Source organism: Artibeus jamaicensis, unplaced genomic scaffold, assembly GCF_021234435.1.
Source record: "Artibeus jamaicensis isolate MK-2021 breed Jamaican fruit bat unplaced genomic scaffold, CSHL_Jam_final contig_585, whole genome shotgun sequence".
Taxonomy (NCBI): domain Eukaryota; kingdom Metazoa; phylum Chordata; class Mammalia; order Chiroptera; family Phyllostomidae; genus Artibeus; species Artibeus jamaicensis.
The window spans coordinates 13376782-13501212 of record NW_026521894.1 but is presented as its reverse complement, the minus strand read 5'-3'; the positions used below and the strand labels follow the sequence as shown (position 1 = coordinate 13501212).

Sequence of the window (124431 nt, the reverse complement as noted above, 5' to 3'; positions counted from 1 at the left end):
AAGTTTTGATTATTGTTGTTGTTATTAAACAACTCTCATAGTTTCTAAGCACTTTTGTATTCACAATCTATTTCAATTTATCCGAGGTCTGTGGGGGAAAGTGGACAGCCATTGTTAATATAAGGAGAGCAGTTTGTGCTATAGGGACTGGAATGCACATGTGTGAACAAGGATGACCTCACTGTACTGGCCAGTGGGGGCAGTAGAGCCGTTGAGTGAGCCTGTGTACTGTGTGGTTGTCACATTCAAAACGACTGAGCCAGTAAAGCGATGAATCTGCATCAAATTTTGTGTTCAGCTTGAACATTCCCCTGCGTAAACTATTGGGATGTTTCGGAAGGCTGCAGCTATAGGCAACTGGTAATTGGCAGCTTCATCAGGACACCACCCTGCTGATGCATCATGTCTCACATCTTGTGAAGAGATTTTTGGTGAAGCATCAAATCACTCAGGTGACTCAGCCCTGCTACAGCCCAAATTTGTCACCCTGCCATTTTAGGCTTTTCTCAAAACTAAAATCACCTTTGAAAGGGAAGAGATTTCAGGCCACGGATGAGATTCAGGAAAATATGAAGGTGAAAATACAACATTCAGCCATTGGCAGCTGATGGTGATTGGGAGAACTGTGTGAGGTCCCAAAGTACCTACTTTGAAGGTCCTTGTCCTATGTACAATGTTTCTTGTATCTTCTTCAATAAATGTCTCTATTTTTCATAGTACATGGCTGGATACTTTATGGACAGGCCTCTGTATACTCAATTTTACAGGCAAGGAAACCCAATTCAGAAAAGTTTGATAGCAAATGGGAAAATCTAGAGTTTTATTCGTAGCCTGAGGTAGCTTCTGTGTTGTTTTTGCAGCCATATAAGAAGGCCTTTTGTTGTGTTACTTTATGAAAGCTCAGTGTTCATTATTTTACAGAGTTAAATAGTTGTATAAGGCTTGCAACCAAATACAAGGTACCCATCTGCCCTCCCCTTACCCCAGAGGCAACCACTTTCACCTCTTTTGGCTGATAATTACTTTTTACAACCATAAAACCAAATGCTTATGTTGCTGCTATTTTTCAATTTTTGGTATCATATGTTGATTTTCTACTATGGAAGATGAGAATTTAGTTAGCGTTCATGCTCACCATCTCACATATACTTACTGCCCCCTCCAATTGCTAGTACAGACAAGCTGTAATGTCGGCTGGAGCATCTTACATCTTACATTGACTATGCAACCCCCCATGATGGCTGCACTATGTAATATCCTATGGCCACTTTTCTCTTCTGGAGTTAATGATTGCCTTGTTTTTCAGTTTGCTTGATTTTTAATGTCCTTATCACTTATTAATGATAAGTGATAAGGACTCTTCACCCAAACTCTTCATCCTTGTGTAAATTCCTTCATATGTCCAAACACATGAGGGATTCTATCAGTTTCACCTTTTCTACAGAGTCCCTTTCAGGGGGTCTGGGCTGGTCAGTTGCTCTCTAGGCCTGTGGCCGCACAGCTGTTGTCTAAGGACTCCCCTTCACCGTGGTACCTCTCTCCTGCCTTGGATTCCTTATCTGTTAGTCCCGTCTTTCTCTCTTTCTTGGTTTACTCATTATTTGGTGGAGCATATCTCCAGTAGCACTTTGAGAAATGGTCTATGGGACATAAAATGTCCAAGTCCTTACAGATTCGCAAGTGTCTTTATTTTACTCTCTGTTGAAGCAGAGGTCTAGCTGGATAAATAACTCTAGATTGGAAATAATTTTTTCCTCCGAATTTTTTTTTAATCCTCATCCAAGGACATGCTCATTGATTTTAGATAGAAGGGAAAGGAGGGAGAAAGAGAGGGAGAGAAATATTGGTATGAGAGAGACGTGGATTGGCTGCCTTTTGTACATGCTCCACCTGGAGACCAAATCTGCAACCTAGTTTTGTGCCCTGACCGGGAATCAAACCTCAGACCTTTGGGTTTGTGGGCCAACACCCAACCAACTGAGCCACCCCAGCCAGGGCATGTCTTCAGAACTTCAAGTTCATTGCATCATTGTCTTCCTGTTGCCACAGAATTCTGCCACCATTCTGGTTCTGTTCCCTTGTTACAGGACTTGTTTTTCTCTTTCTAGAAACTTGGAGGATATTTGTCTATTATTTTGAAACTTCATACCTCTTGATATGGTTTAATTTTCAACCATTTTGCTGGGCACTCAGTAGAACATTTAATCTCAAATCTCATGTTCTTCAGAGACTTTTTAAAAAAATCACTTTATTGCAATGACTTTGTTTTCTCTGTTCTCTCTGGAACTGTTATTTGCATGTTAGATCTCCTGATTTGTCCTCTAATTTTCTGACCTGTTTTTTTAACCCTCACCTAATGATATTCTTTCATTGCTTTTAGAAAGAGGAAGGAGAGAGGAAGGGAGAGAAACATCAGTGTGAGAGAGAAGCATCTACTGGTTGCCTCCTGTTCACACTCCGATGGGGTATCACTCACACTCAGACGAAGGACAGAACCCTAACGGGAAATCGAGCCCACAACCTTTCAGTTGGGGGATGATGCTCCAACTAACTGAGCCACACCAGCCAGGGCCTGACCTATTTCCTATCTGTATTTTTGTACTATATTCTGGGAGATTTCCTCAATATTTTCTAGTTTTCATTTCTGCTGTCATGATTTTAATTTCTCAGAACTCTCTGAATATTCTTTTTTATGTAACACCTTGCCTTTCTATATCTGAAAATATTAATAATATACTTCATTTCCAACTTTTTCCTCCTTGTATAATTGCTATTTCCTCCAAGTTATCTATTCCTGTTTGTTTTCGTCTCTGTTTTAGTAGCTTTCCTCTATGTTCAGGCGACCCTTAACAGTCTTGCTCTTTCTAATAGTGCAGAATATGAATCTGTGTACACAGGTGGGCCTTACCAACTGAAAGTTTCACTGATGGGTGATCTGTCTGGGCTGTTTAGTTGGGGAACTTCTGATGTCAGTATTTTAAGATCTATCCCTGGAACTGCTCTGATACTCCAGAGGGTGTCTCCTTCAGTCTCCCGATTGGCAGGTATCTTCAGTCTGGTGCCAGCACCCTAGAAAGTGAGTTGGAGAAGAGAAATGAAGGCTCGATGTGGAATTACCCTGTCTCAGTATGGTGGTCCTGCCCCCAATTATACTTTGTACCTTCCAGTCTAGAAAGTGTGACTTCTCCCACAGAATTACCTCCAGTCATCTTCTGGGGTGAGGTCATCCATCTAGTTGCTCAGAATAAGGGAACTGAAGGTCTACTTGCTTTATTTTTATTGTGATTAAGTATAGATAATATAAAATTTACTATTTTAATAATTTTTAAGTATAAAATCAATGGCATTAAGCACATCCATAATGTTGTACAGCCATCATCACTATCTATTTCCGAACTTTTTCATTGTTCCAAACGGAAACTCTACCCATTAGACCGGTATTCCCAATTTCACCCCTTTCAGCCCCTGGTAAGCTCTATTCTACTTTCTCTCTGTGAATTTGACTACTTTAGGTGTTTCTTATAAATGGAATCACAGTATTTTTCCTTTTGTGTTTAGCTTATTTCACTTAGAACCATGTTTAGTATGTATCAAAACTGCATCCTTTTTAAAGAATGAATAATATTCGATTGTATGTGTATACCATATTTTGTTTATCTATTTATCTGTTAATGGTCATTTGGATTGTTTCCACCTTTTACCAATTGCTAATAATGCTGCAATGAACATTAGAAATTATATGTTTGAGTTCTTGCTTTCGATTCTTTTGAGTATGTACCTAGAAATGGAATTGCTGGATGACATGGTAATTCTATGTTTAAATTTTTGAAGAACCATCAAAACTTTTCAAGCAGCTGTGCAATTTTACATTCCCACCAGCCATGCAAAAGGATTCCAATTTCTCTATATCCTTGCCAATATGTGTTACTTTTCTCTCTTTCCTTTCATAACAGCTCTCCTAAGTAGTGTGAAATGGTGTATCTCTGTTGTTTGGATTTGCATTCTTCAAATGACTAGTGGTGTTGAACATCTTTTCATGAGCTTTAGGCTATTTGTGCATTTTTCTTGGAGAAATGTCTGTTCAAGCATTTTGCCCATTTTGAATTGTGTTTTTTACTGTTTTTAAGTCGTAAGAGTTCCTTATGTATTTTGGATGTTAATCTCTTATGATATATGGTTTGTAAATATTTTCTCACATTTCATGGGTTGTCTTTTCACTTTGTAGATAGTGTCCTTGCTTGATTACAAAACATTTAAGATTTTGATGTAGTCCCATTTATCTATTTTTTCATTTGATATCTGTGCTTTTGGAATCATATCCAAAAAATCATTGCTAAATTCAATATCATGAAGATTTTTTCCTTATACTTTTTTCTAAGAGCTCTATAATTTTGACTCTCATACAGGGTGAGGAAAAAGTAGGTTTATAGTTGTTAGTATGGAAAATTATGCAATAATAAGTAATGACACAAGAATAAACTTTGTGTTGTACATATTTATCACCATAAATCCACTTTTGCCTCATCTTGTTTTTAGGTCTTTGACTATTCTGAGTAAATTTTTGTATTAACATTATTGTGTGATGTAGGAGTCCAACTTCATTCTTTTGCATGTACATATCCAGTTTTCCCAACACCACTTGTTGAAAAGGCTATTTTTCCCATCCACTGAATTGTTTTGACAGCCTTGTTAAAAGTCAGTGGTATATGCCCTGGCCAGTGTGGCTCAGGTGGTTGGGCAACATTCCGCACCCAAAAGGTTGCCGGTTCAATTCTGTGTCGGAGCACACTCCTGGATTATAAATTCAGTCCCCAGTGGGGCCATGTGCAAGAGGCAACAAATTGATATTTCACTTTCTCTCTCTCTAGAATCAATACACATATCCTTGGGGGAGGAGTAAAAAAAAGTCAATCATCCATACGTGTGAAGGTTTATCTCCTGACTCTCTATTTTTTTCATTGAATTGTACTTGCAGTTAATTTTTTTCACATTTTTTCAAAATTATTCAAGTACAGTTTTCTGCTTTTTCCCCCACTCCAGCCCAACCCCCCAGCCTCTCCCACCTCCACCTGCCCCACCTCATTATTGTCCATGCATGTGTCCTTTATAATTGTTCCTGCAAACCCTTCAACCTTTTTCCCTAAAATTCCCTGCTCTCTCCCCTCTGGTCACCGTCACCCTGCTCTCAATTTCAGTGTCTTTGGATATAATTTGCTTGTTTGTTTTGTTGATTAGGTTCCTATTCTTTTCCGTTGATCTATATGTTTATCCTTAATGCCACTACCAGAATGTTAATGTCAATTAACATAGTTTTCTAGTAAAGTTTTATTTTTTAATTTTTATTTAAAAATTATATTTTATTGATTATGCTATTACAGTTGTCCCAGTTTTTCCCCCTTGTGTCCCTCCACCAAGCCTTGCCCTGCTGGCTCTTGGCAATCCCCACACTGTTGTCCATGTCCATGGGTCATGCATATGTGTTCTCTGACTACTCTATTTCCTATGCTGTGCTTTACATCCCTGTGATTATTTCTGTAACTTCAAATTTGTACTTCTTAATCCTTTCACCTTTTTTATCCATCCCCTCCAGCCCCCTTTACCCCCCTCCCATCTGGCAACCATCAAAATATTTTCTGTATCTATGATTCTGTCTCTGTTCTTCTTGTTTATTGTGTTTTTTATTCAATTGTTGATAGATATGTATTTGTTGCCATTTTATTGCACATATTTCTTATCTTCTTTTTCTTAAGACTATCATTTTGTATAATGCTGGTTTGGCGATGGCATACTTCTTTATCTTTTTATTGTCTGGAAAACTCTTTATCTGATCTTTGATTCTAAATGATAGCTTTACTGGGGAGAGTAATCTTGGTTGTAGGTCCTTGCTTTTCATCACTTTGAGTATTTCATGCCATTCTCTCCTAACCTGCAAAGTTTCTTTTGAGAAATCAGCTGGAAGTCACATGGGGGCTCCCCTTGTAGGTAACCAACTGCTTTTCTCTTGCTGCTTTTAAGATCCTCTATCTTTTGCCTTTGGCACTTTAATTATGATGTGTCTTGGAGTGGGCCTCTTTGCATCCATCTTGTTTGGGACTCTTTGTGCTTCCTGGACTTTCATGTCTACTTCCTTTATCAAATTAGGGAAGTTTTCTTTCATTACTTTTTCAAATAGATTCCCAATGTCTTGCTTTCTCTCTTCTCTTTCTGGCACCCCTGATGTGAATCTTGGTGCACTCAAAGTTGTCCCAGAGGTTTCCTTACACTATCCTTATTTTTTTGGATTCCTTTTTCTTCTTGCTATTCTGATTGGGTGTTTTTTGCTTCCTTAGATTTCAAATTGCTGATTTGATTCTCAGGTTCATCCACTCTTCTGTTGTTTCCCTGTAAATTGTTTTTTATTTCAATTTGTGTGTTCTTTGTTTCTGACTGGATATTTTTTATGCTGTTGATGTTACTGGACAGCCTTGTGCTGTTCCAGAGCAGTTAGTGACTATCTAATGTTTGCCACTTAGAGGCATAACTCTGAAGATAGGAGTTTGGCAAAAAGGAAAGAGGTTGTTTATTTAAAGGTTATATAGTTTTGGAATAGTGCTAGGTTTTTGCCTCAGGGCCCCATTCCCTTTTATTTTTTTTTTAATTTTTATTTTATTGATTTATGCCATTACAGTTGTTCTATTCCCCCCCTTCATTCCCCTCCACCCTGCACCCCCTCATGCCCATCATTTCCCCCCTTTAGTTCATGTCCATGTATCTCAAGTTCTTTAGATTCTATATTTCCCCTACTATTCTCGCCCTCCCCCTGTCTATTTTCTACCTACCATCTATGCTACTTATTTTCTGTACCTTCTCCCCCCTACTCCTCCTTCCACTCCCCTGTTGCTAATCCTCCATTTAATCTCCATTTCTATGTTTCCACTCCTGATCTAGCTGTCCTTTTAGTTTGCTTTTGTTTTAGGTGTGGTTGTTAATAACTGTGAGTTTGCTGTCCTTTCACTGTTCATCTTTTTTATCTTCTTTTTCCTAGGTAAGTCCCTTTAACATTTCATATAATAAGGGCTTGGTGATGATGCACTCCTTGAATTTGATCTTATCTGAGAAGCACTTTATCTGTCCTTCCATTCTAAATGAAAGCTTTGCTGGATAGAGCAATCTGGGTTGTAGGTCTTTGGATTTCATGACTTGGAATAGTTCTTTCCAGCCCCTTCTTGCCTGTAAGGTCTCTTTTGAGAAATCAGCTGACAGTCTGATGGGAACTCCTTTGTAAGTGACTGTCCCCTTATCTCTTGCTGCTTCTAGGATTCTCTCCTTCATTTTAATCTTGGCTAATGTAATGATGATGTGCCTTGGTGTGTTCCTTCTTGGGTCCAACTTCTTTGGACTCTCTGAGCTTCCTGGATTTCCTGGAAGTCTATTTCCTTTGCCAGATTGGGGAAATTCTCCTTTATTATTTGTTCAAATAAGTTTTCCACTGGTGGCTGTTCCTTTCCCCCTTCTGGTACCCCTACAATTCGGATGTTGGAGCATTTAAAGATGTTCTAGAGGTTCCTAAGTCTCTCCTCATTTTTTTGAATTCTTGTTTCTTCATATTTTCCTGTTTGGTCATTTTTTCCTTCCTTCTGGCTCACTTCCTTGATTTGAGACCCAGTTTCCTTTCCATCACTATTGGTTTCCTGTGCATTTCCATTCATTTCAATTAGTTTAGTTTTCATATGTTCCTCTAATTTGTGACTAAAATCAACCAGTTCTGTGAGCATCCTGATCATCAGTGTTTTGAACTGTGCATCTGAAAGTTTGGCTATTTCTTCATCTCTTAGAGTTATGGGCTCTGGGGCTTTGAGATCTTCTTGAGCCATTTTTGGTCTGTTCTTGCCCTGTACGTATGAGGAGCGGAGACTTGGGGGCGGGGCGGGGCCACCAGGGCGAGGTTGCTGGGTTGTGATGCTGTATGTGGGGGTGGGGTCAGAACGAGGAAATGGTGGCCCTCTCTGCTGCCTCCTGCCGCTGGGGTCCACTTGGTCCTGGCTCACTGCCCACTCCGTCACTGGTCTATCTGCACAGGAATGCAGCACCACAGTCAACGCGACACCCTGCACCCTTGCCAGATCTGTGGGTCGCTCACTGGGTCACTCACTGGGTCCGCCCTTTGCAACCACATGCCTGGGATCCACGCGCCTGAGTGCGTGTGATCAAGTTTTCTTGTGCCACCCCGCTCCACCAGCTGCTGGTTTCACCCCTCTTACCGGTCAGGCTGAAGCATTCATTGTTATCAAACTTCTGAAAAGTTCAATTTTCTGTGTTCTGGCTGTGTTTTTTGTTGCTAACATTTTGTTGTCTCTAAAGTTGGTTGTGTGAGAAAGCACGGTGTCTCCACCTATGCTTCCATCTTGGCGGAAGTCTCCTCCCATTCCCTTTTAAATGCCCAAAGACAAACAGCCCTACCACCCTCTGTCAGTTCAGGAATGCAATCCGTTTCCCACTCCTAAAAGTACTATCCTTTATGAAATGCAGCTAACTGCAGAAGGTTCCCAGCCATGGTTCAGCTAGCGCTGCCCCTTTTTGTGGGGGACAGGTTCCTGAGACTGCAGGTTCCCTGGAGCTTGGCCAATTGGTCTCCAGGGAACGTGTGGTCTCAGGAACCCAGGCTCCCTGCAGCCAACCAGGGTGGCCAGGGAAGGGGAAAGAGCTGACAGACCTTGTGCTTCCCTAATGCCCTCCATCTAAAAGTCCTCTTCTAGAATCCCATGTGTGCTGGAAGCCAGTGAGAGTGTCCAGTTTCTAACCAATGAGAGCTAATGTTGGCCATATTTGCCTTTGCCCCTCTTCCAGCCACCATGCTCCATAAGGGAGCAAAGTCTCCAGTCACACATGCTCTGTACAAGCTCCCTTCTGCTAAGCCACAGTTGCCCAGCTGCTTCTGGCAAATTTCTCTCCCTGGGCCCCTCCCTTAACAGAGAGGTCAAGCCACTTCTAATTTTCAACTCTGCCTTGGAGTTTTCTCCCTGAATCCTGCCTTCTCCAGTGATTTGGCATGAACCCTCTGTCACATTGAAGCCCTTACTGTGTTCCTTGAGCATCCTTATAACCAGTTTTGAACTTTGTATCTAGTAGATTGCTTGTTCCCATTTTGTTTAGTACTTTCCCTAGGTTTGTTCTTTCATTTGGGCCGTGTTTCTTTGCTTCCTCATTTTGGCAGCCTCCCTGTTTGTTTCTATGTATTAGATAGAGTGGCTACATCTCTCCAGCTTGGTAGAGTGGCCTGATGTAGTAACTGTCCTGTATGGTCCCATGGCACAGCCTTCCCTATTACCCAAGCTGGGCATTTAAGGTGTACTTACTGTGTGGGATGTGTACACCCTCTTATAGTTGACCCTTGATTACTATTGTCACATCCAAGATCAGCAACTACTTGTGTTCTGTCCAGGGTCACACAGCATAAGCTATAAAGTGATCTTCAGATGGCTGCTACTTGTGCTCCGCTTGGAGGTGCCCTGTTGAGGCCAAGCCATGAACCAAGGCTGGCTGCTGCTAGTGTTACTCTTGGGGCAACTTGGCAAGAGGTATGGGGCTTGCCAGGATGCTGCTTGAGATGATTTAGGAAAATCTGAAGCATAGGTCAAGACAAGTCATTCATGTGGAAAAGCCACTGGAAACAGTTTGAGTGGGCCCCAAAATTGGGTGGGGCAGGGTCTCAGAGAAATCACCAGAGTGGGGCAAACAGTGTAAGCCAGGTTGATGGAGTCTTAGATATGGCTCCTACCTGCCAGCTGTCAGGGCAGGGCTTAGGAAAGAAACAGTGTCTTCTGTCAGCACTTCTCTCTGGGAGAAAGCTGCCCCTAGCTTTCACCCTGGTGCTGGACAATTCAGTTCCTCCCCGAATGTCTCTGGTGCCTTTCACTCAGCTGCCACAGCACTGGAACTCAGAGGGAGTGAGTCTAAGTCTGTGTGTAGGCCCTTTATTAGGCTCTGCCAGGGACTTCAGAAGTTTCTGTCTTCCAGAGCCTTAATCCTTGCTGTTTTTTGCAGCCAGAAATTGTGGCAACTTCTCTTCCTGGCACTGGAACCCTGGGCTGGTAGGCCTGGTGTGGGGCTGAGACCCCTTGCTTCCGAGATATCCCTCCTGATTTTTAGCTGCCACACGTGGGTGTGGGACCAGCCTGCTCCACATCTTCACCGCTCTTACCAGTCATGTTAATAGTTTCTCCTTTCATTCTGTAGTTATAGGACTTCCATTCAGCTTGATTTCTGATGGTTCTATAGTTTAGCTGTGATTTTGATGTGATTGTGCATGGTAGCAAGCAATGTTTATCTACACCTCCATCTTGACTTGGAAGTCACTGGCAATATCTTTTCTAGTAAGTTTTAAAGTCGAAAAGTGTGAGGCCTCCAAATTTGGTGCTCAGTAACAACATTTAGTACTTTTTAAATTGCTTTCATCATGTTTTGTAGTTCTCAGAAGTTTTGCATTTCTTTTGTGAAATTTATTTCAAAGTATTTTATTCTTTTCTATGGTATTTAAATAAAATTGTTTTCTTAATAATTTTAGTTTGCTCACTGATAATGTTTAGAAATACAATCGATTTTTTATACGTTGGTCTTGTATCCTGGAGCATTGCTAACTGCATTTATAGTTTGAGTAGTTTTTTTTCAATGGTTTCCTTATGATTTTCTATAGACAAGATTTTATCATCTGCAAATACATGTACTTTTACTGCTTTTCCAATCTGGGTGCCTTTTATTTTCTTGCCTAATTGCCCTGGCTAGAATTTCCAGTACAATGTTTAATAGAAGTGGTAAGAATAGACATCCTTGTTTTGTCCTTGATCTCAAAGGAAAAACATTCACCAGTAAGTTAAAATATTAGTTTTGAGTTTTTATAGATGTACTTTACTGGGTTTAGGAAGTTCCCTTCTACTTCTAGTCTGTTAAGTGTTTTTATCATGAAGATGAGCTACAGCTCTTTGTGTGTTATTTTACTGGTTGCTTTAGTGTTTATTGTGTACATTTTTAACTTTTCATAGGCTGCCTTCAAGAGATGCTCTACCACTTCAGGTAGTTCAGGTGTGGTTTAAGAACCTTCCACTTCTGCTCTCCCAGCCATTACATAATTGTTGGCATACATTTTACTTTTAGATGTTATAAACTCTGTACAAATTAATATTTTTGTTTAAACAATTATCCTTTTAAATACTTACTTGATACATCTGTATTACAACATTTGCTTGTAATCTGAGACCATTTAGGGTATTTCGAGAAATCACAAACATTTGAAATTATCTTTTTTATATTGCTAATAGTTTTTTTAAACCACCTTAGCCCATTTAAAGTATTACATATATTTACATTGTTGTGTACCATCTCTAGAACTTAATCATCTTGCAAATATATACTTTATACCCACTGGAGACCAGCACCCTATTTTCTCCAGCCCCTGGCAACAACCCGTTCTGCTTTTTGTTTCTGTGAGTTTAAATACTTTAGATCTCATAAAGTCATATAGTACATATCTTATTTTGACTGGTTTACTTCATTTAGCATAATGTTCTCAAGAATCATCCCTTTTCTAGCATGTGACAGGATTTTCTTCTTTTTAAAGGCTTAATAATATTGTTTTATGTATATACTACATTTTCTGTATTCATTCATCTGTTGAAGGACATCTGGGTTGCTTCCACCTCTTGGCTATTCTGAATAATCTATAACAAATGTGGGTGAGCAAGTATCTCTATATTTTTATATTAACCCCTTATCAGATACCTGATTTGCAATTATTTATCCCATTCTGTATGTTTCCCTTCCCCTTGAAACTCCTCCAGAATTCTATTGTTTATCTTCTGTATATTGATTTTTTCTTATTCCTATCTGACTTTTTCATTTCTAGTAAAAAATATATAAAATCCTTCCCCACAAGATCATTCACATTTGGTCTCCAGTTGCTCATACCCAATTCACTTAAAAACAAAAAAGATTTTATTTATTTATTTTTAGAGAGAAAGGGAAGGAGAAAGGAGAGAAACATCAGCATGTGAAAGATTGAAAGGCTGCCTCTCAGCATGTCCTCGCCGGGGACCTCCCCCACAGCCCAGCCGTGTGCCCCGACTGGGATGAAACTGGCGACCCAATCCACTGAGCCACACCAGTGAGGGCACATTTCACACTTCAATTTCCCACAGCCTGTTTCCACTCTCATCATGTTGTTGAATTTAGTCTCTTGAAGGTCACCAAGTCCCTACCAGTCTTCAAATCAAGCTGTGCTTTCTCACGTTTCTTTACCCCTGTAGTAGCATTGGACAATGATTTATACCTCATTTTTTCTTGAAAACATCCTCTTGGTTTCCATAACTGCATTTTCCTGACTTTTCTGCCACCTCTTTAGTGGTAATGTCCCCCTTGCTGTCATTATTCTTTACAGAATTCCAAACTCATCAATATAGATATTCCTACAAGTTCCCTTTTTGCTCTTTTTTGACGGGGGGGGGGGGCAGGCGGTGCTGGTTGTGTTCTGTACCTAGATCTGGGTTGTAGCCACATGCGTGTGTTCACTTTGTAGAACGCACCAAGATTTATGAACTTCACTGTTTTCTACATCTCTACAAAATCATACAAAAATTAAGCATGGTTTAGTTAAAAAAAATTAGTCTGAAAATTTTACTAAAAAGTATGGTTTACTTTGATCAAATAAGAAGGAATTATGCAATTATTGTTTTTCTTTTTGTATCCAATATGAAAAAGCTTAGAGATAATTTGTCAGTTGCAGTAATTACAATATATTTAATTTAGGTGGTTTATTTCCTTTTTTCTCCTTCTAAATGGGTTTTGATTTTCTATTCCCAATTATTTATTATGTTTTAAATTATATACTACATGAAATCTTTGTGGAAACAAGTTATTGATAAAAAGTTTAAAATTTACTGCTTACCTAGAAAATGTGGTTACTATTCTTTACTTTTCTATTTAAAAGAACTAAAAATGAACGACAAAAACAGGATGGCTTATCCTTTTCTTATTTTAATTAGAACACTGATATGTTCAATAGGTGGAGGCAAAACCCAATAAAACTTTCTTGTAAGAAGTTATACATTGTATTGTTACTATATTACTTTGTGTTAATGATACATCAGTAAAAACTAGGTAGATTTTTACATTTTGTGTTTAATTCTCTAGATCTTGAACACATCTTCAGAAGTCATTTCCATCTTCTGCTTAGTAACAGGGCAACTGAATAAGCAATGGATGTTTAATGCTTTGTTTTTCCTCCAGAGAAGTATTGAATAGATGCTGTAATCACTTTGATATCCTAGTTTCTAACATTCTGGATCTAAATTATTATTTATTTTTTAAAAATTATTTATTTATTTTTAAAGAGAGGGTAAAGGAGGGAGAAAGAGAGGGAGAGAAACGTCAATGTGTGGTTGCCTACTGCACATTTTCACCAGGGGCCTGGCCCACAACCCAGGCATGTGCCCTGACTGGGAGTAGAACTTGTGACCCTTTGGTCTGCAGGCTGGCACTCAATCCACTGAGCCACGTCAGCCCGGGCCTGATCCAAATCATTTTAAAAGCCAACAAAATCCTTCTTATAATAATTAAGCCATCTTTTCTAATTTGTTGAATGTTGTGAAGTGGACTATTTTTTCGGACAATTATTTTGCTTCCTACTGTGCCATTTAATAGAGAAACTGCTTCTTCCAATTACAAAGGGCTTTTTGCTTGGGATTTTAAAATTCCAGTGAATAGGTGAAATCATTTTTTTTTTTTTTTTGTAATTCACAGGGCTCTGCAGCCCCAAGGAAGATACACTCCTTAAATTTGGTGAAGAGATATTCATATGGCCCTACTTGCTATGGAAAACAACAAAAGAATGAAATTAATCATTACAAGATATCTAATTTTAAAAATCAATTTTACTGATGCATAACTATGTACAAAAACTTAATTCCATTTAATGTATAGAATTTAATGACCTGGGCAGCTGTATACTCATGTATCTGAAAATCTACCACTACCATCAAGATACAGAACATTCTTACCACTTCCAAAAATTTCTTCCTGCCTTTAAAAAAAGACTACTTATTTTTAATGTGAGAGAGAAACAGCCATTGGTTTGCCTCTCATACAACGCCAAGATGTGGGACTGAAGCCACAACCCAGGCATGTGCCCTGACCAGGAACTGAACCAGTGACATACCAGTTTGCAGGATGACACCCAACCAAGTCACACCAGCAAGGCAGATGCTTATGATTGAATGAAACTTGTTTACTTATGTTTTATGTCATAAAATTGCAATTTGCTGCTAATGGTATTTTTTATATTGTCAAACACTACCATAAATAAACTACATAAAAATAAAAGAAAATTGAATTTTTGTTATGATTATTTGATAAGTAGGTGGTACATAGATATTAATATTTAAGACCACCACAGATGAAAAGCTGTAATATTTAATCGTGACATTTCTGGAAACTTAGTTCATGACAATGGGTGATTTACTTAACCTCCATTAGCCCAATTTCCTCATTTCTACCATGGCTTTTACCTCATGGGGTTATTGTGAGGCTCATATGAAATAATAATGTGTGTGAGTACCTACAGCACAGTTGGGACATAGTAAGCACTCAGTTGTTAGCTATTAATACTATCACAGTGGTTCAGTGTATCTTATTTTGGATGTATAAGAACTTTCATAAATAAGATCAGATGAGACTATTGCATTCATGCATTATATAAATGATGATTGGGGATACACGAATGTAGAATTTTTTTTTTACACTATGATTTTGATATACTTTATCTTGGAATTTTTTAAGTGGAAGTAATTGCCAAAATAAATGATACCATATTATTTTTATATTTATTTAAATAACACCCTAAAAGAATTTTAGATCTGTAATGACGTTAAGAGAGTATTGTCTATTTCCCCAGTTGTTTTACACCTGGAACTGGCTAGCTCCCTCCCCAGCTCATTCTTCTCTGACAAAGGCTGTCAGCTTTGTTTTTCCCTTTTCTTCTAGAAGTAAAGTGCCTATGTATCAACTTAATTGCATTTTATTCTACAATTCAATAACAAATTCACATTTGTAATGTTGCAACCTATTAAAAAATCAGGGTTTGAGTATCATCTCCATGAATGCCCAGAAGTTAGAATTTCTCCAAAAATAACGTAATCTGACTTAAGGAGTAAATGTCCTAGAGATGAAACCTGGAAGTAGGGAGTTTTTCTTACAAGTGACACTGAATATTAAAGAGTTTTTCTTTTAATTGTATAGTTTAGCTGATTTTCAAATGTGTTTAAATAATAATAAAATACTAAACATTTAAAAAAGAATCAATGATTATCTAATTTTTTAGTATAAACTGATAGATATTAGGATTCTACAGAAAATGTCCTTTAAATAAAATTTAACTGCATATGAATAAAACAACTTTGAGGCGAGCCAAATAAAATCTCCTGACGTAGAGCAGGGGACATCTGGCAATGTCTGGAGACATTTTTGGTTACCACAAATGGGGAGGAGGAGGTGGAGGTGCTAATGAGCAGAGGCCGAGAAGTCTGCTAAAGATTCTGCAATGCCCAGGATGCCCCTACAACAAAGAACTACTTGGTTCCACTGTCAACAGTTTGAGGAACCCTGACATACTTACTTTTTCTAGATGGACTTCAAAACCTCCTCATTGCCTAAACGTGCAAACTAAAATAAAAGGAATGGAGAAAATGACCCTAATATAATGTTTCTTCCTTTTGATTCTTTTTATAAGCTTGGCTTATCTTCAAGTAAGAAACATGCAGAAGCACATGAAAGCAAATCTGAACTCTAGTCCTTTTATTCTGGAATGTGCGGTGAAGGAGCTATTTCTTGTATGAGGTCTTCGTATGATTCTCACAGCACAGCTACGTCTTAGTCCTAGAATTAATCCCTTCAGTCAGGATAAGCTTTCTGAAGTTATGAGATTGAAGGGTGAGAAAACCTGATAGTCACCTCATTTTTAAAATAATGGCAGGCTCACTTTCTCATTTTTTTTGACTGCTAAAAATGGCGTCTATTTAAGGCAGCTGTATCTGAAAACGGAGCTCTAACGACTGCTCAGGAGATGATGCACCTTATGAACTCACATTAATTTTCCAGGGATGTTTTCCTAATTTTCAAGTATTTTACATCTAGTAGAGATGAAATGCCGAACCTATTACAATAAAAAGAGAGGGAAAAAGCAAATTAGGCAGTAACTTGCTCTTATATTTTTATAAGCTATACATTTCATTAAGCAGATTTTCTGCTTGTCTGAGGCCCTCTGGCACTCATGGTCATGGCAATGCCATCAAATTCCTAGTGAGAACAATTAGATTTACCTGAGTTTTGAGTGGACAATTAAATCAATAAATCAAAAATGAATGCTTTTGTTTGTGTTTTCATTCCATTTTCTCAACGTTGACAATACCCATCATGAAAAGGGAAAAAATTAGGTATGAATTTAAAAGAGCAACTCATTTATTAGGCACAGAGAAGCTGTACATAGAAAGAGCAATAAGCCATTCTCAATTTCAAGGCCCTGGGTCCATTCTGAAAATACATTTTTTTCTCAGAATCTCATATCCTTTAAGTCCTTGTAAGTATTTGCTGAAATTCTTTTGCTTTATTTTGCCTATTTCCCGAGTTTTTTCTTCTATGGAGACTGGTGACACTAAGGACCTTGAAAGATGAGGCTGGCATTTTTTCTAAGTGTGGAGGCGTATGGAGTCTTGAAAGAAGCTCTATGCTGTATATTTTACTGCAAAGTCGTGAAAGAAACTACAATACATACAGGTGTATAAAGCTAGCTTTGAAATCTTCAAGGACCCAAATACCTAAAGCAGGAAGGACATTTCTGCTTGAAATGCTGGGTAAGAGAACCCACTTAATTGCATTTTTTGGGAACCTACCATGTAATAGGTACATTATTCACAGTATAGCTCCTTTATTCCTTATAGAGCTCTGACATGATAGATATTATTTCCATTTTACATAGTAGGAAATGGACTTTATTTGACCCAAGTCACACATAGATGGCAATCAGTATTTAAACCCAGATTTGTCTGGTTCAAAGTTCAGTTTCTCCTAACTATTCTGCTATGCCTCTGGGGATGCTTCCAGCCTCTGGGGATGCTTCCAGCACCTGGACCTGCCCCGTTCGAGAGCAGCCACCAGTCAGATGCGGCTGTCTGAGGTGCGGTGTGCCATAAAATGCACAATGTCCTGTGAAGACTTACACTACGAAAAAAGTAAAACATCTCCATAATTTAAAATCTGTATTTCATGTTGAAGCGAATACTCTGGATTTATCAGATTAAATAATGTGTATTATTAAGATAATTTCACCTGTTTTTAAGGTGGCTACTAGAAAAAAACTAAAAATGACATATATGGCTCACATTGTGTTTCTTTCTGGCAGCTCTGATTTAGATCATTTCTGCTTAGGTTTCCAGAAGTAAGATTTAGGGTTTCAAAAGAAATTTTTCAGAAATTTAAATCACCAATAGTTACTCAATCCTTCTTAACTTACTGTCTTCTAAACTTAATAAACAGAGATCTTAAATTCCCTTACAGAAAGCACTTCATGTTGCACAAGTTAAATGGTCACCTGCTAACCCTATGGAGGGACCAGAGCATGCCACGATAAACTAATTATGGTAAAGGCATAATCAGTGACTTTGTGATCATACTTTGTACCTTCCAGTTCCAGAAATCCCTGGAGCCATTTCAGGCAGGGTGAGGATGGTACACATGTTGATCAGGAATCAAGAACCGATTTAGAAGTTTCATTTATTATGGGACACGAGTCTCAGAGCAAGTGCTACTTCTGTGGGACTCTTGATCATGATGTCCTAGCAGAGTGGTGGGTGCATTAATAGATGCCAATGAATAAAAATTAGAATTAAGACTCTAAATCCCATCACTGTGGTAGGCTGTGGGCCAGAAAGCTCCCCAGAGAATATTATTTGAGAGGCAAAAAATAAAGTCAACTAGTTCCACTGTGGGCCTGTGAATTATGATGTGTCCCTTAAACAATGACAAAAGGTCACCTTTTTCAGGCGTATAAGTTCACCACAATTAAAGCCTTAGTTATGAAAGGCATAGACTTAATTTTTTAAAGAGTCTTTGGATAAACTGTAAGATTAGAGAAAATTTTGTTTGCAAACTGAGGTATTTAGCTTTTTTTAAAACAAACTGGAAATTATAGGTAAGTAATATAGTCAAAAGCATGATTAGTGAATGCCTTCTATAGACAGAGGAGTCTAGTAAGTACTAAGAAAAGCATAAAGGAAGCAAACAACATAAACTCTGCCCTCAGGAATAGAAGGGGTTTCCATGCACTAGCTGGGTGTTGTGCGGTCTGGAAGCCAAGGGGTAGTTACACCTCAGGCTCAACTCCTGATCAGAATAAAAGGTGGCTTCTTTGACTCTATACTTAAGTGGAAAGCCTATATAAAATCATGATGCAACTCATTCTTAATTAAGAAAGGAGCCATGGGATCTTTGCATTTCAGTTAACTAGGCAGCTTCACTTAGCAGTCTATTTACTGAGACAGAAGGGATCCTGTTATATTGTCACTGTCTATTAGCTGTACCTGTTATTTGGTATCACTAATGGGGCCAGATTAAACAGAAAGCAACCCTTGCTTTCTGCCAAAACCCTTGTATCATAGATAGTAAAACCCAACTCAAAAGTAAGCAGTAAATTGAAAAAATTAGGAAATCCAGGAATCTCCTTGCCACATTAACATAAAATAACTGAAGTTCTCCTCACTGTTGAGATAACTGTCACAAAGATTCAGCTCATATATTAACTTTTCAGAGATGATCCAATTTTGTTCTACCTAAACACTGGCACATATATTGGATTAAACATTATGACTTAGTCTACGTTGATTAGGTCACAAGGGTTGGCTCAAGACAGACAAACCTTGGTGGACATTTAAAATATATAACTGAAAGAAAGGGCCATTGTTTTAGTGCCCTTTGTTTAGTGTGCTGGTTCTGGTGTTTAGAAGAGAAAAGCCTTCGAGAATAGTCACAGAAGGGTTGGTAGTCGATGGGAAATTGATTCTGGAAACAGAGCAAATAGTAAATAAACATGCTGGATAAATAAATATGCATGGATTCAAGGAAGCTATACAGAGTTAAAAGAAGAATTCATGCCTTTTTTGTTGTTTGAAAATTTTATTTTTTGAATATTATATTTATACTTTTGTCACTATCCACACTGTGGCTTTTTAAAAAGCCTCAGCCACTGTGTGATTCTAGTCCCAATATAATAATCATCTCCTTACTCTTAGAATTCCTTTTCCCTTGGTATTTGGCCTTTGTATGCTTTGTTTAAAATGAGGACCCTGGAAAATCAATACTTTCTTGTGAACTTGAATGGCTGTATGAGCGGTGCCCAAATCAGCAGGATTGGAAAGGTAACACCAGCTGGGTAACAGATATATTACAATCTTTCGGACAAAGCTGTAGTTGTGGGTGTGTCACAACTGAAAGTTCATGCTGACTCACCAGTAGAATAAGAACAATGTAGGTGGACTGGGGTGAGGTAGGACTGTCCTCAGGACTGTGTAATTGTGATAGGGGAGGCCGTATATAACATTCCTGGATTGAACACCCAGCTAACTAGTCTCCTGAAAATGGTCTAGGTTCTAAAAGACAAAAAGCTAGGTTCTTGACTGTATTAACTTATCAAGATTCAAGTCACTATATACTATGTTAGTACTTATTGTTTAAAATGAAAGCAAATGGCTATGGTAACACAGAGATGACAGCTGAACTGCACCAGTATATTTAAGACTTTTAAATTGAATTCTGAGTTACCTTACCTTATAAAAATACATGTCATATACTAAATATTCAACAAAGATTCAGGATGGGGGATATTTAAAAATACATTTTTCTTGAATCAGCACCAAAAATATCATTAGTTTTCTGTACAACTCACGACAAATTCTGAAGTATAGGTAAGTTAAAATTATTCCTGATAAAAATCACACACTCCACAGAAATCATCACAAGATATATCCAAACAACTTTCAAATGCATTTGACATCAAGGCCAAGCAATTCACTTGGAAGGATATAATGAGTACCACTGAAGTTCGGTAGTAAGACTTTTGATGTCAGCTTTGTATTATGGGGATTTTTGACATCTCACACAAAGGAGGCACTGATACTTAGAAACTTAAGAAAATGATTAGAACCGTTAAGACTGAGGTGAAGAATTTGTGCAGCCTTCCACAATTTCAAAGAGGTAGTGATAGATACTTGTCCTCCTGGCGATATCAAATGCAGTTTCTTCCAAGTTGTTTTTCAGACCTGGTTTGATGTAGCGGTTCATCAGGAGGAGTTCTAGAGTATTTTTGCTGTCTCTGTTCCCAGCAGCAAGATGTAAGGGGGTCAAGAGGCCTTTTGTTTGGGCATTGATATCTGCACCATGCTGAAGCAAGAAAGAAGCTACTCTAGTATTATTCCACTTACAAGCACTGTGCAGGGGTGTCCAGCCATCCACAGTCACTGCATGAACATCTGCTCCTTGTGCTATTAGCTCACGGACAACTTCTAAGTGTCCACTGTAGGCTGCTCGGTGGAGAGGTGTATATTCATCTTCATCTCTAGTGTTCACATGAGTGGCCTTTTCAGAGAGAAGCCTCCGCACTGTAGTTAGCTAAAAAGGAAAAAAGAGATCTTTAAAAAACCCAACTCAAAACAAAGCAGTAAACTGAGAAAATTCAACTGTCTGGTGGTGTTAGATTTAATTAAGTTAAATAAAAACCTACTTCTTAGAAGATGACTTTAAAATAAAAATAAGATTTCATTTTTTGAGGGGAGAGGGTAACTGATTTAAAAATGGGCAAGTTAGCCCTGGCTGGTGTGGCTTAGGGATTCAGTGCTGGGCTGTGAACCAAAAGGTCATCAGTTTAATTCCCAGTCAGGGCACATGCCTGAGTTGTGGGCCAGGTTCCCAGTAGAGGGTGCTTGAGAGGCAACCAGTGATGTTTATCTCCCTTCTACTCTAAAAATAAATAAAATCTTAAAAACAAAAACAAAAAAAAAAAAAAAGAAAAGAAAAAGAATGAACAAGTTAGTGTTAACCATAAACTATTGATTCTAAGAATGTGATTATCTTAACAGCAAACATTAAGGCTTACTGCACAAAAGCTTTAGTCCTAGGTAAGTAATATAGGCTATAATTGTTATTTAATATTTTATATGTCAGCTTTAAAGAAAACATAATCACAGACTAATTTTTCTGTAGGAGTAGCACACCTACACCAATATAGGTAGTGTATAAAACTTTAAAAAATAAACTTCTTTATCAGGATGTAATGGTAACAAAAAAATCTAGACATGAAAGAGCTCAATTCCTTCTAACTAAAACGACCCTAGACATGAGTTTTCAGGAAGTGATTTTCTGTTTGGTCTTTGGACATCTGGTGGAACAAAGCATGCTCCAAAAATGCAAGACATTTTGTTATTAGTTTACTAACAGAGACATACAGGAACTTATTCAAGTGAGGCAGAAGTGACTGAGTGGGAAGAATAGACTTTTGATGTTAAATAGGATCATCCTACTTTGATGATCCTGGGCAAATTAATATTCCTGAATCTCAATTTCTTAGTCTGTAAAAGGGCGAGGAAAAGCATTACCTACCTTTAGGGATATACGAGGATTAAATCAAAGAATGCAATAAGGCACATGGTATAGCTGACACCCAATAAATGTTAGTTCCCATCCCCCCTTTCCTAAATGTTTCTAAGATGATCCTAATGACTTAATATAAATGACTTAAAATTAGATGATTGCTTGCCATCTTTATAGCTCCCTCCTTCCCCAAATACCTAATTTGACTCTTTATAGCTTACCATGTACTTTCAATGCACATTACATCATTTGAGCCTCGAAACCCTGTATAAAGAGGTAGGTATTAAGGTGGTCATTTTTACTGATAAGAAAAATAGAGGTTCAGAAATAGTAGGATTTGCCCAGAGACAGTTACAGACCAAAGAAAGAGTCAAGGACAGGTCTTCTGTCTCCAAATCTAATACTTTTCCTATTATATTATGATTTCTTCCTTAATTATTTTTTTACCCGATTTTTTTCAGCAGCCCAAAGAAGCAATTTGCTTGGATCTTTTTCCATTTTTTTTTCTTGCAGTTGATACCACTCTTCAGACTTTTCATCTTGTTCCTCATCGTCATCAGAATTCCCTACCCAGTGACTTTGGGTACCAGTGGGAATAAGGTGTCCATGTGTCTCCAGCAACTCAAGTTGGTTAAAGTGTTCAGAAAAGTCCAAGGAATTCTCTGGATCTGGTTGTCCATCATTATTTACTTTCTCTTTTTCCATTTTTATTACTATTCTAAACATAAAGCATTTCAAATATCAAGGTATAAATAATCTTTTTAGAGATGAATTGTATCTGCTTTATTTCTCAAGATCTGAAAATACAAACAAAAATTATTAGCAAAACAGTAATTGAGGCTTTATCAACAGCATATATGTCTTATACACATACACAAATAAAGCCTGTTTAAACTCTTTGGTGTTTATTGATACCCTTTATATTCACTAAGTATCAGGCTGAGAGATTTCAGTTACCTATATCTTTAATAATCTAAAAGGTTTTTTTTTTTGCTGTTGTTTCTTCTAAGTCAGTGGTTATAACTGTATAGGCAGACCTTGTTTTATTGCACTGTGCTTTATCATGCTTCACAGAAACATGTTTTTTTACAAATTGAAGACAAGACCCTCCACCAGCAAAAAGTTTACCATTAGCTTTATTTCAGCAGTCTGGAACCAAACCCACAATATCTCTGAGGTATGCCTGTATTTATTTTGAACTTATTGGTTTAGAGACTAGATTGTATTATGCTAAGAGTGAGAAATGCTTGAAGCTTTTAAACAGACACATATATACTGTAGAGCAAAAACACAAATCTACTTGAAAGAATCGGGGAGCCTTAGAGATAGAATAGCCTCAAAGGACATGTGTCCAAATCTCTCATCAATGCAGCTAAAATCTTTATCAAGACATCTGTAATAGTTACTTTATTTCTACTTTAATAATTTCAGGCTTGGGAAAATTCACTGCTGTAAAAGTAGTATGAGTCATTGACAGACAACTATTGTTCTTAATTAGCTTCTTGTTTTGAAACTGAATTTTGGCTGGGATTCACCCCTTCATTTAACAAATATGAACAGAATGGCGGGTATGTGCCAGTGTCTGGGTACTGGGATTCAATAATGAATAAGATCCACATCTGAACCTCAAGAAACTTACTGTCAAGTTGGACTGACTGGTGAAGACATCAGGGTAAATGCTGTGATAGGACCATGTCCAGGTACAGTGAGCGTTCTGGAGGGTCAAAATTAACCCAGCCCTAAGGGATTAGAGAAGGCTTCCCACAGTATATGATGCTTATTCTGCTAGGCTGCTATATTAATTTAAAAACCAGTATCAGCTTAAAGAGTTACACAGCATATTAGTTAACCAATCAAAGAAAATGAGAAGAATGGAAATTTTAAAAACACCATTCCCACTTATCAGAGTGGTTACTATGTGATGTATATAAATGTCTAATCACTATGTTGTACATCTGAAACTAATATAATATTGCATGCCAACTGTGATTCAAAAATACATTTTCAGAAATACCACTTTCATCCTCCCAACTATACTTGTTTGAAATCGTCTCTTTCAAGCCTCTTCTCAGATGTTATTTCTTTCATTAAGTCTTTCTTGATCTCCAAATTATCTCTCGTTTCTACTTTTTTGTGTGCTATATATTGTCTTATTTCACCACTAATTTTTGTTGTTTTGGACTCTTTAAAGATAATAAGTTTACGTATAGGAACTTATATTTATTGAACTTATATTTATGTCCCACTTACATAGAGAAATATTGTAGAATTAAATTTAATTAAAGCCCTATTGATTGATTTTGAATGGAGTGGATTCTGAGAAGTTGCAGAGTTAGTCATACTCCTAAGATACTTATTTCTTTATACCTAATTTTACAAGTTTAATAGTATACAATACTAATTCAGCATTATATTTTGTTACTAGTGCCAAGTGCATTAAACTGTAGTTTAAGTCTATTCTCATGACTAGTACCTTCTCTGGGCCTGTTACTTCACTGTAAACTGTAAGGATTTTACTAAAGAACTTCCAAGGCCTGTCCAACTTGTCAGTCTATGAGAGACACTATGAGAATTGCTTTATATTTTAATAGTTCTTACTTTTTCCTTTATTCTCAAATTATACCCTGGATTTTGCAAAGCAAAAGTGACCATGCATCAATTCATGAAACGACAAATACTAGTAGCATAAAATTCACTTGTTAATTACATCAATTTACAGCACAGATCTCATGGCCCACCTTTTTGTGAAGACTCTCTTTAAAAAAAAATAATAAACTTCGAATTTACTGCTCCAGATACAATAAAATTACACATAAAAATTTCTTGTTGGATTTAATTTAAAAAGTTAAACCCCGGTGCATCTCATTGATTCAGGATTTAAAGTCAATCAGGATTCTTACTTGATTATATTCCACCCAGAAGAAATAGGGTATGTTTCTTAACCTAAGGGGCACATTCACGAACAACCCGGTGACGGAAGGGGCAGAGTAAAACCCCATCTCACAGATGAAGGAAGCTGAAGTTCGAATAGATTGAAACAGTTTAGATCAAGGAACTTCAATGGAACTGAAAACCTTTTCTAAATCAAAAGTTTCACATTATTTTTTTACTGCACTATATTCTGCTGCCAGCACAAAACAATACAGATGTGCCAAATCCGGGTTGAATGGCTAAGGGAAAGCAGAGAAAAGCTTGTAAAATTGAGGATCTGAATGCTCTACCTCTGGACAATGGGAGTAAGGGGGAAGGCCACCAGTCCCGGCCCTCCGGCACCGGTGGCCGCTTCACAGGACCACGAGTAGCTCCTGCGGCCTTCAGGGGAGCTCACAGTAGAGTCCGTGACGCGGCCGGGGTCCACAGGTGACCCGCCCCTACCCGCAAGAGTTCTTAGGTGGCACCAAGGTACCTGGTAACGTGGACTGAGCAGGGAGGAGCTACCCACCTTAAAGCGCAGAAGTCACCATCAAAAACCTCGCTTCCGGGGTTAGTCCCTAAGGCTGCTCAGGATTGGCTCTTATACCAGGGCGGGGCCTCGCTGCAACTTTCCATGACCCTTTTCGCTGCGGACAGCCAATGAGAGCTGAAGAGGACTTGATGCGCTTGCGTCATCATTGAGGTACCGCGAGAGAAAGAGTTGGCTCTTTTCTCCCGCTTAATTCCGGTTAAGGGCCAAGCAGTCTCGCAGGCGAATTGAAGCTGGTCTGGTGCTTTGTGCTCACGAATCTTACTCCTTCTTCCCGGGTAAAAGACAGTCTTGGGTCCCAGTGATGTGGCTTTGGAGAGGCTTCAGTGTGCGGTCCTATCCGCCTCCTACACTTGCAGCATCCCTGGCGGAAGCCCGAAGCGGATTGACCCTTTGAGAAGAATTGGCCGAGTGGGCTGGGGAGGAGCCTTGGAGGGTTCCGCGTGGGGCACGCTGAGGCTTGGAGTCACCACGGCACTGGGGATATCTGGACGTGGGAGAGGTTGTTGTGCGATGGCAGCCGCTCCTCCCCAAGTATGCTCGCCATTTGTTCTGCTGGCCGCTGTTGTTTCTCCGCAGACCACGTGTTTCTGTTTATTGACTCTAGCTTTAAACGAGGGGCCGTTCTCTTTACAAAACCAGCCATTCCTTTAGAAAATCTTGTATTTAAGCGGGAAGTAGGGATTCGCCTCCATGCCTCAGAATAGCCTATGCAAGCGCCTCAACATTTCTGCACATTCAGAGTCGTTCTTGTGATAAACCAGAACTTAACCCCGTGTGACCCTTTTTGCCCGTTAATTTAGCAATTTCTCATAGAACATGGAACAGGAATATAGATGAGCCTAATCATAATGGTGAAATTAGAATGGCACTACAGATGTGCTCATTTCTGTTCTTAGCTCTTAAAAGTACGGTAGGTGCTTGAATGAAAATGAGACTTGCTATATTTCCAGTCTGCCTTTTAAAAATGTGTGTGTTACAATAATATGATTTTGCTTTTAGAATTTGGAGTCGAGTGTGTTTTCTGACATGTGAGCAAGGACCGGGGGTTACTTGGAGAGAAAACGTCCTCCAGGAACTGGACTGATTGACCACAGAAATGAGTCCTGCAGAAGCCCTGTAAGCACCTGTCTTCTGGAATATTTTTGTTGCTTTGGGTTTTTAGAAACCTATCAACTCTGATCACCCTGAAAGAAAACATTTAGTAAATTAGCAGCAAATAGCTTTACTATGAGTAGAAGTGATAGTCATCAAAAAGAATATTTGGAATGTTTAAAAATTCATACTATGTTTATTAATGAAAAGATAATACGCAGCAATAGATTGGTTCTTGCAGTAATTTGGATGTGTTGCTATAGTATGTAAATTTATGTTCTTGGGTATTGTCTTAAAATATTGGAGCTGTAAATATTTTTGAGCTTTCATGATAAGTCTTAGTAGCCAGGGGAAGTCTGTTGAAGCACATTTTTAGAGGACTAAACTGCTGTAGTGATTCGAAATACTTTTGAGTAAAATGATAATAAAAGGAACAATTATGTGGAAAAAGCTTTAGGAGTTTAATTGATTAATTCTGTGCGACCTTGAGCAAGTTAGCAATTTTCTAAACTGCCTCAGTTTCTTCATTTGTATAACTGGAAAAAAATGCCTTGGATTTTGATTTTTAAATGAAACAGTCATATGAAAATACTTAATAAGTTGCTGTGGAAACATAGGGAAGTAATGTGATCTGAAAGTATTTAGATATACCTTTTTATACATAGCAGAACTGTGTGCCTATCATTTTTAAAGTTTTTGAAGAGAAATTTTTTCTGGAAAAATCTCTTGCATATAGAGATTTGAATTTTGGAGATATATGTATATGTATATATATATTTTTAAGCCCATGGTGATAGTTTAGTGAAAAATAGCCCGAATTTTAAAACCATTTTACTCCTGTTTTTAACACTTAGTTGTGCAATAAGTCAGTTAATATCTCTGTCTAGCCTTCTTATTTTCCAGAAATAGCAATAGCTAACTCTACCTGTGTGAGTTGAGATGAGATCATAGATATTAAAAATATTTAAAAAAATGTCAAAACATACATTAAGCTTGAGTCTGTTAATAACTATTAAATTGCTACTTCCCATGAAAGTACCTTTGAATACTAACAGATTTGAATGGAATTGTAAATAATTTTGTTTTATTTCTCAGCCAAGTGTTTGTTAGGGAAACACTTAACACTGTACAGAGAGTAGAGTCAAAATAAGCAACTTCAGGGGCCTGAATGTAAGTTACTAATTTATTAACATGGAATATCCTTATAAAATAAAAGGAAGGGCTTTTAAAATTAACCAGTTAGCTCTAATTTTTCCTAGAGGAGTACAGAATAGATAGATAGCAAATTTAGATAAGGTGTCAAATCCTCTTGGGTTTTTGCTATGAGACAGAATAGGAAAACAATAAAGCTTTTTAGGTCCAGGGTATGAATGAGTGTAAAACTGGTTGTGACAAGGTTATAAATTTTTGAAGCAGTCATAGACCTTTTTAAAATTTATGTACATTGGTTCTGTATTGAATTAGTGTTAGGCAAACTATGTGAGGAGAAAGATCTTTTGAGTACTTCAAATTTTCAGACTTAGTTTAAAAATTAGAAAAGTGATTTTACTCCGTAACTGCTGTTACTTATTTTATAAGTTTAGGTTTCAATTTACCTGAACATTCTTTTAATGAATTATATTGAAACACTTCTTCTTTTTTAATATAGTGATGATGAAAATACATTTAAAATTTTGGTTGCAACTGATATTCATCTGGGATTTATGGAGAAAGATGCAGTCAGAGGAAATGATACATTTGTCACATTTGACGAAATTTTAAGACTTGCCCAGGAAAATGGAGTAAGTTTGGTTAAAGTTTTTGCAGTTTCTCTTTTGAACCCTTTGTTCCCTTTGAACAAAGCGGCAACATATCATTGGTGGTTCTCCTTGGGCTCAGATTGCTATGCGGATAAAGCCTATCCTTTTGGCTCTCTGGTTTGATGTCAGCGTCTTTTCCGGGTTGTAGTTCAGCCGCCACTTTGTCCTACCCTGCCCATCCTAACACTGATAATTACACTGACAAATTAACAGGAGAAAAGCAAATTTCATACATAAAACTATGAGGCTGCCTGGTAGTCAGGTAATTGAGGCTTACCTACGATTCTGAACAAAAGGATGGGCTCCAAAGGGGAGGAAGATACTTCACAGGAAGATGGGAAGAGCAAATGCTTGGTAAACGTTTGCCATGCCTTGCAGAGAAGTCTTTCTGACTGGTAATAGCTTTCTTGCTGGTATAGGCTCTCTGTTCAAACTTTTCGCAGTTAAGGGGGAGGTAGCAATGTTTTTCCTGACTCAGCTGGATCTTAATTGCCTTCAGCACTCCCCCTCACTACTGTAGCCCACAGTGGTCTGTATTGCTGGGTTCTGTTGTGTAGTTAAAAACTTCAGTAAATTTCTTCAGGTAGATTGCACCCTTCTTGAAAGCATCAGTGTGTCGGATTTAATTTTAGTATGGTTTTCTCCTCTCTGGTTGTTGCTAGAATCTTTTCCTCAGAATCTCATTTATCCTTCATAGTGCCACCATGCAGGCAAATCCCTCCCAGACTCACTGTCCTAGGAGGAATTTCCTTTCCTCAGTTAGAACTCATTGTAACGCTGTCTCTGCTCCTGGTTTGTTTACAGACCCATTCCAGTGCATGTTAGTCCGACTTATCTTAAATGCATAAGTTTGTTTCTTCCATTAGATTTTGGACATTTTTAGGATAGGAATGGTATTTTATTTATTATTGTATCCTCAGGGCCTATCTAGTACAGGGTATTGTATGTTGTCAGTATTTAATGAGGGCAGAGACATTATCTGTTTTGTAGATTGCTATTTCCTTAGCTGCCAGTGCCTCTAGAAACTCTAAATAATTGTTGAATAAATTGCATGAATAATTTGGATTGATTTGGCTATCTCTCTCATAGCCACTCTATTAAAGCATTGAGTTTATTCTTTGTTTGAGTAATGGGAAATATATGGTCCTTTGGGTTGCATCAGTGAGGGACTTGGTGTTGTCATTTGAAGATAGGTTTTTTGAAGGTGGCCTAGGAGCCTAAATTGTAGTCAAATTAATCACCAGACTGGAAGGTCCTTGGAAGGAATAAAATATAAAAATTTAAATTTCCATATATGATATGTTTTTCTACCTCTTTACTAGAAAAATTTTATCTATAAAACATACTAATTTTAACACTTTTCTGCTGATTAGGTGGACTTTATTTTGTTAGGTGGTGATCTATTTCATGAAAATAAGCCCTCAAGAAAAACATTACATACCTGCCTGGAGTTATTAAGAAAATACTGCATGGGCGATCGTCCTGTACAGTTTGAAATTATCAGCGATCAGTCAGTCAACTTTGGTTTTAGTAAGTAAGTATATTTATGTGCTTATGTGAAGTTTCCTTATGTAGGATATTTTCTGTATAAGACACATGAACAATGAGCATTTCTCTTTCATTATAACCTATTTTCGTAGTAAATGTAGTTCTTTCAATTTTGTGTACATCATTACCAGTATGTTAATTTATAATTCTCTAATTAATTGTGGGACTGAATATCTTCTTGAAATTTATTTTTACATTTTAGTATCAGTTTATATCCTTTGCCCATTTTAAAAATTGGGATTTTTTCCTATTGCTACTGACTTTGCAGGAGTTATTTATATATTCTACATACTAAGCTTATGTTAGGCATGTATTTTTTTTTCCCCTAATCAGTGGATTATCTTTGGACTTTTTTATGGTGCCTTTTGTTGACTCTGAAGTATTTAATTTGATTTTTTTTTTTAAGGTTTGTGCTTTGGGGACTTATTTTGATATCTACCAAGAACCCCATGTCATGAAGATCTCACGTTTTTTCTTAAACATTTGTATTAGTATACACTTTGGATTTAGTTGAAATGTTGTGTCAGTCTTCAACCTATTCCAGTTTCTTGGTCTCTCCATGTATTTTATGACCTGACACTTTTGAAGCATATTGGTCATGTATTTTAATAGAATGTCCCTCAATTTGGCTTTTTCTCATGATTAGAGTAGGATTATGTTTTTTTGGGAAGAATATTCCCCACAGACGTAAACTGCTTCTTGGGAGTACATGTTCTCAACATGGTTTATCACTGGTGAGGTTAACGTTGGTCACTTGGTTAAGGTGGTGTCTGCAGGTTCCTTGGCTGTCAGGTACACGATTTTTTAGAATGGAGTTGCTAAGTCTAGCCCTCAAAAGAGAGGGAATTAAGTTCTACTTTCAGGAGAGAGGAAGGAGTATCAAAGAATTTATGGCCATGGTTAAAAACACCACTGGAACTACTGAAAATTTGGGGATGGATATTTTAAGTCTATGCAACTATTCCGTTTCTCCTCAAAGTTTGTCCACTAATTTTAGCGTTCTTTAGTGGCTCTTGCCTTTAGAACAACTGTGGTGTTCTAATAGTGATTTTCTATTTTCCACATTCTTTCTACATTTATTGACTGGCATTCTTTAGTAAGGAATATCTGTGCCTTGTGTCATTTATTTCAGTTGTCTGTGTCATTAGGAACTAATTCAGTTGTTTATCAGTGTGAACTCACTTTTTTCTTTGGGTTAGGATTTAATACTGTTGTGATCTGTTTTGTAGTTTATATAAATTTTACCAGCGTTAGCCTTTGGGTGTTCTTTTAGATTGCCTTCTTTATCCTTTAGACATACTGAATTCCCAAAGTAGTCTCAATATATGTAGGAATTTAGTGTTTGATGAAGGCAGCATCTCATATCTCCATGAAAAATATAGATTATTTAATAAAAGTACTAGAAGAAACTTTTACATGTTTTTTTAAATCTAGATGTGAAGAAGGCTTTTCTAAGTATGGTAAAAACCTAGGAGCCTTAAAAGAAAAGATTGGTACTTTCTATTTGTAAAAGTAAATTTCTGTGCGTCAAAAACTACCTGAAGCAAAGCCAAAATTGAGAGTTCAACCAGGTAAAATATTTGCGACCAGTTCCAAACTAAGATGTAATGTCCACAACAGATAAATAGTTCTTTCAAGTCAATTAAAAAAATCTATGAGTTAGTTAAAAAATAGGTAGAGAATATGGACAGAGCTCACAGAAAAGGAAATAAATAAAGTTGTGTTTAAACATATTAAAAGAATATAAAAACCATAAAATAAAGCTCATGTGTAAGAAAGGTACAAAATGAAGTATACTGAAATATTTTTCTCCCTATTATATTAGCATAGATCAGTTATTTGCAATCCTGGTACACATTATGGTTACTTAGGAATCTTAAAAAATATTTATGCCCAGTCTTTAGGCTGATTAATCTCTTTGAGCATTTTGTGGGCATTGGTATTTCTTGAAAGAGTCCTAGATAACTCTAACATGCAGCTAAAATTTAGAATCACTGGCATAGCTTTAAAGGCTTGATATTAAAGGATTATGTTGGTGGAGTAAGGCAAAACTGTCTCTCATGTATTGCCATTGTGTTATGTGTAGATTTGTTCAATTGCTATGGAGGGAAATTGGCAGTAGCCATCAAATTTATACATGCACACAAATTCTTTGACCCAGCAATTCCCTTCTAGATATTTTCCTGTCCTCTTAACAAGGGCAACATTGTAGGAGGTTACTGATTTGAACATTATTTGTAAAACAAAAGACTGGAAATAGTCTAAATATCCATTTGTAGGTGACTAGTTAAACAAATTATAATAATCAACACCGTGGAGTACTGTCCAACCAGAAAAGCACAAGAAGCTCCTCATGTACTGACAGAATGATTTCTAAAATACGTTAAATAATAAAAGCAGTGTAGTAATCTATATTGTGCTATTATTTGTGTAAGAAGGAAGGTGTATTTATTTGCTTTTACAGGTATAAGATAATTTTGCAAAGATTCACTAGAAATTGTTACCATCGTTTGCCTCAGAGCAGAGGAGCTAGACTGGGAACAGGGGTGGGTGGGAGACTCGCACGGCTGTGAGTGATAGAGCTGGAATTTTCAGTTTATATCTTTTGGATTAAAAGGATATACTTCTTGCCCCCTCCCCTTTCTACAAGTAAAAACATTGTACAACTTTAAAATTTTGGAAACCTATCGGTGCCCTATTAATTAGATATGCCACTCTTATACAGTTCACAAGCATCATTTATTGTAGGGTTTTCTTTAATGAAGTGTAGTACTTTCACATATTTTCAAACTTGAAATGAATTGTTGCCTATGATATTAATTTTTTAAGTTCTAAACTGGTAATTTTTCCACTTAGATCATCCAGTTTGTCTATAACTGAATTATTTTTTGTAGGAGGATACTGGGGGAAATAGCTTTTGTCTCTTACAGAACCTTTAATTACCTTCTTTTAAAAAATTTTATTTTTTAAGGTTTCCATGGGTGAACTACCAAGATGACAATCTCAACGTTTCAATCCCCGTGTTTAGTATTCATGGCAATCATGATGATCCTACAGGGGTAATTATTGGGTTCTTACAGTGTGTTGAAATTTTAGAAATGACTTAGTTTGTCTGTGGAAAATAGTTTTTAAAAGAGTTAAAAAGTCATACTGATTTTTTATCATTCATATATGCTTTATACTACTTTTGAGGTAATTTTTAAACATCTGGAGTAATAATTGGTGTGTGCAGTATGCTTTTACTTTATTAGTGCTGAGATTAACAGTAAGTAACCAGGAGTAGGAAGAAGCCAACACCTATCTTTTGTATAATGCTTTACAGTTTACCAAATGCTCTTGTATCTATTATCTCATAGAATCTCACTTGTTTGAAATGAGTATTTCATCAACAGTTTTAAATGTAAATTAGGGCACCTTATTATCTGTTTATAAGGAGGCAATAATAGAGGTCCTGAACTGAAAATATCTTTTCATGTTATTGGTAATGAATACTGTAAATGACTAGTTATCTAGTTCCTCCCATCCCACCCCACCCCCCACATCTTAAGAGGCCTGCTCAGTGTTACAAAGCACTTATTTCATGGCTAGTTCTTAATTTTCAGTGGCTAAGACATCATAAGTTTTGATGAAATGTTCACTTTGTATTTAGCATGTGATTCCAATTGCAGGTAATTTCTGATAGAAAAAATGTAGAAAAACTTTTAATATTGTGATTTTTGTTTTGAGAAGACACTATGTTAATCTGTTTTTGTTAGTAGTATATAGAATCTGGCTAGTGTATAGAATATACTTTAGTAGGAAATAATATGGTATAGATTACTTATTTTTAAATGTGCATTTATATTCTTTATTAATTTTTTTAATTTAAATTATTTTATTGTTGTTCAATTACAGTTGTCTGTATTTTCTCCCCACCTCTCCCCCCCTCTAAATGCATTTATGTTCTTTGAAAATACTCTGCACAGGCAGATACACTCTGTGCCCTGGATATTTTAAGTTGTGCTGGATATGTAAATCACTTTGGGCGTTCAATGTCTGTGGAGAAAATAGACATTAGTCCAGTTTTGCTTCAAAAAGGAAGCACAAAAATTGCTCTATATGGCTTAGGTAAGATGGTTTTATTATTTATGTCAGTAAATATTTAATTGTTTAAGTGACTGTTTGTAATCACGTTCTGGAGTTGCTGTTTGGAAAAACATGAGGCAAATCTGTATTCTTTATGAGTTACTATAAAAAGGGTAGGTTTTGGTAGAAATTTTTTAGTATTTAATAAGAACCAATAGACCTAATACTTGTTTTTAATTGCAGTTTTGGTGAAAAAGTATTTTGCTAAGTATTTATTGTTCATTTTTTAAAATATATTTTATTGATTATGCCATTACAGTTGTTCTATTCCCCCCTTCATTCCCCTCCACCCTGTACACCCCTCCCCCACCATTCCCCCCCTTTAGTTTATGACCACGTGTCTCAAGTTCTTTAGATTTTATATTTCCCATACTATTCTTGCCCTCCCCCCATCTATTTTCTACCTACTGTCTATGCTACTTAATTTCTGTACCTTCTCCCCCCTTCTCCTCCACCCACTCCCCTGTTGCTAACCCTCCATGTAATCTTCATTTCTATGGTTCTGCTCCTGATCTAGTTGTCCTCTTAGTTTGCTTTTGTTTTAGGTGTGGTTCTTAATAACTGTGAGTTTGCTGTCCTTTCACTGTTCATATTTTTAATCTTTGTTTTCTTAGATAAGTCCCTTTAACATTTCATATAATAATGGCTTGGTGATGATGAACTCCTTGAACTTGATCTTATCTGAGAAGCACTTTATCTGTCCTTCCATTCTAAATGAAAGCTTTGCTGGATAGAGCAATCTTGGTTGTAGGTCTTTGGATTTCATGACTTGGAATACTTCTTTCCAGCCCCTTCTTGCCTGTAAGATCTCTTTTGAGAAATCTGCTGACAGTTTGATGGGAACTCCTTTGTAGGTGACTGTCTCCTTATCTCTTGCTGCTTGTAGGATTCTCTCCTTCATTTTAATCTTGGCTAATGTAATTTTTTTCTTTTTTTAGACTTAGATAATCCTGAATATTACAATTAGGAAGCAATTAAAAAAACTGCATTTTGATATCTTAGAAAATTTTGAAAGGTCTAAAACTTCTCTGTCCACTGTAACAATCAGCTTTATGTCAATGCTGAATACTTGAAATGTGCCTCATCTGTATTGAGATATGCTAGAAGTGTAAAAATACACGTCGGATTTCCAAGATTTAGGAAAAATGTAAAATACCTCATTAATAGACTAGGTTGAATGAAATGTTAAAATTAATCTTACCTGTTTTTTTACTTGTTTTATTTAATGTGGCCAGTAGAAAATTTTAAATGATATATTTGGCCTATGTTAGTGACTCATGCTACAATTTTTATTAGACAGTGCTAGTCTAGAGCTGTTGATAAATTTGCCTTATCAACTTCACTATCTTCAGTTTATTTAGTGTCCAGTAGGTAAAAAAGTCTATTTGCTAGGTTTTATTCCATGTGAGTGAAAGATCAAAGATATTTTCTAGTAATTTAAAAATATTTTACTTATTTATGTTTAGAGAGAGGAGAAGGGAGGGAAAAAGAAAGGGAAAGAAATATCCATTGGTTGCCTCTCACATACCCCCTATTGGGGACCTGGCCTGCAACCCAGGCATGTGCCCTGACTGGGAACACAATCAGCGAATCAGCGACCTTTCAGTTTGCAGGCTGGTACTCAATCCACTGAGCCATACCAGCCAAGGCAGATCAAAGACGTTTTTAGAAAAATGTCTGTTTTTCTTTAAAAAGTCTGTCTTTTTATCTTTCTTGAATTAAGTTCAGCTTGATATTTTATTTGTTTTATGGGTGCAGTAGCTTTATTGTATTTATTGTGTATGGAGTATTATAAAAATTATATTCCATATTAAATCAACCTTGAAGTACCCTGGGAAAAATTGGGGAAAAACTTTACATTCTAGCCTCAAAATAGGTTTCATTATTTTTTGAGTGATTTTGGTGTAACAAAAGTCATAGAAGATCTTACTTACTTCCCTTGTTTTTTAATATATTTTTAAAGTAATAAATTATGATGGTTCATTTAAATACTTTTTCTAGGGAGCTTATAGTCTTTGTTTACTTCATTATTTCTCTGACGAGTAGAAATGCGTCATGATTATGTATATTTTAGAGATACGGAAAATGAGGTTGAGGTATATGTCTGATTTTACAAGTGATAGAGCAGAAAGTGAAATACGTTTTAACAAACCCTACCAACTGGTATTTTAACCACTGCAGCATTAGAGTTACTAACTGCAGAGAATGGTTGATCCTGTTGCTTTCAGACTAGAGACATCCCATTGTGCTTCAGTCATCCACTTGGCTCTCAAACTCTTATCCTATTCTGTTTTTCGTAAGTGGATACTGTCCACCCTCCACCTGCTACTCTCACCCCAGCTGTTCTCTGTACACTCGAGAACTGTATTTATAATTAGCAGATTCCTTCCTCTCATCAGCCTGTTCTCTGAATGTTGCCTCTACTCCCTGACTAGACCTGAGGTCACTCACTGTATGTCCCACTCAGTTCTCTCACAGCCTTTTCTGGGCCTCAGGGCAAGGGGGTGGGCAAGGATAATCTCTGTTCTCCTTGTTCCCTGCTGCCTTCCTTTCCTTCCCGCAAACTGCTGCTCTCAGAGCTAATTGCCAACTGGCTCACCTGCCTTCTCCCTTCCCTCAAATTTTTTCCCAGCCTACAAATGTCATTGTTCTCTGTGCTTCAAGATCAACCTTCAAATGCCCTCAACTCAACTTTCCCTGCCTAGTTATGTTGTGCAGTCCGCTGTCTATTCCATTGGTGACACACTAGGAATTCTTTTTAGAAGCTAGGCCTCTTCTAGTTCTTACACTTCTGCATTGTTGGCTTTTCTTGAAGGCCTTCCCTGATCTCTACATAAAGTAGCAACCTTGTCCCTTCACTGACATTCCCCATCTTGGCATCCTTTTTCTCCTTTTGTAAAACTTAAAATTGTAATTTGTATGTTTGTTTACTTGTTTTTGTTGGCTTCCTTGGCTAGACTAAGCATACCCTTTTGGTTAGAGGAAGAATTGTTTAAAATTTATTAAATTATTAAGAAGCGCAATATTTTTGTTAAAAAATGCAGTATATATGGCTATTATGTGTAAATGCATTTATTTTTTTATCTCATCCCTTTTAATGTCTTCCTGTGTATTTTATAATGTATGTTAAATCAAAAGTACCATGTACTTATAATAAAGGAATAGTGAAAAACAGTATTTTAATAGAAATTTTAATAGCAATTTAAGTATAGAAAACTCAAATTTTTATTCCACATTTTTAGATTTTGAAGGTACTTATACTTGACAGGAAAGCATTCTTTGAATGCATTTAACTGCTCAGTACTTGTCATACAAGAACCTGGAACATACTCATTTGCAGATAATGAGTCAAGATTTCAAATATATTTCTAATAGGAAAGTGAAATACTTTGAGATGAGAAGCACATAATTTAGATGTAAAACATACTCATTTTTTAAAACCAAGTAAGAAACCGGTTTTAAAGTATGTAATGTCCATTTCAGGATCCATTCCAGATGAAAGGCTGTATCGAATGTTCCTCAATAAAAAAGTAACAATGTTGAGACCAAAAGAAGATGAGAATGCTTGGTTTAATTTATTTGTGATTCATCAGAACAGGTAAAAGTTTTCTCTGGAAATTGTTGTGTCAAGTATTGAGGTTCCCCAAATATCTGTTTCCTAGGCTTACCTATTTCAGTCAAATGGTCCTCATTCTTTGAAAGTTGTCAGTGCAGGGTCAGGCAAAACTTAGACATGCTTTGCGTGACTGTGTTTCAAAAGTTTTCAACATATATTCATAAGGTATAAGAATGACCATAAGATGAATATGCATAAATCCAGCAAAGCAGAGTGCTACCAGTACATTATCCAGTGCCCTTCCCTGGCCCCATTTCCTTCTGTGTACCCCAGAGAAGCACAGTCTCCAATTTTATTTACTAAGCCCATTGGTTTTCATTATTGTTTAATCACCTATATATCCATAATGAGTAAATTTAGTTTTGGTATAACTGGAACCATGCTGTAAATTTTGCAGCTAGCTTACTGTTTTCAACATTACAAAGTATATCCATTTGATGCTTAAAATTAAGTGTAATTAATTTTTACTGATGTATACAGTTTACTTTCCTCCTGTTTTTAAAACCATTTTGTTATGAACATTCTTATATACATCTGGTACATATGCGCAGGTACTTTTCCAGAATATTACATATAGCTAGATCAGCTTTTTTTGTTAGTTTTAAGAAGTTTAATTTTATTGATAGGGTACAGGATTGATTGAAGGGAATAGAGACTTGAATAAGCAAGATTTATTACGTGATCATTATAATAAAATTGTAAGCCCCGACCTGTGTGGCTCAGTTGGTTGAGTGTCGTCCCACAAGGCCAAAGGTGGCCTGCTTGATACTGGATTTGGTCCCCACTTGGGGCACTTAGGAGAGGCAACCAACCAATCTATGTATCTTTCTCGTGTCACTATTTCTCTCCCACTTTCCCTTCTCTCTCTAAAAAGGAATAAATAGAATCTTTTTAAAAAGATGTTTTTTAAGATGTCAGTGAGAATGAAATGTAAGGGACAAAGCTGAGAAGTTATTAAGGAAAAATCCAAAGTGATTTGGGTTTGATTTTTAGACCCTAGGGGTGTGTGTGTGTGTGTGTGTGTGTGTGTGTATGTGTGTGTATTTTTTTAAATGTGGTTTCTTTTTAAAAATATTTTTATTTATTTATTTTTAGAGAGAAGGGAAGGAAAAGAGACAGAGGGAGAGAAACATCAATGTGTGGTTGCCTCTTGCATGCCCCCTACTAGGGACCTGGCCTGCAGTGCAGGCATGTGCCCTGACTAGGAATCGAACCAGTGACTACTTGATTCACAGGCCCGTGCTCAATTCACTGAACTACACCAGCCAGGGCGATGTATATTTTTTATATAAAAATATTCCTAGGTACATGATTCTCCTCTGACTTCACTTCCTCCTCTTTGCTGCATTCATTCTGCACAGCTACACTGATCTTGCTATTCTTGAAGTCACTGAACACATTCCCACCTCTGTGTCTTTGCCATCTGCTTATCCCTCTGCCTAGGTCTTTCTTCCCTTGCATGCTAGTCCCTCACCTCACTTCTGTGCTCATTTGTCACCTGTCACAGATGCCTTTCCTGACCACACTATGTATAGTGACATCTTCCTTCCATGTCATTTTTCTTTATAGTATCTATCAATATCTGGCACATATATATATATATATATATATCTACCATATGCATATGTACATACATATACATCTTGTATTATTTCTTGTTTTCCCCACTGGAACAAAGACTTTGTTGACTGCTGTGTCCTAAGTGTCTAAATATTTGTCGAATGAGTATCGGTTTGCATTAAATGAATACTAGGTCAAAGTATTTGAACACTTATACTTAAATTCTCAGTATGTAAGTTGGTGTAAAGAAAAACCTTTCATTGTCCTTACTCACCTTGGGTTTTCACCTATCTTTTAATAATAACTAATTTAGGTATAAAACCAGAGTTTGTAAATCACTTACATGATATTTAATATGGAAAACTCATTTCTTATATAAGATTAACGTTCTTATTTTCATTTTTGTACACAGTAATAAAACAGGTGATGTTAAAAAATGACTAGGCATATTTAGAGGTTTGTTTTTATTCTGCAGTGTTTAGGATTAGCTCTCTTCTGTTTTCTGTAGTCTTTCTTGTTTTTCCTGTATGACTAGACCTGTTTATAGGTTTTGCTATTAATAGAGTTCATGCTTTTCTGACTTGCCCAAAGCAGACTATTCCTCTGAAAAGCCTTTTGTGATCTGCATCTAAATGTAGGATTGACTGCTTCCTCTTTTGGGTCTCCTACTTGCCTGTCCTGCATATTTTTAAGCCCCTTGGAGAATTAGGTAATATCTTTGTATTCTGAATCTTTTGCCCAGTTTGGCACACAGAAGAATGTAGTAAATCTTTAATAGAAGGATATAATAAATCTTTAATGGAAGGAGAAAAAAAGATGTGTATAGAGTACTTAATATGATATTTTTTCTATGTTTCTAAACATTTATGTTATTTAATTTTTTAATATCTTGGTATAGGAGTAAACACGGGAATACTAACTTCATTCCAGAACAATTTTTGGATGACTTTATTGATCTCGTAATCTGGGGCCATGAACACGAGTGTAAAATAGCTCCAACCAAAAATGAGCAGCAACTGTTTTACGTGTCACAGCCCGGAAGTTCAGTGGTTACTTCACTTTCCCCCGGAGAAGCTGTAAAGAAGTGAGTAACTGTTAGATTTTTAAAATCAATTACAAAAGCACCTATATTATTGTAATCACCTCATAGTTTCAAACTACTGGTGGTGTTATTTATGTGATAGATTTATTTATTTATGAGGATTGATCATTTGATGTAGTCTTGCTGTTTCCCTAGATTTGAAGCCATTTTCAACACAGCATCATCCCGATGGTGTTAATAATTTTGCTGCTTATGAGGCAAATTCAAAACTAAAATTTTTATTAAATTTTGAGTTAGAGTGCTACAGATGATTACTAATTTTACAATGTCCAATAATGAACAGATTTACCTAAAACTGTTTATGAGGTTTTTCTGGTAATAAATGCAGTATTATAGCGTATCTCATTTCTTTTGGGGAGGATTTATGTAATAATGTAGTTAATGGTGACTAATCAGTGGTTTTACCCTTTAGTCCACTCAAGTCCTGATTATTAAGATGGTAATAATAGATTTAAAGAATATGGTAGTAGGATATAAGTTTGCTCTTTTTTTTCTTCATAGTTTTCGTCTAATTTATGTATGCATCTGCACATATACACACATAATACATATATGTGTAGAACTATACATCATATATGCTTCTCATGGTGTTAATAACATTGTACTATATATAACTGTTACGTTTGTCTTCTACTAAACTGTATATTTGTTCAGCCAAGAAAAATGATGATGATTGATTTTATTCTGAGGAAGAAGAATATTTAACATAGTCTCCCATGACATAACATTAAATTGCTAAAAATATTTTTAAGGGTATGAGTTTATAAAGAATTTTTTTGTAGAAACTTAGAAATGTGATAGTTTTTCTGTGCACAGTTTCCTGAGGAAATCTACAGTGTAACCAGGCTTTCATTTCCCTCCTCATTTCAGACATGTTGGTTTGCTACGTATTAAAGGAAGGAAGATGAATATGCAGAAAATTGCTCTTCACACAGTGCGGCAGTTTTTTATGGAGGATGTAATACTGGCTGATCATCCAGACATTTTTAACCCAGATAATCCTAAAGTAACCCAGGCCATACAGAGCTTCTGTTTGGAAAAGGTAATTCTTCTAGATAAAGGTCGATGAGATCTACTTTAGTTGAGAGATCATTTAAATTGAATTAAATACTGCAGAGGGAAGTCACTGTATTTGTTGCAGTGTCATGGAGCCTGTGAGGAACCTCTGTTGTTCAATAAATGAGTGTATCAAAAATCCTTTAAGTCTTCCAAATGGAAGATTGTTAATTATAGAAGAAGTTTTAGTTAAGCCCCTCTCCCAGTGCCTTTCCCTCTTCTCAGAAACATGCGTAATCTTTTCTCTCTTTTTATCCTGATTTTATTCATGAAAGCCAGCAGTGGCTTTGATGGGGTATTTTGACAGATGAAGAGAGCCTTAACCTCTCCAGCATCTCCGTGGGCATCCCTTTCACCCTCAAAGCTGCCCCAATTAAAGTCTTAAAACGTGTTTGCTATATACCCCGTAGCTTCAGCGTAGTCCCATACCTCCCCTTCCGTGCAGACTGCCAGCCCTAAACCTCTACAGAAATTCTAGAGCCACTACAGAAGTTGGGGGAATCCATTTAAGAGTATGTAAGTCGACAAGCTTCATAGCATTAATTGCTCACACTCGGTTCTTACTCTGTGCTAAGTCTTCAGGTTTGTATTTTACTCTCATAAGAACTCATATGAGGGTAATAAGAATGGTAATAATAATTATCACTGATATTGATTGCTTACTTATATATTATGGGTACCATGCAGAACATTTTGCATTTAATCCACTCAACGATGCTGTGCATAGGGAGATTCAACCGTCCACATTTTATAGAAGGAGGAACTGAACCTTCGATAAAGTGACTTGCCCACTGTAACAGCTTTAGCAGCAACATGTAACTCACACAAACTGAGAAGTTTAAGGGGATGCTGGATTTCAAGGTGATTTGATCCAGAAGCTCAAATTAAGATTGTCTTTCTCCAACTCTGTTTCTGTCTAGCTCCGTGCCACCCATTCTGATGGTTTCTGTCTTAAACTTTACTTTAAGGAAGGCATTTTCACATGCCGGCTCACAGACTTCCATTATCCTTTTGGCTAAAAGAATCATTTTTTTCCCAGTAGCTCTAGTAAAACCCTAGCATTGAGTTTCCATTGGACTGAAGCCATGTACTTGTCCCTGAACCCAGTCTCTGAAACCAGGAAGATGGAAAACGAATTCATTGGTCAGGCGTTGGCCAGGGAACCAGTAGTCGCTCTCAGCCTTGGCACAATTGACATGTTGGACTGGGTAATTCTTTGTTGCAGGAAGTTGTTCTGTGCATTGTAGGATTTTAACAGTATCCTCTGTGACCTCTACCCCACTGGATGCCAGTAGTGTCCCTCCCCCCAGTCATGACAATGTCTTTATTTTGAGATTGAAGAAATGCTTGAAAATGCTGAACGGGAACGTCTGGGAAATTCTCAACAGCCAGATAAGCCTCTTATACGACTGCGAGTAAGTTCTGTTTTGTTTTATTTTATTTTATTCTATTTTACTTTGTTTTGTTTTATAGTAACTACTATTTTAAATAAATTGAATTTTGTTGATTTTCAGAGGATAGTGTAAGGGGGGACCCTCCAAATAAACAGAATTATCTTCTGGAAGGTGAGGCCATAGTAGTACAGGCTTCCTGTACTACTAGGTTAATGCTCTAGGAACCCATCTGTATCGGTGTACCAGCTGGCATTGTTGTGAGAGGCTGCGTTCAGCTTCAGTGAGTTGTTTTGAAGACAGAACGCATTTGCCCATTTCATGATGGGTGAATTACAAGTGCACCTACCTGCACCTTGCTGAGGTGTTTTTGACCAAAAACACCATGATCCCCATGCCCCACCTGTCCTATTCAGCTGATACTGCCCCAAGTGCCTTCTTTCCACCCTCCCACCCCAATGAAAAAAGTCCTCAAAGGGAAACATTTTGCTGATGTGGAAGAGGTGAAACAAAGAATGGCAGAAGCACTCAAAGACATCAAAATTGATGAATTTAAAAACTGTTTTGAGCAGTGGAAAAAATGTCTTGATAGGTTTATTGCATCAAATAGTACTTTGAAGATGACTGAAGTTTATACGTAAGAATACACAAATTTTTATAAACATTGTAGGGTTCTTTTTTTGTGAGGTTTATTTCACTCTTTCTCATCTTTGCCTATGTGATTCTGCTGCGTGGAATGTGCTTTTCTTCTGTAATTTCTCCTTCAACCGCCACTTAAAGCTTCCCCTCTTCGAAGAAGCCTTTCTTGACCTGCCTTTAGAGTCGATGCTTTGTGTCCTCGGTTTGCTTGTGCATCCTTCGTACAGCACCCTTTCCTTCTGCTTGCAGTTAGTATGTACATGCTTGTCTTCTCAGTCAGCTTGTGAATTTCTTGACAACCAAGACTGTGTTTTATTCATGTATTCCTGGCTCTTAGCAGAGTGCCTAGCACATTGTGAACACTAAATAAAGTTTGCTTAGTGAACAAGCATTGTGAGTCTTAGGAGCAGAAAATTACATATAAAGCGGGGCTGGAGTACAATTGTTAAAATGTCTGAAGCATTTGGGGAGATCCAGTAGCTTGAACATTTCATATTTTCTGTTTATATCCTGGCAGCTGTGGAGTTGGTCTGGGTAATACAAACATAGTTGCTTTGGGAGAACCACATAGTTCTCTTTCAGGGCAGAGGGTTCCACGTTTCTCATCTGTCTTCCTGATACCATTAGGACCAACCAGGCTCAAATAGAAAATTGGCATTCCTTTTCCTAAACTCAATAAATAATTAATCATTCATGAAACAAATGAACAGATTTTTCCATGTAAGTAATATTCAAAGGGACATTGTATCAATTAGGGGCCTCTTATTAATTTGTTAGTTCAGTGAACCAATATTTACTGAATACCTTCTGTCCCACATGCTGGAGGACACAGCAGTGATAACAGGGACGAGGTGTTGAACTTGTGGAGCTTACGGGAGGTGGAGATGTGAGGCATAGTAAACAGCGAGTAAATGAACGAAAGTCAGCTCATGCTAGGTGTGATGAATCGTGGAAGAGGGCGGAGGTTAGGAAGGAGTCTGGACAGGCTTGTGATGCCGTGTAATGTGGGTTCCCGGAGCATGATGCTGAAGCAAGAACTAGTTCAGGAACGTGATTGTAGTTGACTCTTGACAACACGGATATGAACAGGACAGGTCCACTTATATGTGGGTTTTTCATTAAATACGGTACGTGTATTTTCCTTGTGATTTTCTTTTTTCTAGCTTATTTTATTGTAAGAATACCATATATTATACATGTAATGTACAAAATATGTGTTGATCAGCTGTTTATGTTATTGGTAAGGCTTCTGGTCAACAGTAGGCTATAATTTTTTTAAAGATTTTATTTCTTTTTAGAGAGGGAGAGAAACATCAATGTGTAAGAGAAACATTGATCAGTTAGTTGCCTCTCGCACATCCCCAACTGGGGACCTGGCCCAGAACCCCGGCTTACACCCCGACCAGAATCAAACTGGCGACCTTTCAGTGTGTGGGATGATGCCCAACCCACTGAGCCACACCAGTCCTGGCAGGCGGCTATAATTTTTGAGGGCATTAAGAGTTATCTGTTAGAAGAAGTGTAGTAGTATTCTTTTTAAAGGTCCCTGTCCCACTATAGACTTCTCTCTTTTTTTTTAAAACATTTTATTTATTTATCTTTAGAAGGGAAGGGAAGGAGAGAGGAAGAGAAATATCAATGTATGGTTGCCTCTCATGCATCCCTGCTGGGAACTGGCCTGCAACCCAGGCATGTTGCCCTGACTGGGAATTGAACCTCAGTCCTTTAGTTTACAGGCCCACGCTCAATCCGCTGAGCTACACCAGCCAGGGCTAAACTTCTTTAAAAAGAAATTGCCTTAAGAGTGATTGTTAGTTCTGAGTAGATTCTATATTTTGAAGGGTATATATTTCTCAAAGCTCACAGATTGATTCTTTTTTACATGGATTTTCCCAGCCTTTATTCTTGTTTAGAGTGAGAGGATACAGGTGAGAGGGTACACCTGTTAACTGATGCATCTAGGGCCAGCATTTTATTTTGGTGGGGAATTTTGTTTCTGTTTTAGAAGTTTAAAAATTTGTTTAAAAATTCTACCACTTGCTATATCTTGATTCCATCAAAGTGTTTTGAGTAAGCTTATAAATCTTTGAAGCTTTATTTTTTCAGTTGTATAAATGGTATAATACCATCAGTACCTGTAAAATGAATGGTAGAACATTAACTTATTAACTTAAAAAAAGTATTGAGCATAACCTAAATACTGAAATGGCAAACTGTCGTTGCCTTAGCCTTCATAGCTTATTCTGCGTTTCCAGGTGGACTACAGTGGAGGTTTCGAACCTTTCAGTGTTCTTCGCTTTAGCCAGAAGTTTGTGGATCGAATAGCTAATCCGAAAGACGTTATCCATTTTTTCAGGCGCAGAGAACAAAAGGAAAACATGGGTAAGCTAGTTATTTTTACAAATAAAAAAATGCTCTTACAGGGGTTATGACTTTAATAAAAGTGTACAATAATGAAAATGTTATTGTATGATTGTAGTATCTTAGTCAAACTGATAGAATAATTAAATTTCTAAGATTTAGATAGCAATCATTTTTAATACTTGTGTGGATATCAAAAAGAAATGGAGGCTTTCTGTGCATATGTACTTTTTTAAAATAGTGCTGCTGAGTACCAACACACACAGACTTTACAGATTAATTGCTCAAAATAAATATCTCTTATTTATTATGCATTATTCATGTTCAGAGAATGCATTCTCAAATTTTGCATTATTAAGTAACGTATTTGAGCTTTAAAGTGTAGAGTGATTTAGGAAGATTCCATGTTGTAGACCGCTCTACCTAGTTTTAGGAATTGTATCTCTACCCCTTGTGGCTAAGGGCGAGAGACCACCTCTGGAATGCCAGCCACAGGAGACAGAGCCTGTCTCTGGTAGCAAACGCTGCCTCAGTTCCTCTCCCTGCTCCCAGAGCTTGGTCGGAAGTCAATGACGGGTAAGACCCCTCACAGCAGGGGGCAACCTAAGCCAGACTTGATCACCTGGGAGGCCTTCATGGAAGGACTTGGGGGCGGGGGGCTGCAACAGAGAGCAATGGACTCTGCCCCCCATCTCGGCTTTGACATAGCCTAATCCCCATGTTCTCTGGGAGAAGTGCTTCCTGGCTCTAATCCCCTTAAGCCTGAATACCTGTTGGGAAGAGGTGTAGCTCCTTGCCTTGCTAGATCATGTCCTGGGAAAAATCTGGCATCACAAAGACTTCCTGATAAACCTGTGAAATCTGCTCTGCTAAGAGTGCTTTCATTCATATGATAAGGGTCCAAGAGGAAATGAGTGTGTCTCCCAAAGTTTCTACAACTCTCTTCCTGACAGACACTGACTCAGACTCTGAAGTCCTCAGATTTCTTTGAAATGTTATCTACTGTTTGATCCTTGCTGCCCCTGTATTCCTGTGTATTACAACACAATAAAAGGCTATGGAAGAGGGCACTTGGGGCCTTTTTCTCCTCGGAGAAACTGGCCGCTGCTGGCCTTTGTCTCCCCTGAGAAACTGGCCACATCCCACTCCTTCCTCCCTAAACAGATCTCAGCATGTCTCGGCCACATACTTATTCATTCATGCGTGTCCATGGCACCGGGGGTGGGGTGGGGTGGGGGATGGACCCATGAAGAAGTCGCCCCCAAAATTCCAGTCTTTTGAAATAGGAGGTATCCCATAGTTTGATATTTCTGATAATCAGATCATTAGTTTCCAATTAACAACTTCCTAAAAATTCATTGTCCTTATTTTAGCATTTATAAAACAGGTGATCTGATGGAAACAGTTGACCCTTGAGCAGCATGGGTTTAAACTGCACAGGTTCACTCATACATGGATTTTTCTCAGTAAATATGTACAATACTGTATATTCCATATGATTTTCTTAATTACATTATATTTCTTCTAGTTTGCTTTATTGTAAGAATATAGTACAATGCATACAACATACAAAATATGTATTAAGTAACTATTTATGTTATCTGTAAGATTTCCAGTCTACAGTAGGTTGTTAGTAGTTAAGTTTGGGGGGAGTTAAAAGTTATGCACAGATTTTCAACTGTGCATTGGGTTGGCACCCCTAACCCTCCTGTTGTCCAGGGTCAGTTGTAGTGTTTCTTCATAATAAATGCGTTAAATACAGAGGCTGCTTTCCTTAGAGCTATTGAGTCAGAATTTTCATAGAAAATATGACCCTTGCTTACAAGTAAGCTACCTAGGTTCTTAAAAACTTGGATTTAGGGGGCTTCTATTTTTAGTATCAAATTGTTATTAAAATTGTGTATGCTGTTAATTCAACCTGAAATAGTCATTTAGAGATTTAAATGGAGCTCACAAAATACTGTTTTAGGGGGAAACATCTGTATCAGAGAATTGTATTTTCATGCTTTGAGTTTTAATTAGTTATTAATGCTGCCTTACTTTAATTGTCCATCCTTATCAACTCCTTGAAATTTTATGAGTGTCCCATTTATAATAGAATATAGAACTAGCACAGTATGTTACTTGAGTGTTATTTATAGTCAGTTTTGTTCTAATGATTCCTTTTTTGTTTAAACATTAATTGCTTAATTGAAACAATGATCCCTTTGAATGTTTTACTGAAAGCATTTTATGTTGTTTTGACCAGCTCTGCTACTTTAATACAGGTGGTACATTTTGTAAATTACTTTACCTGATTTCTATAAAATCAGGATATTAACTGCCTGCCTCATAGGATTGTTGTTACACTGTGTGTAAATGATCTTAACATAGCGTCTGGTATTATAAAATGTAGTAATCATATTTATGAAGTTATATGAATTCTACTCTCTCGGAATTCAAAAAAGATTTTTGTTTATTTGTCTTCACCACTTTGCAAGAGGCACACTGAACATTGTGCCTCTTCATCCTCTAGGCTGTTGCATGTACTTTCTCCTCCACCTGAAATAGATTTTCTTCTTCTGCAAGGCTTGATTCAAACGATAGCTCCATGGGATAACTGCACATTATTCTCAGCCTTCTTTAAGAAGAATTAGTTTGTTTCTTCTCCATTTGTCATGTTCTCTGTTCTTACCTCTCTGTAGCACTCATCACCTTGTATTGAAATCATTGGTTTTTATGGGCAGGGGATCCTATCTTTTTATCACTGTGTTTTCAACACCAGGTCCAACACTGGCTATGTAGTTAATCATTTGTTTCCCTGACAAAGATTATCAGCAGAGCAGATACTGGACCTTATGCTTCCTGACTTCCTACCCAGTACTCTTTTTATTTTTCACCTGCTGTTTTTTGAGACAACCATCCTGCTTAGGAATGTAACTAAAGTGCTTTAAGTGTACATCTTATTTATCTCACAGAATATTAAAATGGTATGTACTTCAGAGCTGAAATTTAATTAAATTAATAATTTTAGATAGACTTCTGGCCAAGGTGCAAGCGTAGGTAGACACACTGTGCCTCCTTGCACAACCAAAATAAGAACAACGACAATTTAAAAACAAAAAAACAAACAGTACTGACAGAAAATCGAACTCTATGGAAGTCCGATGACCAAGGAGTTAAAGTAGACACATTCATCCAGGGGCGGAGTCAGGCTGCCGGGCGGAGAGGGGTTGCAGCAAAAAAAGCGGCAGCTGGCAGATCCCAGGCACAGCTTGGCAGTGGACAGACCCGGCAAGGTGGCGGATTGTGGAGAGGCACGGCATGCAAGGTGGCTGGCAGACAGGGTGGTTCCACACTTGCGTGCAGATAAACCAGGTGAAACTGGGGAGCGAGACAGACTGTGCAACCCAGGTGTCCACTGTGGGGAAACAAAGCCTCAAAACACCAGTCGAAAACACCTATGGGGGTTAAGGTGCACCCAGTCTCATAGGAGAGTTTGTAGGAGAGACCCACAGGGTCCTAGAACATACATAAGCCCACCCACATGGGAATCAGCACCAGAAGGGCCCAGTTTGCTTGGGAGAAGCAGCAGAAGGGACTGAAATTGGGCAGAGAGTGGAGCAGGGGCCATTGTTCCCTCTCGGACCCCTCCCTCACAAACAGCGTCAGAATACAGCAATGTGGGTTGCCCCGCCCTGGTGAATCTCTGAGGCTCCGCCCCTCATTACATAACAGGTGCATCAAGACAAAAAAAATGGCCCAAATGAAAGAACAGATCAAAGCCCCAGGACAAATACAGCAAAGCAACAAAGAGATAGCCAACCTACCAGATGCACAGTTCAAAGAACTGGTGATCAGGATGCTCACAGAACTGGCTGATTTTGGTCGCAAATTAGATGAAAAAACGAAGGCTGGGCTAAGTGAAATGAAGGAAAATGCACAGGGAACCAATAGCGATGGAAAGAAAAGTGGGACTCAAATAAATGGAGTGGACCAGAAGGATTAAGAAACAAGAATTCAGAAAAATGAGAAGAGGCTTAGGAACCTCCAGGATATCTTTAAATGTCCCAATATTCGAATTATAGGAAGAGGAAGAGCAACAAGTGGAAAAGTTATTTGAACAAATAATAAAGGAGAACTTCCCCAATCTGGCAAGGAAAATAAACTTCCAGGAAGTCCAGGAAGCTCAGTGAGTCCCAAAGAAGTTGGACCCAAGAAGGAACACACCGAGGCACATCATCATTACATTAGCCAAGATTAAAATGGAGGAGAGAATCCTACAAGCAGCAAGAGATAAGGAGATAGTTGCCTACAAAGGAGTTCCCATCAGACTGTCAGTGGATTTCTCAAAAGAGACCTTACAGGCAAGAAGGGGCTGGAAAGAACTATTCCAAGTCATGAAAGGCAAGGGCCTATATCCAAGATTGCTCTATCCAGCAAAGCTTTCATTTAGAATGGAAGGGCAGCTAAGGTGCTTCTCAGATAAGGTCAAGTTCAAGGACTTCATCATCACCAAGCCCTTATATGAAATGTTAAAGGGACTTATCTAAGAAAAAGAAGATAAAAAAGATGAACAGTGAAAGGACAGCAAACTCACAGTCGTTAACAACCATACCTAAAACAAAAGCAAACTAAGAGAACAGCTAGATCAGGAGCGGAACCATAGAAATAGAGATCACATGGAGGGTTAGCAACAGGGGGGTGGGTGGAGGAGAGTGGGAAAAGGTACAGAGAATAAGTAGCATAGTTGGTAGGTAGAAAATAGACCAGGGGGAGGGCGAGAATAGTATGGGAAATGTAGAAGCTAAAGAAGTTGGGAGAACATGGACATGAACTAAAGGGTGGGAATGTGGGTGGGAGGGGGTGTGCAGGGTGGAGCGGAATGAAGGGGGGGAAATGGGACAGCTGCAGTAGCATAATCAATAAAATATATTAAATAACTTTAGTTTTTCATCAAGGACATTCTAAAGAGAAAATTTGTTTTGTTTTGTTTTGAACTGTATGCAGTGATGACAGTAGTGTTCTGGGCTACTACCCTGACTCATTCCAAGGCACTGGCAGTTTTATCCACAATGGCTTTTGTATTATCAGTGCAAACGTCATTATAGTGAAAAACTAAATAATATCTTGGTGTTATTACTAAGGTGGTTTTCACCGTGAGCCCCCCCTGAAATGGCTTGAGGTTCCTCAGACATTTGTGGACCACTGTGTAAGAATAGCTGCAAGAGATGTATTGATTTGGCCAAAAAGTTTCTTTGTTTTTTTCTGTAAGATGGCTCTAGTAGTGCTTAACTTCATTTGAAACAGTTTTGTTAGATGGTTTTGTGACAGCTGTCATCTCAGAATGCATTTTAAAAAAGCTTATCAAAATGGGTGAATTTTTGTGTAGCCATTTTAATACTGAAGATGGGAGAAAATGTGCAACCTTTTTGGCATATTATGCTTTATTATTTCAAGAAAGGTAAAAGCACAGCTTATAGAGAAGGTACTGTGACCGATCGAACATCTCAAAAGTGATTTGCAAAGTTTTGTGCTGGAAATTTCTTCCTGGACAGTGCTCCACAGTCGGGTAGACCAAGTTGAAATTGACAGCGATCAGATCAAGGCATTAACTGAGAACAGTCAATGTTACACCACATGGGGAATAGCCAACATACTCAAAATATCCAAATCAATAAAATCATTGGTGAAGTTGGAAAATGTGTCTTTTATTTTATGGAAAAAACCATATGGACTTTTTGGCCAACCCTATACTACTTGGAGATATGGAAAACAAATAGACTTTAGTGAAAAGACTGGCTGTTTGCAAAGATCCTGTGTTTTTGCTTTAAAATTTACCACATTGAGCAAGCTGACAGTCGATAAAATTGGGCTGTACCTCCTCTGCTGACAGCAGTCTACACTGAGTTTGGGAACTTAACATTATAGTAGCAGCTGCTGTTTTTTCATGGACTTCTTTTTTCTAGGAGAAGAAATCAACTTCGGGAAGTTAATTAGTAAACCTTCAGAAGGAACAACTCTAAGGGTGGAAGACCTTGTAAAACAGTATTTCCAAACTGCAGAGAAGGTAATTTCTTAATTAAAGTTCACAGTGTGAATGATGGCCATCTCATAATAACAGATTTTAATTTGGAATAAGTATAATTGGTAGTTTAGATAAAAGGGATCCTCAAAATGTTTCCAAGAAGTAGTCAGAATGGCAATTAATTGCATTCATTTATAGCTACTATACACCAATATTAATGTTATTTGTATTATTGTGGCTACTATTATTGATGTTGTTATCCTGTTTTCTTTTTATTGCTACGGTATAAGTCTGAATCCAGGATTTATGTTTCTTGGATCTGGATGTAATTTCAGAATTAATGATTAATATAGCCACAGGATTGTGAAGCTCCTCTTATTGTCATGAGGGTATGGCACCCTAAGATCCTCTGGTTGTACTGATTTCCTATTGTTGCTGAAACAAATTCCACAAACCTAGTGGTTTAAAAGCAGTACAGGTTTATTATCTTACAATGTTGTAGGTCAGAAATCTGACACCAGTCCCACTGGACTAAAATTGAGGGTCAGCAGGGCTGTGTTCTTTTCTGGAGGTTCCAGGGTAGACTCAGTTCCTGATCTTTTCTAGCTTCTAGAGGTGCCCACCTTTTGGGCTTCATGGGCTTCTTCCATCTTCAGAGCCAGCAACATTGTATCTCTCTGGCCATTTTCTCTGCTACATCTCTCTCTGACTCCCTCCTTCAGCCTTCCTCTTCCACTTTTGAGGATGTTCATAATTACACTGGCCTTACCTGGATAGTCCCTGGTAATCTGATTTTATAGCCAGCTGGTTAGTAACCTTAGTTCCATTTTGCTATGGGACATTTTCAAGGGCCCAAGGATCAAGATGTGGATATCTTTAGGGGGCTGTTATCCTGCCTACCACACTGGTTAACCTGATCTTTCTTAATCAGCAGCAGCCACTACTGGTCTCTGTATCCCAGCCCCTCAAGCCTTCACATTTTCACTTGTACTCCCGCTTCTTGTTTTCATTTTGCTTTTTCTGGCTCTTAATATGTATCACTGGGCTTAACTGTGGTCCATTGTTTTGTTTTCCCTTCCATAACCAGATAACATATGTCTTTTTCCCTAGAAATAATATTCTGTAATTTTCCCTGACCATCCAGAATTATTTTGTAAGGAATATATACTATTTTCTGCATGCAGTGATCTGTATCTCTCTTACAGAATGTGCAGCTCTCACTTCTGACGGAAAGGGGAATGGGTGAAGCAGTACAAGAGTTTGTGGACAAGGAAGAGAAAGATGCCATAGAGGAATTAGTGAAATACCAGTTGGAAAAAACACAACGATTTCTTAAAGAACGTCATATTGATGCCCTAGAAGATAAAATTGATGAAGAGGTGAGTAACTAATTTGGGGGTAGATGGTCCCTCCTTAAGAGTAGCTCTGAGTTTCATTCTGGTAAACCACTAATTACTTACTCTGATTTGTTTCATTTTCTCATCTATAAAATCGAGATAAAAATGAGATTTAAGTTAGGAAATATTTAGTAAATATCTAGAACAGTCTTAAATATGATCGATAACCCAATAAATGTTAGTTTTGTTCTCCATAGATGGTATCTTCTCTGGAAGATCATAAAAATGCTTTAAACTGAACTTTGTATGATACAAATTTCTGTTCATTTCAATTTTTTAGTAGTTTGAGATTTTGAATTTCATCTGGAAAATGCATTCTTCTGAGCATAAAAGCAGTGGAAGAATCACAGAAAAAACTTTAGACTACATAAAAATTTTAAATGTTGTATGACAAATGTCAAAAAATAACTTGAAGCCCTGGCTGGTGTAGCTCAGTGGATTCAGCTCAGGCCTGTGAACCAAAGGGTCGTGGTTTGATTCCCAGTCAGGGCACATGAGTTGCAGGCCAGTTCCCAGTATGGGGCACATGAGAGGCAAGCATACATTGATGTTTCTCTCTCTCTCTTCTCTTCCCTTTTAAAGATAAATAAATAAAATCTAAATAAATAAATAAATATGTAGAAAGTATTGACATAGGGAAAATGTTTGGATACGGGCAGAAGAAGGGTTAATATCCTTACGTGATATTAAAGTGCTCTTATAAATCTTAAGAAAAATTTTAAACATCTCAGTAGAATAATGAACAAAGGGCATCAATAGATGGTTCACAAAATAAAATGGTGTTTAGCCTAGGATAGTTTAGAAGCTCAAATTAAAAATACTTCTGACTTTTGAACAACATGGGAGTTATGAGTGCTAATCCCTGCACGGTCAAAATTTTGTATATAATTTTTGACCCTGAAACTTAACTACAGATGTCTCTCAGTATTTGTAGAGGATTGGTCCCAGAAACCACCACCCTGAACCGCAATACCAAAATCCATGGATGGTCAAATTTCTTATCTAAAATGCTGTAAAACATCTTAATATAGTCAGCTCTATACTTGTTAAGTTCACAGATGTGAAACCTGGGGGTATGGAAGGCTGACTGTTTATTGAAAAAATCACATATAAATGGACCTGCTCTGTTCAAACTTTATTGTCTTAAGGGTTGACTATGTGTTTTATTGTTTAAGACGGCAACAATTTGAGAAAAATATTTACTATGCCACTGCTGGAAGTAGCAAGTTTTGAACAGCTGCACTGAAAAGCAGTTTGACAGTGTATATCAAGATGGTTAAGATTTACCCTTTAACTCAGTTCTGGGGAATATTTAAAGATAACAGTGAGGTAGAGATTTGTATATGGAGAAACTCAGTATTATCTGCAGAAGGGAAAAATCCGAAAAGTTTTATTAAAATAAATGTTGACAGCCCTGGCCAGGTAGCCAGTTGGTTGGAGCATCATCCCATGTACCAAAAGGCTGTGGGTTCAATTCCCAGTCAGGGCACAGACCTAGGCTGCAGGTTCGGTCTCTGGTCCGGATGCATTTGGGAGGCAACCGATTGATATGTTTCTCTCTCTCTCTCATGTCCTTTTTCTCTGAAATCAATAATCATATCATATGCTCGAATGAGTATTAAAAAATAATAAATGTTGACACATACACTGTAGAATACTATGCGGCCATTAAAAATTATACTTTTGAAGACATTTCCAGTGTTAATGAGAAAAGAATTTCAAACATGTGACACTATACACAATGTGATCTCATTATCTCACTTATTTTTATTGTGTGTGTGTGTGTATGCAAAAAAACCCAGAAGATTTCTGAATATTTGTATCCCACTGTTTTGCCAAATTCATTTATGAGGTCAAGTGGTTTTTTTGGTGGAGTCTATAGGATTTTCTATGTACACTATTATGGCATCCTCAAACAATGACAGTTTTGCTTTGTCTTTTCCAATTTGGATGCCTTTTATTTCTTTTTCTTGTCTGATTGCTATGGCTAGGACTTCCAATACTATGTTGGATAGAAGTAGTGAAAGCATACATCCTTGTCTTGTTCTTGATCTAAGTGGGATAGCTTTTAGTTTTTACCCATCGAGTCCATTTACAGGATGGACTACTATGCAGCAGAAAGAAAATAGGAGCTCCCACACTTTGTGATAGCATGTGTGGAACTGGAGAGCATTATGCTAAGTGAAATAAGCCAGGCTGTGTAAAATATGTACCATATGATCTCATCTATAAGTGAAACCTAATCAACAAAACCAACAAGCAAGAAAAATATAACCAGAGACATTGAAATTAAGAACAAACTGAGAGTAACCAGAGGGATAATAGGGAGAAAAGGGAGAAGGGTTGTCAAGGAACATGTGTAAAGGACACATGGACAAAGCCGAAGGAGGGTAGGATCGAGGGTGGAAGGTGGGCATGGCTGGATGGGGGAAGAGTGGTGGTGGGAAAATGGAGACAACTTTATTTGAATAATTAAAAAATATTTTTTTAAATGGAAGAAAATATTCCAGACATTATCAGTGGTTATGTTCAGATAGTGGAATTATGGTGATCATTTTCCATTTTTTCCAAATTCTCTCTAAACAGAAGAACAAAACATTATTTTAAAAACTAATTTCCTTTGACTTTTATTTTTTATTAAATGATTTTTATTGTATTTTTTCCATTGCCATTTAGTTCTCTTAAACTTCCCCTCCTCCCACAATTACCACACTATTGTCTATATCCATGAGTCCTTTTTCCTTTTTGCTCGGTCCTTCCACCCTCTACCTGCTCCTCCCTTTGCTGTCATCCTGCTCTCTATGAGTCTGTCTCTGGTTTGCTTGTTAGTTTAGTTTCTTTATTAGATTGCACATACGAGTGAAATCATGGTATTTGTCTTTTTCACTTAGCATAATGTTCTTCAGGTCCATTCATACTATTGTAAAGGGCAAAACTTTCTTCTTTTTATGACCAAGTAGTATTTCATTGTGTAACTGTCCCATAGTTTTATCCACTCATCCACTGAATAAAAATTGTGGAAGAAAACAGGCAGCAAAATCATGAACATAGCTTGTAGCAATATTTTATCAGTTATATGTCCCCAGGCAAGTGAAACAAAAGAAAAATAAACAAATAGGACTACATCAAACTAAAATGTTTTTGCAGAGCAAAGGAAAGTATCAACAAAACAAAAAGACAGCCTACAGAATGGGAGAACATATTCACTGATACATCTGATAGGGGTTAATATCCAAAATTTACAAGGAACTTATAAAACTTAACAACAAAAAAACAACTAAAAAATGGGCTAAGGACCTGAATAGACACATCTCCAAAGAGGACATACAGATGGCCAATAGACATATGAAAAGATGCTCAATCTCACTAATCATCAGAGAAATGCAAATTAAAACCACAATGAGATGCTATCTCACACCTGTCAGAATGGCTATCATCAATAAATCAACAAACAGCAAGTGCTGGTGAGGATGTGGACAAAGAGGAACCCTTTTGCACTGTTGAAGGGAATGCAGATTGGCTCAGCCACTGTAGAAAACAGTATGGAGACATATCAGAAAATTAAAATGGATCTGCCTTTTGATTCTTTGACTTAAATTTTAGTGCTTTTAGTTGACATGATTCTCTTAAAGCCTATGCTGTCAAGGAACAAGTAGTAATATTCGATGAAAAGTACTTGCTTAGGACAGGTAATCACTTTCTACTCACTGTGATTCCAGTTGTGTTGGCTTCATAAGTGGATTTCTCAGTTAAGTACAAGAAATAAAAGATGACCGTCCCTACTAAAAGTGAAATACAAAACTCTAAAGCTCCTAGGAGATAACATAAGAGAAAAAAAAACCTAGAGAACCTTGTGTATGTCGATGACTTTTTACATACATTAAAGTACTATCTGTGAAAGAAACAGTTGATAAGTTGGACTTCATTAAATTTAAAAACCTGCTCTGAATAAAACAAGAAAATGAAAAGACAGGCCGTGCATTAGTAGAAAATAGTTGCAAAAGATATACCTGATAAAGGCCTATTATCTAAAATACAAAGAACTCAAAATTTCAAGAAAACAAACAACCCGATTGAATAAATGGGACAAATACCTTAATAGACACCTCACCAAAGACAACATACAGGTGACAAGCACATGAAAAGGTGCTCTGCATCATGTCATTAGGGAAATGGCAGTTAAAACAACAGTGAGATATACCGCCACATAATTCATTAGAATGGTCAAAATCCAAAACTTTTCTTCAAAGTATTTTTTATTGATTATGCTGTTACAGTTTTCCCAATTTTTCCCTCTCGATCCCCCCTCTACCCTGCTTCCCCAACCCTCCAGCATTCCCCCGCCACTTAGTTCACGTCCGTGGGTTGTACATAGAGGTTCTTTGAGTCCTCTGTTTCCTATGCCATTTTTAATCTTTCCCTGTCTATTTAAAGCCTGCCAATTATGCTTCTTCTTCCCTGAACCTTTCCCCCTATTCCTCCATTCTCCCTCCCCACTGAACTCCCTCTGTGCAATGTTCATTTCTCTGATTCTGTTCCTGTTCTAGTTTTTTGCTTAGTTTTTGTTTTTGTTGTTTTTCTTTTCTTTTAGGTTCATTTGTTGATAGTTGTGAGTTTGTTGTCATTTTACTGTTCATATTTTTAATCTTTTTCTTAGATAAGTTCCTTTAATGTTTCATATAATAATTGCTTGGTGATGATGAGCTCCTTTAACTTGACCTTATCTGTGAAGCACTTTCTCTGCCCTTCCATTTTAAATGAAAGCTTTGCTAGACAGAGTAATTTTGGATGTAGGTCCTTGCTTTTCATGACTTCAAATATTTCTTTCCAGCCCCTTCTTGCCTGTAAGGTTTCTTTCGAGAAATCAGCTGATAGTCTGATGGGAACTCCTTTGTAGGTAACTGTCTCTTTCTCTTGCTGCTTTTAAGATTCTCTCTTTATCTTTAATATTTGGTAACTTAATGATGATGTACCTTGGTTTATTGCTCTTTGGGACTCTTTGGGCTTCCTGGACTTCCTGGAAGTCTATTTCCTTTGCCAGCTTGGGTCAGTTTTCCTTCATTATTTGTTCAAATAAGTTTTCAATTTCTTGTCGTAGTTCTTCCCCATCTGGCACCCTTATAATTTGGATATTGGAATGTTTAAAGTTGTCCCAGAGGTTCCTAAGCCTCTCTTCCTTTTTTTTTTTTTTTTTTTTTGAATTCTTGTGTCTTCATTTTGTTCCATTTGGATGTTTATTTTTTCCTTTTGTTCCAAATCTTTGATTCGAGTGCTGGTTTCCCATTCCCTGAATATTTTGCTGTATTTCATTTGGGGTATCTTTCATTTCTTTTTTATTTTTCAAACGAGCTCAATCAGATCTGTGAGCATTTTAATTACCGGGGCTTTAAATTCTCCATCAGATGGTTTGACGATCTCCTCCTCGCTTAGTTCTCTTTCTGAGGCTTTGCTCTGTTCTCTCATTTGGGCCCCATTTCTTTCTCTTGGTGTAGCTGATAGGTTGGTTGTAAAGGGTAGAGTCTTAGGTATTCACCTGGGCAGGGCAACCCTCCTCGCTGCAGTGCAGTGCTGCCTGTGAGGGAGGGGCCAGAGAGGGAACAGTGCAGCTCGCCTGCTCATCTCTAGCGCACTTTTCAACAAACTCTTCTGTGGGACTGGGAGTTTCTCCCACCTGGGCAACCCCGGTTGTAGCGTAGCCCACAGTCAGCTCTGAGTCTCAGTTTTCCCCTTAAGTCAGCCCCTCTGCACAGCCCACTGAGCTCAGCACCCAGCCCTGCCTGCCCCTAGGTCTGCTGCCTCGAGGCCATTTTTCTGAGTTGGCCCATGTGGTCTGCCACCTTACTGATCTGGTTGTTCTGACTGATTTTTTTTCCCTTGGTTGTCAGAGTTCCATGCAGTTTGATTTTCTGGTACTTTTGGTTGTTTATTGTTTTTAGGTTGTTATCCTCCTTTTGGTTGTGGGAGGAAACGAAGGGTTTCAACCTATGCTTCTGTCTTGGCCAGAATCTGCTGATCCCAAATCCAAAACTCTTGACAGTCCAAGTGTTGGTGGTAATGTGGAGCAACAGGGGTGCTCATTCATTGCCTGTGGAAATACAGACTGGTACAGCCACTCTAGGAGACAGTTTGACAGTTTCTTATAAAAGTAAGCATACTCTTCTCATATGATCCAACAATCGTGCTCTTTGGTATCTGCCCAAAGGAGTTCAAAACACGTCTAAACAAAAATCTGCACATGATGTTTATGGCAGCTTTATTGCCAAAACTTAGAAGCAACCATAAGTGTCCCATAATAGGTGAATGAATATGTAAACTGTGAAACATCCAGATGGCAGAATATTATTCAGCACTAAAAAGTGATCCATTGAGCCATGAAAATATATACTACTGAATATTAATTACCTAATTAAATGTATATTAGTATTAAATATAATTATTAATTAAATCCATACTACCAAGTGAAAGCCAATCTGAAAAAGCAACATAATACATGACTTCAACTGTAACATTCTGGACGAGGCAAAACTGTGGAGACAAAAGAGTGGTTGTGAAGAGTATGGCAGGGATGAGTAGGTTGAGCACAGGATTCTTAGGGCAATGAAACCACTCTGTATATTACAATGGTGTATACATGTCATTTGTTCAAACCCATAGAATGTACAGTATAACACCAAGAGTAAATCTACGGCAAACTGGAGTTTGAATGATAATGATGTGTCATGTAGGTTCTTCAGTTGTAACAAGTGTACCAATGCTGGTGGGGAACGTTGACAGTAGGGAGGCCATGACTATGTGGGGCAGGAAGTATATGGGAAACCTCTGTACCTTTGTTTCAATTTTGCTGTGAAACCAGAGCTGTTCTAAAAAAAAAAACAACTTAAGAAAGCCCCAAAACATAACCATCTGCCCCTGGACTGACATCATGACCCCTGCCCAAGAGCCTCTGTGTGTGTGTGTGTGTGTGTGTGTGTGTGTGTGCGTGCGCGCGCGCGCATGCATGGCAGAGCATGGTGGCCAAGAGCGAGGACTCTGGATCAGACCACCTGTGTCCAAAATCATAGTCCCGAGTAGCTGTGTAGCCAGTGAATTATTTAACCTCTCTGCCTCAGTTTCCTTATCTATGAAATGGGGCTAATAATAGAACACAGGTAGCAAGCACAAGGCCCATGGGCTGAATCTGTCCCTCCACCTTGTTTTATCCGGCTGGCAGCGCCGAGCTCCTTGCCCCTAGTTAAAGAGTAGTCACATTTACACAGTCCTAAAGTTACATTCGGCCCTTTGAAGGCAACCAGGAGGCTGATGTAGCCCCCAGTGAAAATGAGTTTAACACCCCTGTAATAGAACCTCCTTCAAGGCGGTTGTAATACCTGGAAAGTTCTCAGAACACTTGTTGGCACATAGTGCCTGTTCAGTGTTTTTTCTCTCTCATTTCTCTTCTGTGAATGACTCAGCACTTTGGGTATGTCACACAGCGCACTTTTACATGCTATTGTAATGGGTTTTTTTTAAGTTGTTATTTCTGTATTTCCTCCTGCTACTGAATCATAACATACTGTTATTTCTTTCAACAAATAAGTCTGGACCCTATTTCCCTTTAGCTACTGTTCTATTTTGGGGTTTTGGTTTTTTTTTTGGTTTCTCTTTTACAGCAAAATTGCTTCAAGAAATTTTCTATATTTGTTGCTCTAATTATTTTTTTCTCCTTTTTCTCATCAATCCATATATTCAGGGGTTTTTACCTCATTAGTCCAGTGACTCTGCTCTTGTCAGTCACCAATGACCTCCACTGCAAAGTCCACTGGCAGTTCTCCATTATAAAGTTCACTTGACCTCTTCTTAAACCTTTTTTTCTTGGTTTTTAAGACTCCACACTCTCCTAGTTTTCTAAGATGTGTATTCTTAGTCTCTATTGTTGAGTCTTCTCATCTTTCCAGCCCCTTTAGTTGGAGTCCCCAGAGCTCAGGCCTTGGGCCCCTTGTTCATCCACACACTCCCTTTTGTAGTCTCATCCAGCTTCCTAGCTTTAAATATCTGTCTGGTGCTGACTTTCGAAAGTCAAGCCAAAACCTCTCTTCTCAGCTCAAGACTTGCATAGCTAATAGCCTGCTAGACATTTCCTCTTGGATGTTTAATAGACATCTCAAACTTTCAGCATTTCCATCATAATTGCTAATTCTCAGCCCCTGCTCTATCTGCAGTATTCCAGTGTAGAAGCTTCCATTTGCTCAGATCAATATCTTTGAAGTCATATTTGACTCCTGTCTTTCTGTACCTGTCTCCTGTCTGTGAATCCTTTTGGCGCTACCTTCAGAATATATACAGAATGTACTGTAACTACTTAACCTTTCTCACTACCGATGATCAGAGGTATCACCATTTCTCAGCTGGATTATCCCCAAAGCCTCCAAACTGGTCTCCCTATTTCTTTCCTTGCCCTTTCTCCATTTCTTACTCTGTCCTCAATTCTGCTGCGGGTGATCCTAAAATATTTCAGATGAAGTCACTCCTGCCTTGCAAAAAGTCCTTATAGTTGCCCACAAGGCCTTATTCAATCTAGCTTTCTGTTATTTTTTTACCTTTATATTTAATCTAGCCACAGCAACCTTCTTGCTATTTCTTAAACATACCAGGCATGCTTCTGCCTCAGTGCCTTTGTACATATTCTTTCTTTTAAATGGAATAATTTTTCCCAGTTATTTGCAAGATTGATTTCCTTACTTTTAAAAGTCTTTGTTTATATTACCTTCCCAATAAGGACTTTCATGATCATCCTATTCAGATTTTACCCTCATCCCTTTTCTTGTTTTTAGTTTTCTCTGAGCACTTATCATTTTTTCAGAGATTTCACAGGTTCAGATATTTGAGAAGACTCACAGGACTCCACTGAGCATAGTCACTTAAGATTTTTATTTAAAGGCAAAGGATATATAAAGTACAGGAAAAACAAGAGTATGGGGAGGCATTAGGAATCCTATTTGCCTATAGTGTACCCTGAATCGAACACCAAGATCTGTGTGGAAGTTCCCAGGGGGTCTTGTATGCCCCTCTGGTCACAGAATCAAGTAATGCTGTCCAACTACATAGTTAATGTAGATTGAAAATCATCAGCTAATAAACTGGCTGTGGGAATGCCAGAGGCTCCTCAGACATAAAAATAGAGCTTTCCCAGTTTAGTTTTAATTAACTTGATCCTACATGCCTTCTATAATACAATATAACTTCTGAGTGGCATGGCTCAGTTGCTGGAGCATAGTCCTGCAAAGCGAAAGGTTGCAGATTCCATTCCTGGTCAGGACTCGTGCCTGGGTTGTGGCCTGGTCCCTCATTGGGGCACGTGCAAGAGGCAGCTGATCAACATTTTTCTCTCTTACTTTCTCCCTTCCCTTTTCTCTAAAAATAAATAAAACCTTTAAAAAATACAACTTCTTTTTTTAAAGATTTTATTATTTTTAGAGAGGGGAAGGGAGGGAGAGACAGGGAGAGAAACATCAATGTGCGGTTGCCTTTTGTGTGCCCCCTACTGGGGACCTGGGCTGCAACCCAGGCATGTGCCCTGACTGGGTATTGAACCTCGACCCTTTGGTTCCCAGTCCACCACTCAGTCCACTGAGCCACACCAGCCAGGGCAAAAAAACAACTTTGTTTATTAACTACCCTTCCTCACACACAGATTATTAGCTCCATGAGGGTAGAATTTTTTACTATTTTATTGATTGGTGTATTCTTAGTTTCTACAGTTGTGCCTGATGAATAGTAGGAGGCCTAATAAATATGAGCCGAGTAAATTATTGAGGGGAGCTTCTCTTTAACTACATAACTACATTAGGAGACCACTTTGAAGCCAATGAAAAAGGAATCTCTAGTGTCCTTCATGACATCCAGACCATGGTCAGCAAACAGCCAACATTCAGTAGTTGATTATTGAGAAAATGGGTCTCCAGGGGTCCACCCACTTCAGACACCATTTCAGAGTCTCCTAAATGTCTGCAGCCAGATGCTCAAGAGTGATTTGAGCAATGTCATAAATAATTCAGACCTTTTCAAAGTGAGATTTTTTAGGTGTCTTGCTGAAGTATAATACCCCTAGGCTATCAGAGTTCTTTTCCTCTGCAGTCAGATGGACTGTTTTTCAGTGATGTGGAACATTTTGGCAGCAGGTAATACGATTTTGTTTCGGGCCAATTTTTTTTTAGTACATTTCTGAAATTTTAATATAAATCACTGGGAAAATATGATTGCTTTAATCAGTCTTTTGTGAGACAAAACTACTTAAGTTTCCAAGTTTTGTGTTGTAATGGGAAGCAACTGTTAATCACCTGTAGCCCATTGTTTTACATTTTACATAACAGGAATAAGCAACATGTTTGTTATTTACTCTGTTATAACCTAGGTACGTCGTTTCAGAGAAAGCAGACAAAAAAATACCAATGAGGAAGATGACGAAGTTCGAGAGGTAGGTTTCTGCTGTGAATTCCTGTGCTTACATGTCAGTTTGTTAAATCAGAATGACCAATAGGTTTATTTAGAGTAGTCAGTCCATGGTGGACAGGACTGAGCGGGCATGGCTGAGGACAGGTGCCCTTGACTCGGTCCAGTCCAGCCTACATTATTCTGCTTGTTGATATTCTCTTTTTCCCTTTTGCTTGTTTAAAATTTATTTGTGTGTTTGTGGGTGGGGCTAGCATATACAACAAGAACCCTTAATCAAAATAATACCTAATTATTACAGAGCATCATATCGGTAAAAGATAAAACCTTACGCTACTGAGCCAATATTATTTTGAGCAAAAAGGAAGAAACTTAGTGTTTTTTGTTTAGCAGTGTTATTGTAGGTAAATGTACAGTGTCAAGTGGCCTCTCCAAAATGTTGAAATTAGCTTAATCACCGTCATCGCTGTCTTCTCAGTCTCTTTGTAGTTTAGAAGCTTGAGACTGGCAACCATTTGCTTCAGTTTTGGGCCCTATCTGGTACTTGGTGAATTCACAATTAAAATATATTTTCCTATTTCCTTATTGACCTTGTGGTTTTTTTATTGCTATGTGGTATTTAAAATTTTATAAATTATTTACTTTTGGGATTTTGCCTTGATGGCTTTCATTTAGCATTTTGTGTAGGGCCTGTTACGGGTAGCCATTCTGTGTTGTACCAGGAATACAGATATGAAGAAGGTATGGTCTGTGTCCACCAGAGACTCTCGGTTTAGTAGGTGAGACAGACATATATGGAAAGAAAATATTAAATCTTAGGAGCTGAAATTTTATCCTTACAGAATTAGTGTAATTGTCTTACTCATCCATTTTGGTTTCCAGTATTTCAGAGCTGTAGCTGATGAGTGGTGTATTAGAAAGAGTTGAAGTGCTTGACATACCCTCTAACTTTTATAAGCCTCACTATTTTCTGTGCTACAATAAAAAAAGGAAGTCGCAGGAGTTACCCTCTTCCTTCCACTTATTTATCTATTTATTTATCCTCTCCCAAGGATGTGTTTTATTGGTTTTAAAGAGAGGGAGAGAAACATCAACGTGAGAGAGAAACATTGATGGTTGCCTCTCATATGCTCCTTGGCCAGTTCACAACCTGTAACCTAGGTATGTGCCCTCAGTGGAAATTGAAAGCACAACCTTTTGGTTCATGGAACAATATTCCAACCAACTGAGCCAACCCGGCCAGACCCCCCTCTTCCTTTTAAATAATATGTTTTGCCTTATTTTAAGCACATCCTTTGGTAAAAGTCAATACCTGAGACACTAAGAAGGATAAAGAAAAGAACCCTGTGTAAGCAGATAAGATTCTCAATTTGGCTTTCCCAGCCCTGAACTCTTCCAAAGGAACCCGTTTTCATAGGTAATATGCTAATAACTATTATGTATTACCACAGCCTTTAATGACAAGCAATTTTAGACCCTGACATAAGAAGAAATCAGTTCTCAAGTAATTCTACACCATCTCCGTAGGCCCTGAGATAGACTCTAAGCCCCCCCCCCCTTTTATTTCCGTTTAAAAATACCTTCCAAGCCTAAATCTGATTTCCTTCACTTAGTTTATTTCTGATATTCCACACTTGCTACTTAGGATTTCAGACTGATTTAATAATGGCACTTACCTGAAATTTTAAGGAATAAGGAAGTGACATTATTGGTGGGGTTTTTTTTGTTCCATCTGTCTTATAAAAGTTTGATGTTCTGTGACTCCCACTTCCACATCCACAAATTGAAAAGACAAGTGAGAAGACAGGTGAAACTGAAGGACATATGGTGGGGCTGGAATTTGAACCTGGCGATTTCTACCTGTAAACCTAGACTTGTCCACCATACTGTGTCCTAATTTTGTATTATAATACCACTAACACAATGCATGGCCAATGATTGGCTGAAAATTTGAAACTGCTAAAACTATTGTGCAGCACATCAAAGTCCCAGGGGTTCATAATAAGCACAGAAACAACTGCTGTGCCATTTACAAGATGGTTTTTGGAAGCTCAGTGGAGGAGATGAGATTAGGGACCCCCCACCACACTTACTATATTTGTACCCATCTTACAGAATACCCTTGAAGCAGAAACGAGAGTTTGCCAAGTGGCAAGAATGAATGGTTACAAAGAATGATTTCTGGTTCTTAGATTATTTGACTTAAAGATTATCTTTTAATTGGACAGATTGCAGAAATATTTTGTTACAATGGATGCTTTGTGTTCGAAGCCACTAACCTCAGTTTTTAATTGCTCTTTTTAAGAGTAAGAGTGAACATTTTATTCAAGGAGGGTAGGGATGACATGACAGATTTCATAGTGGAGTTTTTCAGAAGAAAGAACTGGGTTTAGATTTTCACCTACATTTTAAGACCTTCCTAGGTAATTTTTTAGCATGCCATGGAACAATAATTAAATAATTAAAATAATTAATAATTAAATTATTTTAATTCCCATGATACTATTTAGAACTTGACAAATGGAGTTGGAGACTTTCCTAATGTATTTCACAGCGTTGCAGAATCATTTAGCTCAATATGAATCCCAGTACCCAGCTTAAATTATTTGAACAAACAAAAGCATTAGTCCTTCCACTTAGAGGGGAAAAAAACCATGCTTTAAGGTTTCTTGTTCCCCTAGAAAAACTCTCAAGTATTTTCTTTAATTATAAGTTCACACTTAAGTAAAAAGCCAAACAGTAACTATTTTAGGCAGGCCATGTATGGCCTCTGTCACATACTGTTATGTTCAAAGTTTTTTTTACAGCCCTTTAAAAATATAAAACTATTCTTAGTCTGATCCACAGTCCATAGTTTATCCGGCTTCTGATTTCTTATATTCTATCTGAATTTGAGGCTGGGTAGATTCCCTCTTTCAAATGGTAATACCAAATACTATCAAATAGAGTGAAAGGCAGGTACCCCACAGATGGGAAAAAATTTGCAGATTATATATCTGATCAAGGCTTGATATGAAGAATATAAAGTGCTCCTAAAATTAAACAATAAAACAACCCAATTTCAAAATGGACAAAGGACTTGAATAGACATTTTTTCAAAGATATGTGAGTGGCCAATAAGCACGTGAAAAGAAGCTCAATCAACTTTACTAATCAAAATCAGGAGACACTGACCTGGCCAGGTGACTTAGTTGGAGCTTGTACCCTACACCAAAGGGCTGTAGGTTAGTCCCCTGTCAGAGCATGTCCCTAGGTTGTGAGTTGTATCCCCTGGTTGGGGTGCATATGCGTGGCAACCAGTTGATGTTTCTCTCTCACAATAATCTCCCCCCCCCTTCTGTCTCTCTAAAATCAGTAAGCATATCCTTGGGTGAGGATTTGAAAAAATTAAAAACAAAACAAACAGGAAACACCACTGTATACCCTTCAGGGTAGAGAAATTGGAACCCTTGTGCATTGCTGGTGGCAATAAAAGGCTGTATGGGATATAATATGAGGGCTCCTAAAAATTAAACATAGAATTACTATATATGGTGTGGCAATTCCACTTCTGTGTGTTTACCCAAAATAATTGAAAGCAGGGACTCAAACAGATATTTGTATACCAATGATCATAGTATTGTTCACAACAGCCAACAGGTAGTAACAATCCAAATACCCATCAAAAGATGAGTGGATAAACTAAATGTGGTATATACATCCAGTGAAATATTATTTAGCCTTAGAAGGAGTGAAATTCTGATTATACTGTAGCACAGATGCACCTTGAAAACATACGAAGTGAAGTACGCCAGACACAAAAGGACAAATATTGTTATGAATTCAGTTACATGAAATACCTAGAGTAGTCAAATTCATGGAGACAGAAAGTAAAGCAGTGGTTCCCAGGGGTGGGGGCACCCAGGGAGCGGGGAGTTACTGTCTGATAAGCTGCAGCATTTCGGTTGGGACGGCGTGCAAGTGGTGGAGCTGGGCGAGTCAGCGGTTGCACAACAGTGTGAATGGACTTAATGCCACTGAACTGTTATTCATTTAAAATGGTTAAAATGGTAAATCTTTATGTTGTGTATATTTTAATGCAATTTTAAAAAGTAATACTTTTCAAGATAGCATGTTTCCAAATCTCACAGAAATATATGGAAACATCGTCTTGTCATTGGCTTTAGATCTACACTCATGGCGTCAATTCTCAGATGTGCTTCGTAGATATAGAGCCTGTCACACAGAAGAGGCGGAGTTAAGATACTTTGAGATGTTCGAGATGTTATAAAATTAAGGTGTAATGTTCAGACAAAGGGAAAGTACAAAATTTGGAAATGATGGCAATTCATTCCAAGAAATGATAAAAGGGTATTTTTTTATATTTACATTTAAAATTTTACTAGATTTTGCCAAATTGTTCCAAAGGTGTTACGCCGAGTTTATGTTCCAACCAGTAGTGTCAGGGAATGCTATTTCCCCAATCCTGTCCTGATGTCTTACCACATTTTTTGATCTTTACAAATCTAAAGGGCGAGAAATTATTTCTTGTTGCTGTTTTTAAGTCATACTATTTATATTACTAGTGAGTCTGAACAGTCTTTGTAAATCATATGAAAAACCTGGTCATCTTTTTTGCCTAGAAATTTTTTTTGGAGGAGGTGAGCTAGGGCAGTGGTCTTTCTCTAATTCAGGGGTGTCAAACTCATTTTCACGGCGGGGGCCACATCAGCCTCATGGTTGCCTTCGAAGAGCCGAAATGACTTTAGGCCTGCATGACTGTAGTCACTCCTTAACTGTAAAGGAGTTGAAATTACCCCTGCTCTAGCTGATTTGTGACAGCACCCATGTGAAGGTGTGTGCACACTGTGTATATATACGCTTAGGGTTTTTACCACGTAAAAGAGTAGCCGCTTATTGCTGAGGGGTTTTTGTTTGTTTAAATCCAGAATGGGTGATGATTTAAATGTCTTTTCAGCATCTGTGGAGATAAGCGTGTTGGAGTTGGAGTGGGGAGGGAGTCCTCCTGTGTTCTGTGAATACAGTGAATGATTGATATTAGCACATATCCCATTATTGACTTATACTCGGTATCACTTTGTGAACCTCCTGGTAATGGGTATAGTGGTCTTTCCACGTGCTCCTGGATTCTCTTTGTTTGCTTTAATATTCACAAAACACTGTAATTTTCTTTTTGTGCATATAATCCTTTGTCAGTTTTCAGTACTATTTTATGCTGGCTTTATAAAAAGAATTTGGAAACCCTCTTTCTTTATGTTCTGGTATTATTGGAATAGCAGTGGAATAATCTGTTCTTTGAATGTTTGGTAGAATATACCTGGCTGTTCTTTCTGAGAATGTGGTTCTTTTAGCAGTTTTCTCAAAAACATTTTTTTAATAATTAGTCTGTGGAGACGGCCTATCTCAGTTTAGGTCACTAATTTTCTAAATTACTTAGAATTGAGCAGAATATTTTGTTGTGATTTTTAAAATTTTACTGTTTAGAATTTAATGATATTGTTCTTAGCACCCCACTATATGTCAGTTAAAGCATTTCAGGGGGTCTTGAAAAGAAGTGTGTTATTTTCAGAGTATATAGTTCAACATGTATCAATTAGATCTAGCTTGTTAATTATGTAATTAGATACTCCTTTTTTCTTTAAAATCTACTTTTTTTTAGTGTACAGCTGGTTCTTATTATTTGTAGTGGTTATGTTATATAAAATCACTGTAAACACTAAATTAGTGAACACTGAACTGTGTGTCAAAGGGAAATACAGGATTAGGTTCCTGCCAGCTAGTGGTTACAACGTTTTCATCAACTGAACAATATATAACCTTTTTCATGTGTGTTTCTGTTTAAAGACACCACATTTAATGTACATTCTTCATTTGTTAACATTGAACTCATGGCCAACATTCTAGTAACTCATGTCTGAATGAAGCCTATCTAGCACGTGTATGTCTGCTGTGAGGCACATTACAGCCTTGTACTAATTTGGAACACAGTAGTGTACACTGGGGGAGCCTTTTTACCTGTACACTCACCCAAAACCACAAAATTACCAAAAACGTGACACTAAATGTATTACAGAAGGGACACTTGTTTAAAGTTCAGGAGCCGAAACAAAAAGGCTGTCACTTTGTTTGACCTCATCTGTGTATGTGTGTGTCAGGCAACTCAGAATTCTCACCACTCTGCACATGTCCATGGATAACCAGGAAAGAATCAGGAGTGCAGGTTTTGGAGTTACAAATACATTTTCTCAAGTAGGTGAATTTGAAAACATGGAATCTAAGGATGAGGATTGACTGTACTTTATCTGGGACAAGAAAGATGAATCGAAATCTTTTTCTACTGTTTAAAAATATTTATTGTGGCCCTAGCTGGTATAGCTCAGTGGATTAAGTGCAGGCCTGTGAACCAAAGCATCTCTGGCTTGATTCCCAGTCAGGGTACACGCCTGGATTGCACGCCATATTCCCAGTATGGGGTGTGCTAGAGGCAACCACACATTGATGTTTCACTCCCTCTCTTTCTTTCTCTCTTCTCCTCTCTCTAAAAATAAATAAATAAAATCTTTAAAAATATATATTTTTGTTGTATTTCCTAACGTTTTCTCTTTTTGCATTGGAATACCATGCTGAGCCCTTCATGTAGTGAGTTGGCTGTTGCTTCACTTCAGCTAAGACCATCTTCACAAAGCCGGATTACTTCTCCCCTCCCACCCCCTTCATTCCTGTTTCAGCCCTGCCTGCCTCATTGAGCTGTGTCTCTCCCTAGTTCGTGGCATTGCATAGAGCTTAGAAATGCTCTAGCCACCTCTCCTCAGACCCAGAATTTATTATTTCAAGTAAGAAAGACTGTTGTTGTGGCCTCTTGATATATGCACATCAATTTTAGAAAACTCTGCACTGCCCAGAACTCTTCTCAATCTTCTCCCTTAACCAGGTCAAATATTTACCATATCCATTAACTTATTGTAGATTTTTGTGTCTGGGAGTTACAGCTATTTTCTAATTTTACTGAAAATATATTGTGTTCTATTTTTATTTTCCTTGTTAAGTTTTGTTTGGTGTAGGGGAGGAAATCAGGGAACATTGCTTTTATTCTATTTTTAATAAGAAACTCTGTATTCATTCAGAGTTAATCACAACATTTTGTAAATCTCAAACTTGTCTTACCTAAACAATTTCTTTTTTTTTAAATCCCTTAACCATTTTTACCCTGTCCCCCAGTGTCCCCTCCTCTTACAGCTGTCAGTCTGTTGACATTTTCTTATCAAAGTAAAATTTGTGGCATATTTTTGGTTTTTATTTTTTTATAGGCTTTCAGTTGCTATATTTTACTTAATTCTTGTTATCATATTTATGAGATTATTGCTATTGTTTTTTATTGCAAAAGTAATATTTTAGAAAAAGTATAATGTAGAAAATTTGTAATATTTAAGAATAAAGAAGAAAACAAAAGTAGCCTAAAATTTTATCACCCAGATAAAATAGCTATTGTTTGTAAATTTTTTCTTGTTATTTATTGAGCCCATTGTACAAAGTAGTACGAGTGGTAACTGTCTCTTACAAGTGGTGTTGAATTAGGGGAAATTGCCAGTGTTCTCCCAATTCTGAAAGTTTTGATCCTGTGAAATATTTTCTTGCTTGGTAAACATTTCAAATGGTCTCATTTTACAGGTAGTATTGTAAATTGATCTGACAAATTATAGGTATTGATTTTGATTAATAGGGGAAGGAGGTTGCTTGTTTTATACTCTTACCGCATGGTTAGTGAAAAATAATAATATAGACATTTTTTTTCAATATTAAGTATTTGTGTGCATGATCAGACTGATGGCTTTTAGAATGCTGCATTACCTACTATTGTGTACTTTCTCCCTGTTACCTCCCTTAGGCCATGACTAGGGCCAGAGCCCTCAGATCTCAGTCTGAGGACTCGGCTTCCGCCTTTGGTGCTGATGACTTCATGAGCACAGGTTTGGCAGAACAGGTGGCTGACGACTCTGATGACAGCACCACAGCAGAAGCCAACAAAGGAAGGGGTCGAGGAAGAGGCCGAAGAGGAGGAAGAGGACAGAATTCAGTGTCCAGAGGAGGATCTCAGAGGGGAAGAGGTTAGCACTGAATACAGTGCCGTCTTTTGTACACATTTAACTAGGCCGTTGCGTGGGAAATACAGAATTGTGTTGTTGTTAGAATTACGTTACAGAGTCTTTAAAAACAGTTTTTATAATGCATAAAGTCAGTCTCTAATATAGTTCAGACAAGTACATTTTGCTCAAATAAATTTTGAATGGCTGTGTGCACACAGGGCTTTCATTGCTCTTAACACACATGTTTTTTAAAAGAACACTGTGTTTTTCACATAGTACCTTTAGGTACATTTAATATCTTGTTTTCTCTTACATGTACTAAGTGATAGTGAGGCAAAAATATGCTGTTGAGGAAAATGATTTGCATTGGCAGCAGGAAGAAAATTTCAGATCATAAAAATTAATATTTTTGTTACTGTCATAAGATACATATGCCCACATTCTTGGCAGTGGGTTTGTAAAATTTGTTTGAAAAGAAAAACCACCCTAAAATACAATTTGATTTATTAAAACAACTATTAACATTTATTGCTATCATTGTGTTTAATATGACACTATTATCACTGAATAATCCAAACAATAGAAAATAATCACCCGGTCACCTCCTGATGTGTTATATAAATCCATCCCTAGGAATATTTAAAAATTATTCTATTAAGTATTTTTTTTAAAGATTTTATTTAGAGGGGAAGGGAAGGAGAAAGGGAGAGAAATATCAATGTATGGTTGCCTCTCGTGGGTCCCCTGCTGGGAACTGGCCTGCAACCCAGGCATGTGCCCTGACTGGGAATCGAATCGCTGTACTTTGGTTCACAGGCCTGTGCTCAATCCACTGAGCTATACCAGCCAGGGCTGTTTTATTAAGTATTCTTAATAGGTATTTTAAGCTGGTAAAATGGATAGTACTTTAGTTAAAAATATCCAAAGGTAGAAATCTTCATTTTCTAGTGATAATTATTATCATTGTCCTTATCATTTAAAAAGTTTTTCCTTAAATTTTAATTGGAATAGTATGAGCTAAATGTGGTAGAATAGTTTCAGAAATTTGACTGATTAGACTCTACATGTTTCTTCTTGTGTATATCACTGACTTTTAATGTGTAAACTGTGTTTTGACATTACTTTGTTTAGATTTCATTTTGTTGAAGTTTAATAAAAAAAAACTTTGGCTGGTGATGGGATTGTATACTAATTGCTCATTATCGTAACAGCAGGCACTGGTCTGGAGACTACTACTCGAAGCAGAAGTTCAAAAGCTACTACATCAACATCGAAAAACATGTCTATTATAGATGGTGAGTACAGACTGCAAATTATTATCTAGCAGTTATTTGTAAACACGGGAAGACCTGGGAAGCCCATTAGTAAATCTTACTGGCTTGTCATCACTGAGGAATCAAAAGGGTTATTAGAGTCAAAGTATAAATTATGCTGATTTAAAAGATCTTCAGGGCTTCCAGTCAAGATGGAAGCATAGGTAGATGTGCTTCACTTTCACACACAACCACAAAAAGAATTACAACTAAACCTCAAAAAAAAATAACACCTAGAATGGTCCGATAATTGAACTGTATGGAAGTCCGACAAGCAAGGATTTAAAGAAGCCACATTCATCCCAACAGGTAGGAGAGGTGCAGAGGGAAGGAGAACACGGTGTGGCACAGAGAGGCAGCAGGGGCAGAGTGGGCGGTCCCGCATTCATGTTTGGTGGGTACAAATCTGGAGGGACACTTTGGGAGCAAGCAATCCCAGCTCCAGGCCAGACTGCACAGCCCAGGGTTCCAGGACCAGGAAGACAAATCCCCATAACTTCTGGCTATAAAAACCAGTGGGGATTGGGTGTGTGGAAGACTGCCAGTTTTTTTCAGGAAAGTCTGTTTAAAGGGCCTGCACGGACTTACAATGTAAACAAACAGCCACACTGGGATTCACCACCAGGGCAACAGCTGGAAGGGCACCAGTCCCATACCAGAAATGGGTGAAGTGACTAGAAACGGGGTGAGTGCTGGGCAGACCTACAGAAGCCAGGCAGCTTCTCCTCTACAAGCCCTCCCCTGGCACAGAGCCACAGAGCAGTGAATCAGGTTGCCCCACCCTGGCAAATACCTAAGGCTCCACCCATATAACTCAACAGGTGCCCTAAGACAGGGACCAAATACAAAGAAACAAACACAGGGACACTGCCACATTGAGGAGACAAAGAAATATGGCCCACATGGAAGAACAGAACAAAATTCCAGAAAAAGAACAAAACAAAACAGATAACCAACCTATCAGATGTAGAGTTCAAAACACTGGTGATCAGGATGCTAAGAGAACTCACTGAGTACAGCAACAATGTGAAGAAATGAAGGTCACGCCAAGTAAAATAAAGCACAATCCACAGGGAATCAACAGTGAGGGGAAGGAAGCTAGGATTGAAATCAACTGTTTGGAACATGGGAAGGAAATAAGCATTCAACCAGAACAGAAAGAAGAAGCAACAATTAAAAAAAAAGAGGATGGTATAAAAAGCCTTTGGGACATCGCCATATGTGCTAACATCAGAATTATAGGGCCGCGGGAAGGAAAAGAGGAAGAGTAAAAAATTGAAAACTTATTTGAAAAAATAATGAAAGAAAACTTCCCTAGTTTGGTAAAGGAAATAGACACACAAGTCCAGGAAGCACAGAGAGTCCCAAACAAGTTGGATCCAAAGAGGACCACACCAAGACACATCATAATTAAAATACGAAAGGTTAGGGATGAAAAGGGAATCTTGAAAGTAGCAAGAGAAAAGCAGAAAGTTCTACAAAGGAGTTCCCATAAGACTATGAGGTGATTTCTCAAAAGAAACTTTTGCAGGTAAGACTGGCAAGAAGTATTCAAAGTGATGAAAAGCAAGGACCTACATCCAAGAATACTCTCTCCAGCAAAGTTATAATTTAGAGCTGAAGAGCAGATACAGTGCTTTTCAGATAAGGTGAACCTAAAGGAGTTCATTACCAAGCCATTATTACTTGGAATGTAAGAGACTTATTTAAGGAAAAGAAGATCAAAACTATGAACAGTAAAATGACAACAAACTCAAAACTGTCAACAACTGAATCTAAAAGAAAAATGAACTAAGCAAACAATCAGAACAGGAACAGAATCATAGATATGGAGATCATTTGGCAGGTTATCAGTGGGGAGAGGGAGAATGAGGGAAAAGGAACAGAGATAAGAAGCATAATTGGTAGGTACAAAATAGACAGGGGGAGGTTGAGAATGGTATAGGAAATTGAGAAGCCAAAGCACTTAAATGCAGGACCCATGGACTAAGGGCGTGAACTAAGGGCGGATTGCTGGAGTGAAGGGGAGTACTAATTGGAGGGGGGCAACAGGGGGAAAATTGGGACAACTGTAATAGTTTAGTCATTAAAATGCACTTAAAAAATTAAAGGTCTTCATTCATTGGAGCTCTTGGAGAGAAAGAGCTTTAAAAATTAATATTCATTGGAGCTCTTGGAGAGAAAGAGCTTTAAAAATTAATTTTTATAATTCCTTACTTTAGGTAACTGATTACTTTTATAGAAGGATCACTAAGACATAGGAAAGGTAATCAACACTGGTCAAAAGAGAAAGGAACTGCTTTTTAAAAAACTTTTTAAAAAGATTTTATTTATTTCTAGACAGAGGGAAAGGAAGAAAGAGGGGAGAGAAACATCAACATGTGGTTGCCTCTCATACCCCTCTACTGGGGACCTGGCCTACAACCCAGGCATGTGCCTTCACTGGGAATTGAACCCGTGGGCCCTTTGGTTTGCAGGCCAGCACTCAATCCACTGAACCACACCAGCCAGGGCTAAGCATTGTTACTAGAAATTGTACATCTGTACATCAAGGAAGTTCTCCCTCTGTGTGGAATTGGCTGCACCGTGTTGATGCATATGAACCCTGACTGATGTTAGAACCTGCAATGTGGGTATGTGCCCTAGACTGGGGATTGAATGTGCAAACTTCTGGTGTTTCAAACACCAGATAATGCTTCAAACAACTGAGCCACCCAGCCAGGGCAAGAGCCTGGTCTTTTGACTTCAGAAGCATGATGTCTTCATTGCCATTTAGGAAATGGCATCTAGAAAGCTGCTTCATTCTTGGCAGGCTTAAGATAAAAACAGAGAAGGAGAAAGAAAGAAAAAAGGCAGCTTGATGGCTGAGGTCACCACATAAAAGTGTTGTGACTTTGGACAGGTCACACACTCTCCTGGTTTGTTTACATGGACATTGGGACTAATAATCTCTGCCATACTGGGTTATTCTGAAAAATAAAAGCAAAAAACCGGCACCTGGTAGGCATTTAGGAAAGGTTAGTTACTGCTATATTTTAAAAATATATATCAACAGAGGGAATTAGAAAAGCAGAGTGAATAAAAATACATATATTTTTTAAAGCCTATTTTCCCTCCAGCTGGCTATTTGGTATTCTGCAGTATCACTATGATGAATCTGTATAGGAATTGTTTTTTAATCCTGTTTGGGATTTATTGGGTTTCATGAAGTGTGAATTGGTATCTTTCATCATTTCTAGAAAATCCTTAACTGATCCCTTCAGTATTACCTCTGTTTTATTCTTTTTCTCCTCCTTTCAGGGTCTTTAATTATTAAATGTATGGCCTTTTCACTTTGTTCTCCCATGACTCTTAGCCTCTCTGTGTGTTCTGTTTTATTTTTTGGTGCTACTTTGTAATGATTTCTGATCAGTCTTTAGTTTACTCATTTATTCTTAAAACTGTCTATTGTAGTTTTCATTTTTTGGAGGGGAAGAGAGGTTGAAAATCTACTTAATTCATTTTCAATATGCCGTCACTTTCAATAGTGTTTTAAAAAATTCTCTGCAGATATGTTTAAACCTGTCTTTAATTTTTTTGAGTGTACATAAGGATTTTTTTTTATTCTATGTCTACTAATCCAGTATCTGAATGTCTTTGGCCTCATCCTGTTGTCTATTTCTGACTGCTGCTTCTTATTGATGGTGACTTGTTTCTTTGTATGCTTTGTTATCTGTAGTCCCCCCCAAGTTAACAGTAGGAACAATTTGATATCTTGGATGAAGATGTCTTCCTCCGGAGTAGATTCACGTTTGTTTTGTCAGGCTTACAGGGGTACCACTAGTCTTAGACCCTTTGAATTTAAAATTATGATTTGAGGACCAGCCAGGGGATATGTACTTGTAAAAGTCCTGTGTGTGCTGGCTTCTCTCCTTAACCATTGGTGTCTCAGCTTATGCTAATGGAGGAGATGTATTAGGCTCTCCACCTTGGGCAGGCCCAGAACTACCGTAGCTCCCTCCCTTTCCTTACAGAACTGTCAGAAACAGTGGTAATATTTGCCCAGGTCAACAGGTGTCCTCAGGGAAAAGGACTCTGCTTTATGAGCCTCTCCGAGTTCTAGCTTTTTTTTTTTTTTTTCCAGTTTTTGGCCTGATAATTCCTTACTATGTGACCAACTCTTCAGTGCTATTAAGTTTTTAAAAATGTCTAATGTAGTCATTTGGGTTGTTTTCAGCGGAAGTATTTGAATAATCTAGCCTACAATGAACAGGTACAGAGGTTTCCTTTATTATCCTCGTTTAGATCCAATCCGAGACTGCCCCCTTTGCAGCTAGAATGGTGTCTCACAGGGATTTTGTGAGCCTTTTTTTTCACTTTCTATCATCAGCTTCTTTCAAAATCACTATGCTAGTGGGACTTTCAAAGACATTCTTTAATGACTCCTGCTCTGTTATCCACTGATAATGTGGAATAAAGCTTCTTTTGTAGAGAAACTAAGAGACCAGTTATAGTGCTTTAAAATCAGCATGACTGATAATATTCATTTATAACAGGAGGCTATGTAAGTAAACCAACTTAACATGAAACTTAAGATTTCCCGAATTACGTTCCAGGGGAAAATCTTATGCCTTTTGCAGTGGATGGTTATGGTTAAGAATCCAGGCTGTAGAGTCAGACCTGCTGTGGGCAGCCAGCTCTTCACCTGCTGGCTTCCGTGTCCTCATCTGTGAGATCTGCGAGGATTGCATTGACCTCCTTGGGTTATTTTGAGGATCAATGAGAAGATGCATGTGAATACCTGGCATGGTATCTGTTCATATTATGCCCCAGTAACTGTAAACTATTATTATTTTGTAAGCTTTAGCTCCCTTAGCTATAAAATTGGCAGTGTAGTACTTCATAGAGTAGTTCTAAGTATTAAACAAACTTATGCATATACATTGCTGAGTACAGAACTTAGTAGGAATCAAATGATTGCTGTTGTTAGTATGAGTGGCAGTGTTTATAATAAACTTGGAAATGGGTGTTTTATAAATTAGTATAAATTTGTCTTTTATATAATTGATTTGACCCAATGGTTTTGCAGTTTAACTGATCACCCCCAACATTGGGTCTTTTTTGAAAAAACGAAATTGGCTTTTTAATACATATGTGGAAAATATTTCTATCAGATTAGATTTGGTGTTAACTCTGATAAAATAACCATGGTGTATTAACTATAGTTACCATAACTTTGAGACAGAAGCAACTTTTAAACTGTAACTATTCTAGGTCCCTACTATCAATGGAGAAATGAAGAGATAAATAAAGGTCCAATTCTATTGTACTGGAATTGTATTAGGAAAGGTAGATACTATGTTTAAAGCTAGCAGTGGTTGTAAATAAAAGCTGACGGCCCAGAATTGTCCAGTGAGGTTTGTTTGCAGAGAATGGTGACTCAAGTAAGTAAAGGATACTTCTGAAGCCTCTGCCTTTGCGTTTAATTTACCTCTGAGGCTGCCACTGCTGCTAATACCTTTACTACTACCATTACTAGCAACATGCCGTGAGTGCCTACGACTTTTGGACACCTGCCAGAGCAATTAACTACCTTTTTAATTCTTTCAACAAACTTTTGCATGAAGTATTATTAACGCAGTGTTACAGATGAGGAACCTGAGACTCAAACCAGGGAACTGGTCATCCGTAGTCACCCAGCTAGCAGGTCAAAATGAGTCTGACTCTAGGACCAGAGTTCTTCACCTCTGTGCTGTATTGCCTCCCTAACAAAGCTCATTTTCTGACAATACCATCTCACAAACTTTTATTCATCTTTTGCTATTTACTGGGGATAAAAAGAAAGGCTTGTGTTTTCAAGGGTCTGAAAGTTTGAGGAGTCAATTAGGTAAGTAACTTGAGCAGAAATATTCGTTGAAAGAGTCATGATGACTTTTTTGGTCAGTTGCCCTCTCCAGCCTTCTGAGTGGGCTGTGAGGCCCCTGTTGAGGAGGGCAGATAGAAATCTGCTTCCGCCATTGTCTCTCCCTGCAGGTAGAGACATCACGAATTGGGAAGAGGGCCTGGAGTAGGAAAAAATGAACAAATCATACATCTAGGCTAGGTAGAAAGATTCCTGAGTTTTCTACAGAGAGAATTTTGAATTTTGTGGGATTCCTTGAGCATTTAATTTTTCAAGCTCTCTTTTTTACCTCCTCTTGTCCTATTTGGTTGGGGGGTGTCTTGGGGAGACTTTATTTTATATGAGGAAACTGGTAAGACTTAGGAGAAAACAAACCTCTGATCAGCCGTTTGAAATTTATCCTAGTTTTTTTAATACTCTACGCTAATTGCAGTGTGTGTGGCGGGGGGTAGGGCATGTGGGTTCCCCACACCACCAAGCACTTCTCTGGAGACCAGCTGGGAGTTCTGCATTTCAACTTAATTCTGATGCTTCTACCCAGAGACAGCATCAGATGCCATAGGTTAAGGGCTCCGTTCTGCAAGTCTGCCCCTTGCGGAAGGGTGACATCTGACACTTCAGATCTCAGTCTGAACCCAGGTTGTTACCTGTGCTTCTCACTGACTGGCTATAAATCAGAGGTTCCCAACTGCCTTCTTGGGTTTGATTAATTAATTTGCTAAGGCAGCTCACAGAACTCAGGAAACTAGTTTACTTATTAGATAACTTGTAAGGATACAGATCAACAGCCAGATGAAGAAATAACATAGAGAAGGAGCTTGTGTCCTAAGGGAGCTTAGGATCTGGCATGGTGGCACATGGAAGTGCTCTGGTTCCCCACCGGGAAGCCCTCCAAATGCTTTCCTTTGGGGTTTTAATAGAGGATTCCTTATGTAGACCCCGTTCATTAAATCATTGGAATCATTGGCTGTTGGTGGTAAGTGTAACTTCTAGCCCATCTCCCCTCCCGAGAAATCAGGGAATGGAACTGAACTTTCAACCCTCTGGTCATGGTTACTTTCTCTGGTAACCAGCCTACGACTTTAGACAGAGTCCTGAGGTCACCGAAATAACATGATACCTTTATAGCTCTCATCACTTAGAAAATTCAAAGTGTTTTAGGGGCTCTGTGCCAGAAACAGACAAAACCAAATATACAGGGTGTGAGTACCCTAAACAGTATTCTTGTATTTATTATTATTAACCTACTTTTGTCCACCCCTGTATGTTTCTTATTGTAAAATCATAATATCAAAGTTTAGGGCCTGGAAAAAATAGTTGACTAAGCTTACCATTTCTAACCAAGTTTATAAAGTTAAAAAAGTAATAGTTCAGAGTCAAGTTTTTATGATGGAATAAATGATACTGTATACTGTTTTCTAGAATCCCCTTCTAGGCTGTTTCTTAAGTACTGAGTATGGTTAAGTAGAAGGGAGAGTAAGAAAGCTCTTACTGGAACCATAGCTCCTACCATGGCCACCGGGAAAGTTACTGTCAACTCTAAGAAAAGGGAGACGCTAGGTGGGTTACCTAAGGGATCAGATTTTATCCTTCAGGGAGTTTTCCATAAAATATTTTTAGTGTAGGTGCCCTGATCAGTGTGGCTCAGTTGGTTGGGCGTCATCCTGCAAAGTGAAAGGTAGCGGGTTCAATTCCCAGTCAGATCGTGAGTGAGAGGCACTGATCCATGTTTCCCTCTCTTTCTTCCTACACCACACTAAGAATAAATTTAAAAAATCATATATGTGTGTATATGTATTTAGTGTAAATGTCTTTCTGAACACAGCTTGTTACCATATTTGAATAAGCCAAGATATATGAAATTGGAAGCTAGACATTGATTTATTTGAACATATCCTTCAGATTTTAAAAAGAATTGAATGGTTTTATAATTAGTAATCGAGGGATTTTGCAGGTAGGACTTAGGAAATGTTCAGCTAAAGAAATATGCAAATTTTTCTAAGTTATTTTAAGAACAACAATGGGTATCTTATCTTTTTCATTATAGCCTTTAAATCTGCAAGACAGCAGCCCTCGAGAAATGTTGCTACTAAGAATTATTCAGAGGTAAGAAAAATAGTTGTGTTTTAATAAATTTAAGTATTCTGAATTATAAATTGTTTATTCTTTGATTGACAGTAGATAAAAGTGTGGAATATTAAGGCTGGAGAGAACTTAATTATCTACATAGGGCTTCTAGGATTTTTTTGTTTTGTTTCTCCCTTTTTAAAAATAATGGGTCACATGATTAGAAATCCATAAATGTATGTGTATAGTAATGTTTTACAGGGTAACAGTGTTAAACCAAAAGGGTCCATGCATGGAGTATTAATATAGAAGGTGGGAATTTAGTCCATATAAAGGTTTTATTTATTGCCGGCTTCCCTTTGCTGTGTATATTCTCATACCTCTGGCTTGTGTATTAATGGCTATAACTAGACTCAAGAAACTAAAAGGTTAGAGTCTAAGGGCCTCTGTGTTCAGCTGTAGATATAACACAGGCCTCTGCTCTTCCTTGGTATTTCAAGAAGAGTCCAATGTGGGCTTGACTCTCCTGTTACCTCACTTTCAGAATCCATGTATCTTAACTCTCAGGCGAGTACTCTTCCCTCTGTATCAGGGTTTCTCACCGCAGCACTGTTGGCGTTTTGGACCAGATAAGTCTTTGTTTTGAGGGACTGTCCTGTGCATTGTAGAATGTTGAGCAACATCTCCACCTCTGCCTGCTAGATGCCAGTCGTATCCCCCTAATTCTGACAGTCAGGAATGTTTCCAGACATTTCTGAATGTTTTGGGGATAGGAATCATTGTTCTGCATCATACTGCCTCAGCAGCTTTTTCTCAAATTTTATTCTTCTTGATCTCTTGAGATCAAGAGAAGGCACATCAATCAACTGATGACACAGTTGATGGCCATAATTTGCAGAAAACAAGTTCTCTGTCCTTACTGTAATCTTGTTCTTTTATCTCTCTTCATCTTTCTTTTTTTCCCTCTTATATTATTTACTTATATCTGAGTATACTAGTGCTAACTTTTATCCTAGGCTTTATTTAATTATTTTTAATTAACTGTTGGCTGCTAATGTTTCAAGATTATATCTGAAAACAAAATTATCATCCATGTTTGCCTCTCCATGTTTGCAAGGTATTCTTTCTAGATTTTTCTATTATCAGGGAAGAATAGGAGTTCAAAAAGAACAAATGATGCCAAACTAGCTTTTTTTCTTTTTTAAAAAATATATTTTACTGATTATGCCATTGTACTTGTCCCATTTTCCCCCCATGTATGTCCCTCCACCCTGCAACCACCCTCCCACCTGCATTCCTCCTCACTTAGTTCATGTCCATGGGTCGTACATATAAGTCCTTTGGCTTCTCCATTTCCTATACTATTCTTAAACTCCTCCTGTCTATTTTGTACCTACCATTTATGCTTCTTATTCCCTGTACTTTTCCCCCATTTTCCCCCCACCCCTCCCCACTGATGACCCTCTATGTGATCTTCATTCTGTGATTCTGTTCCTGTTCTAGTTGTTTGATTAGTTTGTTTCTTTGTGGGTTTTTTTTTGGTTTGGTTGTTGATAGTTGTGACTTTGTTGTCATTTTACTGTTCACATTATCATCTTCTTTTTCTTAGATAAGTCCCTTTAACTTTTTATATAATAAGAGCTAGGTGATGATGAGCTTCTTTAACTTGACCTTATCTGGGAAGCACTTCATCTGCCCTTCCATTCTAAATGATAGCTTTTCTGGGGATAGAGCGATTTTGGATGTAGGTCCTTGCCTTTCATGACTTTGAATACTTCTTTCCATCCCCATCTTGCCTGTGAGGTCTCTTTTGAGAAATCAGCTGATGTTCTTATGGGCACTTCTTTGTAGATAACTCTTTCCTTTAGTCTTGCTGCTTTTAAGATTCTCTCCTTATCTTTCATCTTGGAAAATGTAATTATGATGTGCCTTGGTGTGTGCTTCCTTGGATCCAACTTCTTTGGGACACTCTGGGCTTCCTGGATTTCCTGGAAGTCGATTTCCTTTGCCAGATTAGGGAAGTTCTTCTTCATTGTTTTTTCAAATAATTTTCCGTTTCTTGCTCTTCCTCTTCTTCTTCTGATACCCTATGATTTGGATGTTGAAACGTTTATCACCTAAGCCTCTCCTCATTTTTTTGAATTCTTGTTTCTTAATTCTGTTGAATGTTTATTTCTTCCTTCTGGTCCAAACCATTAATTTGAGTCTCAGTTTCCTTCCCTTCACTGTTGGTTCCCTGTATGTATTTCTTTATTTCACTTTGCATAGCTTTCACTTTTTCCTCTATTTTGCAACAATACTCGACCATTTCTGTGAGCATCCTGATTACCAGTGTTTTGAACTCTGCATTTGATAGGTTGGCTATCTCTTCATTGCTTAGTTGTATTTTTTCTGGAGCTTTGATTTGTTCTTTCATTTGGGCCATATTTTTTTTTGTCTTGGCATGCCTGTATGTAGTAAAGGGCAGAACCATAGGTATTTGCCAGGGTGGGGCAACCCATGTGGCTACGTTGTGCTGCTGTATGTGGGAGAGGGATCAGAGAGAGAACAATGCTGCTTGCTCAGCTCTAAGCTTTCAGTCACTTCTGCTACCCACAAACAAACTGGGCCTTCTGGTGCTGATTCCGGGGTGGGTGCGTTTGTGTGCATTGTAGGGCCTTGAGGGTCTCTCCAACCAACTCTTCTGTGAGGCTGGGAGTTTCTCCTGCCTCTGCAACCCCCACAGGTGTTTTCAATCAGAGGTTTTGAGGCTGTATTTCCCGGAGCTGGAACCCTGGGTTGTGCAGTCTGTCTCGCTCCTCGGTTGTTCCTTCCAGCTTATCTGCACAAAAATGTGGGGCTGCCTGCTCCACCAGCTGCTGCTTCGCCTGCCCAGATCCTCTAGCCACAACCTTGCTGGTGGTCCTTTCCACCTCGGCTGCCCACCTCTGCCCCTTCTACTGGTCTGGATGAATGTTACTACTTTAACTTCTTGATTGTCGGAGTTCCAGACAGTTTGATTTTCTGGCACTTCTGGCTCTTTTTTGTTTTTAAATTTGTTGTCCTTCTTTTGGTTGTGTGAGGAGCCACAGTGAATCCACCTACACCTCCATCTTGGCTGGACGTCCTTTTTTCCATTTTTTTGATTGGGGTTACACAGTGGTAGATTAGGTGGGTATCAAATGCATTTGATTTCTTCAAGGTACATAAGGCAATCTTCTGATAGTTTTGTGGATAAAATGCAGAAATAGTGACTAGATTCATATCTACTTGTACAACTGTGTTTAATGACTTTTGATTAATAAATAGTTCAGTATCACCCTGGAGGGGGAGATCTTAGGTGCTACTTTTTCAGTATTTTGCCCCTGTGTTTGTTGTGGATGAAATCATAGTAAATGTGTGTGTTAAGTGTTAAGATAACACAAAATGTAGATGAATGGGTAGCATTTTGGATAATAGAATCAATAATTACAAGTATCTTTACTGATGCTTGAAACCAACAAATGTTATTTAATAGGGATAAATGTAACAGAAAGATAGATACCTGGTAATTCCTACCCAGTCTTACACCTCATTTAAAAGTTGAGGTGGGCCCTGGCTGGTGTAGCTCAGTGGATTGAGTGTGGGCCTGCGAACCAGAGGATCGAGGTTCGATTCCCAGTCAGGGCACGTGCCTGGGTTGCAGGCCAGTTCCTGCACGAGAGGCCACCATACATTAATATTTCTCTCCCTCTCTCCTTCCCTCCCCCTCTAAAGATAAATAAAAACATTTTGAGATGGAACACTGATGATCAAACTCCTCATTCGAACCCAAGAAAGTCACAGAGCTCTATCTGCACATGGCCCCGTGTGGGTCATTCACCAGGCGAACCGCGCATTCCTTCAGGTGCCCAGGCTGCTCTGGTGACCGGGGGGAAGCGACGCCACACGTGCTGTGTAGAGTACTACTTGTGACTGGAGAGGCCGGGCTGAGCTCTGGTTTTCATAGTTGCTGATTATGTGGTTCCTGCCTCCTTTATTGTGGTTTTTTTGTCTATTTAAAAAAGCTTGAGACTCAGTTGTTTAATTCATTTTTATTTAGAGCTGTTTGCTGCTTTGTTCTTTCCCTTAGGTGATTGAGGTGGATGACTCCGATGTGGAAGAAGACATTTTTCCTACCACTTCAAAAACAGGTCAAAGGTAGGTGCAGTGATTTCTTGCAAAAAAATCTGAAAAATTCAAAATTATACAGAATTTTACTTGTACATATTTCTATGCCACAGATGTTTAACAGATTTATTCACAACTAGTCAAGTATGTAGAGAAGTGAAGAATAAACCAAGGATTGCTTCACAGAGTTGATGTAATATTTTCATTGAAAATTTGCATAGCCTTATGTAAATTTTTTCTTTATCTTTCCTGTACTTTTTCCTTTATCTTTATTATGCAATGATTTTGTTGATGGAGTACTAAATTCTCTCCAATTAACAGAAAGTAGTTTTGTATTTTGTTAAAACAGTGCTTCGATTTCTTGATTTCAACTTTACGATCATATTTCTATGGACTGAGTCACCCAGGGTGCTTTGGTGAACACTGAGAAGAGGATTGTGTCGACTTGCTCTGCCTTCTTAGAGCACCTGCACGATTTTGTGTCCTTTGGAATTTTGCCTTTTACTGTAAAGCTTGACTTGGTTCAGTATTACTGTTTTCTTCTATGTTAACATTTTAGGTGAATACAGCTTAACTATAAAGCTCAGTTAATGAAAGTTTTTACTGAAGAAAATAATCACTAGCTTATTTTTATACTTACGTTCTCTGTGAGCGTTATGTTGGGTCTGATGGGGGACGATGTTTTAATAAGCTTACTGCTTTCAGGCAACATAAATTATAATGGAAAAGAGAGATGAACACATCTCAATCCATTAAGGGATGATTGAGTCAGTACATAACTATGTGTAGAACTTTTTTAAAATACAAACTAGGTTTGAGTACATATAGGCTTTCAGAAAAAGGAGCAAGAAGTGTGAGGTCTCGTAGAAGAAAGAACTTTATAGAGTAAAATGTACCTGAGGTTTTAAAGATAGTAATTACTTGGATTAGGGGGGTGGAGAAAGAGAGCCAAGAGTAATGGCAGGAGCAGGAGGTTTTTTTTTTTTTAAGATTTTATTTATCTTTAGAGGGAAAGGGAAGGAGAGAGAGAGAGAGAAACATCAATGTATGGTTGCCTCTCGTGCATCCCCTCCTGGGAACTGGCCTGCAACCCAGGCATGTGCCCTGACTGGGAATTGAACCACTATCGTGTGGTTCACAGGCCCACGCTCAATCCACTGAGCTATACCAGCCAGGGCAGGAGCAGGAGTTTTAAAATAGGGGGTAATGGAGGGAAAAGCTCTACTTTGGTGTCACTCAAACTTTTTTATGATCTAAACTGTTTTTTCATTACCTGTGTATAAGTTTTATTTAAATTAATTTAAATGATTTAAATTTAATTTACCAATTAAATACTAAAGAATGACATTTTGTTGGGTAGCATTGAGGCTGAGACAGCCAAAAATTATTGTAATATATACGATATTGTAATATATACTCCATTCCTTGGAACAAATTTTCATTCTATAGATGTGAGAATGTGGTTTATGTGAATTGAGGGTCTGTGTTGGAAAAACTGTTAAGTATAGTTGCACACCCACTTGTTATTCAGTTAAATCTTATTCTGGGACCTGGAGGTAAAAATATAAAAGAAGTGTCCCCTTCCTCCCAGCATTGTGCACTTTAGTGGTATGCTGTTCACAGAGACCTAATAACCCATCAAGATAAATGAAATCTAAGGGAAGTGCCAGTGTCTTCTCGGGATAGGTCACGGAAGGTTTTACAGAGAAGGTGGGTGAGGTTTGAGCTGATGATCAACAGATACTTGGAGGAAATCATCAGGGTGCAGCAGCGAAGTAATGTCACAGGCCACAAGCATCTACTTTGAAAGGGCGATCAGGCAAGGCCTCTGCAGAGGTCACATTTATGTTGAAATTTTCCTGTGCTAGAATTTAGCCTTGCAAATTCTTCCATTGTAGTGGGAGTAAGAGGACCCTTTGAGATTTGACAGAGCTGGCGGAGAATAAGCACCCTCTCCTCAAAGCAGCAAGTGTGAGAAGACCCAGCTCCATCGGCTCAGTAGAGGAGGAGAGATTGAGGGGATTCTGTTAACCCTTGCAGTGGGAAGAACTAACATTTTTGGCCTTCTGTTTATGTGCCAGGCACAGCCTCAGGACAGGTTAACATGTTATCTTATGCTTATTGCACTGCTACACCTGACTTACTGGCTGAACATCTCTAGAGAGGAATTCTAATATGGCTTCAAATTATATCTGAATAAAAATGGAGAAAACTTACACTCCTGGCTCTCAGTTTGATACCCTCAATTCCCTTACTTTTGAACCACATGAAGCTAATCAAATCAAACACTATTTGACATCCCAGACAAAAGCCCATTTCTTCAGCCCTGCAGTCAAAACAGAATTAGGGTTCTTGCTATGATCAGGTGAATCAGTGTGTGTCATAGGCTCCTGGCTCGATTCTGGGCCCCACTGGTTATTCTAGAGAGAAATCAGAAAGCAGGGTCAAGTCTCAATGGGTGCTTCTTTCCATAACCCTCTGCCTTTCCCAAAACCTCCAGCGGCAACGCGTTAACCTGTCACCTGAGCACTCTGGCTTTATGCTTTTGATGATCTTCTCCTTCCTGGAAAGAAGTCGATAACTAACCATTTCCTGCTTAGGTCAAGTACAGAGAGATGGAGGCTCCTGAGGTGGATCAGCTGATAAATTTCCTGATCCTCTACCTCTGAATCTGTGTTGCTCAACGGACCCTCTTTGTCCTTTACTTTTGTGCATAAGAACTTGTGGATGTTTCTCTTTCCTTCTGACCGAGACCTCTTGATTCTCAACCTATTTGCCCAGACAAGACCGTCATACATACTTGTTTCGCTATAATAACATCGCAAAGCATCCCAAAGTTGGCTAAGAACGCACAGTTTTCATTTAAAACAGAAGTCAGCCACCTTTCTTAAAGGGCCAAATGGTAAATATTTTAGGCTTTGCAGACCGAGAGGTAAAATCTAGGACATTGTGAAGGTACTTACATAACCATTTAAAATGTAGCCATTTCAAAATGTGAACATTCTTAGCTCACAGGCAGTTAAATACAGGCAGGCTGGATTTGGCCCACTAGCCACAGTTTGCTGGTCCCAGAGCCAAGATGACTTAAATTTTATATTAATAAAAAGACAGTTCTGGCTGGCATTGCTTTGTGGGTTGAGTGCCGGCCTGCGAACCAAAGGATCACTGGTTCGATTCCCAGTCACACGCCTGGGTTGGGGGCCAGGTCCATGTTTGGGGGCATGTAAGAGGAAACCAGTTAATGTTTCTCTCGCACATCAGTGTTTCTCTCCCTCTCTCCCTCCCTTCCTTTCTCTCTAAAAAGTAAATTAAAAAAAAAGACCCAGGAATATGAGTTCTACTACCACAAGTTAAGCTTCATAAGGGTAAGAATCATGATTTTTTTGTTCAGTGTTTCCCAGGACCTATCATAGTACTTGGCTAGGAGCAAGCATTCAGTAAGTATTTTCTTTCTGATTTGGATTGAACACGAAAACCAGGCAACTGTAGCAAGCGGGGAGTCTCCCCGAAGCTCCTTTCATGTGTTACAGCAGCCGTCCCCCACCTGGGTGGCACCGGGGACCAGTCGTGTGGAAGAGAGTTTTCCATGGACCGGGGCAGGGGCAGGCCGGATGGCGTCAGGACGATTCAAGTGCATCACACTCATTGTGCACTTTATTGCTATTTTTGTTATATTGTAATATATAATGAAATGGTTGTACAACTCATCCTAATGTGGAATCAGTGGGAGCCCTGAGCTTGTCTTCCTGCCACTAGACAGTCCCACCTGGGGTGATGGGAGACAGCGACTCTGGAAGTGTGTCTCGTACGTCCAGTCTGCTCCGTAATCTCGTCTTGGTCGCTGTCACTGCAGGAAACCCTGCCTCACACAGACGGGATGTTGGAAATGAACGCAGGTTTTTCAGTGCTTTTGTGGCAGTTTTAGGATATTCCGCCTTGACTTTTTTGTTTTATTTATTTATTTATTTTGCCTGCGACAGTCTTCTCATTTTTTTCCCTTTAAGGCTACTGAAAATCTGCACATAGACAGGGCAGTTAATTCTCATAATAAAAATGCCGCCGTCCACATGGTCAAAGTCCCCATCAGATTCCATAGTGAGCATGTCGTGTGTCACATTCTGTTCCACAGGGCCATTTTCTTGTCAGTGTGGGATTATGATCAATTCTTTCTGGCAATACTAGCTTCTCACAAACTGCCTCCTTGAGCAGTAAATACTGCACTACTTCACTGTGAAGAAGGAAGGCGGAACTTGGGTTAAATTAGCAATTTTGCTCTCGTGATGTATATTCTCATAACATGTAGGTCATGTTGGCCTCACGGTCATGTCATTCACTCTGATAAGCACTCCATCAATTCTCAAAAAAAACTGCAGCAACAGGATAAAGCCGGAAGGTGTTACTCTCATTTTCACCCCTAGACTTGAAACTCCATGATTACAAAATTCATCCACAAACAGGAGAACTTTTTCTAACAATTTAAGCTGTTCTCTGGCTTTCAGTGTCTCTGTATCTATGTGATCTGTTGTTGGTACAACCTTTAACTTGAGTGATTCTCCGAGTTCTCTTACAATCTGTTGTATAGGTCCAATGATACAGTATAACCTCCTTGGGCATTCACCCTCCATCCTGCTTTCCTCACATTCTTCCACACAGGCTCCTTTGAGCATTCCTTGGTAGCTGTTTACACACCTTAAAGCATCTGCAGCATTGAACTTCATCCCAAAGCCAGAACAGTGCTGGATCTGTAAAATGTTGCCTCCAAACACCGTTTCAGGGAGGGACGGTATATGCACTTCATCGGCCCTTCTCCATGCCCGCGGACTTCACGATGTGGATCTCGGTAGCTTTCAGCTTCCAGGGCCAGAAGGAGAAGGCCGAGTGGCTGCTCTGGAAGCCACAGATCATCATGGCTGAGGCGGGGCCACGTGGACTGCTGAGGACGGGCCGGAGGGGCAGCGGCAGCAGACACCAGTGTGCTGCCTTGCCGCGGCCCTGCCTCCGGCTGTGCAGCCCCATCCACAGGGTTGGGGATACCTGTGTTATGGACACATAACTGAGATTTGAATGCAACATATTTCAGTGTTGCCACCGTTTGCAGGAGTGGGCATAGTGGTAGACACTATAATGATAAGTAAGTGTCTGTAGTGCTTCATGTGTCAGGCACTGATGATCTAAGTGTTTAACCATATTAACAGATTTAACCTTGAAAAATTATTATCCTCATTTTACAGTTGAGAAAATGGAGGCACAGAGGGGCAATAACTTGCCTAAAGCCACGATAGCTAGTAAATGCAATGTTGGAATTCAGACCCTGGCCTCAGAGTCTATTTCCTCACGATTAAGTTTTTACTACTACCTCTCATGTAGATTACAGGGAATGTGTTAACATTTTTTGTTTGTGGCCCATACTAGAGTGAAAAACTTTGCTGAGTTCTCTGGTTCATTTTCTTTGTTTGCCCATGTTTTTGCTTCAGGTGGTCAAACACATCATCATTTTCAAGCAATTCCATGTCACAGAGCCAAACAACGAAAGGGGTCAATTTTGAATCAGATGAGGTAATAGAGTAATATTGTTATATCTTAACTTTTAACTGCTTATAAAATTTCAATATGGACTGCTAAACTACTTGCTGGAAATTTTTTAAAAATATATTTTATTAATTATGCCATTACAGTTGTTCTATTTCTCCCCTTCATTCCCCTCCACCCTACACACCCCCTCCCCCACCATTCCCTCCCTTTAGTTTATGAACATGTGTCTCAAGTTCTTTAGCTTCTATATTTCCCATACTATTCTTGCCCTCCCACCTTTCTATTTTCTACCTACCATCCATGCTACTTATTTTTTGTACCTTCTCCCCCCTTCTCCTTCTCCCACTCCCCTTTTGCTAACCCTCCATGTGATCTTCATTTCTATGGTTCTGCTCCTGATCTAGCTGTCCTCTTAGTTTGCTTTTGTTTTAGGTGTGGTTGTTAATAACTGTGAGTTTGCTGTCCTTTCACTGTTCATCTTTTTTATCTTCTTTTTCTTAGATAAGTCCCTCTAACATTTCATATAATAAGGGCTTGGTGATGATGAACTCCTTGAATTTGACCTTATCTGAGAAGCACTTTATCTGCCCTTCCATTCTAAATGAAAGCTTTGCTGGATAGAGCAATCTTGCATGTAGGTCTTTGGATTTCATGACTTGGAATACCTCTTTCCAGCCCCTTCTTGGCCGGAAGTTCAGATTTAAAAAATACTATATTCATTTAATTCTAATTTGGTCAGCTAACAAGAGGGTCAGAATGCTTTTTTGGCTTCTTTCATTTATATTTAGAGAAATGGTGATGATATTCTGAAAGCTTTTAATGTTACTTTAAAGGTATTTGTTAAATACCCACTATATGCTGCACATGCACACAGTTCATACATACAATAGCACATGGTGGTGATCTTCTTGTCACAAACGTGTTCAGATATTGACTGAAATGTGCCATGGGGCAGGATGTCTGAAATGAACTCCAGTCCAATGTGGTTATCTGGACTGGACAACTATAAAATCTCTTCTAACTTACAAGGGAAGGAAGGGGAAGAGATAGAATCAGGTCTTGCGTCTTGCCTTTATTCATTTGTTTTAGCTAAACTGAATTAAAGCTACATGACTGAAGGATACTGGCCTTTCCCTTTCCTCCATGGCTGCCATTTGAGTGATCTTTTGTAATTTTTTTTGAATTCTTCAGAGGTGTTTCTCTTAAGCCTATTACCTCTTTCATTTATTTATTTTTACTTAAAAAATTTTAAATTATGGTAAAAACCCTTAACATAAAACTTTACCATCCTAAACATTTTTAAGAGTACAGTTCACTGATGTTAAGTATATTCACACTGTTGTGCAGCAGACCTCCACAGCTTTTTCATCTTCCAAAACTGGAAATCCCTGCTTCCTCCTCCCACCAGCCTCAGGCAGCCAGCCGTCTTCGTTCTGTCTCTGAATTGACTGCTTTGTATACCTTATATAAATGGGATCATACAGCGATTGTCTTTTTGGCTTCTTGGAGCATATTGTCCTCCAGGTTTGCTCCTGTTGTAGCCTGCGACTCACCCCTTTTATTTCGAGCTTCAGCAGCTCCTCTCGTGTTCCATGTATCCCAGCTGTGGTTTAGAAACCGAGGAGAAGACTCACCAAATTCAGGCTGCAGAGAAGAATGACAGCTTGAACTCCATCAGTTAGTTAAACAGGAACATGTTGCCGCCAGGAGGGAAGTGAGAGGCGGTTGACTAATTTGTTAATTTCAAAGCATCTAGAAGTGCTTGTGTTTCTATGTTACAGTTTAAAGGTCTATATAGGTCTTGTTAATGGCAAAGAACAACTATAAGCAAATAACTCTATTAAACTTCAATTTGAATTTATCTCTGGTTTATTAACAAGTTCTACCTTTGGTAGCTGAAAATTAATCAACAAATGAAAGTGAATTTTTATTTTTCGAGGCATCCATTTTTCACCCGAGATAGCTCGATTTAGCAAACATTTGAATATGTTAATACCATCAACAAAGCCTAACATCAAATAATTATTCCTTTTTATTAATATCTTAAAAGAAATAATAAAATTTGTGAAAATTATGCTTTTTCTTCTGAATAGTTGTAGAATAATAAGAATTAACGATGTCCTCATCAAATTATATAGTTTGATGTGAGGCTGGTTTCTGTTTTTAATTAACTTGTTGGTTAATCTCTGAGATTCTTATCTCTTCTTACAAATCATAAATCTGTAGCCCAGCAGCATGGGAATTCTTTGAAAGCGAAATGCTCCTGTTTCTTTTTTATGAAATATTTCAAAGGTTGCTTTGCTGCATTCTTTTCTTGCATCAGTCCTAGAGTAGCTATTTATTTCTAATACTAAATGTGTAATCAGAAAAACAAATTACAGCTATTTCTGAGTTAGAAGATGTGGCTTCATTATCTTTTGGCTGAGCTTTCAGAACATCAGATACTATAATAATATGTAAATGAGAAATACCTGTTCAGAAACCAAATAGAAAAGACTCGAGCATTTATTTTTCTGGCTTGTCCACACCTTATTTGTCTTTATTAAGGTCAATAGCTGAGAGAACTATATATAGTCAGTATTGAAGGTACATATATATGCACATATACTAGGATAAATTTTTATTAATACTTGCTAAGAACTTAATCGGACTTATTTCATCAGTGAAATAGCTACTATCGAAGCGGGGAAGAGAAAAAATAATTGACAAGCTATTCATATTTATAAAGGAAATGGAAAAATGAAAGTCCATCCCATGCCATAGGAGAAAATTACTCTTACTGGTATTGTTTTGCCCATAAGAACTGTCTTGTCTCAGTGAAGCGTGGAGCAGTCACGGAAATAACATTTGTATGTCGTTTCAGGATGATGACGATGATCCTTTCATGAACATTAGTTCTTTAAGAAGAAACAGAAGATAATTATTTAATGGCACTTTGTAGTTTTCAAGATTCAGGAAAAATCAAAACTTTGTAGGTTAAGAGTTTACAGTAGAAGATTTTTAAAGTATTGCTGTTACCTGAAGAATTTGAAAGAGACTTACTTAACAGAGAGATAATGGATAAGAATCCCTGTTTCTGAGCACCGTGTCCTGAAGATGGCTCCATGGCGCGAGGCCTTCCCAGCTCAAGGACATGTAACCTGGCCTTGGTGTTTCTCATTTTTATATCTGGTTGTTAACATTACATGGTGATGCTGTATACAATGTAGACTGTTACTTTCCTGACCTGTATTAGTGTATATTTTAGAGAGAGCTTTGCTTAAATATTAATCTTGAATAATGATTAAAATAAATGTGCTATTATACATTTCTGCTTCACAATCAAAGACTACGTCAGTATTTTAATGTACTTACATTTAGCCACAGTTGAGAAATAGAGCTTATAAAACTTAAGCTCTTTAATCTTTAGAAATTTCTAAAGATTCTGTTTGCTGAAGGTAAAACCATCCATGTGAAACTGTGCCTCATCTCACTGTTTGTTACTGAGTATGTGTTCTCTTTCTAATGGTTGTGATAGCGTTAGCCACGGAGACTGAGATGATTAAGATGTACATTATACATTGAGTAATTAGACAACGCTTGTATAAAAAAATAGAACAATCAGAATTATTGACTTTTTAATTTTTTAAAAATATATTTTATTAATTATGTCATTACAGTTGTTCTGTTTCCCCCCTTCATTCCCCTCCACCCTGCACACCCCCTCCCCCACCACCCTCCCCTTTAGTTTATGAACACGTGTCTCAAGTTCTTTAGATTCTATATTTCCCATGCTATTCTTGCCCTCCCACCTATTTTCTACCTACCGTCTATGCTACTTATTTTCTGTACCTTCCCCCCCTTTCTCCTCCTCCCACTCACCTGTTGCTAACCCTCCACATGATCTTCATTTCTATGGTTCACTCCTGATCTAGCTGTCCTCTTAGTTTGCTTTTGTTTTAGGTATGGTTGTTGATAACTGTGAGTTTGCTGTCCTTTCACTCTTCATCTTTTTTATCTTCTTTTTCTTAGATAAGTCCCTTTAACATTTCATATAATAAGGGCTTGGTGATGATGAACTCCTTGAATTTGATCTTATCTGAGAAGCACTTTATCTGTCCTTCTATTTTAAATGAAAGCTTTGCTGGATAGAGCAATCTTGGTTGTAGGTCTTTGGTTTTCATGACTTGGAATAGTTCTTTCCAGCCCCTTCTTGCCTGTAAGGTCTCTTTTGAGAAATCAGCTGACAGTCTGATGAGAACTCCTTTGTAGGTGACTGTCCCCTTAGCTCTTGCTGCTTCTAGAATTCTCTCTTTCATTTTAATCTTGGCTAATGTAATGATGATGTGCCTTGGTGTGTTCCTTCTTGGGTCCAACTTCTTTGGAACTCTCTCAGCTTCCTGGATCTCCTGGAAGTCTATTTCCTTTGCCAGATTGGGGAAGTTCTCCTTTATTATTGGTTCAAATAAGTTTTCCACTCATGGCTGTTCCTCTTCCCCTCTGGTACCCCTATAATTCAGATGTTGGAATGTTTAAAGATGTCCTGGAGGTTCCTAAGCCTCAACTCATTTTTTTTAATTCTTTTTTCTTCATCCTTTTCTGTTTGGTCATTTTTCTCCTTCTTCTGGTCCACTCCTTTGATTTGAGTCCCAGTTTTCTTTCCATTACTATTGGTTTCTTGTGCATTTCCCTTCATTTCAATTAGTTTAGCCTTCATATGTTCCTCTAATTTGTGACTAAAATCAACCAGTTCTCTGAGCATCCTAATCACCAGTGTTTTTAACTGTGCATCTGAAAGTTTGGCTATTTCTTCATCTCTTAGATTTATCGGCTCTGGGGCTCTGAGTGTTCTTGAGCCATGTTTTGATCTGTTCGTGCCTGTTAGGTATGAGGAGTGGAGCCTTAGTTGTTCACCAGGGCAGGGCCACCCAGGTCTCTGGTTTGTGATGCTGTATGTGGGGGTGGGGTCAGAGAGGGACAATGGTGGCTTCCTGCCTCTAGGGCCTGCATTGTCCGTCTCACTGATCGATTCTTCACCGGTTTATCTGCGCGCAAATGTGTGACTGCAATCAGCCCTCAGTGGGTCCGCCCGCTTCTCCACACCTGGGATCCCCCCTCGGCTGCTGGCGCACCTGGGTTGCTTGCCCAGCTCTGTCCAGTGGATCTTTCCTGCCCTACCCTGCTCTGCTGCTGGCTCTGCCCCTCTTACCGTTTTGGCTGAAGGGTTTGTTGTTGTCAGACTTCCATGTAGTTCAATTTTCTGTGGTTTGGCTGCATTTTTGTTGCTAAAACTTTGTTGTTTTTAAACTTGGTTGTGCAAGAAGGCACAGTGCTTCCACCTATGCCTCCATCTTGGCGGAAGTTCCTGACTTTTTAATTTTTATTTGTAAAAGATTATGTTCCAGTGAGTGGTGGTAATTTTCTCCATTATTCTCCATTCTTCATTGTTCTGTCTGTATCTCTCATCTTCTTCTAGGAGGAAAAGATAGTCTTAAAAGGCCCGAGAGTATTCCATCTTTTCACCTGGGAGGCAGCTATATTTAAAGATTGCTTCTGGAAGGTATAGGTCTTGACAGTACAATAGTCTGATATTTTCTCATGTGCAGAAACAAATACTCGACTGGGTAGTATTCATGTTAATTGGCATAGTCATACCTGGAATGTGTCAGATTATGAAAGAACAATTTGCATAGTGGCTGCCTTTATATTATACCTTTTAAATGACCTAAGTCAAGAATTGTGATGTAACACTAATGAGTTTCTTTAAAAATATTTTCTGTACCTAACTTGAGGATTATTTTAGGAGGCAGCATTGACTCAGTGGAAGGCACTGTCCTGTGAGATATTCTCAGGCACTGCTGCCTGCCTTTACCACTCCCAGTGTCTGAATGAAGCAGAAGTGAAGGAAGGAACGAGAGTTGCCCTGCATGATGCAGTGGAAGCCAGTGTGGGTGGCCATCTCTGGGTGGTGCCACCCCTGCACGGGGCAGCATCAGCTCCTGGCCTGCACACCTGCCACTGGAGTACATGTGCTTGGGCGAGTGTCACAGTGAGGGAGGTGGCTGCTGAGGCGTCCTGACAGGTTCCTGAGAAAAATGAATAAGGCTTTCTCCCTTTCTAAAATTGTGCTGTACACGCTGAAGGAGGTACTGCATGTGATGCAGTTGGCTCCTAGGATAAGTGATTCCACAGGTGAAAGAGAGGTGAAATTTCCTTGAACTAGTAATTTTGTCACTTAACTGGAAATACAGAAAATAAAACATGAAAAACAAACCATTTGGTAGAATATTGTTGCACAGTTAAGTGTACCGTATTCTTGGTATTCTGTATCAGTTCGGTGCAGTTGAGGGGTTTGGGACAGTTTCAGACGTGTTAGTGTGGGTGTGTAGGTGATTCCGGGTGATTGTAGAGCACCGGCCATTGCCATTGGAGGCGGAGAGCAGCGATGAAAAAATCTTTGCATCCTAAGGAAAAAAATCTCTGTCATTTACCAGAGAACATGTTTCTCATCTTTTGTTCCCTATCATAAACACAGTAGTGCATTTACAAAGTAATGGACGCGTTGGAAAATTCAAGCATGTAGGCATGGAACTTTTAATTTGGGCACATACACCTTTTCTAAGCCTTTAAAATTGCAAAATACAGTAATAGAGAAGCCACGTAGTTTAACAGATAATTATAAAGTGAGCACTCATGGCATCTCTGCCGCTCAGGAATTAGAACATCATCACAAGTGTCTGGAAGCCCATTGAGTGAGCTCTCCTCAGGAACCCACAGCCTTGACTGTAATTGAGAAGTTCTTTGTTTTGCCACAAGGTGGTGCTTCCACCATTAGATGGCAGATAGGATGATGCAACTGCAAATCTACAATGAAGGTAGTGTAGTTTCGCAGTGAATTTGGAACCTATGCAATAATACTCTCCCTATGCAATAATACCACAATTAGCCTTCTATTCTTACACGTGTATTGTTTTACCTATTTCACCTGGCGCAGCCTGTTACTAAGGGAATTGCCAGTTTGATAAATTTTACATATAAAAAGGTTCAAGAAGAAACTTTTATGCTTTAATAAACAAAGAGAAAAGCCCTTTATTGGAAACACTGAATTACGAAGTCTCCCAGTGTGCCCTGGCTCGCTGTCTCAGTTGGTTGGAGTGTTGTCCCTTATACCAAAGGTCGTGTTGTGGGGTTTCATTCCCCTTCAGGGCAAATACCTACATTGTGGGTTTGATTCCTGGTCTGGGCTTGTGCAGGAGGCACATGATCGATGTTTCTCTCTCTTATTACTCCTCTCTCTAAAAATCAAAGTATATCCTTGGGTGAAGATTTTTTTAAAAGTCTCCCATTGTAAAATTTTTCTGTTGAAATGTACTGTTTAAAAATATCTTCCCCCAGTGTAATCTGATGTCCTTTGTAATGTCTATCATATATTCATAGTATTTTGTGTTTTCTTGTAAAGCTACCTACCATTAAGATTATTATAAAAGTTTGATAGAATTAAAGACTTGGATTTTTGAGTCCAAAGAGCTTCCATGTTCTTGAATGAAGAGTGTGCACATTTTACCATCCGCTTACCCTCATTCCCTTTTAATGATTTTGAACTCAATGTTTATTAGCTAGATCTGGAAACACTAGAAGTTTAGTTTGAGCTCTGCGAGCCCCTTCACATGCTCACAGATTGCCGCGCACATTTGTGTATCTTTACCATGACTGGTCACTAACTCTGGTGTTAGTTGTTTTTAAGTTGTAAGGGCAGCACATATTCAAAGCTCAGACATTGAAAGATGTATCAAAACGTGTGTCTTCTCCCCTGAAATCCTTTTCTCAGACATAATCTCTCAACAGTTAGGTGCATATTTCTCCAATTACTTTTCTCTGAGTGACTATTAACAAAAATTATTGAATTAGTACCCCAAATTGTATAGTCAAATATTTTAGTTCCCATATCAAGGCATATATGTTCACCTTGGTATTCCATTCTTGGTAAAAGACATTCCATTCTTGAGTGTTCCATATCTGTTTTTCTTTCCTTTTTTTTAATCTTCCAAAGACAAAATTTTAACCGATATTTCTCATGCTACATTTCATCCGGTTGCCACTCTTAAGATACTACAAAACCCCACACTATTCTCCAGTCTGAAAGGCAGACACACGTTGAAGTTTTGGAGGCATTTATACAAAAGTAGTTAAACTACAGTGCTTTTACCACCTGCAAATAGGACATACAAATGGACATTTATGAGTTTCTTAAAGCAGCAAGAATAGAAAAGTATTTACCTTTTACCAGAATTCACCAATTTTTAACATTCTGACACTTTAAAAATTATGTGTGTGTATGCTACGTACACATATTTATATACACATTAAACTTTTTTCAGCCTTTTGAGAGTAGGTTGCAAAGGGCAGTTAATGCTTTTAACCCTTCATACTTAAGCTTGTGTTCCCGAGGAATAAGGATTATCTCTTACATAGCAACAGTATAGTTACCAATTTCAGACACTTTAACACTGATTTAGCACTTTACAGTCCATATTCCAGTCTTTTCAGTTGTCTCAATACTCCTCTTACATACCATGTTTTTCTTTCTAGTGTAAAATTTAATTCTGTTTTTTGAATATGCGGAATATTACCATGCTTCCAGAAATGTAAACTATTCAAAATGTGTATTCAAATCTTAACTCCCTTCCATACCCTTTTCACTCCTTTCTGCCCCATTGGTCTGTCTCTTCATTCGCCAGTAGCACAGGTTCAAATACAGAGGCTGTGTAATGTGTTTTAATGTCTGACAGGGCTAATCACTCCTAGTTTTTCATTTTCAGTGTTTACCATAGATTTTCAGTTTCCATGTTTCCGTGTTCTTTTATGTTTGTTTCTCCAGATGAACTGCAATATCAGTTTCCTAGTGCCAGCAGCTGCCTGACTTCTTTCCCTGGACTTTATGTCTGACATCCATGGTGTAGCCTGTATCTGTAGTTTGGACTTTCATGGCTTCTCATAATTTACACTCCCACTAGGAATGTTCGAGAGTCCTAGGTGCTCCCTATCCTTGCAATACTTGGTATTGTTAGTCTCCTTTTTTTTTTTGTGTGTGTGTGTGTGGCTCTAATTTTCATTTCTCTGATGATTAATGATGTTGAGGAACATTCAGAAGTTTTGGGGAATTTTGAATCCTTTTGTGATACATGTTCACCTTTTGCCCATTTTTAAATAGGTTGTCTGCCTTCTTAAACTTGATTTCTAGGAGTAATATATATTATTTTATCTAGGTGATATTCATACATTTAAAAATTCCTGTATTAGATACACATATTGCAAAATCTCCAGTCTGTGGCTTGCCTTTTCTTTCTGTCAATGGCGTCTTGTAGAAAAGAAGTTCTTAATTTTAATGAAGTCCATTATATCAATGGTTAATGTTTTGTGTCCTGTTTGAGAAAATTATTTTCTATCCTAAGATCAAAGAAATTCTGTGTTATTTTCCAGAAGCCTATCTGATTGTCTTTCACACTTCATTCTACAGCCCAGCTGGGAATTGATTTCTGTGTGTGATCTGAGGTGTGCACTGTTTCACTTGCACCAGCAGTGTTTGGTGAAGTGACTGTCCTTTTCCCCTGCTTTGCAGAGCTGTTTCTTCGGAGTTTTGAGGGAATTTGCTGAGAGCCGCTCTCATATATCCAAAGGATGTGGAGCTTTTCTCTATCATTGGCAGGTGTCACAGGTGGTCCCTTTATTGCCACTAGTTGGTAGGCCAGACTCCAACAACCACAACAGCCACAAGCAACAATGGAATCACCATGATCACCTCGCAAGGTGCTGCTTTTCTGTCCACCATACACTCCAGGTTTCAGTGCGAAGTTTCTCATCTGTGTTTTCCACCAAGTGGGCAAGCTCATCAATCATCTCATTCTGTTCATCCAGCTCATCCTTAACCTCTTGCCCCATTTGTTTTTGGCAATTTAAGATAGAAGAAAGGGCATCAAGTCCTGTGTACCTGGATGGCTTTCTGCTATTGTTGCCAGATTTCTTAAAAGCTCAAGCCTCTTGTCTCTTCTGGCTCCTCAAAGAGCCAAGGGTTGGATATGCCTTGCTCAGCTCTCCTGTCATCAGGCTGGGCCTCACTTGTGTTTTCACCATTTTGTTCATACTGGATTCACTGTTGAATTTTCTCAGCAGTCTCTTGCACTATTTGGCAAGTAGGACTGTACGTGGAGAAGCCTGGGCTCCAAGGGCGGCAAGGGGGGTGGACTGCAGTCGGGTGAGGAGACTGGCGAGGGTGCTGAAGGGACAGCGACCAGGATCCCTGTGCTGAGTCAACCCCTCGCTGCAGAGTCCGTCTTTCTTGCAAAACATCTTAATTACTTAGTAAGAGACAGCTTTATACAGATCTGTTTTTGAACTTTTTTGTTATCTTTTATTGCTCTATTTGGAATTAATTATTTAGGTTTATAATAAGCCTTTTTACCTACTGTAATGTCTTCCTTTTTAATTTTTCTTCCAAGGGTATCTTTTTTTTAAAAAAAAAATATTTCATTTATTTGTCTTTTAGAGGGGAAGGGAAGAAGAGAGGGAGAGAAACATCAATGTATGGTTGCCTTTCGTGCACCCCCTGCTGGGAACTGGCCTGCAGGGAACCGGCCTGCAACCCCAGCATGTGCCCTGACTGGGAATCGAACTGCGATTGTCTGGTTCGCAGGCCCGCGCTCAATCCACTGAGCTACACCAGCCAGGGCCTTCCAAGGGTATCTTGATAATTCTTGGCTCTCTAATCATATATACTGCTGTGCTGTGACCTAACACATGGTTTTAACAGAAATAACTGCCTCGTTTCGGTTTTGTTGTAACTCTTAATTATGGTCAATTACAGTTGACTTAATTTAAAACTGATCTAATTCCCAGGCTTGACTAGACATTTCCTTTGATAGCAAAAGAAACTGATTTTGGTGATTTATTGATAGACATTCTAACAGGTGTGAGATGATATCTCATTGTGGTTTTAATTTGCGTCTCTCTGAAGATTGGTGACACTGGCCATCTGTCCTCTTTGGAGAAATGCCTGTTCCAGTCCTCCGCCCATTTTTTAATTGGTTTGGTGGTTTGTTTTTCATGTTACATTGTATGGATTCTTCATAAATTTTGGATATTAACATCTTATCAGATGTATCAGTGGCAGATATCTTCTTCCATTCAGTAAGCTGTCTTTTGGCTTTGTTGATGGTTTCCTTTGCAGTGAAAAATTATTTCAGTTTGATACAGTCTCATCTGTTTATTTTGTCTTCTGTTTCCCTTACCCAAGGAGCTATTTCAAGAAAAAAATTACAAAGAGCAATGTCAGAGAATTTATTTTCTCTGTTTTCTTCTGTGTTTCGGGTCTTACATTAAAGTCTTTAATCCATTTTTTGAGTTTGTTCTTATGTATGGTGAGAGAAAGTGGTCTAGTTTTATTGTTATGCATGTTTCTGTTCAGTTTTCCAACATAATTTATTAAACAAACACTGGCAAAGATGTGGAGAACCGGGAAATTGCATTCACTGTTGCTGGGATTGCAAATTGGTGCGGCCACTGTGGAAAGCAGTATGGAGAACCCTCAAAAAATTAAAAATAGTACTACTTTACGACCCAGAAATTTTATCCAAAGAAATTCAGAAGACTAATTTGAAAAGATATATGCACCCCTATGTCCATTGCTGCGTTATTTACAACAGCCAAGTTACGGAAGCAGACTAAGTGCTCACTGATGGACAACTGGATAAAGGTGTGGCACATACACACGATGGAATATCACTCGGTCATAGAATGAAATCATACCATTTGTGACAGCATGGACCTGGAGGATATTATGCTAAGTGAAATGTCTATCGGAGAAAAGACAAATACCATGTGATTTTGCTTCTATGTGGAATCTAAATCCCTCTGAACAAGGACCATGCAGAAATAGAGGGCCATGTGCAAGGCAGGATGTGAGCCGAGTCTAAAGTTGGTGACTGGCCCAGGCCAGGTGAACCCAGGAGGAGGGCTTTGTTTTGGAGAGAGACATTTCAGAGGTCTGCAAGGATCCAAATTAAACAATGAGTGGTAGACGTGAGTGACCTGTTGACCAAGTACTTGAGGTTATTGAAAATTCATATGGCTTCCAAATGGTTTAATTAAATCTATAATAGATGGTAGACTGAGAATAGGCTTTCACTAGGATTCTCAGGATTGATTTAGTAAGTTTAATGTGTCAATCAACCAAAAATCTGTTTAATAGTGACTTCCCAAATCACTGTTAAATATTTCCATTTTTTCCCAAATCACATTTCTTAGTTTTCTTCTGATTATAAAAAAAATGACAGGGAACCCCCAAATACTAAACAGCATAAAGAAAAAATATATGTAATATATAATATATACATATATATATATTAGTGAATACAGCTACTATGTTCCTGTATGATAAATTATTACATGTGAACTTTTTGTACACTTAGTTGGTCATATCTAAAGACTTGGTAAAACTGATAAATTGCCTTGTTGTACAGCCAAAGGACATGAGTTAAAAAATGACAGACTGGAAATGCAAGCAGCTAATAAGCCCTAAGACTTTATTAGTAACTAAATTAACATAAATGACATACCATTTTAAACTATCAAAATAGAATTCTCTCGTTCTTTCGATATTGAGTGCCCACTATGTACCAGGCACTAAGCAAAGGCCAAAAACACCCAAAAACAAAAACCCAGAATAGACGGAACCTCACTGAACTTTTAGTCTAAAAGAAATATACCATTTATTGAAGTCTATTTGCCTGCCAGGATTGTACTAAGCCCTTCATAGACATTATTATATTTTAACTACCACAAAATCCTATGCAGTAAGTATCTTTACTGAATTAGAAAGCAGATGCTCCGAAACTGACCAGCATGAGTCACATGGCTCTCCTGGCTGGGGACTGAAGCCCGGCTCCGGCTCCGACTGACTCCTCAAATATCTCACCATTAGCTTCTGGGTGATGAGTTGTAAACCTCAAAAATGATGGAAAGGAGCCTTTTATAATGTAGTTCAAAAAATCAAATCAATGACTAGGCATGGTATAGAGTGCAGTGAGAGAGGTGCTTTCATGTTGTGGGGGGCAGTATGGATAGATACATCCTTTTTGCAAGCAATCTGGCAAAATTATCATGAGCCCTAAAACATTTTCATCTCATTTACCTGGAATTCTGTTTTTAGACTCTGCCCTAGGGAGAGAATCAGAAATGTGTTCAAAGATTTCTCTACAACTGACTGAATATTTGGTTAAGAAATACAGTATATGTAATATACTCTATATCACATACATGATGTACTCTATATTACTATCAAGTTAAATGATACAATTATACAGTGTCTGAAATTTGCTTCAAAATAACCCAGGCCAGGGGAGCGAAAATGGATTGGAGCTGGAGAATGGGTACATATGAGTTTATTATACTATATTTCCATATAGAACTCTAAAAATATTTATGTAAAAATATGATTTTATTAAGCATTTATTGTAGTGAAAAATATGCTGTGCTGCGGTATTCCATGAGACAAAAATCTGCAGCCATCAAGCTGAAACTTTTAGGAAAAGTTTCATGGAAACTTTGGAGAAAAATTTAGTAACATGGACAAATGCTCTGAGAATAATGTAAGCAGGACACAAAACTGATAACAGCTCATTTAAATTATGTGAAAAGATTTAAAGGAAACACACTAAAATGTTAATAGGATTGTGAGGATTTTTATTATTTTGATCTTTTGTGTTATTTTACAAATACTATTTATACTTAGGGAAAAAAGTGGCTTACAGTCCATCTTTACCTGTAACAGGTCCCTTATTATATAGTTGCTGTCAGAGGTGGGTCACTGTTCTGATCAGCCGACTGAGCTGATATAACCTGGATGACAATTTTTTATTGTATACTGGGAGATTATTGGCAGAGAGGAAATGGAACTGCTGGCTTCGTAAATTTATACCCTATGCTCTTACTGCAGGATGCAGCCAGGTGCGTTTATCGGAGATATTTTCGTTGTCAAGGAGTGATGGGAAATTAATAGCTGTTTTAGTTCTGAGTGCTTTGGAATTTTTGTCTTAAAAAGGCTTTAGTAATTAAGTTTACATGCATTAAATATTTAGCAAGAGCCCGCTCTGTGCCAGGCACCATGCTAGGCTTGATTTAACAGATGAAGAGAGCAGACTGTCTGTACTCCAGGGAGCTCCGTCTGATGGGAGAGGCTGATGTCAGTCGTGGTTAGGTGGCGTGGAATGGGAAAGGCTGCGGCGCAGGGCAGCTCAGGAGGAACCGTCGGGCCCAGGCGGGGGGCCACAGCCTTGCCAGACGTTACTGGCTGCTGAGATCTTTTATTTAGCTATTAAATTTGTAGGTATACTATAAATGGTGCAGTCGTTTTTCTCACACAGTTAGATTTTATTACTTTGCCCCCAATTTCAGGTTTTTATGATATCCTTAATGGTATTTTTTCCAGTTTTAACTCCGCTGTTTTAATATTATGAAATGCAAGTACAAAACATTGTGTAAGTATACTTTTTACTACATGGAGATGTAATAATACATTTGTGTTTTTACCAAACTCTATCACCCACTAGTAGCTACTGTACTGACAGCTTTCCATAGGGATTTTTCACTATTCCCATGAGGTTTTATTGTGAAAAAAAAACACACCAAAAAACGCGCACAAGTCTTTTCAACCATTGCAGATTTACATGTATCTTAATATTTCTCTTCAGCTGCTTTAGAGAACTACTAAGAAATACAAATTCACCTTAGTCAAGAATTGTGAGTAATTTTCTCCTCTCCTGTTAGCTGAAATGTCCCTTATGCTGGCATTGCAAAGACACTCTGTACTTGCAGCTGGTAGGGAGACGTATTGTCTTAATAGCCCTCTTAAGGTTTGGAAAGGCAGATGACCATTTCTTGAAAAGTACAGAATATTATAATAAATAGTTATTGGCTATGCAATAATTCATGAAACTCCATTTACCTGAGACAAATAACTGTATCAGAGGACCGTAAAGCCCCACATGTATTAAAGAAAACAAATCTGCAAATATTGAACTGACTTTAAACTGGCTTAACCACATGACGTGAAAGGAGAGTAACATCAGCCAATACCAAAAAAGCAAACTACTAAAGTGTCCAGAGTTCACCCTTCCTAGCGCACGTCAGTCTTTAGCTGTTTCAGCTAAGACTTTTGTTCTGACAAACAAACGAAAAAAAAATGTCTAAAGCAGCACTTACTTTGTTGGAAATGAGAAAAATAATACTGCTAATTCCATGAAGTATTTGAAACTAATTTTGTTTTTATAAATAAATTAAAAGGTATTTATCTTTTTAAAAGGTTTTAATTATCATTCTTACTGTCAAAAAGCATTAAAACTTTTAAAAAATCATTAAAAATTTTATCCACCTTTAAGGATAAACTTTGGAGTATTTAAAAGAACATGATTGGAAAACCTAACTACATTTTCACTTGCTTGTATTATGCTTTGTTCTTGGTAGAATCATCTTTGTTTCCTCTCTGTCCCAACTATAAACCTGGCCATAATGACTTCGGTGGTAGTAAAATGATCCCCCCAAAAGTCAAGGTCTTCCTCAAGAGAATCAAGAGTCTTTGTGGCAGTCGATAAATTCTTTTCCAACAACGCCCGAGCTTCATCAATATCCTATTCAAGCACTGCATTAGCCCCCAACCACAGACACACTTTATCAGTAGGAGGAGCTGAAGCTGTGCAATACAGGCTACCTGCCATTAAGAATCTGGACTCCGGTGAATTGGCGGACTCGTCTTCCACATGTATTTTAGAATTTCTAAAGTCAGCCTAATTTTATGAATCCGACCTTTTAGCCTCCTTTTCTTTTGAGCAAGGTTGAGTTCCATAAATTTATACTCTGATACTGCTCCTGCAGCTTCTTTAGTACTATATCCACAGTCTCACTCCCGGGCTATATCATAAAGGAACTCACATCTTCCACAAATGCGGCCTTAGGAATCCCTAGAACTAGCCATGGGGTCTCTGCAGCCACCTCTGAGCCACAACCATCTTTCGTGGCTGCCATGCTGGAGAAGCCAGGGTATGACTCCTTAGTGATATATTTTTTGAATAGTCTGGTTGGTCAAGATCTGACTTTTACCTTCGGATCCTGCTTGTTATCTCATTGTGTAGTTTTTTCCTCAGAGAGATATGATCACCATATTTCAAACACCACAGACTTCCTCTGTTCCATTGCCTGCAAACTGAAATCCCAGCTGTAATTGCTAGAATTTGTTTTTATCAGAGCATGAACTTTATAACATAGAAGCACCATAAAATTAACATGAGAATAGACAGCTTGTCTTTTTTGGTGCTTAAAACTAATGGCCTCAAGTGGTAATTAAAAAAAAAAACATATTAAAGCGTTTTTCAAAACAGTAAAAGATTGATGATAGCTATGGCTTACATCCTATGCAAATGGGTTGCAGATCCAGTGATGCTCTCTAGAAATAATTTTTAACAAAATTTCCACTTATCATTGTTAAAGAAAAACATTAATGGTTCCTGCTTCAATAAGATGCAGTATTAATGAAGTAGCTTAAATATCATGCTTAATTATCCTCTTTCTGGGGATCTGATTTAAAACAAGGCACACAGCAGAAATAAAGGAGAAGAAAAATAGCCCAATAGCAATTAAGAATATAGAATTAGAACTGTTGCTAAGAATTATGACTCAACCTAGAGGGTTTCAGAAAATCTCCTTGAAACACTAATTTCATGGTTCTACCCATCAGAGGATCTATATCATTTTCTCTTTGTCCCCTGAGAGAACTCATGAAAAAATTCTCATTTTAAGCGTTTAATGAGGAACAGAGTCAGAAAATACAATTTTCACATAAAGTAGGTTTTACATTGAATTTAGAAGATGGAAGTTTATATAATTTTAAATGATTAAAATTTAGATATATCTCAGGATCCCACTCGAGAGAAAATGGAGTATTCTGAATGAGACTTACATCGCAGGTTGTCCGAATCCAGGTGTGCGGTCTCTGCCACGATACTGCCATCTCCCTCGTATGACGACTCTGTGAGTCTCTGGGGGGGGGTAACAGGAGGTGTCAGAGCTTTCCTGGCCTGGAAGAGCTGGCAGTTCAGTGGGTAACACTAAAGATAACTCACAAATACTGTACAACATTGAACACCAGAGAACAATCACATGTTACGGAAGCACTTTTCAATGAGTAGATTTGGGGACACTGACCCCACTTGTTCGGAGGTTGTGGTAGTTAGTCAAGGGGACGAGAAGTCCTCACAACACTTGAGCTGGGTCCTAAAGAATGAAGGACAGTTTTTCTGACCCTGGGGGTGGGGGAAAGGATGGTTCGGGACAGTTCTAGAGTGTCTTCAAATACATAATGACATTGGTGGGCTGTGGGATGATCCCAAGATTTTAACCATGGTGAACAAGAGAACAAAAAAAGGAGCAAGTATAAGAAAGTGAGGAAGAGCGGGATATAATGCGTTTAGTTTGGAGCTTACTGAATTTTAAGTGTGCGGGGATATTCCAGGTGAAAATGTTCATTCAACAGTTGGATATATAATATTGATTTGGAGCTTTCAACAAAAGTGGTAAGTAGAGATACAGACCTTGGAGTCATTGGTGAGTGACGGTTCAACCAGTGGAGGTGGCTGAGCTCATCCAGGGGGACATTTAATTTAAGAGGAGCAGATAATGGAGAACAGCATCTCAGAGCACCAACACTAAACTAGCAGTTCCGTGGTACAACTTATGCTACCATTTATCCACGTTATGTGTTAAGTGGGCTGTTAATGACTTGGTCCAAGAGCCATGCCTCCATTTATAAAACTTTCAATGTAAAGTGCAGAGTAAGTTCAAGCAAATTACAAAAAACTCTGAAGCCACAAACTGTAAGATGGAGCTTGGGCATACTTCCTTTCACTTCTCCTAACTATATCTTTTTTACCTAATGGGTCCAGTATCCTGACATTTGGAAACCAGTTCCTAGCATCACCTGCCCATACTGCACAAAAACTTTGTGTCTTTGTTGCATTTGGGAATATCTTCAGCCATGCTTTATGGCTCAGGCCTACTCTGTTCATTTGTAAAGTCAGTATGATGACTTACTTTTGCCATTAACACAAACTCTGAGTGGCTGTTGAGTGCCTGGCATGGTGCTAATTGCTCCTTTTTGTCCTCTGTCTGCCACTGTGATTGACACCAGAGAAGAATTGTAGTGGATGCCGAGGTTTTAACTTTTCAGGAAACAACATTGGTGTCAAATTAGCAATTGCTTGTGGTGCCTGGAATGTTGATATGGTGAAGCTGTCGGAAACACCTCTTTCTAAGGCCTCTGTGTGATATTATTCTTTTACAGTCCTTCTCGTTTTCTTTATAATATTTGTGAAGCGATTTATTATTTTTCTTCTTTTGTTTCAAGTTCATGTGAGTTGAACACTAATCTCTCTGTTCTCTGGTATGTTCAATATGTGTGACTATTATTAAAGACAGAAATATGCACAATTACTATTTGGCACACACTGACTCCACACAGTGTCCTTGGTTTTATTCAGAAGGCACAAAAGAAGGAGCTGCTTCATTCTGTGAGAGCGGCTTTTGTGCCTTTCCAAATCTCCTTAGTAACAGCAACGGTAATGTTGCAAGACCAATGAAGCCTCTGAGGAAGAAACTTGTTTTAGTAATTTAGACTTTGTGTGGGGTTGATGGTGGCAGTGGGGGATGTTCTTGTTTATGGAGTACTGGGTTGTCCTAGCAGTTCAGGTTAGGTTGGGGACAGTGAGCTGGGCTGGGAACTCATGGGAAGTAGGGTGAGCAGAGAGCAGATGAATGCTTGGGAAAGAGGAAGAGGAAGTGATTGTAGACTCTGGTCATCCTCAGTATGTTCTAACTATTCTGCACTGCGGTCCACCTTCCAACGGCCAGCACCAGTATTTATGTGCCTGAGTGCCTTCTCTTTTCTCTGGAGTCCATTTAAGCTGTCTACGTACTAACCTAGGAGTGTAGGAGAATTTATCATACCTGGGAGTGGGCGGGGCAGCCTTCTACCAGTGATTGACAGGAGTTGGTGTGTAGCTATCTCAGCTCCTTCACTTGGTTTAGAGAGCTGATGTGTATACTTTACACTGGTGTCCCCAGCAGGGTTAAGCTCCAGTCACCCACAGAGGCAGCTGGCCTGTCGGAACACTTCCCTCCTTCGTTCACTCAGTTCTTCTTCCCTTCCTTGTCTCACTTTTCCAATCTCCTACTAGGACTTGCCTTCCCCTCCAAATAAACCCTTGTGTTAGAATCTTTGTCCCGGGATTTGCTTATGCGGAAAGCCAAGAATCAGAATATGGTACCTCTTCTTTCAGAGAGGAAGTTACTGGCACCTGGCCCTCACACCTGCAAGATGGGTACCTACAATGATTAAGCAAGGAATCAAAGCTAAATCATTATTTAAGTGGTCCACATTATGCTTACTTACCTTGGATTTTTTTTTCTCTGTGCTTGATGCTGAGTAGCCCTCTTCTGCCAATACATTCTTTCTAACACGGGGCACAATTCAAGCAATGAGGATTTTGTTTTCTAAATTACCGTTACATTCTAGCCTTGCCTTCCCCAGATGTTGCTAAGTCATCTTAATGAACCATCAAATCTACCCAAGCTCTTGCGTTATGTGTTTACAGCATTTCTTGGTTTATTGCCTGTAGATAAATACCTATTATTTCATCTGCCTGGCACCCCTGTCCCTTCTGCGATCAGTCACATAATTCCTGTTCCTAACCGCATAATTCCATGGCACCTGCCAGGTCCACCAGCAGAAGTGGGGGACTTCTGCTTGCCGTCCTCTTCCCCCAAACATAGGTGGTTAAAGAGTGAATGTGAAGTGAAGAATGAGACAAGGGTGGACTTCTTTGAACTTGCAGATAAAATAAAGAAGAAAGGCTCAAACCTCTAGGAGGAGTTGAGGTCAAAGGAAGATCTTTCATATTTTTCATGTTTGACTTCAGACTGAACTCAGCAATCATCTTGACTCCTTCCTTTGATCTCTGTCCACCTTGCTCCTCCCTTCCTGGCACCTTGATTTAGGTCTCACCTACTTGCCTGGGTTACTCAGGCTTCCAGCTTCCTGCCTAATCCCTGCTCCTCTATCCTTTAAACTGCTGCAGTGTTTTTTTCTAAAATGCAAATCTATCTTGTTGGTCTCTACTTACAGCCCTTCTGTGGATTCCCATTGCCCTCTGCAAATCGTTCAAATTCTTGTGGGGCCCTCCTTGTTCAGGCCCCCACATCCCTTTCTGGACCTCTCTCCATTCATCTCCTTGCAGGACACGCTACCTTCTTTATCCTCCCACAGTTGGTGAATGTGTCGTATTCACAGTCACTCCGTGTCTTTGCAGGTACCACGGTTCCTTCCTGTCAGGGTACTCCATCTTCCTCCCTCTGGCTCCTCCTCCATGACCTAACAATCTCTCGCTGGTCCCTCAGGACTGGGCTGAAGTGTCACTTCCTCTGGAAAGACTTTCCTGACTCCCTCATACATGGATAAGTACACCTTGTATTTTACTATGGTAACACTTAATCAAACCATTTTCTAATGACTCAGGAATAGGACAACTTGACCTGTGTCCCTGCAGTTTGAGGGGGTACAAAAGCTGATGTTTAACTTTTCTGGAAAAGTTGCAAAGTGAGAGATGGCTGGGCTTCCCCTCATGGCCCAGTGGGAAAAGAGGAGTTTGGTGGGAGGGGACCATACTCTTGGGTTTAGGTGGGACAAAGGTGCAGGCTTTCCCTGGGCCAAGTGGACACACAGGCTTGAATCATTTGATGGAGTCCCCACCCAGTGGCACTGCTCAGTTGGGTAAAATGACAATAGAAAGAGTCTACCAGGGGTGTTTATAAATAGTTAACCAACAACTGCACCCTAGTACCAGAGTGCAAGGTAGTGTGGGGATCCATACAGGGGTCTCTGAAAACCCCACATATACTGGCCTTCTCCAGGGCCAGTAAAGTTGCATAATTTTCCAGGTAGGAAGTGAGAAAGCTGGGTTTGACCCCGATCCCTCAGGATGAGGTAGGTGAGTGGTGGGACGGGGGTGACTGGCAGAGACCTCACACTGGGAGTGAAGACAGGTAAGACATCAAGGTTTCCTGGAAAAGTAGGTGGGGAACAACAACAAACCCCCCCATGGGTGATATCCCTGACTGCATCTTCAAAAACTTCTATGGCAGAGAACTGACCATTAGTGAAGAAGTGGGCACCTGGCTACCTTTCTCTTTGGATGCTTGCAACCTGTCAAAAGAGTTTCCTGCTTTGTAGAGTTTCCTTGAAAAACAGCTTCCCACATTAAGTCTGCGTGGGAGGAAACACAGCTTAAGCTCCTCAGCACGGCCGAAGTCTGGTCACTGAAGTGTCTTGGAGGAAGAATGAACCCAGAGCCGCCAGGACTCAGGGACCCACCTCGGCACGGAACGTGCCAGGGCTGAAGCTCAGACGCAAACCAGTGGAGTTTTTCTTTGTCGCCGAACAGGATGCCCGGGGTGGGCAGACACGATCTTTGCCTTGTGCCCCAAACCACCCCAACTTGCCCCCAGGACAGCTCCCGCCTGCTCCCTTTACAAGAACGAGGCTTAAGCAGAACCCGAGCAGATGAGTGCACTTTGGGGAACCTGGCTTGGACATTCTGCCGGAGTTTTAGGGTTCGAGCGGGAGCCCGCTGGGGGTGGGGGAGCAGCCGCGGAGCTCGCGGAGCAGGAGCGCGTCACTGTCGTCGCCAGAGGCTCCGCGCTGCCCAATCCGCGGAGGCGCAGGGACATAAAAGTGCGGCACCAGCCCGAGCGTGCGGATTCTGGGCTGGAGGCCGGCAGCGAGAGGGCGCCCCCCAGGCGCTGAGAGGCCCAGGGTCCCTCACCCGACAGCCCCACGCGCGTCCTCAGCCAGGCGGGGACACCCGGAAGGCACACCCCGGGGCGCAGTGACTCCTGCACAATGGTCCCTCCCTGGGCGCTGCTCCTTCTCCCCTTGGCGGGAGCCACAGAGCTCTCCGAGGGCCAGGCGGGCAACCTGGGCCTGGCTGCAACCTTGGCCGCACCCAATGCCTCGCACTTCTGGAACAACTACACCTTTTCCGACTGGCAAAACTTTGTGGGCCAGCGGCGCTACGGGGCCGAGTCCCAGAACCCCGTGGTGAAAGCCCTGCTCATCGTGGCTTACTCCTTCATCATCATCTTCTCGCTCTTTGGCAACGTCCTGGTCTGTCATGTCATCTTCAAGAACCAGCGAATGCACTCTGCCACTAGCCTCTTCATCGTCAACCTGGCCGTCGCCGACCTGATGATCACCCTCCTAAACACGCCCTTCACTTTGGTAAGGCCGGGGCTGGGCCGGCTCCGCGCTCTCGCGCCTTGGCTCTCAGTTCTTTCTCTGGCTCCGTCTCCGGTTGCCCGCCCTCCCCCGGGCCGCCACTACTTCCCTCCTCGGCGCCCTCTCCCTCTCCCCCTGGCTTCCTGTCTTGATCTCCCTTGGTCTCTTTTCTCTCGAGCCCTCTCATCTCTGATTTCCCAACTCCCGTTTTTCTGTCTGTCAGTCCGTCTCTCGTTGTCTCTCTTTCGTGTCTCTCTGTGTCTTCACCTTTTTTCCTCCCTGTGCCTCTGTTTGCCTGTCTTTGTTTCTCTCTGTACCTCTCTCCCTTTCTTTCTCTCTGACCTTTCTTGTCCGGTGTGTTCCCCCTCTCTCTCCTCCTCCCTCTCCTCCTCCCCCTGCTCCTCCCTCTCTCCTACCTTCTAAGCCAGAGCTTCTGCAGCTGGTGACATTGGGATAATGATTTGAGTATCTGCAGCCAGTTGTGAATGAATGATCATTCCCTGTTTAATTTTAATGTCACTGTGCATGAGCTTGTTTGATAATTGAGCAGTAAATCAGATCCTCTTGAAATGTCAGCCGAGTTGGTTAGGTTACCTACCCCTCCTTCACCAGAGTGCAGTCCATTAGATACACCCCCCTCCGGGATGCTGCTTTCCGCCACAGCTGAAATAGCAAACGATTGCTAGTTGTTGGTGGAACCTTACATGCATTTTCCTAGACCGCTTCTTTACATTTCTCCTCTGTGCTTTGCCAGTGTTGCTGTGCGTGAAGTGTGTGCCGGGGAGGGGATTGGGCCCCAGAGCTGGAGCTGGCCTTGGGCATCTGCGCACCGCTGGTGGGCGAGCCTCCTCCCCGAGCTGTGGCTGCTGGGCATTCGTAGTGTCATTTTTGTCCCTCTGTGACTTGTGAGTGGGGTGCTCGTGGATGATTTGAGACTGTGAGAGCTTTGACTGAGCAGCGATGATGACAGCTAAATCTTATGCTTCTGTAGCACGAGCTTTTTCAATATGTAGAATAACAGTTCGTAGAATTTGAGTTATTACTAAAGTAGCAGCTCGTCATATCTTTCTGTATCTGATTGTCATTCTGTCTTTGTCACATTTTAAAACTACGTTCTCTTGTCCTCACTTCGAAAACATTATTCACATTTTGCAGATGAGGAAACTAAGGTCCAGAGATATTCAATCCCTTTTCCAAGGTCACTTGACTAAAAATTCACTGAGCCAGAATGAGAATTACTTCCCCTGACTCAAGTCCACTAAGTCACCACTCTTGGACCAGGTTAAGCTTCTGCTACTCTGAACCATGGCCTTTCCCTGTCCTCCTTCCAGCCTACATCTAAAGGATTCCTGGCCACTCAGGATCCTCTAGGCACTAGCCAAGGACAAAGGGGCTTCCAAATACCCTTGCCTCCCTCCCTCCCACTCCCTCTGCTGCCTTGAAGCACAAGAGCGTGCATCTCTGACTCCCCTTGACTCCTGGTTGGCTTCTGATCTGACAATCTGCAATGCTGGGTTTGGGCTGGCCACCCGGGCTGGGAACTGGAGGGCCCCAGGGCATGGTCTTGTGCTGCTGCCCAGAGCAGGATGCACGGCTAGATATGTAACAGACATGAGTGTGGGTGGGGAGGGAGGCCCCGACTCCAGGCCAGGCTGCAGCCAAGAGCTGGCAACCCCTGCCCTGGGGGATCTTCTGTGAGAGAGGGGAGGCCAAGGTCCTGAAAGCACCATTTCTGGGCTGATCCAAGGCAATGTGGCCTTCACCCTGACCCATGTACCTGTCCCACTCCAAACTCCAATCAGAGCTTCCAAGGTGCTGGCAAGCAGGGAGAGTGAAAGTGTCGAGAGGAGGGTCTTCTAAAACTTCAGCCAGTCTTCTCCACTGGATAAGATGTCCTGACTTCAGGACATCTTCCACATGTGCAAATCCTACATGTCCTTTAAAGCTTATCTCAAATGTCTCATGTCATAATAATGACAGTTGGCAGTGCTGTGGACTAGGTACTATTGTACTACGTTGTATGTGGCATCTCTTGTTTGAATTTCCTAACAAGCATGTGAAGAGGGTTAGCCCCATTTTATAGATGAGGAAAGTGAGACTCATGGGGCCTAAGTGCATTGGTCAAGGTGACAGGTATAAGTGGCAAACACTCTGCCGTAAACCACACAGTGTTCCTTCTGTTGGGCTGACATGCTCTATTTATTTCTATCATTTCTCTGTCTCTGTCCACTCCCGCCCTGCCTGGTGGCCCCAGTGCCCTTTGCCTGAGCCTTCTGTAGGGCATTAAATACCTTCTGGTTTTTATCCAAGGCACTTGAACCCTCTTTTGCCCAGAATGGAAGCTCCTTTATCAGAATCAGTGCTTGTGTGTCTTGGGCATGGGACGTTACTCGCAGGAGCTGCTCAAGCATGACTGAGCCAGCAAAGAGCCCCGGGTGATGTGTGACGGGGCCTGGACCTGCCCCTAAAGCCTTACACTGTCCTGGGGGCTTGCCTTCCCTTTCTCCCCCACCACCCCACATCTGCCCCTGCCTCTGCCCACACATCTTCAGGCCTCTGGCCCTGCTTCCCAAACAGTGTATTGCAAGGCCTGCTTCGCCAGCATTTGAGAGCATAGCCCATGTGCTGTGCTGTGAATTTGCAGTGTGTCTTCCCCATTATTCTGAACTAATATGGGCCAAGAATTGATTTATTATTGCCATAAAAATAGCTACTATTGATTTCTTTTGAAAATTTTATTTATTTATTTGTTAGAGAGAGAAGGGAGGGAGAAAGAGAGGAACATCATTGTGTGGTTGCCTCCCACGCACCCCCTACTGGGGGACCTGGCCCACAACTCAGGCGTGTTCCTGACTGGGAAATGAACCTGTGACCCTTTGGTTTGCAGGACAGCGCTCAATCCACTGAGCCACACCAGCCAGGTTTGTTTTTTTAAACTTAAAAATAGTTACTATTTACCCTGGCTGGTGTAGCTCAGTGGATTAAGCTCGGGCCTACGAACAGACGATCACAGTTCGATTCCCAGTCAGGGCACATACCTGGGTTGCAAGCCAGTTCCCAGCAGGGGAGGCACGAGAGGCAATCATACATTGATATTTCTCTTCCTCTCTCCTTCCCTTCCCCTCTAAAGATAAATAAATAAAATCTTTAAAAAAATAGTTACTATTTATTTCTAATAATATCTTTCCAGCCGTGTGCCAAACCTGTGTCCCACCCTTTATAGACTTTTAAAACACTTAATCCTTACATAAGCCTACAAGGTAGAGATTTTTAAGCTGTAATTTTGTTTATAAATGAGGAAAATTAAGTTCAGAGATGACATCCCTTGCTCCAGGTCACACAACTAGAAACATACATTGGCAGGAAGGCCGAGTTACAAGGGGACAAGACTGGAGGGCAGGGAAAGCTGAGGTGAGGTAACAATCCAGGTGAGAGATGATGGCAGACTTCACTAGGGCCATGACCTTGGAACTGAAGCCAAAGCCCATGTCTTTTCCACGCTCTCCTGGAACCTAACGGTGCCTGGACCCAGCCACATGATTAGAGTTTGTTGAATTGAATAATCATCAATGAGTCATGCTAGAGAAGTCATGTGTGACCCTCAGTTCAGCTGTGAAGACTGGAAGACGGAGCTGGAAGAGGCCTCCCAGGCATGTTCCACAGAGACCACAGGGTCGGGGTGGGCGTTGTCAGGGTCAAGGCCTGTCTGTCTCCTCACCTCTGTGGACCTGTTTCCAGGTCCGCTTTGTGAACAGCACATGGGTGTTCGGGAAGGGCATGTGCCACATCAGCCGCTTTGCCCAGTACTGCTCCCTGCACGTCTCAGTACTGACGCTGACAGCCATCGCCGTGAACCGCCACCAGGTGAGGGTACCTGCTCCCAGCACCCTGTCCTTCCCTCTCTGCCTTGGTTGTCCAGCGGGGTGTGGGGCCCTTAAGACAGTATTGTAGCCTATTTTCCAATGAATGCATTTGTCTCATTGACCAGTATGAGTGCTTAGGTTAGGTATATTAATCTCTTTGTGCTAGGTGCTGCAAAAAATTGGCCTCATTGCTAGCATCTCAGAAATTAATGAACATGCTTTATGGGTAGATAGGCAAACCTGGAAAATCACAGCTGGAAAGAGCGTGGTAAATCCCTATAGGTTGGAGACAGGGCTCCTGGTGAGAGATGGGTACTCCATTGCCCAAGCTGTTGAGGAGGAAAACTGTCTAGGGCAACCGGGTTGATCAGCAGGCATTGGGGTGGGACAGGCCCGCCTCATCGGACACGCACTAGGGGATGTGGTGAAGGGAGCTGAAGAGGACCCGAGAGTGTCCTTCCCAGAAGAGGACCGCTCAATGGCAGGCATTCTACACTAAGTCACTCAACGAACCCATGCTGTATACTTGGGTCTCTGCTGAGTCAAGGAATGGAGGCTCAGAAAAGTGCATACGGAACCTTTACAAGATCACATGCCTGGCGAATGCTGAAGCTAGGGTTAGGACTGAGGTCTGTCGGGCTCCAAGCCTATGCCCTGATTACTAGTTCACCCTGCACTGAGAAGACACAAGGACACCTACAAGGCTAATATCATAAGGGCCACAGGACAAAGAGAGAGAATTTGTTCTGAGGAGCAGCTCTAAGAGGTGCTACAAGGACCAAAAGACAGGAGGGTTCAAGATGCAGATTCAGAGATGCAGCTTAATACGAGGGAGGGTTTTCTAAACCAAGTGTTTGTAGGTGCACAGAGCTGCGTGGGGAGGCAGTGAGTTTATGTCACGTTCACGCAAGGTCTGATAGCAGTGTTTTAGAGGACATTCATGTGTCTGATAAGGAACTGGACTTGGCAAACCCCTGCAGTGCCATCATTTTGACATTTATATTGCAGATGCTTTGGTGCAAATGTTTGCATACAAATGTTTCCTGCCTTTTCTTAACCTTCTCCCTTAATTCAGCGAGAAGGACTCTGGACTGCCTTTGCTTGGCCTGTGCTTGCCCATGTAACGCAGTTAACTGGGAGTTGACCTTTGTATAGGTGGGTCTGAGGAACAGGGGGAGTCTTGCCCACACCGACCATGTGGCTGTGACATGTACCGGAACATGGGGCCCCGTCCCAAAGCCAGCGGAGTCTTTGAGCAGTGTCTGGGGCCTCTGACCCAAGCTTCCACTCCCTTTGGCAACCTGAACAGCAAAGGAACGTGAGGGGCAAAGATGGCAAAGTCCAGAGTGGTGCTGGGCCGCTTCTAAAGCCTAGTTACTTCCTCCTCTAAAACCTTAAAAAATCTGGAGAAAAATTTGGGAGGACACATGCAGAATGTCCAGTGTGTCTTGGGATGGGGTCCTGAGGTGTCGGCAGCCACCTCTGTGACCTCTGCCCTTGACCCTGGACTCACCTGTTCCAAACTGTCTTATTCAGGACATAGTGATTCTAATCTTAACATGAGGATGCTGTTAAATTCCAGTTTTTAAAAACTTTTAGAACAATCAGTTGGCAGACAGTAGCAATTCCAAGATGCTTTTCAGCCTGAAGCCTGTAACACTGGCTTTATTACATGCCTGGGAAAGTTGGGGCCCCCTGCAATTTTAATAATGGCTTTCATAAGCAGTGCTGTGAACCCCCCAGTAAATGTCAGTGCAGCTCCCCATGATCAGTCTCCCCTCTATGACCATCCCCTCAGACCTTCTTGGAGCCCTTTGTAACCTAAGGGGTCTAGAATCCCGGGGAGATGAGATCAGATCTGGAGGTGAAGGCTGGCCAAGGCTGGTCCTCTGCCAGCCTTGCTGTGGGGCTGTGGGTGTCCTGAAAGCAGACCCCATCCTTTGTCCCTTGTCACCCCCTCACTGCACCCTGGTCCTGCCACATAGGACCTTCAAGAGGCATTTGGACCGCCTGGGCTCTCTGAGTCCAAATGACACCTTCCCACTCCTGGAGGTGGGCTGCGGGGCGGTGTAGCTCAGGGGCTCACTAATAAATTAATGGGTGCTTTTCCTTATGAATAGAACTTACATGCTTTATTGTGACGCATCATCTGGATTTCTCATTTGATTCAAAACTTCTTCAGCCAGTGGTGCAGTTTGCTTGTTTTCCAGGTCATTATGCATCCGTTAAAACCCCGGATCTCCATCACCAAAGGTGTCATCTGCATTGCAGTCATCTGGACCTTGGCTACCTTCTTTTCACTCCCACACGCTATCTGCCAGAAATTATTTACCTTCAAGTACAGGTGAGATCTACTAGTAGGGAGCAGCCTGGGGACTCGGAGGACTTTGGCAGAGGGGAGTGGAGCCCTCCATCTCAGAGTGGCCAGGGCCTGATGCACGAGCTGCGCTCTCTGCCTCTCTCACTTTCTCTTCTCTGCATTTTTTCTGCTTTTTCTCATCTTCCCTCCTTACCAACTTTAGCTTCCCTCTTATTCTCTGACCTGTTGGCCTTCAAGGTCAAAGCAGTATCGATTAGCTACTGTCTGTCACAGGGAGCACATACTCTCAGAGACGGAGCTTTGAAATCACCAGGCCTTGCCTAAGTGGTGTTGTTTAAATTCTCTTGCACAACCTACAAACAAAATATGTATCTATGTGTCTGAGGCAGGATGTTCCACCTCCCCCTGCCTCCCATTCAGGTTTCTTTCTCATACACTCTCACAGAGGGAGAATTGCTTTCAAAGCACTCGTGTGTGCTGCTAGTTTATCAAGGCGAGTGCCCCCACTGGATCGTCAGGTTGGGGAGAGCTGGCCCCGTTTCTGCTTTTGCTACCTTGGTATCCCTAGCACTTAACTTACCTGTCCCCACGTAACAAGCCCTGAACCCATATTTACTGAATGAATGAATGAGCTTGGAGTGATTTTTGTCAGTACATAGTAGTTTTAGATGAGGTTCCTTAGAAAGAAACCCTGAGATAAAGAAAGGCCGTTGTGCCTGGGATTTTTGAAGGAAGTGCTTCCAGGAGTGGGGAGGCAGGATGAGGAGGTGGAAGAGCTTCAGGAAGGTGCCATTTGGGAGGAAGCTGCAGCCCGCTCCTCAGGGAGCCCTGGTGACAGAGTTTGCCGGCCTTGAGGCAGCTGTGCGTTCATTCCCAGGCCTGCCTCGGGCAAATGCCATCAGGCTCTTAGCGGATCTGTGGGAAGTGTCTTCAGCAGCCCTAGGATAGCTCTAGGCACCTAAGAAGGTCACAGGTACCAGCTATTTTGGGGAGGGTAGGCAGGAGCTCTGGGCCTAGCACTCTAGACAGGTAGAGCGGGTCTGAGGGGGTCTGGGGGGCACTGCTTGTGTGTCCCCCAGTGGCCACGTGCTGCCCCCCTTGAAACAAACACACACTCTCCTGTGACACAAGGAGGGTCAAAAGAACAAACTCTGAAGGCCGGTTTCAACTCACCTCAAAGGCTCCCACCCAAATTCTAGGATACAGGGATGAAATATGCACCCAAACCCACCAGCCCGCAGACTCCCCATCCGCCCTCCATCACACATGAAGGGCTATTTTTTTCCCCACTATTGAAAGCAAGGAGAGTTCTGTCTTTCTTTCGCTAGTGATGGCCATCATCACTATCGCAAGAGCAACAGGCACGTGGTGTGATGAGAAAACAGACAGTTTGAGGTGCTGCCTAGGTATTTTATAGTCTGAGAACCTTCTCACTCGGAGTCTGGATGTTTGGATAAGGACTGGAGCTGAGGATCCCACCACAAACTCCTGCATTGCTTTTCCTGGAGCACCTTTTAAAATGACCCCCCAGAGGTGAGCCTGCAAAAAATGAGTGACTGCTCCCTCTGCCACCTTGTAATAGGTGTTTACTGCCCTGCTCTCTGTCTCCTGCTGGCTGATGACCTGGGAGGGAGGACTGCCCTTCCCCTGGCTCACCGCACCCCTATTCTGGGATTTGTAAGTCCTGAATCCTGTGACTTTACTTCCTTGGTGTGAAAGTATTGCAATGGTGCCTTTAAAATGACCCCGGGGTTTTTTCAGCTCCCCAAAATGGGAGCCTGGAGACCTGGGGAGCTGCCCGCTGCCCCATGTGGGTGGCTTGCACCTCCTCATTCAGCAGGTCATAACCTGCATATTCTTTTTTTTTAACCTTGTTTGAAAGTAGCCCACACACTACAGAGCTGTGAGGCCAGCTTCAGTGTTACTTACCCTCCTTTTACAACCACCAAGACCGGTGTTCAGATCCGATGGGAAAGGGAACTGGAGGGTATAACCTTCATATTCTTAACACACCAGCTCTGGGTTTTCCAATCCACATGAAGATTCCTAAAAAGCTTGAAGAGGACTGAGTAGGTTGCATAGAAAATAAGTATGTTATTCCGGTATTGCTACTTCCATTATCAAGACCCATGATGCGCTTTGGCCCATTCCTTAGTTCCCCTCTACAATGGGAATAGGTGGTCCAGCGGGGAATTCCTGAATACGCTGTGCTCCCAGGATGAGTTAGTTCTAACATGAAGAACACAGTGTTGCATTCATTTAATGAACAGATATTTTCTGGGTCTCTATTATGGGCTAGGGGTAATACAACGTTAAGAGAACACAGAGAGATCCAGGTCTATTCCTTCTCTTTATAGAACTCCCAGCCTAGTGGAAAAGCCAGAAATGTAATCAGATAATTAGGCTGCAGCATCAAAAGTGCTGGAACGCATGTACCAGGAGCCCAGCAGAGGGAGGCTAGTGCTTCCGGGGCCGAGGCCTTTCCAGACTCATTGCAGCTCCTCCTTCTCTCTCTGTCTCTGTGTCTCCCTCTCCCTGTCCCCTGGCCCCAGCGAGGACATCGTCCGCTCCCTGTGCCTGCCGGACTTCCCTGAGCCCGCTGACCTCTTCTGGAAGTACCTGGACTTGGCCACGTTCGTCCTGCTTTACATCCTCCCCCTCTTCATCATCTCTGTGGCCTATGCCCGTGTGGCCAAGAAGCTGTGGCTGTGCAACACGATTGGCGATGTGACCACAGAGCAGTACCTGGCCCTGCGGCGCAAGAAGAAGAAGACCATCAAGATGCTGATGCTGGTGGTGGTCCTCTTTGCCCTCTGCTGGTTCCCCCTCAACTGCTATGTTCTTCTCCTGTCCAGCAAGGTCATCCGTACCAACAATGCCCTCTACTTCACCTTCCATTGGTTTGCCATGAGTAGCACCTGCTACAACCCCTTCATCTACTGCTGGCTTAACGAGAACTTCAGGGTGGAGCTGAAGGCATTACTGAGCATGTGCCAGAGGCTGCCCAAGCCTCAGGAGGAGCAGCCACCCTCCCCAGTCCCTTCCTTCAGGGTGGCTTGGACTGAGAAAGGCAATGGCTGGAGGTCTCCAGTAGCCAACAGCCTCCTGCCCTCCCCCCAACTGCAGTCGGGGAAGACCTACCTCTCATCCGAGGAACCCGTCGTGGTGATGAGTTAGAGACGGTTGGGAAGAGGCAGGGGCAGGGCTCTGTCTCCAGTGGAGACTGGGAAAGGGCCTGAGGGCAGGGCCTGGAAAAGAGCCTGTTCTCTCATACATGCCTTTCATCATGCTGGAAACAAGTTCCTGCAGAAGCTGTAGGACTCTTGAATTCTTAGGAAACTGCTTAGCTTCCTAAGCCACGTTTGATGTAAAAACAAAAAGGCACCTACCAACTAGACACACGTTTATGAATTCCTTAATGTTATGAATTCAGAAACATTATGAGGCATGTCAGCCTGGTTCACTGAGCCAGAGAACAGGACAACTTCAGCGCAGATGGAGGCTGAGTCAGGCAGCTGCCTCGCCGCCCTCCCTGCCACTGAGCATCCATTAAAGGACCCCTGATTCATACTTTGGGTGTGGCTGACCCAGATGCACAGAACTGTGTTTGAAGAAGGTTCATTGGCCAGAGCAAGGTCAGGGAGCCAGAGCTAGCATGGAGGTTTTTACGCCTCACTGTCTGAAGTCGTCGGACCAGGATGAATCGTAATTCTGTTGTGGCTTGTCCTGATATGTGACAAGAAAGGACCAATTTGGTTCTTTAAAAACAAACAAACAAGAAAAGGAAAATGATTATTAAAACTTTGGAAAATTCAGAAAAGCACAAAGAAGAAAATAAAAACCATCCTGTTCTCCCACCACTTGTGACAAGTTGTTAGCTGTGGATTTATTTGCAAGTTTTCTTTTGCGTGTGCACTTTTCATTTCATTATGAATTGCACTTTCCCATGCAGAGCTACAGGGGCAGAGCAGAGAACTCTGGAGTGTCTCTCCCAGGAACGGTGTCCACCAGGAGAGCGAGAAGAGGTAGGAGAGGAGCCCAGGGAGAAGACTGTCGTGGAGTGGACAGACCGCCTTCGTCTTGTAGTCAGTGGTGAGGGGCCTGGCTGAATTACCTCTTCTCAGATGGCAGCCATCGTGATGAGCCGGGGAACAAAACTCATCCAAGAGGAGTATGTCCTTTTTTCCTGCAATCACACAGAGCAAGGGGTGGGAAACATTGTCCTGCTTTCACAGGGCACGAGGGAGCAGGCCTTCGGCACTCTGGAACTCATTGTGTTTAGACATCTCACCCCCCAAGCTGTGTGCACAGGCCATTTCTCTGTGTTGTCTGATAATAAGGCTTCTTCATTGTCCCCGTCATCCTGGCAGGTCACAAGTCACTTACAGAAACCTGTGGCATCCTGATAATCCTTAAGGACTCAACCTGCCAGAGAAATCTCATTCCAGAGACTGAGCGTTTTCATCACCTGCCTTCTGGTCCTGAGTGACTCACTGCGCCACGCAGAAGAGAGACATGTCAGGAAGAATAGAGCTTGATTCACCAACCCTTCACAGTTGCCACTGTTGCTGGTTTTAGGTTACCTTCTAGCACCAGATCCAGGGAGCAAAGCATGGATACGGAGCTGAGTGGAAAACCGGGGTTTGGGGAGAAGGGGTTTTGTTCACGGTTCACTCAGATCTCACGGCTAATGGAAGCTGAATTTGGTCCTATCACTTGCTTCCCTAGAATGAACCATGAGGTTTTGTTATACTCTTCTATTCATGAGGATGTTTGCAAAGTTCAGGATATAAAGTTTGAGAAATCACCTTCTGAACAGTGGTAAAAAAGTCACTTTCATGGAGCAGAGAGCTTTCCGAGCCCGTGGCGATCCCCAGATGCACTTTTTCTGGCCAGATGGCTCGCTTGCCTGTGCCTGTTGTCCCTGTAGTGTTGAGAATCTCATCTTAATGCTGCCGTGGAAACTATGGACTGGGAAGAGAGTGGGCGGCAGAGCCACAGTGTCAATTAACTTTGCCCCCTCTCTCTGAGAGCATCTAGAAGCACGGCCGAGTCCCAGAGAAGGCGTTTTTGGGGAAGGACACTCACTGCAGACCCATTAGGACTATCTCCGACCTGCACCTTGTCTGCCCCCTCCCCATGTCCCCTACATGCCTCAGAGCAAAAAGTGATTTGTATCTGTGAACGTGAATTTTGTCAAACTTGAGTCTTTCCGATGTGCTGCAATGAGTACTTCATTGTGAATTGCTGCAGTCCCAATAAAGTCATTTTGGGTGTGTGGACTGTGCTTCTCAGATTGTGATTAGGCCCCAGTCAGTGACGTCTGACAGGGGGATCCACGCAGGTCAGACGAAGCGAGCTTGGGGAGCCCCTGCCCACCCCCTGCATGTTACAGCCGAGGCAGCGCAGACACTGAGATGGCCAAGAGCCAACTGGACACCTCGGACTCAGTGTGATGCTTCTTCCACTGAGCTGGCTGCCACGTCCCCTCTCGTGATTAGGAATATGTGCTGTGTATTAACTGGGGCTCCATCTGTCCCTTGGTGACTCTGGAGGAGGTGAGCTGCCACTCAAGCCTCGAGAGTGGGTCTCCTACTGGCAGTGTGTGGTGTGTACCACATTCCCGTGTTTACCAGGATGTCTGC

General features: G+C 39.8%; 3 protein-coding genes, 1 non-coding gene and 2 pseudogenes across 10 annotated transcripts; 2 read left to right on the top strand and 4 right to left on the bottom strand.

Moving 5' to 3' along the window:
• Positions 1-16184: 16184 nt before the first annotated feature.
• ANKRD49 (ankyrin repeat domain 49) lies at positions 16185-25286 on the bottom strand. 3 transcript variants are annotated; one of them, XM_037140997.2, is made up of 3 exons: positions 25103-25286; positions 22108-22457; positions 16185-20682 (listed from the first exon to the last, which is right to left on the bottom strand). In XM_037140997.2, the coding sequence occupies exons 2-3, from the start codon at positions 22384-22386 to the stop codon at positions 20221-20223; spliced, it is 741 nt and encodes a 246-aa protein (XP_036996892.2). In that variant the 5' UTR covers positions 22387-22457; positions 25103-25286; the 3' UTR covers positions 16185-20220. The 3 variants fall into 3 exon arrangements, with proteins under 3 accessions (XP_036996892.2, XP_036996891.2, XP_036996893.2); XM_037140996.2 differs by having other exon boundaries at positions 24882-25112; XM_037140998.2 differs by lacking the exon at positions 25103-25286 and adding an exon at positions 25067-25083.
• Positions 25287-25308: 22 nt separating this feature from the next.
• On the top strand, positions 25309-93559 carry MRE11 (MRE11 homolog, double strand break repair nuclease). Of its 5 annotated transcripts, none has more exons than XM_037140993.2 (20): positions 25309-25401; positions 26126-26242; positions 27867-27999; positions 29391-29551; positions 32537-32624; positions 33531-33672; positions 37174-37288; positions 39765-39950; positions 40839-41010; positions 42359-42439; positions 45310-45436; positions 51364-51464; positions 52628-52801; positions 63210-63272; positions 71133-71352; positions 72543-72626; positions 80573-80631; positions 84683-84750; positions 90195-90276; positions 93116-93559. In XM_037140993.2, exons 2-20 carry the CDS (start codon positions 26223-26225, stop codon positions 93170-93172), a joined length of 2133 nt encoding a protein of 710 aa, XP_036996888.2. In that variant the 5' UTR covers positions 25309-25401; positions 26126-26222; the 3' UTR covers positions 93173-93559. The 5 variants fall into 5 exon arrangements, with proteins under 5 accessions (XP_036996888.2, XP_036996890.2, XP_053526357.1 ...); XM_037140995.2 differs by having other exon boundaries at positions 25333-25456; positions 72546-72626; XM_037140992.2 differs by having other exon boundaries at positions 25334-25456.
• On the bottom strand, positions 88473-89628 carry LOC119046063 (TIP41-like protein; annotated as a pseudogene).
• A 12168-nt stretch (positions 93560-105727) lies between the features above and the next one.
• On the bottom strand, positions 105728-106305 carry LOC119046062 (prefoldin subunit 3-like; annotated as a pseudogene).
• Positions 106306-112122: 5817 nt separating this feature from the next.
• GPR83 (G protein-coupled receptor 83) lies at positions 112123-124068 on the top strand. Its single transcript, XM_037140991.2, has 4 exons — positions 112123-112606; positions 116342-116467; positions 118677-118810; positions 121339-124068. The coding sequence occupies exons 1-4, from the start codon at positions 112229-112231 to the stop codon at positions 121961-121963; spliced, it is 1263 nt and encodes a 420-aa protein (XP_036996886.2). The 5' UTR covers positions 112123-112228; the 3' UTR covers positions 121964-124068.
• Positions 120656-120775, bottom strand: LOC119046068 (small nucleolar RNA SNORA61). Its single transcript, XR_005081903.2, has one exon. It is a non-coding gene; the product is annotated as a small nucleolar RNA SNORA61 (small nucleolar RNA).
• Positions 124069-124431: the final 363 nt, after the last annotated feature.

Coding starts and splice junctions, on each gene's coding strand:
- ANKRD49 (XM_037140997.2), bottom strand. CDS start 22,386: ATGTTTAGAATAGTAATAAAAATGGAAAAAGAGAAAGTAAATAATGAT. Junction 20,683..22,107: donor GGGCTGCTGAAAAAAATCGG/GTAAAAAAATAA, acceptor TTTCCTTTTTAG/CTAACTACAGTGCGGAGGCT.
- MRE11 (XM_037140993.2), top strand. CDS start 26,223: ATGAGTCCTGCAGAAGCCCT. Junction 28,000..29,390: donor GACTTGCCCAGGAAAATGGA/GTAAGTTTGGTT, acceptor TCTGCTGATTAG/GTGGACTTTATTTTGTTAGG. Junction 33,673..37,173: donor AATTGCTCTATATGGCTTAG/GTAAGATGGTTT, acceptor TGTCCATTTCAG/GATCCATTCCAGATGAAAGG.
- GPR83 (XM_037140991.2), top strand. CDS start 112,229: ATGGTCCCTCCCTGGGCGCTGCTCCTTCTCCCCTTGGCGGGAGCCACA. Junction 112,607..116,341: donor TAAACACGCCCTTCACTTTG/GTAAGGCCGGGG, acceptor ACCTGTTTCCAG/GTCCGCTTTGTGAACAGCAC. Junction 118,811..121,338: donor TTATTTACCTTCAAGTACAG/GTGAGATCTACT, acceptor CCCTGGCCCCAG/CGAGGACATCGTCCGCTCCC.